Genomic DNA, 144179 nt, shown 5'->3' on the forward strand with positions numbered 1-144179 from the left:
TCGAAGGGCTGAATGGCCTACTCCTGCATCTATTGTCTATTGTCTATTGTCTATTGAAATCATGTCTCACAAACTTGATTGGGTTTTTTGAGGAAGTAACCAAAAAGATTGATGAGGACAGAGTGGCAGACGTTGCTTACATGGACCTTAGTAAAGCCTTTGGCAAGATTCCGCATGGTAGGCTAATGAGTAAAGTTAGATCACAGGGAATTCAGGGTGATTCTGTTCGCCGAGCTGGAAGTTTTTGTTGCAAACGTTTCATCCCCTGGCTAGGCGATATCATCAGTGCTTGGGAGCCTCCTGCGAAGCGCTTTTTTGATGTTTCCTCCGGTATTTATAGTGGCCTGTCCCTGCCGCTTCCTGTTGTCAGTTTCAACTGTCCGCTGTAGTGGTTGGTATATTGGGTCCAGGTCGATGTGTTTGTTGATGGAGTTTGTGGATGAATGCCATGCCTCTAGGAATTCCCTGGCTGTTCTCTGTCTGGCTTGCCCTATGATAGTAGTGTTGTCCCAGTCGAATTCATGTTGCTTGTTGTCTGCGTGTGTGGCGACTAAGGATAGCTGGTCGTGTCGTTTCGTGGCTAGTTGATGTCCATGTATGCAGATTGTTAGCTACAAATCTTCGCACAAACTTTGAATTCAGGGTGAGCTTGCCAATTGAATACAAAATTGGCTCCTCAGCAGGAGACAGAGAGTGGTGTGGAGGGTTTTTTTTACACACCGGAAGCCTGTCACTAGCGGTATTCCACAGGGATCGATTCTGGATCAGTTTTGTATATCATTTACAGAAATGATTTAAATGAAAATATAGAAGGCATAGTTAGTGAGTTTGTGGATGACACCAAATTTGGTGGTGCAGTAGACAGTGAAGCAGGTTATCTAAGATTACAATTGATTAATTAAGTCAAAGGTCTGAGAGTTGGAGTTGAATTTAAATGTACAGTAAAACAAACAAAGGCAAGACCTATCCAATTAAATGTCGAGCCTTGGGTAATGTTGTAGAACAGAGAGACCTAGGGGTTCAGGTTCACAATTCTTTGATGTTTTGGTCACATGTAAATAAGGTGTTTAAGAAAGTATTTAACACACTTACCTTCATTGCTCAGACCTTTGAGTATGGGAGTTGGGAAGTCATATTGAGGTTGTATAGGACATTGGTAAGGCCTCTTCTGGAGTACTGTGTCCAGTTTTGATCATCCTGTTATAGGAAGGATATTATCAAGCTGGAAAGAGTCCAAGAAAGATTTACCAGAGTGTTGTTGAGAATGGAAGGTTTGAGTTACAGGGAGAGGCTGGATAGGCTGGGACCTTTTTCACTGGAGGGTAGAAGGTTGAGGGGTAACCTTATAGATGTTTTTAAATCATGAGGGGTATAGATAAAGTGAATGGCAGGTGTTTATTTTCCCTATGGTGGGGGAATTTCAAGATTAGGATGCATATATTTAAAATGAGAGGAGAAAGGTTTAAAAAGGACACAAGGGGCAACGTTTTTACACAGACAATGGTTCATGTGTGAAATGAACTTCCAGAGGCAATGCTGGGTGTGGGTACAGTTACAGTGGGTACAGTTTAAAAGACAAGCACAGACAGGTGGGACTGGTTTAGTTTGGATTATGACTCTATCTGACTCTGTATGACTCATTCTCAGCAGGTTGTCTTGCTGTTGCAATCTTCTGGTTTTCAAAATTAGTTCTTAGTTCAAAATTAGAGGAAGTAAATTTTAAAATTCTTCCACAACAGTTATTTCGCCAAGTGCCCGATAGGTTGTTTCTATCTTTAATACCCACATTCAACTGGTGAAGTTATTTTGCTTTACCTTCTCAAGTTCTATACAAATCTGCTCAGGCTGTATCTGAATATTCTGTAATTTCTTGCATGTAAACCCATCATGTAATCTATAGAAGCATTCTCTGAAAGTGAGACATCAACCTGCTTTGCATGAGGAGTGTCCAGCATTCTCCTATCCAGAGCTATCTTTTCATTTTTTCAAAGGATGGTTTGCCATCCCTTTCATCAAATTTTGGGACGGCCTGCACAAATTTAAGCAGCTCTTCACGAGGTCTTAGATTTGAGTCAGATCTTTCCCTGTCAGATTGTTCTGTATGGTCAGAGGCCTCCTAGTTTAATTCCAGCCTTTTAAACTAATATTTCCTTTCTTTCTCCCTTCTGCCTCTCTTCCGTCTCTATGTTGCTGTCCATAAGCAATTCTACTGCCAGTCATTTAAATATTCTTAATTTTTCCTTATTTTATTTTTCTCTTTCTCTATGAGATCCTCATTCTTTTTCATTTACTTGTCTCTAAAGTTCAATTATTTTAAATTAAAAATTGAACCTTTTTAACTGAATTACCATCTAGTTTGCTTTGCGTTTACTTCAATCTTGAATATTGTGTTAATAGAATATAATATTAGAATATCCTTTGTTACCCCAATTATATCTGCTTTCCTAGCCTCCCACTTTTAACTTCCACTTCAATTTGTCCACAAATTCTAATAACATAGTCTTGTTTATTTTTCCAAATCAACAATAAATGCTTCATTTCAGAATCAGTGTCAGAGTCATATAGCATGAAAACAACAATAACTGTCTTTTCCCTAGAATGGGGGAATTTCAAGACAAGGGTGTACATTTTTAAAGTGAGAGAAGAACAATTTCAAAAAAGACATGAGGAGCTAACTTGTTACACAGAGGATGGTTTGCATGTGGAATGAACTTACTGAGGAAGTGTGGATGTGGGTACAATTACAAATGTTTAAAATTACAACATTTGAATAGGAAAGGTTTGAGGAAAAGTCTACAACTGCCAAAGCAATTTTTGTTTAAATACACACAATTCAAGAAATACCTTGTTAAACAAAATTCCACTATCCCTTCATGGATCTCTTTAAAATAAAACCATCCACAATCCTTCAAATTCATATCCACAAAGTTTAAATACATGATACCATAAGACACAGGAGCACAACTACACAATTTGATCATAGCTGATATTTTTCTCCTGCCTTCTCCACATGATACTTGATCTCTTCACCAATCAAGCACCTAGCTACCTATGTCTTAAACACACTCAATGACTTGGCCTCCACAGCCTTCTGTGGCAATGAGAGCCACAGATTAACCACCCTCTGGCTGAAGGGATTCCCCACTCCCATCTGAGTTCAAGAGGGTCAAGCCCCTTCACTCTGAAGCTGTTGCTGATGAAAGACAAAAAAATCTGCAGATGCTGGAATCTAAGGTAGACATGGAAGTCCTGAAGAAAGGTTACAGCCAAAACTTCGACTTCACCATTTCCTGATGCTGCCTGGCTTGCTGCGTTCTTCCAGCCTCCTTCTTATTAAAGACAAGCGGACGGGTATTATGTAGATCAAGGCCACTCTATCCCTCAGTGATCTGAGACTGGGACAATGTAAGGTTTATGATGTGGTCATTACTGGGATTCTGATGCATTATTTTTATTATTGGGATCATTTATTGCTGAAAGCAATAGCCCCACTAACCTGTTAAAATCCAGTAATTTGAAGCTTTAAATATTTACATTGTTGCTGGTTTTAAAAGCTGACTTTAGCTTAATTTTTTTTGTTTTAAAATCTACGCCCATGTATCCCGAACACTTCTGCAAGGACTTGGTTAAGAAAAATATATTGTTGCCTCAGGAATGTTCTTCTATACCCCACCCCTCCACGTTCTACATTGCAAATGATTTGCTTACGTTGTATTTTAACTCTGAGAAAAGCCGGAAGAACGGCAAAGCTGCAGTTTAGTTGCGACAAAGTGACTTGGCGTTGAAGTGGAGCAAATTTTCTGCAGTTTGCTCAAGCTTGATTAAGTTGAACTAACTTCATCATGGTCATCACCATTTACTACGCTAGCATCACTGCAACACCGGAGGTAAAAATTGAGTTATATGCTAACAATTTTTTTTTCTGTTTAGTGGAATGTCAGCCTTGTACTCGTTTCATGGTTGTACCTGTTCAGACCGTGTGGGTGCGTTCGCCCAGTGTTTAACTGAATGTTTCCCTCAATGTTGGGGAAAGTCAACATAGTTAACAAAGGGCAGATTAAATCCGGTTCTGAAAGTGAGGAAAAGGGAAGAAAATGTCTTGCGAAATTCAAAATTACGGAAATAAGTTTTTTTTTATTGTGACGAAAGTTATTGGAATTCTAAACATAGTTGTCAAGCAAGGCATTGAAAATTATTTGCATTCAGAAAGTTTAAGAGTGAGCAGTCAAATCAGATGCTGATTGAAATTATGTCCTGAGCTAATCTCAATACGTAATTTACGGAATGTGAGTGAACAAAATCTGAGGTCAGAATACTTATCTAAAACGATTGGGTGCACACCTTACCTGTCTGGGGAGATTTGTTGCGAGATATGTGTATGAGCATGTGTGAAATTGTGGTATATGGCGAAAGGAGCTATTGTGGGTTTTCCAAAAGAACTCATTGGGCTCCAGTTGTGGGAGTTGGAACTGAATTCAAAAAATGAGGTGAGGCTGGTCACCTGGTGTGTTCAAGACAATAAAACTGCAGATGTTGAAATCCAAAATAGACAGACAGGAGGCTGGAACAACACAGTAAGGCAGGCAGCATCGGGAGGTGGAGAAGTCGAACTTTTGGGTGTAACCCTTCAGGACTGGATGTGGGTTTAGGAGGGGAGGTGGTGAAGTGAGGATAGGTAGACAGGTAGAGGTTACGACCTGGTTGGTCAAATGAATCCGGTTGGTGGCAGGGAGCAGTAGAAGGGAAGGGGAGGGGCTGGGAGGGAGGTGGGGAATGGCGAAAGAGGTTATTTGAAGTTGGAGAACTCGATGTTGAGTCCTCTGGGCTGCAGGGTGCCCAGGTGGAAGATAAGGTGTTGTTCCTCCAATAGAAGCTGAGGTTTGTTTTGGCAATGCAGGAGGCACCCTTTCTAAGCCATGCATTATCTTCTAAGTTTCAATTAGATCTCCCTTCAATGTTCTAAACTCTAATGAATACAATCCCAGGATCCTCAGCTGTTCATGGTATGTTAGGCCTGTGTGAATCACTGCTGGACATGCTCCAGTGCCAGTATGTCTTTCCTGAGGTGTGGGGCCCAAAATTGGACACAGTAAATTGGGCCTAACTAGAGATTTATAAAGTCTCAGAAGCACATCATTGCTTTTATATTCTAACCCTCTTGAGATGAATGACACTTCATTTGCTTTCTTAATCACAAATTCAATCTGCAAGTCAACCTTCAGGGAATCCTGGACTAGCATTCCCAGATCCCTTTGTACTTTGTACTTTGGCTTTATGAATTTTCTGCCCGTTTAGAAAATAATCCATGCCTATATTCTTTTCTCCAAAGTGTAAGACCTCGCATTTGCTCATGTTGAATTTCATGAACCGTTTCCTGGACCACTCTCCCAAACTGTCTAAATCTTCCTGCAGCCTCCCCGCCTCCTCATTACTACCTCCCTGTCCACTTAACTTTGTATCATTGGCAACCTTCACCAGAATGCCTCCAGTCCCTTCATCCAGATCATTAATATATAAAGTGAACAGCTGTGGCCCCAACACTGAACCCTGCGAGACACCCCTTGTCTCCAGTTGCCATTACGAAAAAGAACCTTTTATCCCAACTCTCTGACTTCTGTCAGACAGCCAATCCTCAATCCATGCTAGTAGCTCATCTCGAACACCATGGGCCCTCACCTTACTCAGCAGCCTCCCATGAGGCACCTTATCAACGGCCTTTCAGAAATCTAGATAGATAACATTCACTGGGTTTCCCTGGTCTAACCTTCTTGTTACCTCTTCAAAGAATTCTAACAGGTTTGTCAAGCACGACCTTCTTTTACTAAATCCATGCTGACTGGTTTTAATCCGACCCTGCACTTCCAAGAATTTGGAAATCTGATCCTTAACGATGGATTCTAGAATGTTACCTACAACCGAGGTTAGGCTAATCGGCCTATAATATTCCATCTTTTGTCTTGATCCTTTCTTGAACAAGGGGGTTACAATAGCGATTTTCTAATCATCTGGTACTTTCCCTGACTCCAGTGATTTTTTTTTTTTGAAAGGTCACAACCAACGCCTCCACTATTTCCTCAGCCACTTCCCTCAGAACTCTATGATGTAGCCCACTGGGGCCAGGAGATTTATCAATTTTTAGACCTTTTGGCTTTTCTAGCACTTTCTCTTTTATAATGGCTACCATACTTAACTCTGACTCTCCTTAATTGTTGGGATATTATTCATATCTTCCACTGTGAAGACTGACACAGTACTTATTAAGTCCTTCAGCTAATTCCTTATCTCCAGCACTAGCCCAATTTCTACTTTTGCCTCTCATTTGTTCCCTATGTATTGAAAGAAACTTTTACTATCATTTTCTAGTATTACTGGTTGGCTTACCTTCATATTCCCTCTCTCATTTCTCTCTGTTATCCTCTGTTTGTTTGTTTTGTAGTCTTCCCAATCTTCTGATTTCCCAGTGCTCTTAGCCAATTTATAGGCACTTTATTTTTCTTTGATACATTTCCTGACTTTTCCTTTGTCAGCCATGGCTGTCTAACCCCTCCCCGGATAATCCTTCTTCTCTTTGGGATGAATGTCTGTACTGTGTCCTCAATTATACCCAGAAACTCCTGCCATTGTTGCTTGACTGTCTTCCCCACTAGGCTCTGCTTCCAGTCGATTTTTCGTTAGTTCCTCTCTCATGCCCCTGTAATTACCTTTATTTAACTGTAACACCATTACATCCGATTTTGCCTTCTCTCTTTTAAACTTCAGACTGAACTCTACCATATTATGATTGCTGCCTCGTAAGTGTTCCCTTACTTTAAGATCTTTTATAAAGTCTGGCTCATTACATAGCACTAAGTCCAGAATAGCCTGCTCCCTTGTGGGCTCCATCACAAGCTGTTCCAAAAGGCCATCCTGTAAGCGTTCCATGAATTTCCTTTCTTTGGATCCACCTGCAACATTATTCACCCAATCCATTTGCATATTGAAGTCCCCAATGATCACCGTGATCTTGTCTTTCTGACATGCCCCATCTATTTCCTGGAACAGCTTACGCCCCTGCTCCTGACCACTGCTGGTTCCTCAACTCCACCCACACAGACTCCACATCATCTGACCCTATGTCATTCAGTGCCATAGATTTAATTTCATTCTTAACTAACAAGGCAACCCCCCTCCCTTTTCCCACCTCCCTGTCTTTTTGATAAGTTGTAAATCCTTGGATGTTTAACTGCCAGTCCTGAACCCCCTGCAACCACGTCTCTGTGATGCCTACCATGATTTGTACTGTTAATTCATCTACTTTGTTACAAATATTACGAGCATTCGGGTAAAGTGCCTTAATGCTAATTTTCTTATCCTCATGATTTCCAACATTTCTTGTAATATGTCCTACATTATTCTTCCTTTTTGCTTCATTCCTAGTCTGCCTTGAACTTAAACACGTGCTAACCTGCTGCTTATCTTTCTATTTAACTCCATACTCCCTGTTGCTTTCCCTTTCCCTTCTCCCCCTAGTGACCACCCTATTTATCCTTTTTGCCAGAACACTGGTTCCAGATCAGTTCAGGTGGAGACCGTCCCATCGGTACAGATCACCCCGGTTCCAAAACTGTTGCCAATGTCCCATGAAATTAATCCTTCTTTCCTGCACCAGTTTCTTAGCCACGTGTTTACTTCCCTAATTTTCTTATCCCTATGCCAATTAGCACGTGGCTTGGGCAGTAATCCAGAGATTATGACCCTCATGGACCTGTTTCTTCCTAGTGCTTGATACTCCCCAAACAGGTCCTTCTTCTTCGCTTTGCCTATGTTGTTTGTGCCAAAATGGACCACAACAACTGGATCTTCTCCCTCCCGCTTCAATATCCTTTCAAGCCGGTCGGAGATGTCCTGCACCCTGGCACTGGGCGGGCAACACACCATGTGGGACTCCCGATCCGGCTCGCAAAGGATACTATCTGTCCCCCTAATTACAGAATCCCCTGTAACAACTACTTGTCTTTTTGCTCCCCTCTCTTGAACGAACTTCTGCAGCATGGTGCCATGGCCAGCTGGCTCATCCTGTCCACTGCCCGTTTCCTCATCCATACAGGGAGCAAGAATCTCATACCTGTTGGACAAGCTGAGACTCCTGCACTCCTGAACTCAGAATCCCCTAACCTGCCTCACTTACAGTCACACCCTATTGTCCCTGATCACTAACTGAATTTGAATTACTTAATCTATTGGGTGTGACTGCCTGATACACAAGAAATACCAATTGAAATGCCTTACCTTAGCAACACACGAGAGTCCTTTTTATTTGGTTAGAGGTGGAGGGTGTGTGGGAGATGCTATATTTGTCATGTCTTGGGATTCAGCTGCTGTCCAAATATATACCCAGTAGTGGGGTGTTAAGGAGAGGTTTGTATATAAGACATTTTGGTAGTACCTGTTTCCTTAGGCATTTGTACAGGAAGTATAGCTGTTCGCGGGGCTCCCTGTCAGATGGCGTTGTTTTCCCATCTTTGGGCCAGTTTTAGTGAATTACATCCATCGAGAATTCTGAAAAGCACCGCATTACAACCAGAACTCTACCAACAAACACATCAAATTTGGACTCTGAGGAAGAAGAACCGGAACTGACATCACCAACCCAAAGAATCCCAAATTTTGCACCAAAACGTTTTACTGACAGGTACAGGTCTGTTTACCAACAGACCATGAATTGACAGATTACAATGAGCCATAGAAATTATACAGTGACAAACATAGAAAATGAAAAAAACTAGGCCTGCAGAAAAAAATAGACAAAAGCATACAAATGAACAACACAGACAACACAGAACCCTGGATAAAAAAATTTTCTCTGACCGACCCTGAAAAATCTATCTTAGTATGAGGATTAAATCACACTTTCTGGTAAGCAGACAAAAATGATTTCTTAGCAATATTAGAAACAACACTGAAAGACAACGAACTCACAGAAGGAACCCAGTAAACCATCAGACAGACAGTCACACCAACATTAAGCAAGAAAAAGGAAGGAAACATGCTCAATAGACAAAAAAGGAAAGCACAAAGAAGACTTAAAAAAAAAACCAAGATCATTGTAATCCCACCTGCAGACAAAAAGGCATAAGTCATTTTAAACTGAACAGACTACGTTAAGAAAGCAAATGCACTGCTTGCGCATACTGACACTTACCAACAGGTGGTGATAGACCTGACCCCACAACTAGAGAACTGAGTCACAGCCTTACTCAAAAGACTTCAGAAATCTGGAGAATTAAACAAGACAAACTTCCAAAAAATGAAACCAGACGGATCCAACACACCATGCTTTACGGATTACCCAAAGTTCACAAATCAGGAACCCCCCCTCCCCCAGACCCATGATCTCACTATCTGGAACACAAATGCACAGATTGGCCAAGGAACACCACCAAAAACTAAAACACTTAGTAGAAGACTCATGCCATTCCATTCAATCCACCCATGATTTTCTGAATACCAAAGACACCAAAATAGAAGAGGATGAAATAATGGTCTCCTTTGATGTAACAGCCCTGTTCACATCCATCAACATCAACCTGGCCAAGGAAACACTGACTACATTATTAGAAGAACCAAAGACACATACACCAGACACTGCTAACTTCATCAGAAAAGACAACATCATCAAGTTTGTGGACCCATGTCTTACCACCCACTTCACTTTAAATAACGAGACCTTTAAACAAATCAATGGAACATCCATGGGATCTCCGATATCAGGGTTCTTAGCAGAGGTAGTAATGCAGAGACTTGAACAAACAGCTCTCCCAACCTTCTAACCCAAACTTTGGGTCCACTATATAGTTGACACCTTTGTCATCACTAAACAAATCAAATTAGAGGAAACCTTTAAGACCATTAATAACATCCTTACTGCCATAACATTCACAAAGAGGAGGAAAACAACAACAAACTGTCAGTCCTAGATGTCACAGGAGAGCGAACAGCCAATGGGCAAGTTCAAACCAGCATCTACAGGAAAACAATACATACTGACCAAATACTTAACTACAGAAGCAATCATCCCAAAACCCACAAATGAAACTGCATTAGGACATTATTTCAATGAGCCACCACACCCTGCAGCAAAGAGGAACTACAAAAAGCAGAAGAAAGTCATCTATATAGTGTATTCAAAAAGAATGGGTACCCAGTGAACATAGTCCCTTGATTCCTCAGCAGCAAACTCAAACAAGCAGACAAAATGAGTTCATGGAATGCCCTGCCAGTAGCAGTGGTGGACTCTCCCTCATTATGGGCATTTAACGGGCATTGGATAGGCATATGGAGGCTAGTGGGCTAGTGTAGGTTAGGTGGGCTTGGATCGGTGCAACATCGAGGGCCGAAGGGCCTGTACTGCACTGTATTCTTCTATGTTCTATGTTCTAAAATGCATCCAGAAACTCTGGCCACTCTCCCCTATGTAAAGGACACCTTTGAAATGACTGTCAGACTACTCAGACCTCTTGGCATCATAGCCCACAAACACACCTAAACAGCAACTAATAAATTTAAAAGGCTGTATACCGACAACAAGCAAAACAAACATCATTTACAAAATACTTTGCAAGGACTGTACTAAACACTACATCAGGTAAACAGGCAGAAAAATTGCACTAGGATACATGAACATCAACTATCCACAAAAAGACATGACCCATTATCACTAGTATCCTTACATACAGATGAGAAAGGACACAAGTTTGACTGAGCCAACACATCCATCCTTGGACAAGCCAAACACAGACACGAAGGAGAATTCTTAGAAGCATGGCATATCAACAGGAACACTATTAACAAAGACCCATCTACCATCCTGTGAGAAAAAGAACCACAAATGACATCACCAACCCAAAGAAACTTAAACACATAAATAGAAAGCGGGACATAATACCAGTGCTTCACCAGAGGCTCACTGAAGATGTTACCTAGTATGGGGATGAAATGTCTGAAAACAAACTTTCCAGCTCAGCGAGCAAACTTGCATCCAAGAATTCTTGTGGACATGCTGGCAAAGTAGAGACATTATTGTGCTTACTTAATTGTTTTAGTTTTAGCTTTAAAGTGGATGACCTACATTTGCCTGCATTGAAATGGATTTGTCAGTGTTTGCCCACTTACTTAAATTATTAACCTCTAATTTTATGCTTTCATCTACAGTGTTCACAATTATGCTGTGTTTGTGTGGCTTTCTCAACATTCAAATTTTTGATAAACACAATGAATAGTTGAGTCTCAACACATTTTTGCCAAATAACACAATCTTAACTCTATTACTAAATACTATAATCTTACATCTAAAATGGTGGTGACTGTGTCAAATGAGCCTTGCTATGGTAGGTGGAGGAGGCTGGTATATTTTCAGCATTTACAAGGCATCTGGATAGCTTTATGAAGAGGAAGGGTTTAGAAGGATATGGGCCAAGTGCTGGAAAATGGGACTAGATTAATTTAGGATATCTGATTTGGCATGGATGAGTTGGAGTGAAGGGTCTGTTTCCATGCTGTACATCTCTGACTCTACAATTCTTTTTTTATTTCATTACAGTTACAGAGTCAACAGCAAAATATTTTTAACACCTTGGATTGCTTGAACATACAGTACCAGTTGCTTGATCTATCAACTGGTCAAGGTTTGCTGGATGAAATGAGAGAAAAGATAAGAGATCCAAAAGCTGTGGCCCCCCAAATATTTAATGGAGACCATTATTGTGGGGTAAGTTGGAACTATGCTTTGGTTTCTTATAATCAGAGCTAATAAAACAAATTATCCTGGTTTACACTATGCTTTTTAGTAGCTTAATAACATAGGCAATGAAGTATGTTCACATTGAAAAAACAATTTGCCACAAAGCTGTCTGCCACTTATGCTGGACCTGTAGTATTCAGAAGCAAGTTTTTCTCTTTGTTCAATATGAAGCTATCCTTCTTCCCTTTATAGGACCCAACAGACCTTTTGACATAGCTTTTAAGCTTGCCATTCAACCAGCCTGTATAGTAAGGTAGCAATTTTATTAATATGGTGAAATAGTTGTTTGTCAATCTTCTAAAATTAAATCTTTGCCTGTCTGAGCAATAACTATAATGTTATTGAGAGAAAAGCATAGATAACATAGACCATCAAGAGAGACCAGTGGTTTTGTTTATGAAGACTTGGCCTTTGACCTCAATAAAATGCAGCACAATTCCAACAACATCCTTTTAATCTTTCAGAAATAAAATGTTTATGAGGGGCTTCATCTCACAGAAAAGCAAAAGAAAGATGGATAGCTTTCTGGATGAATTCAAATCATGATTTAAATAATGAATGAAGAATATAATTGAGGATAATGTTTTAAAAAACAGTTTCATAGAATGCTATGGCCTGTCAATATAAGTAATAAACTTCATCCTCTGATAAGGGTATAAAAGGGAGAACATATCAAAGGTCTTTACTGCCTGATAGCAGAGGATGCAATTGACAGAAATTGCTAATTCAGATGACAGTACTAGTTGAAAACACATTTAAGTATTCTAATGCGAGATATTGTTGAAGCATTTACTTGGTTAGAAGTAGTGAAACATTGTTTAAGGATTTATTCTCTAGTCGTAATGTAATAAAGCAACTTTTGTTTAAAATGAAATGTTATTTTCTTTTCTCAACTGTTTAAACCTATATTCATTGGTCTGACATTTTTTTAGTTTTCCTGTATTCACTTCATAGATATCATAGAATCCCTACAATGCACAAAGAGGTCATTTGGCTGGTTGAATCTGTACCCTCTAAAGAACAACCCACCCAAACCCAGGCCCCTATCCTATTCCCAAACCCCACATTTACCATGGCTAATTAACCTAACCTGCATATCCCTAGACACTATCGGGCAATTGAGCATGGCCAGTTCACCTAATCTTGGACTGTGGGAGGAAACTAGACCACCTGGCAGAAACCCGTGAAGAAATGGGGCAAACGTGCAAACTCCCCACAGCCCCCTCAAAGCTGGAATCAAATCCGGCTTCCTGATGCTGTGAGGCAGCAGTGCAAACCACTGAGCTACCGTGCTACCCATTTGTACCCATTTAAAATCTGCAATTGCAGCAACAAATTAACTAACCCCATTGAGTGGTACAATGTTTTGAGTAAGTTATTAATTTGTTGACTAGATCAAAACAAACTATACATTTGGATGAGTACTTTCCATCCTGAAAGCCTGATTGCTCCTGACTAGTCCCAGAAAATGATCAGAGGTAGCCAGTTGCACAATTACATGACTCTCCCCAGCCAGTTGTTGCTGGGATCATTTTTCATCCCCAGGACCTCTTTGATGCCATTGATCTTCTGGTGATGGATGGTGAACCCTCCAACTATCTCTTACAAAGCCAACAATAAAATGCAAGAAGCAGCATCAAGTCCCTGTTTTAATTTTTGATCACAGTGTAGGGAAGAGCATCAGAGAATTATGTATAGTGAGGGTACTTCTACGTTTTCAGCTAAAACCTCCTCATAGTTACATAAATCATGTTGGTAGAAACAAAGCTTTCATTGTTATTTCCTTCCTCCCCCCCCCCCCCCCCTCCCCAAACACACATACACATATATATATATATATATATATATGCACACACACACCACCTTTTTCTGGTTTCTGCAAATGCAACCTATCACAGTTACCTGAAGGAAGGCATCCTTTAGACATCCGGTTTAAGTTGTGACCCTTGTGTCCAGAGTGCTATATTACAAGGCAGGGCGTTGCCCTCTTCAATAATTATAAAATGTATCCATGCCTCTGTCATGGTGATGTGACATGCCAACAGTGACAATGGCTACCTTTGCATTGGCATCACATTCCATTTAATAAAAGAAGAAAGTTAGTCGAATTCATTCTACTGTGTGTGAACCTCAATGGAGTACCACGGAGTGAATGTTGAATGAAAATGCCAGGTACTAATACTTCAATAACACACTTCATGACCAGCCAATGTCTCAAAATGCTTTACAGCCAATTAAGTTCATTTTTGAACATAGTCATCGCTGTGATGTAGGAAGTGAAGCAACTAATTTACACCCATTGAACTCCCACAGACAGCAACATACTAAAAGATAGATCATCTGAATTTTCTTTGTATCATGTCAACTGGGGAATGAATATGAACCGTGACACTCCTCTGCAAAATAGTGAGGAAGAAAATGGGGAGCAAAAATTAATGTGTTGACATTTTTTGAATTATTTTCAGGGTTATGAAGTCTTTTTTGGGGCAGTGGAAGCTAAGAAGGTAAAAGAATTCCTCAAGCTGGAAACCTGTCAAAATCAGTCACAGAAGGATTAATCCACTGAAGCCAAGATGCACATATAAGAATTAAAACATTCAACGTATACATGGAATGCTTTTATTCATGGTTACTATTGTTCTAATACAAATTTTCCTGAGCTACCACATGAGCTCCTTAAGTACCAAAAGTAATCTTCTTTTGTGCTAATTTTGTTGACGTTTTCCTGAATGTATTGCTCATTGAATGCAGCAAGGCATCTTTTGTAAGTATTACAAAATGTGTAAAACCCACATTAAAAAAAATTCTGTTTCACTTTATGCTTCTAAATTTGATTTATAATATTACTTGATTGCTACAATAATTTGATTAGTAAGGATAAAGTCCTCATAGTCCTGTTGGATCTTAGAGCAGCTCTTCTCACCTGGAGAGGGAGATAACTGGTGATGGTTTAATCTGAGGGTCACCATGCCTCCGGTGAGGATCAGGGTTGAGAAGAAGAAGAAGAATCCTTCACGGGAATATTGGCCAGTGGAGGATTGAACCCACACTGTTGGTATTACTCTGTGTCGCAAGCCAGCTATTCTAAGAAGTGAGGTAACTGACCCCTATAAGCATAACTGGTGTGTGAAAACAGTGGATTGCACTGTGACATCAATTATAGAGTCACAAAGATGTACAGCATGGAAACAGACCCCTCAGTCCAACTTGTCCATGCCGACCAGATATCCTAAATTTAATCTAGTCCCATTTGCCAGGGTTTGGCCCATATCACTCTAAACTCTTCTTATTCATATACCCAACCAGATGCCTTTTAAATGTTGTAATTGTATCAGCCTCTGCCACTTTCTCTGGCAGCTCATTCCATACACTCACCACCCTTTGTGTGAAAAGGTCGCTCCTTGGGTCCCTTTTAAATTTTTCCTCTCTCAACTTAAACCTATGCCCTCTATTTCTGGACTCCCCCACACTAGGGAAAAACCCTCGTCTGTTTACCCTATCCATTCCCCTTATGATTTTATAACCCTCTATAAGGTCACCTCTAAGTTTCCAATGCTGGTGAAAATAGCCCCAGCCTATTCAGCCTCTCCCTCTAGCTCAAATCCTCCAACCCTGGTAACATCCTTGTAAATCTTTTCTGAACCATTTCAAGTTTCACAACATTCTATAGGAGGGAGACCAGAATTGCACACAATATTCCAAAAGTGGCCTAACCCAAGTCCTGTACAGCTGCAACATTTGACTGTCCAACTCCTCTGTTCAATGCTCTCACCAATAAAGGAAAACATACTAAATGCCTTCTTCACTATCCTATCTACCTGAGAGTCCACTTTCAAGGAACAATGAACCTGCATGCCAAGCTCTCTTTGTTTAGCAACATTCCCCAGATAATCACTAATTATCTTTTCCTTTACTTACCCAAAAATATGAGAAAGTTTTGTTGGCAAATCATAATGAAAGATTAACAACGTGGTTTTCAAAAGTCTACTTCCTGAGGCAAGAGAAATGGGAAACACTGGCAACACAGTATTTATTGTCCATCACCAAGGCACTGACAGCATGTGATGCCAGCTTCTGGTGTATTATTTTATGTTTCTGGTGAAGCTCAGTTAAGCATAGTTTAGAAATGATGCAAATCTAGCAATAGAAAGTGTGAATTGCGCATATATCTCCATATGTGCTTTCAGGATATTGGGGCATCTTTGGAATAGCAAAGGTGGCAGAAGAAAAACCCACAGAAATGCTTTCCAAAGCATTATTTTCCAATCCTTTAGCCATTTAAGTTATCATTACTGAACTAAACAACTGCCTTTTAATCCTGATTGTCTGCTGTGCTGTGATGTAGAGGTGAATCCAAATCAAAAGCAAATTGCTGTAAACTGTCAGGGGCATTGAGTTCCTAACTTGTCCTAGCACGTTGTCTTCCTAATGGAGAACAGCAAGCCTCGAGTCTGTCAAAGTTCAGATAGATCTAATATAAGCAAAATACTTGGATGTTGGAAATCTGAAACAAATGCAAAAAGTGCTGAAGAAGCTCAGTAGGTCTGACAGCATCTGCAGAGAGAGGAAAAACAGCACTAACATTTCGAGACTAGCGTGACCAGCGAGAGCCTGAAGAAGAATCTTTTTAGGTGGTTGTTTCTGACAGGTGCAAACCTGATGGGCTGAAGGCTCTTTTTCTGTATTGTAGATTTCGGCTGATTCTATGACATAAAATATAGGTTGTGATTGATTTAAGATCTTCAAAGAAGCTGAAGATTATTGGAGGACAAAAAAAGAAAATGGAGTTGTGAGATGACAAGCAGATCAGCTCTCATTTGATGAGGCGGACTGGGGTGAACAAAGTTTAAAAATCTCACAACATCAGGTTATAGTCCAACTGATTTATTTGAAAGTACAAGCTTACGGAGCGCTGTACTTCATCAGGAAGCTAGTGGGATAGGATCATTGGACACAGAATTTATAGTAAAAGACCTTTATAACCTAGGGTTGTGAGATTTTTAACTTTATCTTATTTAATGGCAGAGCTGCCTCATTGGGGTGAGCGACCGACTCTGCTCTCTCATGTTATTATGTAATAAAACTTCGGAAATGAGATAACAAGAGCGCGGAGACAGTATATTCCTGTTAGGGTGAAAGGGAAGCTGATAGGCATAGAGATTGCTGGATAACTAAAGAAATTTTGGGTTTGGTTAAGAAAAAGAAGGAAGTATATGTCAGGTATAGACAGGACAGATCAAGTGAATCCTCACAAGAGTATAAAGGCAGTAGAAATATACTTAAGAGGGAAATCAGGAAGGCAAAAGGGGGACATGAGATAGCTTTGGCACATAGAGTTAAGGAGAATCCAAAGGGTAACTAGGGAGAGAATAGGACCCCTCAAAGATCAGCAAGGCAGCCTTTGTGTGGAACTGCAGGAAATAGGGGAGATATTAAACGAGTTTTTTGCATCAGTGTTTACTGTGGAAAAGGACATAGAACATATAGAATGTAGGTCAATAAATGGTGACATCTTGAAAAATGTTCAAATTACACAGGAGGAAGTGCTGGATGTCTTGAAATGCATAAAAGTGGATAAATCCCCAGGACCTGATGAGTTGTACCTAGAACTCTCTGGGAAGCTAAGGAAATGATTGCTGGGCCTCTTGCCAAGATATTTATATCATCAATAGTCACAGGTGAGGTGCTGGAAGACTGGAGGTTGGCTAATATGGTGCCACTATTTCAGAAAGGTAGTAAGGACAAGCCAGGGAACTATAGACCAGTGAGCCTGACATCGGTGGTGGGCAAGTTGTTGGAAGGAATCCTGAGGGACAGGATGTACATGTATTTGGAAAGGCAAGGACTGATTAGGGATAGTCAACATGGCTTTGTACGTGGGAAATCATGTCTCACAAACTTAATTGAGTTCCTTGAAGAAATAACAAAGAATATTGATGATGGCAGAACAGTAGACGTGATCGATATGGATTTTAGTAAGGTGTTTGACAAGGTTCCCCATGGGAGACTGATTAGCAAGGTTAGATCTCCTGGAATACAGGGAGAACTAGTCATTTGAATACAGGACTGGCTCAAAGGTAGAAGACAGAGGGTAGAGGTGGAGGGTTGTTTTTCAGACTGGAGGCCTGTGACCAGTGGAGTGCCACAAGGATCGGTGCTGGGTCCACTACTTTTCGTCATTTATATAAATGATTTGGATGTGAGCTTAAGTGGTATAGTTAGTGAGTTTGCAGACACCAAAATTAGAGGAGTAGTGGACAGTGAAGAAGGTTACCTTGGATTACAACGGGATCTTGATCAGATGAGCCAATAGGCTGAGGAGTGGCTGACAAGAGTTCAATTTAGATAAGTGCGAGGTGCTGCATTTTTGGAAAGCAAATCTTAGCAGGATTTATACACTTAATGGTAAGGTCCTGGGAAGTGTTGCTGAACAGAGAGACGTTGGAGTGCAAGTTCATAGCTCCTTGAAAATAGAGTCACAGGTAGATAGGATAACGAAGAAGGTGTTTGGTATGCTTTCCTTTATTGGTCAGAGTATTGAGTACAGGAGTTTGGAGGTCATGTTAAAGTTGAACAGGACATTGGTTAGGCCACTTTTGGAATATTGCGTGGACCTCTGGTCTCCTTCCTATCGGAAAGATGCTGTGAAACTTGAAAGAGTTCATAAAAGATTTACAAGGATGTTGCCAGGTTTGGAGGATTTGAGCTATAGGCAGAGGTTGAATAGGCTGGGGCTGTTTTCCCTGGAGCGTTGAAGGCTGAGGGATGACCTTATAAAGGTTTATAAAATTGTGAGGAGCATAACCAGGGTAAATAGACAAAGTCTGGGGTGGGAGAGTCCAGAACTAGAGGGTGAGGAGGGGAAAGATATAAATGAGACCTAAGGGGCAACATTTTCATGCAGAGGGTGGTGTGTGTGTGGAATGGGTTACCAGAGGAAGTGGTGGAGGCTAATACAATTGCAATATTTAAAGGCATCTGGATGGATATATGAATAGGAAGTGTTTGGAGTAATATGGACTGGGTGCTGGCAGGTGGGACTAGTTTGGGTTGGGATATCTGTTCATCATGGATGAGTTGGACTGAAGGGTCTGTTTCCATGCTGTACGTCTCTATAACTCTATAAGTAACCAAGTTTCCCTGAACAGTTCTAGAACATTCCCATTAAGCACCTCATTAATCCGTGCAAAAGGCACAAATAGATTTTTAAAATTCACTTGTGGGAAATGGGTGTCGCTGGCTGGGCAGCATTTATTGCATATCCCTTTTTTTTCCGGAATTTGTCTCCTAGTTTATCGAATGTTGGGATTAGCAGCACTGTATCCAACAGCAACATGCATGTTGTTAAGGATTCCTTCACATTAATATTATGTTTGTAGATATCAGGCTTTTATCATGACAAATCAAGTGACAGTGCTGATTTTCCTTGAATTGTTGCAATCACTGATGGTACTGGTGTTGAATCAGAAATTCTAGGACTCTCAGCAGAGCAATGGTGAAGGTTAAATGTGCAGCCATTGAGCTGTATGGGTATTGCTGGTCGCAGACTTGGCGATTGAAATCAGTAAGTGTGTGCTATATCTTCTTTGATGTAAATCACATCCGACGTTATGCCCAGTTTATTGGGTGTGATTGCCTTGGTAGGCTATAATTTGTTTCCTGCTTTTGTCTGTTCTGTATCTTCTTATCTTGAACACTAATCGGGCAGGCTGAAGAGTCTGGTTCATCTCCAGTAGTGAGTAATGAAGTGGGTGAGGCTTCACTGTGTCTGAACATGTATGCTGCTGAACTACTGACTCGCTGCAAATACCAAGAGAAGTGGATCCAGTTCTCAATTCATAGATACATAGAATTGGGAGCACAAACAGGCCTTCTGGCCCTTTGAATCTGCTTCACCATTCAACATAATCAGGACAGACTATTCAAAAACCTGTTCTTGCTTTCTCTCATACCTTTTGATACCTTTATTCCTAAGAACTGAGGGTGGCACTGCTGCCTCACAGCACCAGGGACCCAGGGTTGATTCCAGCCTTGGGTGACTGTGTGGAGTTTGCACATTCTCCCCATATCTGTGTGGGTTTCCTTTAGATGCTGCAGTTTCCTCTCTCAATCCAAAGATGTGCAATTTAGATGGATTGGCCATACAGCAACACGGTTGCACAGTGGTTAGCACTGCTGCTTCACAGCGCCTGAGACCCGCGTTCAATTCCCGCCTCAGGCGACTGACTGTGTGGAGTTTGCATGTTCTCCCCGTGTCTGCGTGGGTTTCCTCCGGGTGCTCCGGTTTCCTCCCACAGTCCAAAGAATTGGCCACGCTAAATTGCCCGTAGTGTTAGGTAAGGGGTAAATGTAGGGGCATGGTGGGTTGCGCTTCGGCGGGTCGGTGTGGACTTGTTGGGCCGAAGGGCCTGTTTCCACACTGTAATGTAATCTATTCTAATCAACTTGCCAACAGCATCCAGAGTTATGTAGGCTATATGGGTTAGGTATGGTAAATGTGGAGTTATGGGGTTATAATGGAGGGGGAGGGGTCTGATGCTCTTCAGAGAGTCTGTGCAGACCCTCAGAGTGGCTTCTATTTGTACTATAGAGATTCTATGAACTAAATCTTGGAATAATCCAGTACAGAAGAGACCCTTTGGCCCATTTTACTCTGTACCACCAAAACTAAACCACATCCTAAACCTCAACCTGAGCTACAAACCTTCACAAACCTTGCACTAAACTACATCTTTGTTAGTTCCACCTTACAGCCCACAGACGTTTTGATGTTTCAGATGCTCATCCAAATACGTTTTCAAGGTTATGAGGTTATCTGCCTTACCTAACCTCCCAGGTGTAGTGGACAGTGAAGAAGGTTACCTCGAATTACAACGGGATCTTGATCAGATGAGCCAATGGGCTGAGGAGTGGCTGACAGAGTTTAATTTAGATAAATGCGAGGTGCTGCATCTTGGGAAAGCAAATCTTAGCAGGACCTATACACTTAAAGGCAAGGTCCTGGGGAGTGTTCCTGAACAGAGAGACCTTGGAGTGCAAGTTCGTATCTCCTTGAAAATAGAGTCACAGGTATATTGAATAGTGAAGAAGGTGTTTGGTATGCTTTTCTTTATTGGTCAGAGTATTGAGTACAGGAGTTGGGAGGTCATGTTGCAGTTGAACAGGACATTGGTTAGGCCACTTTTGGAATATTGTGTGCAATTCTGGTCTCCTTCCTCTCGGAAAGATGTTGTGAAACTTGAAAGGGTTCAGCAAAGCTTGTTGCCAGGTTTGGAGGATTTGAGCTTTAGGGAGAGGCTGAACAGGCTGGGGCTGTTTTCCCTGGAGCATTGAAGGCTGAGGGGTGACCTTATAGAGGTTTATAAAATCATGAGAGGCATGACTAGGGTAAATAGACAAAGTCTTTTCCCTGGGGTGGGAGAGTCCAGAACTAGAGGGCATAGTTTTAGGGTGAGAGGGGAAAGATATAAAAGACACCTAAGGGGCAACATTTTCATGCAGAGGGTGGTGTGTGTGTGGAATGGGTTACCAGAGGAAGTGGTGGAGGCTAATACAATTGCAACATTTAAAGGTATCTGGATGGATATATGAATAGGAAGTGTTTGGAGGGATATGGACTGGGTGCTGGCAAGTGGGACTAGTTTGGGTTGGGATATCTGTTCATCATGGACGAGTAGGACTGAAGGGTCTGTTTCCATGCTGTACGTCTCTATGACTCTATAAGCAACCAAGTTTCCCTGAACAGTTCTAGAACAATCCCATTAAGCACCTCATCAATCTATGCAAAAGGCACAAGTAGATTTTTAAAATTCACTTGTGGGAAATGAGTGTCGCTGGCTGGGCAGCATTTATTGCATATCCCTTTTTTTCTGGAATTTGCCTCCTAGTTTATCGAATGTTGGGATTAGCAGCACTGTATCCAACAGCAACATGCATGTTGTTAAGGATTCCTTCACACTAATATTATGTTTGTAGATATCAGGCTTTTATCATGAGCCAATCAAGTGACAGTGCTGATTTTCCTTCAATTGTTGCAATCACTGATGGTACTGGTGTTGAATCAGAAATTCTAGGACTCTCAGCAGAGCAATGGTGAAGGTTAAATGTGCAGCCATTGAGCTGTATGGGTATTGCTGGTCGCAGACTTGGCAATTGAAATCAGTAAGTATGTGCTATATCTTCTTTGGTGTAAATCACATCCGACGTTATGCCCAGTTTATTGGGTGTGATTGCCTTGGTAGGCTATAATTTGTTTCCTGCTTTTGTCTGTTCTGTATCTTCTTATCTTGAACACTAATCGGGCAGGCTGAAGAGTCTGGTTCATCTCCAGTAGTGAGTAATGAAGTGGGTGAGGCTTCACTGTGTCTGAACATGTATGCTGCTGAACTACTGACTCGCTGCAAATACCAAGGGAAGGGGATCCAGTTCTCAATTCATAGATACATAGAATTGGGAGCACAAACAGGCCTTCTGGCCCTTTGAGTCTGCTTCACCATTCAATATGATAAGGACAGACTATTCAATTCAACAACCTGCTCTTGCTTTCTCTCATACCTTTTGATACCTTTATTCCTAAGAACTGAGGGTGGCACTGCTGCCTCACAGCACCAGGGACCCAGGGCTGATTCCAGCCTTGGGTGACATTGTGGAGTTTGCACATTCTCCCCATGTTTGTGTGGGTTTCCTCTAGGTGCTGCAGTTTTCTCTCTCAATCCAAAAATGTGCAATTCAGATGGATTGGCAATACCAACCTGCCCACAGCGTCCAGAGTTATGTGGGTTAGGTATGGTGAATGTGGGGTTATGGGATTAGAATTCGGGGGTGGGGGTGGGGGAGTGTCAGATGCTCTTCAGAGAGTCTGTGCAGACCCTCAGAGTGGCTTCTATTTGCACTATAGAGATTCAAGAACTATATCTTGGAATAATACAGTACATTGGCCCATTTTAATTTGTACCACCAAAACTACACCACATCTCCTCTCATCCCACTTTCCAGCCCACAGCCTTATATTATGATGTTTCAGATGCGGATCCAAATACCTGTTAAAGGTTATGAGGTTATCTGCCTTACCAAACCTCCTAGATGGTGCATTCCAAAACCCCACCACCCTCCTAGTTTAAAACTGTTTCCCTCAATTCCCCTATGAACTTCCAACTTGAAATTGTGGCCCCTTATTATTGACCCTTCAACTAAGGGTAACAGTTGCTTTCTAACCACCTATCTATGCCCCACATAATCTTATACACCAGAATCGAGTCCTCCTGCAGATGATGTGGTGTCAGAGATAGGAGACACCCGAGGACAAGGGAGTGCATACCTCATTAGGGGGTACGGCCTTAAAAGAGAGGGGCTAATGGAGGAGGCAGCTCTATGTTTCTCATGTGAGCAGGTGAGCCATCTGGGCAACCACGAGCCCTCCCTGCCTCAACCTTGTTGCCAACCTCCTTGTACCATCTGAAAAATGATACATGATGATTAGTTGGTCACTTATGGGTCTCAGGCATGCATTTGGATGCATTACTTTAGGTAAATTATAGTGCTGCCAAGGGCACATGTCTGGATAGATGGTGAAAGTGTCCCTGACAGAATTTGAGAGTTCCCTTACCATCAAGCCTCCCACAGGGGATTCTTAAATTCTTCCATGCTGTCCAATAACAGGTCTGAGAATCAATCTCTCCTCTCCTTTTGAGTGTTTGCAGGTACTTAAAAAAAATTGGTTCCATTCGCTTAAGAGTTGATAGTTGAATATTGCAGTGCATGCTACTAGTAACGTAGGTGTTAGTAGTTGAACGGGCAATTTGATATATTTGGTGTTGATTGAAATGCCTTGTCCTGAATTCTTCTGGCAGTTTGTGATGGAAGGCCTATGCCTGAAACGTTGACTCTCTGCTTCTTGGATGCTGGCTGACCTGCTGTACTTTTCCAGCGCCATACTTTTCAACTCTGACTGCTCAGCATCTACAGTCCTCACTTTCTCTCAGTCACTGTTATTAATGATGTGGTATGGCTCATGCATGCAACCAGCCAGCTCTATCTGTGATGCTGGTAATATCAGGAGTACAGTCAGTACCTTAATGTACCCAAAACTTCCTGAAGGCTGCAAGCATAGTGCAATAGGTTCTAGAAGGAATGACTGAAAGAGGGAATCACTGGGCACTAAGGTTCTCTCATGCTGTGCTAGAGGGCTTGGTGCAGGCAGTTACATTGAGAAGAGTGACCTTTTCACTCCAAGTGATCCTTTCCCTGGCAAGAAACAGGAAGCAGCGCAAACAATTTTTCAAGAAACTTTGTGAAGCGATTACAACAGATGTCAGTCAGAAGGTCTGCCACAAGAATATGGCTACAATGTAAGGAATCTTTCCATTCTTATCTAGAACTGTTAAAGTAAGAACAATGAATTTTTGTTTCAGCTGTCGGCCAGTTGATGATGCACTGTCAAAAGTGCTTCCTATTGAGCAAGACACTAAGGGCACATTTGTCCTGCCCCACAATTGGATGGTGAAGATCTTTTGCTTGATGCACTAGACAGCCTGCAAGAGAGTTTGTATGCCATGCCACATAGCAAGTGAGAGTCCAGCTACAACGTTTTTAAAGCTTTGTGCTGGTTATGATGTTGTTTAACATTGTCAATTCCATCAGCACCATGATGAAGCCAGGTGTGAAGGTTCTTCATGGTCGCTTTGGTAGTTTCATGATAGAACAAACTGAAGCCATGCAAATTCAGTCTATTGCCAACTTGGCTTTGAGGCCAATTTTGAAATAGGCTTCCAGATTGTGGCATCACTCTTGCACCTTCTTTTAGAGCAGAACTGGAAGAATGTTGAAGTGTTGCCCATGGAAGAAGCCATTCTCACAGAGAAAGAAAGCACTCTTGCCCCCACTCTCTGTCATGTAAGGGCTTTAGGAACCTAAGCAATCTTGAAATGATGTCATGGAGTTGCTCACTAGGTATAAATAGCATCGTGTGGGTGGAGTTAAGAAAACATGCAGAGATGCATATGGAGAATACCAACTAGCATTAGATAGTAGATTTTATGGAATTATCCTTCAATTCTCCTTCAGTGGGTGGCACGGTGGTTAGCACTGCTGTCTCACAGCGCCTGAGACCCGGGTTCAATTCCTGCCTCAGGCGATTAACTGTGTGGAGTTTGCACGTTCTCCCCGTGTCTGCGTGGGTTTCCTCCGCGTGCTCCGGTTTCCTCCCACAGTCCAAAGATGTGCAGGTCAGGTGAATTGGCCATGCTAAATTGCCCGTAGTGTTAGGTAAGTAAGGGGTAAATGTATGGGTGGGTTGCGCTTCGGCGGGTCGGTGTGGACTTGTTGGGCCGAAGGGCCTGTTTCCACACTGTAATGTAATCTAATCTAAATGCAACAGTCAAATTAAAGCCTGGCATATTGTTGAATATCATATCTTGTCGTAATTCATTTTATTATGTAATAAAGAATATTATAAAGAAGCCCAAACCTGAAGACAGTTCTTGACCTTGTCTTTTCCTTGACCAGTCTGACTTTAACATAAACTCATGGTTATGGTCATTAAATCACATAATAAAAGACTCTATGTCAGTTACTTTGCTTGTGCCCTTGCAGGTTCCATTCAGCCAGTTGTGCTCTACACACCTACCTTTTATCTGGACACGAGGTTTTCCAAAATGGTCAAATGTTAGTTTGTGTGCTTACATCGAGAGTATTTTCATTATTCAACTATAGTTTACAATTTTCTCAGTGCAGCCAAATCTCTGGGTTAAATAAAATAGAATTTCTCTTCTCACCCTTGAACCAAAGCCATGGTGACATTTTGGGAAATACTCCACATGTGAATGCTCTTTCAAGCTGTAGTTATGGAGTGGTGTGAAACTAATACATGGCAAAGTCATTTGTGAGAAAAGCCCACCTAATAAGTTAATTGTGTATGTCATTATTACCCGTAATCTAGTTCAGACGAAAAGTAACATAGTCTCTTAATACTTAGTTTGACCTTGCTCTTACTGTCTGCAGGGTCACAGATCAAAACTATCAATGCTTAAATGCAAAGATGTTGCAAAGACATTTGGTTTGGAAAGAAGAAATTCTTGCATTGCAATATAGCTGTTGATCTTCCCAGATTTGACCTAGGCTGCTTGCTTCCAGTGGACTAATGGGAGCGTCATATGCCATTTCTGATCTGGGAGCACCCATTGTTCACATTTTCCACACCCCAACACAGTCATATTCAACTTGAAATATGAACACTGTGTTTCTCTCTCTATACATGCTATCAGGCCTGCCCAGTATTTAATTTTTATTCCTGATTTAATGCTGCTTGATAAATTTGCACTCCTCCTCCCACCCGAACATCTGACTCATTTATGAGTAGTAGCAAAAAAAGCCTTGAATATTGTACATAGCAATATGTTTATTTCAACAATAAATTACACACTGTGCCAGTAGTTTCATAATCACATATTAGCTTGTCTGTATGACATTATTGTAATGTGAAGACAATGGAAAGTATACACAAAATCCAAACTCTTGCATTCAAAATCTGTAACAACTATATAAATACATCCATAGGACACTTGAGCAGACAGACAGGCATTGTTTTAAACCTTACTAAATGCATTAATAAGTTTTCAGTAACCTAATTTAAGCTGAATTATGATTAGTTACACAGGACCTTCAGTGAAATAATTAAATGCAGTTTGCAACATCAGCATTTTTACTTTCACTAAAATAAATTTAAATTCAACAGGTTCATCTCCTTCAGGTTTTTTTTCATCTTTTGTTTTTGATTTACAATACAAATGGAAGAACTCTAGCTTTAAAATAGTAAGTGGATGTGCACAGATTAGCCAAACAATTCCTGAGGGGACACATCGAAGTTCTGCCCATTTATGCACTCATTCCATTAGTGCTAAATTACACTTAGATATCCTACCAACTTCAATAGCATATGCTCAATGTAAAAGTGGGCAGAATTATGTGTAAATCAACATTAACAATGGAGACTAAAGGAAATAACCAAACCCACATCTTATAGTCTCTCTTTGTAAATATTATGTTTTAAGTCATAGTCATCATACATGCTTATTAGGCTTCATCATATTTAAAAACTGCAAATGGAGAGGTTTTTCAAAGTTTCAATTTTACTGATATTGGTACCATGAGAATACATTGAAAGACACAGAAACAGATATCAAAACAGGGTATAGATGATTTTTTTTTCAAAGGAATGAATGAGAATTATAACAAAATGTAAGTTCCTCCTGCACTTTCCACTTCGGTCATAATTTGATGAGATCAATCCTCAGTCCATATCTTACCAGCTTTGGAGCTTTACCCAGCAACCATATCAGGAACTGTAACAAGTGATAACTTCAACAGATTCTAAAACCACTGGGACCTGCTTTTACTGATCACCCTGGCTCATGACTCAAGACCAGGATTACAGGATCTAGTTTTATTACAAGGTAGAGTCACAGCTATTTCTTCATCACAAAAGCACTGCTTGTTTCAATGTGTAACCTTTAAAGATAGCTGGTTCACTGTGGATGACTGACAAGGTGAGTATAGGTGATTTTAAAATATCTAAGTGATGAAGTTGCACAATATCTTTGTATAATGTGAACAGACATTAATATAAATAATGTGAATGTTTGTTCTTAAAGGACCACTAAAAGGATTGAAAAAATTAAAAATACTAACTGGAAGTTGTAAACTTTAAAAACTCAGTTGATCAAATACTCTGTAAAATAACATCTAATTCTGAAGGAAGGTCATATAATTCATAGATATCATGAAAAATGTGCAAGTTCTGGACATCAACCCTCACTTACAATTCTAACTTGTTGTATTGCCCAAGTGATTTATCCATGCCTTAGTGGTACACAAACCATTTTGTTCCCACAGAAAATGTATTCACTTCTTGTTCCCTTTATCCTTAAAATCTTGATTCCATTACTGGAACAAATATTTATTTTGTTTCTTTGAAGAGAGTCAGCAGTCTGTGTAAGCCACAGGAGAATATAGCTAGCCTGAAATGGCTGTACACAATTTATTTTGCTTGCACTTCTTTTCATTCTTTTATCTGTATGCCATACCTCTATGAATAATTCACCTTTCAGACATATTGTACTTGATGTAAAATACAAAATAAGGAAATTAGTACAGTGCAAATAATACAGAAAATTTTTGAGTGACAATTTAACCATGCCAAACTGATATTGAATTCCCTTAGCATCAACAAACATTGTGGAAAGCCAAACAGTTCACAATAAAGCAATTTTCTAAGATGTCTACTGGAAAACTAACTACCAGGTTATCTGACAATTTTCAAGCATTTAGTCTGAAAATCATAGCAGGAAGCAATCAATTTCCTTTTAGATTTTAGAAGCACCCCTGTACTGATACCCACTGTGTTGGTTGCCTGATTAGGAGTTAAAGCTTTGTACTGCATTAACTCCATTCTAATCACCTCAGTATCAAATGTGTTTTCTCATGTTAGAACTACCCCATTGTTGTAATAAGACTTTCTTGACTTACTGCTGAAATAGCAGTAAATTTATCTTCAGTGCAAAGCACTCCTAGAGGGTGAACATTGATCAGGGATTTTTTGTTTGTCTGCCGCTAATTTCTTTAAAGAACTGCATAAATTCTGAAAAATGGATAAATATATTTTTCTGCATTCCGCAGATCTTCTATATTAGAACCACTGACAAGCAGGTGAAAAGTATTCCCTCAGTTATCTCCAATGTTTGAATATCCCTTTTAGTGGACAGTGACACATCAGTTAAAAAGAAAGCCTAAAGCATTAATGGTAAAGGTAATTAATGTGCATTACTTCATAGTGACCTAAATTTAATGCAATGCTTTATTGTGATGTACAGCTTTCTAAATGTTTAGCATAATTTTCACGCTTTGGTAAGACCTTTGCTAGCTGTGGGGCACTTCAGTTGGTACACAAAGTCTTGATTCACCAGAATTAACAGATGTGCTGACTGCAGGGTTTTATGCCCACAGGAGTACAGGGAGACCTTCTCAAGCATTCTTCAGTCAGGTTCCCCACAATTAACGTATGTCAACGAAAGCACTGCACAGAATGTTGAACAAGCCACAAGAACGAGAGAATGGGTAGCAGAGCTGGGGATCATGTGTTATAAATTACAGGCAATATTATTTAAAATTAAAATGAATGAGACAATAGTTACATTACATACAAAGGATAATTTTTTTGAAGCTGGTCCTGGAATGCAAAAGCATACAAAGAAGCCCAAGGTTGACTCTAATTGAATCACAGTGCAGACAATGGTCCTAAAACTGCCAAAGGGGCGTAATCTCTGTCCCACCATAACTTCTGCAAAACATCTGGGTGGCATCCATTTATCAGCTAATTACTCCACTTCTCCAGGAAATTTGCTCATCCTCTGCCAAAGTTATCACAGAACACTGGCGAAGCTCGGTAAAGATTTGGGACTGACAGACCTTAGGAATTTGCAAATTCAGTTGCAGGATGCAATGGATAGTTTCTTATTGTGGACCATAAAAGCAAACTCAAAATTTTAATTGTATCTCATTCTTGTAAAGCAAGATACCTTAAAGCCACCAACAGATTGAAAGAGGTGTTAGCCAGTCTTGTCAGTTCTCATGGATGACAAGAAAATTGAAGGAGAATCATGGATTGTAGATAATATTCATGAGGCAGAATGAATTCCAAATAGGCTTCAAAATAGATGGGCAGAAATTATACAGCTGTCTTCATGGAAATTAACTATTTCCCCATTTTTGTGTTTATCAGGAAGAGACTGATGCTTAAGTTCATCAGAATAGTAATGAATGCCAATGTGACAATGATTGAGTTCAATAAAATTACATGTATTACATCTTGCCTTTCTAAAACAAAGAAGCACTTGGGAAACGAGTTTTCATTAGGAATTTAAAGTTCTAAATGGAATATTTTCCAAATTAGTGTGAATAGGTTTGACAGCAGAACAGCCAAACATGGGTTAGTAGTACTTAGAAAACCATTCACTCTGCAAGTATAGGATTTATTATATTGTTATTGATAAGGTAACTAACAGAAAGCATAGATTATCCACATTACTACTGTATTTTATAATGAGACTCATTTACCTTGTCTCCACTACATACCTTGTGCTCACACCAATGATGTTGTTGCCTCAATGCTCAGGATATGGGGATTGTGACAGAATGGAAGAATTCCTGCTAACTCCTGAAAATGTTTATTGTAAATTTAGACTTTGTGCTCTTTCTGGACTTATTTTTCTCTAACATATGACAGGAGTTGATTTGAATGGTCCAAGTGCAGCCGTGTCTGAGTGGAAATGTTTCTAGGAGGTTAGGTAATTTAGTAATAAGGCTTACAGACATCTACTTCACTTCCTCACTTTGATTAGGCATCCTTTCCTACCCTTTATGTCTATAATATTTGTGTTCCTATTTCTTAATAAATATGATTATCACTCACAAAAAAATCTAATAAGCTTATAAATTTACCACTGCAATGGAAACAAATTGCATCTCTAAAAGTACCTGCCTGCTCATCTACAATAAATATGTGTTGATCTACAATTAAAAGAATTCTGGCTAGTGCAATTGATGTTAAATTAAACGGACCTTGAAAGATATTAAGTACAAGAATAGATAGCAACTCCAAATCAATATCTTAGTTGGGAGGAAAGTTCCAACTATGCCTTTGTATCAGTCATGTGATTTAGTATCACTTCTTTGCAGCAAACATTTACTGGCATCATGCCAGAAATATTCTTAGCATGTTTTCTAATCCAGAGGCAGACACAACATGACCAAATTCTCAAAACCTTACTGCCTACAAAAATGAAATTCTTAGAAGTAGTATTGTGTTATTTTTAATATCACAATAAACAGGTTATAACCATACAACTGTTATCTATGTATCTGTTATTCCCCACCCACAGTACACAAGTGGTAAAATTAGGAGATCTTCCTTGTATCACTGTTGATGATAACTCAATATCTCTTTAACTAGAGTTAATCTCTTTAACTAGAGTTGTGTTTCCAATGTTAGCAAAGGCAGGCTAGTAAGACAGACAAAACACTGCTCAAGCAAACCAAGATACAATAAGGCAAAATGGCAATCAGCAAACAAGAACCATCCAAGTGAAAAAACATTTGACTGTTCCCAGGTCTAGGTGACATGACCAATACTACCTTCCATGTGATACATCCCGGTAAAAAAAATCAATTGTAGTAGACCGGATTATAAAGCAATGATCGGTGAACACACGAGTGGCTTTTATTGTGCTGGATCTATAAAGATTTTTGATAATGAACAGCCAAGCTTAGAGCCAGCTCCGCACGAGGCAAATGGTTCAGGTTAAAGATAGGTCTTCAGGGAACTATGGTTCAGAGTCCTATGAATAAAGAAAACAGAATGAAAGATTAAGAACAGCTTTTCTTGAAAAAAAAATTAAAAGCCAATTCCAATGGAAGCTCCGTCATCCATTCTTCTGAAATCCAAAATCCCAATGATTACACGGCAATACTTCGCATAGCATTTTATACTTGCATCTCATCACCTCGTCTTGTGAACAGAACCACATAATGCTGGCAATTTTAATGTGTTTATAAGTACAGCAGAACCTGTTTGAGCAGGACAAGTAAAACACTTCTATGTACCATTTACCTTAGGCGTGCCATGCTGTGGATTGAGTCACTTAAATTACAAGTTTCAGTGTGTCTCCAATCTGAAATATTTTAATGAAATCAATAGCAAAGCCTTATTTTCTCCCTCAAGTTGGCACTGTAAAGGAAAGAAAATGCTCGTACTCCCAAGGATTCTCACCAAGTAACTGCAAACTATACAATACGGTTTTACAAAACAAGTTTATTAGTAAAATTTTAAAAAAAGTCTGGGCCTGACTTGTGCCTGGATCACCACATATACTTTTAAACAATGCCACAGACCTGATTTTAATTTGAGGTGCGGGATCTGCCTAATGTGAGGCTTCAGCTATTCTAAGTTCTTGATCTCAAAAACACTTCCCAGAAGGAATGACCTGAAGGTTGGTGGGTAACAGAGAAGTGTGCACATCTATAAGCTGTAGTGTGTGACAATGGAGGAAACCATGCAGTCAGATAAGTGAATTAGGAAGGTGCAGGTGTCAAATGTAATTGCTGTTAGGGTAGGGACAGGCATTGATATGGGATCCAGTGAAGTACTCATTCTCCTTCTGGTCACTATGAAAAAAAAGAAGATAGTTATTGCAGTTATCTTCATGGTCATTTTCTCAGTCTGCATGTCACCAGGTTTCCCTGAGTAGGTTACGTTAAGATCTCTTCACGACAGGGGTTAAAATATATATTTAAACTTTTCTCAAGGAGTATTTCTTGGTTTTCTGGGTCTCCTTTTGCCTTGTCATGAACTCCCTCATTAGATGATGTATTTGTGTTGACATATAAAGAATTTGGACTCACACAGAATAAGAATATTAATATGAATATTAGTAGTAATAAATTAATACAGATAAAGTATTAATTTCCTAGACACCACAGTATTAGACAGAAGTCAATTGACAAAATTTAGAAACAAATAGCTTTTCAAAGCAAAAACACACCACACACATCTATACATAAAGGCTATCAGCCTAAATACGCTTTTCAAGGATTGGTGAGGTCACAGCTAATTGGTTGCATGTTTGTTTCAAAAGCAATCACTGCAGTGCTATCATTCTACATATAGTTAATGTGTGATTGTAGGCAGCAAATCATGCAGGTTAATGCCTGGCATTCTGGCAGTGATCATGATGCTTATTCTATGGTAGTGCCATGCCAACTGCATTTTAATTCACCATAGCAAAATGGAAAGGTTGGCAACTTGGTACTTTGGGCTCTACTGACCACCTGGCTCATGACACAAATGCAGAACCATCCCCATTTGTGTATGATGTGCATACAATGGAGCTGTGTGACCACACATAATGTAAGAGCAAACACTGGTGTGCTTCAAATGCCTAGACCAGCATGCAGGCATCTTGGAGCATTTGATAGAGCAAAGTGTCAATGCAGGACCAAGAAGAAAAAGTGTGTGTGTTTGTGTCATCTGAAATGGAAAAAGGTACATGGATAAGGCTTTGGGGCAGGGAGGGATTAAGAAAAGGTGTATGCTTTCAAAATTGGAAGAGCACATAGAATGAAGGAAAGATGAATTGAGAGGGAGTTTATGAATCAGGTTAGGATCAGCTTTGCTCCTGAGTACTGTCAATACCATCCTAATAACTATTAGCACAATCTATCAGCAGTAGATGTGATCTATATGGACTTCAGTAAGGCGTTCGACAAGGTTCCCCATGGGAGACTGATTAGCAAGGTTAGATCTCAGGAATACAGGGAGAACTAGCCATTTGGATACAGAACTGGCTCAAAGGTAGAAGACAGAGGGTGGTGGTGGAGGGTTGTTTTCCAGACTGGAGGCCTGTGACCAGTGAGTGCCACAAAGATCGGTGCTGGGTCCTCTAGTTTTTGTCATTTACTTAAATTATTTGGAGCATAAGAGGTACAGTTAGTAAGTTTGCAGATGACACCAAAATTGGAGGTGTAGTGGACAGCGAAGAGGGTTACTACAGATTACAACAGGATCTGGGCCAGATGGGCCAATGGGCTGAGAAGTGGCAGATGGAGTTTAATTCAGATAAATGCGAGGTGCTGCATTTTGGGAAAGCAAATCTTAGCAGGACTTATACACTTATGGTAAGGTCCTAGGGAGTGTTGCTGAACAAAGAGACCTTGGAGTGCAGGTTCATAGCTCCTTGAAAGTGGAGTCGCAGGTAGATAGGATAGTGAAGAAGGCGTTTGGTATGCTTTCCTTTATTGGTCAGAGTATTGAGTGCAGGAGTTGGGAGGTCATGTTGCGGTTGTACAGGACATTGGTTAGGCCACTGTTGGAATATTGCGTGCAATTCTGGTCTCCTTCCTATCGGAAAGATGTTGTGAAACTTGAAAGGGTTCAGAAAAGATTTACAAGGATATTGCCAGGGTTGGAGGATCTAAGCTACAGGGAGAGGTTGAACAGGCTGGGGCTGTTTTCCCTGGAGCGTCGGAGGCTGAGGGGTGACCTTATAGAGGTTTACAAAATTATGAGGGGCATGGATAGGATAAATAGACAAAGTCTTTTCCCTGGGGTCAGGGAGTCCAGAACTAGAGGGCATAGGTTTAGGGTGAGAGGGGAAAGATATAAAAAAGACCTGAGGGGCAACTTTTTCATGCAGAGGGTGGTACGCTTATGGAATGAGCTGCCAGAGGATGTGGTGGAGGCTGGTACAATTGCAATATTTAAGAGGCATTTGGATTGGTATATGAATAGGAAGGGTTTGGAGGGATATGGGCCGGGTGTGGCAGGTGAGACTAGATTGGGTTGGGATATCTGGTTGGCATGGACGGGTTGGACCGAAGGGTCTGTTTCCATGCTGTACATCTCTATGACCATCAGCTCCATGGGGATTTTGATACACTGGGTTTTTCTGTCTCTTTTGTCAGCTCCTTCTGCCTCCTATTATGTGCCATCTTGTTTTGTAAGGGAGAGCAATGTGTCGGTGAAGATGGATCAATTGATTTATTTGATGGAGCTATCAGGTTTGAATAGCTGCCGGTACATGCAAACTGTTGCTATGAGCTTTGTAGCATTGTAAATTGTCTGATGGTGATTGTTAGATACAAGTATTGATAGATGGAGAATGCTAGTTTGTGAGCGATGGGAGTATAGAGAAGTCAGTAGTGTAGGAAGCTGGTACAGTTAGTAGTTTCTGGTATTCGAGGATGCATTTCCTCTCCTTGACCATTTGGGAGGTCATTAAATTTGTGCAGCAATGTATCCATTGCTTAGTGTATTACCCTGGGCACTGACCTCCATGGCTATATGCTCCTATAAAAGAGTGTGTCTGGACTCTGCCCCTCGACAACACTGCTTCTTACTTTGCACTCATTCCTCCAGCCTGAAGCGTACTCTCCACCATGCCATGACTTTTCACTGCTTCCCAAGTTAGATTCATATCCTGTACAAGTGCCAGCACCTATTCAGCCAAGTGCCCCTGCCCTTTAAGACATGCAGGTTAACTCTAAGCAGTGCAAAGAGGTTTTAGAGGTGCCAGAAAGTTCTGATTTTGGGTAAGTTAGTGCAGTCATCTTGCTGCCTGAATTACATCAAACAGGTATAGTTCCTCATGCAGGGTGATCAGTGTGCATGGTGATCAGAGCTTATCCAGTCTTCTATCCATTTCTTAGGTAATTCCATAGAGCAGCCACAAGGTGGTGTATTGGTGCAGCATTGAACTAAATTGGTATTACATATTTTTGAAGTCAGCCAAGAGCTGATGAACTCCTCAGAATATTTCCTTCTCTACAAAATCACACATATCTTTATCCCTAACGTCGATTTTGCCTGTCCTCGGATGCTGCATGAATTGCTGTGCTCTTCCAGCACCACTGATCCAGAATCCTTTTCTGAAGCCTTGCCTATTGCATGTTGTTTTCCTGGTGGAAACAAAACATAGAGTGCAACCTTGCTTACTGCTTCAGTACCACATGGTCCACTGGTCAAATTAGAGTTATTTGCATTATTGTATCCAAAACTAAAACTAGGGTGTCTACAGTTCTGCACTGCTTTAAAGCCTACAGCATGCATCGAAACATCATATGATTGGCATAAGATCTTAAGACCATAAGAAACAGGAATGGAAGTAGGTCATTTGGCCTCTTGAGCCTGTTCTGCTATTCAATAGAAACCAAAATTCCTCATGTCCATTTTGCTGAGTTTTCCCAATGACCCTCGATTCCCCTATTGATCAAGAATGCATCTCAGTCTTAAACATACACAAGGACTCTGATCCCACAGCTCTCTGTGGCAAGATTCACAACCCTCTGTGAACAAATTCTTCCTCATCTTAAATTGATACCCATTTATTCTGAGACGATGCACTCTAATCCTAGACTTTCCCAGGAGGAGGAACATCCTGTCAGCATTTGCCCTGTCAAGCCCCTCAAGAATCCAGTATGCTTCATTGAGATAACCTCTTAATTTTCTGAACTCCATTGAGTAGAGTCCCAATCTGTTCAACCTCCATACCAGGGATCATCTTATCTAAACTGCCTCCAGTGAAATGACATCTTTTCCTAAATAAGGGAAACAAAAGTGCTTACAGTATTCCAGATGTGGTCCCACCAACACCTTGTCCAATTGCAGTAAAACTGCCTGACCCCTACACTCCAGCACCCTTGTAATAAGGGCCAAGGTTCCATTAGCCTCCCTGACCACTGGCTGCAAATGTGTGCAAAAGTACCCCCAAGTCGTTTTGCATTGCAGTTTTCTGCAGTTTTTCTCCATTTAAATAACACTCTATTGTTTTGCTCTCCCTTCCAAAATGGACAACTTTCACCCCACCCCCCTGACTGAACTCAGTTGTTGGTTCAGGCCACCCCTGTCACCGAACCCCCAGGTACCTTTCCTGGAACCAGAAAAGATGCAAAACCTCCTGGTACACCAACCCCCTCACCTCCATGCGGAGCCCCAAACAGTCCTTCCAGGTGAGACAGAGGTTCACCTGCCTCTCTTCCAATCTAGTTTACTGTTTCAGGTGCACCTGATATGGTCTCCTCTACATCGGGGAGAACATTCATAAACTTAGGCAACAATTCACTGAGCATCACAGCCGGGCCCACATGGTCCAACCAGATCTCCCAGTCACTGCCCATTTCAATTCCCCGAACCATTCCTTTCTGACATGACCATCCTTGGTCTCTTCCATTGCCAAAACTAACCACAGCTTCTATTGGAGGAACAACGCATTATCTTCTACCTGGGCACCCTAAAGCCCAGAGGAGTCAACAATTAGTTCTCGCAACTTCAAATAACCTTCCTCTCCATCACCAGACTCCCTTCCCAGGCTCTCTCCCTCCCTTCCACAGCTACCTGCCACCAACCGGATTTATTCCTCCCATTGACCAACCAGGTCATGCCTTCTATCTGCCTTCACCTATTCCCACTTCACCACCCTGACCCCACCTCCCTCCACAACCAACCCAATCCTGAAGAAGGGTTACACTCGAAACGTCGACCGGCACCTCCTGATGATGCTTGGCTTGCTGTGTTCCTCCAGCCTCCTGCCTGTCTACTCTGGATTCTAGCATCTGCAGTATTTTTGACTCTGTAAAGCACAGAGTGGCTCACAAGACCATTATCAGCATTCGATACATTGCTATGGATATGGAGTCAGATGGGTTAAAGAAAGCAGCTTTCCTTCTATGGGAAACCAGATGGGTTTCTATGGCAATCAGGTTATTTCTTGGTCACCATATGTGAGTGTAGCTTTTTCTTTCAGATATAATTCATTAATTGAACCTCTGGGCCTCCTTGGATAGCAGAGATCCTGCCCACTGAGAGCTGCCAACCTATCAGTGGACAGCAGCTACCCATCGCCAACTAGCCACTCCCCACCCAGCAGAGACCCAGGAATGTCACGGGACCCCAGAGCAAAGGAGCAGGATGGTGCTTGTAGGATAGGGTTGTCAAGGGAGGGTCAGCAGCAAGGGCGGGGTGTTGGAATCTAGTGGCATTACTTATCCTAATGCTTGGATCTGACCATCAGCAGAAGAACTAACTGACTATGAGGGTCTGTGTCCACTCCCAGAGGGTCACTGAGGCGCCCAACAGGGTGTGGTGGGCAATATACTGACATGGCAAGCCCCCTGATGGAATACCAGTAGTAATGTAATCAGACCTTTAGGTGAATCACAAGTGGCCGTTTGAGGACCAGTCTGCTCAAAAGCCTTCCGGCCTCAGATTTAATCGGAGACGCACCGAATGTCAATGGCATCTTGTTCCCAAACCTATTGCCTGATCACATGTCCATCCCCCCATGTGAGTGGTCATTCACAACAAGCTTTCTTGGACTCTTCATGTGGTTACAAAGGCCCAACAACGTCTCTTCTCCCTCAGGCAACTGAGGAAATTTGGCATGATGGCTAATACCCTTGCCAACTTTTATAGGTGCACCATTGAGACCATTCTGTCTGGATGTATCACTATCTGAAAAATGTGTTGCTGGAAAAGCGCAGCAGGTCAGGCAGCATCCAAGGAGCAGGAGAATCGACATTTCCGGCATAACCCTTCTTCAGGAATGAGGAGGGTTTGCCAAGCAGGTAAAGATAAAAGGTAGGGAGGAGGAATGGCAACTGTACCATTCAAGATCAGAGACCAGTACAGAGAGTGGTGAATACGGCCCAGACAATCACAAAGGCCAACCTCCCATCTATAGAATCCATCTACCAGGTCCGTTGTCAAGGAAAGGCCGCCAGCATTCTCAAAGATCCATCCCACCCTGGAAATGTTTTTCTACAGCCTTTACCATCGGGGAGAAGGTACAGAAGCCTGAATGCACGCACCAGTTGGTTTCAAAACAGTTTCCACCCTACCGTTGTTAGAATACTGAATGGACTCACAAATTCATAACATTCACATGTCCCTGTATTTTTGTTTTTGCTGCTGTTTACCTATTATATACTTAGTTATGCTATTTAACTCTGTGATCTGCCTGTATTGCTCGCAAGACAAAGCTTTTCACCGTGCCTCGGTACACGTGACAATAAATTCAATTCAATTCCATACAATGGGGAAATAGAAGTTCTGGGGAAAGTAGATGAGCTTTATCACAAGGACACCTCACTTACATACTGGCCTTCAGTTGTACTTTCTGTTTAGGAGATTTGAAAGTGACTCTGTGACAGCCCGAATCAGGTACAATATAATAAATTCCCCATATTCCACGTGAGCACACCACAATCATAGTACAATGACAGTAAATGCTGGAAATATTCAGCAGGTCGGGCAACATCTATGAAGACTGACAGAGTTAATATTTAGATCGGTGAGCTTTCATTATAACCCTGGGACTCGGAAGGAGTTTTGATGAAAGGTGTTCCACAGGAATCATGAACTCTGCTGCACAGATACTGCCTGACCTGCTGAATATTTGCAGGATTTTTGTTTTGTTTGCAGATTTCCAGCCTCTGCAGTGGTTTGTCTTTTTCCAAGAAATGTATCTTTGTTTCCTGGAAAACAAAACACAGGCAGAACCAATGAAAGCAAATGGAAGGACTGACTTTATTTGGTGCACACATCTATCATTGCAGAAATCAAACTTTAAGCACACAAGAATAAAGACATTTTAACATTTATTTTTCTGAATCCATTGGGAGAGTGAGGACTGACTAATGTATCTGTGCAGTGAAGCACTATTCCCCTCTTAGTCATTGGATCATTTAGTTAGGCATCAGCTTCTCCTGATCTATTTCTGGAACACTCTTAATCCATTTACTTGTATCAATAATGCTCATTTAATGGAAGGGTATTTGAATAACAAAGCTACAAAATCCATTTCCAAGCTACATTCGAATATATAGAACATAGAACAGCGCAGTACAGGCCCTTTGGCCCTCGATGTTGCACTGACCTGTGGAACCAATAAGAAGCCCATCTATTCTACACTATTTCATTTTCATCCATATGTTTATCCAATGACCATTTAAATGCCCTTAAAGTTGGCAAGTCTACTACTGTTGCAGGCAGGGCATTCCACGCCCCTACTACTCTCCGTCACTCCACAATTAAAAACTATGTCCCCTTGTGCTAGCCATCATCATCCGAGGAAAAACGCCTCACTGTCCTCCCTATCTAACCTTCTGATTATCTTATATGTCTCAATTAAGTCACCTCTCAACCTTTTTCTCTATAATGAAAACAGCTTCAAGTCCCTCAGCCTTTCCTCATAGGATCATCCCTCCATACCAGGCAACATCCTGGTAAATCTCCTCTGAACCGTTTCCAAAGCTTCCACGTCCTTCCTATAATGTGGTGACCAGAACTGTACACAATACACCAAGTGCAGCTGCACCAGAGTTTGTACAGCTGCAGCATGACCTCATGGCTGTGAAACTCAATCGAGGAGAAAGTGAGGTCTGCAGATGCTGGAGATCAAAGTTGAAACTTTATTGCTGGAACAGGAGATTCGACGTTTCGGGCACAGGCCCTTCTTCAGGAATGGAGAAGGGCCTGTGCCCGAAACGTCGAATCTCCTGTTCCCTGGATGCTGCCTGACCTGCTGTGCTGTTCCAGCAATAAAGTTTCAACTGTGAAACTCAATCCCCCTACCAATAAAACTAACACACCATACACTTTCTTAACAACCCTATCCAAAATGGTTGGCAACTTTCAGGGATTTATGTACATGGACACCAAGATCTCTCTGCTCATCTTCACTACCAAGAATCTTACCATTAGCCCAGTACTCTGTATTCCTGTCGCTCCTTCCAAAGTGAATCACCTCACACTTTTCTGCATTAAACTCCATTTGCCATCTCTCAGCCTAGCTCTGCACTTAACTATGTCCCTTTGAACCTGCAACAATCTTCGTCACTATCCACAACTCCACAGACCTTAGTGTCATCCACAAACTTATTAACACATCCTTCTACACCATCATCTAGTTCATTTATAAAAATGACAAACAGAAGTGGCCCCAAAACTGATCATTGTGTTTCACCATTAGTAACTGAACTCCAGGATGAACATTTCCCATCAACCATCACATTCTGTCTTCTTTCAGCTAGCCAATTTCTGATTCAAATTACTAAATCACCCTCAATCCCTTGCCTCCATATTTTGTACAATAGCCTACTGTGGGGAAACTTATCGAATACCTTACTGAAATCCATATACACCACATCAACTGCTTTACCCTCATCCACCTGTTTGGTCACCTTCTCAAAGAACTCAATAAGGTTTGTGAGGCACGACCTACCCTTCACAAAACTGTGTTGACTATCACTAATCAACTTATTCCTCTCTCGATGATTATAAATACTATCTCTTATAACCTTTTCCAACACTTTACCCACAACCGAAGTAAGGCTCACTGGTCGATAATTACCTTGTATGTCTCTACTCCCCTTCTTTAACAAGGGGACAACATTTATTATCCCCCAGTCTTCTGGCATATTTCCTGTATACAATGATGACATAAAGATCAAAGCCAAATGCTCTGCATTCTCCTCCCTAGCTTCCCAGAGAATCCTAGGATAAACCCCATCCAGCCCAGAGGACTTACGCATTTTCACATTTTCCAGAATTGCTAACACCTCCTCCTTGTGAACCTTAATCCTGTCTAGTCTAATAGCCTGAATCTCAGTATTCTCCTTGATAACATTGTCATTTTTACAGTGTGAATACTGACGAAAAATATTCATTTAGGCTTCCCCTATCTCCTCGGACTCCATGCACAACTTCCCACAACTATCCTTGATTGGCCCTAATCTTTCTCTAGTCATTCTTTTATTCCGGACATACCCAGAAAAAGCTTTAGGGTTTTCCTTGATCCTACCTGCCAACGACTTTTCATGTCCCCTCCTGGGTCTTCTTAGCTGTCTCTGTAGGTCTTTCCTGGCTAACTTGTAACTCTCAAGCATCCTAACTGGGCTTTCACGTCTCATCCTAACATAAGCCTTCTTCTTCCTCTTGACAAGAGCTTCAACTTCTTTAGTAAACCACGACTCTCTTGCTCGACCACTTCCGCCCTGCCTGACAGGTACATACTTATTAAGGACCCACAGTAGCTGATCCTTGAATAAGCTCCACATTTCAAGTGTGTCCATCCCCTGCAGTTTCTTACTCCACCCTATGCATCCTAAATCTTGCCTAATCGCATCATAATTGTCTTTCCACCAGCAATAACTCTTGCCATGGATTATATACCTATCCCTTTCCATCACTAAAGTAAACCTAACCAAATTGTGGTCACCATCATCAAAGTACTCACCTACTTCCAAATCTAACACCTGGCTGGGTTCATTACCCAGTATCAAGTCCAATGTGGCCTCCCCCCTTGTTAACCTGTCTACATACTGTGTCAGGAAACCCTTCTGCACATATTGGACAAAAACAGACCCATTTAAAGTACTCGAGCTATAGTATTTCTAATCAATGTTTGGAAAGTTAAAGTCCCCCACAACAACTACCCTGTTACTGTCACTCCTATCCACAATTATCTTTGCTATCCTTTCCTCTACATCTCTGGAACTATTTGGAGGTCTCTGGAAGTATTTGGAGGCCTATAGAAAACTCCCAACAGGGTGACTTCTCCTTTCCTGTTTTTAACTTCAACCCATACTACCTCAGTAGACAAGTCCTCAAACTTCCTTTCTCCTACTGCAATACTGTCCTTGACTAACAATGTCACATCTCCCCCTCTTTACCACCTTCTCTGTTTTTACTGAAACATCTAAATCCCGGAACCTACAAAAACTATTCCTGTCCCTGCTCTATCCATGTCTCCAAACGGCAACACATTGAAGTCCAAGTACCAACCTATGCTGCAAGTTCACCCACCTAATTCTGGATGCTCTTGGCACGGAGGTAGACACACTTCAAACCAACTTCTTGCTTGTCGGTGAACTCTTGCAACCTTGAAACCATATTTCTGGCTTTACTACTCTCAACCTCCTGGACACTGGAACTACAATTTAAGTCCCTATCCCCTGCTGAATTAGTTTAAACTCTCCAGATGAGCATTAGCAAATTTTGCCCCCAGGATATTGGTACCCCTCTGGTTCAGGTATAGACCATCCTGTTTGTAGACGTCCCACCTACCCCAGATTGAGCCCAAATTATCCACAAATCCAAAACTCTCCCTCCTGCACCATCCCTGCAGCCACATGTTCAACTCCTCTCTCTCCTTATTCCTCACCTCACTAGCATGTGGCACGGGCAACAGACCAGTGATAACAACTGTGTTTGTTTGAGCATGAAGCTTCCACCTTAACTCCCTGAATTTCTGCCTTAATTCCCCATCCCTTTTCCTACCTATGTCGTTAGTACCTATGTAGACCACAACTTGGGGCTGCTCCCCATCCCCCTCAACGATCTCAAAAACGCGATCCGAGACATCACAAATCCTGGCACCTGGGAGGCAACACATCAACTGTGAATCTCTCTCGTTCACACAGAACCTCCTATCTGGCCCCTAACTATGGAGACCCCAATGACTAATGCTCTGCTCATCTCCCTCCTTCCCTTCTGAGCAACAGGGACAGACTCTGTGCCAGAGACCTGTACCTCATGGCTTACCCCTGGTAAGTCACCCCCCCAACAGTATCCAAAACGATAAACTTGTTATTGAGGGGAAGGCCACAGGGGATCCCTCACTGCCTGCCGGTTCCCCCTTCCGTCCCCTGACTGTAATCCATCTGTCTCTTTCTCGCACCTGAGGTGTGACTACCTCCCTGTAACTCCTCTCAATAACCTCCTTCACCTCCCGAATGATCCGAAGTTAATCCACCTCCAACTCCCTAACGCAGTTTTCAAGGAGCTGGAGTTGGGTGCACTCCCCACAGAGAAAGTTAGCAGGGACACTTGTGGTGGCCCTCACCTCCTTACATCCAACTGCCCTAACCACCATCCCCACTATTCTAAATTCTCAAAGAGACTGTAGAAAAAATATAGTATATTAAAAAAAACCTTACCAATCCAGAACCTTTTGTTTTGGTTAGAGGAGGAGGAGGAGGTTGGGTGGGAGACCTGTAGTGTTTCGGGTAACGCAATCACCCAATATATTACTTCACTTACTCTGCAGTCCCATGTCTGCTCCTGCTCAGCACGCACTCTGCCTATTCACAAGGTAAGTTTATATCATTTTAAATTTACATTACCAGCAGGCCCCTGGTCCTCACTGAACATTTTATCACTATGGCTAAATTTATCTAAGAACTTATTTGCTGATTTACTTTTTAAAGCGAAAACAAACTGCAGACCAAGGAATCAAATCCCTTCTCCAATATATTCAAGATAAATGTGGTGAAATCTCATCAACATTTTGTATTATCCTTTCTCTGCAAAAAGCTACATGAGAAATGAAATTACATGTTGCTTTGTTATCTGTATTCCATTTCCATCTCTTAGTGATGAAGTCAAATATTTATCTTGTTCTCAGAATTGTGTGGAATATTTGGTGTATTGCCACTGGTTCCACACTTGAGTAGGGATATGTCGAATAGGGCAATTTGGCCGTGGTTACTTAATGGGGGTTCGCCTCTTCTATGTTAAAAATCAGCTTATTACCATACTCCTTGAAATAGCACTGAGCACATCAATCTTTATCACTCTATTGCTGGTTGCATTTTTCAGTGTTTACTACTAATTCCATTCTTTTACTTTGCCATTCTGATCTCAGACTTACAGCGTATATAGCAGACAAGAATTATTCTGAAAACAATGGACTGTACTGGGAGAGACCGCAGTTTGTGCAAACAAAACTGAGCCCAGATTTTCTGCTCGAGTTGGAAACCTGATTTCTGATCCAGACTGGATAGAAAGAAATGCAAACTTACATTTCAATCAATTCTGCCTTTGAAATTTCGGGACTGGAGTCTCCTGATATGAAACAATGGAGACCAATCCAGAATGACTGGCAGCCTGTAGTGTAGAGAATCAGTGTGGAAATGGCACAGCGTCTTGCAGTAAGTGTGCTGAATTCTGTAACTTCACTGTCCTGCAGCCACTTTGACGGTTTCCGAGAAAATGGAATTATGTGCGGAAATAGGCTGTCGGCTGGGCGAAGGGCTAGGGTAGCAAGTGGGTGAGGAATTAGTGTGGCATGTGAGTGGGATAAGGGGTACCAAGTTGGTGAAGGGTAATGGATGCCTGGTGGGTGAGATAGGTCCCAGCAGAAAACCAGCAATATTTGGAAAATATCATACTGGAGCACCATTTTGAGGTATATAAGTTGTGCCAGTCTATATGTGACATTTGCCAGTTTTACTGGTTTTTCCTTTTGGTTAAGGTGGACGGTGGTGAGAGGGTGAGGGAAGTTGGATACATGATGGGGATGAGATGCTTGAGGGGGTGAATGTAACAAAAGGATTAGAAGAGTAGGGTTTCAGGTGGATTAAGGAGGTGCTGTGCCTGGTGGGTCCAGGGTTAAATTGGCAGGTTGGTGAGGGAAGGATATGTATTAAGTACGTCCCTAGGGCAGGTCAATTGGTTGGAATGGTGGTGGGAGGCAGAAGGGCACCAGCTCAGGTGGGGCCGTGCCTGGGGCTGGGGGATGTTGAGTAGCTGAGGGGATAATGTTGGGTGGGAGAGGGGAAAATAGCAAGTTGGGAAATGGGTTAGATTCAGTGGAGTCGGGTGGAAATGGCCATGGAGTGGATCTGGGTGTCTGGTGTATCTGGCAGGACCGATATGGGCTGTCGGGTTAGGTGGAGGTCAGCTCCAGGAGGATTCAGGTGGTGTTAGGTCCAATGGGTAGGGTCTGGGAGAGGGTGGGGTCTCATAGCAAAAAGGCCGGATGCTGGGTTCAGGAATTAGTGGGTGGCTGGGATCAGGACTATGTGGTGTTGGGGAGGGGGTGAGAGTGGTGAGTTAAGAGGAGTTAAGAGTTCCAATCCTCAGTGTTTTCTTGTAGGAGTCCAAGTCTTCCCATATCTTGATTCTTAGGGACATCTTAAGTTCTATGTCCGATTATTGGCACAACAATGTCATGTGAAGGTTAACTTTGACACTTCCATAAGCTATGCTCACACACTCATAACCCTTCAATTATTGAAGGCACAGACAATTACACTAAAATGAAGGCATCATGAACATCTCCTAGGATTCATTGATCTGGAGATTTCTGTCGTGTTAGTCCACATCAGGTTTTAAACATTTAAAGGTATAGCATTGTACCCAAGAGTTCAATTGATGTCAGGATTTCAATCAATTTTTTTTAACTTCTGGAAAAACTGGTGGTTTTGTGTGAAATTGCGTAGCCCACCAATGAAACTGTTGTCACTCAGCAGTGACATTGAGTCATTGTACATGTTGCACACTAAGTAAGTCTGCTGGTCCAGGCGGAATGTTTCTTAGTTTTCTGAAGAAGCTAAGGCACAAACAGCAGAGGCTTTAGTCACAATCTTTCAACTCTCATAAGATACAGCAGTGACGCCGGAGAACTGGAGCATTGCTAATCTTATGTCACTATTCAACAAAGGGGACAGGGATAAACTAGGAAGCTATACTCAAGTCTTTCCAACTTTAGTGGTGAACACATTATCGGAAACAATTATTAGGAACAAAGTAGACATTCATTTGGACAGACATTGGTTCACAAAGGCAAGCTAGCATGTACGTTTTAAAGGTAACTCGAGCCTAGGTCATTTGAATGAACTCTTTGATGAGATAACAAAAAGTGTTGATGAAGGAAGTGCAGTAGGTGATTTATTTATAGGCTTTTGACCAAGGGCCACATAGGAGCTTGTTAAGATAAAGGGCCATGGAAGTAAAGGGAAAGTGCTAATAGGGATATAAAATTGGCTCAGACACAGGAAGCAAAGTGGTTCGATATTTTCAGACTGGGAGATGCATTGCAATGGTATTTCCAGTTATTTTTAAGTCCATTAATCTTTACTTTCTTTTAATAAACAAGCCGGTCAGCACAGTGGCTCGGTAGTTAGCACTGCTGCCTCATAGCCATAGGGACCTGGGTTCAATTCCAGCCTCAGGTGACTGTCTGTGTGGGGTTTGCACATTCTCCCCGTATCTGTGTGGGGTTTGCACATCCTCCCCGTGTCTGTGTGGGGTTTGCACATCCTCCCCGTGTCTGTGTGGGGTTTGCACATCCTCCCCGTGTCTGTGTGGGGTTTGCACATTCTCCCCATGTCTGTATGGGGTTTGCACATCCTCCCCGTGTCTGTGTGGGGTTTGCACATCCTCCCCGTGTCTGTGTGGGGTTTGCACATCCTCCCCGTGTCTGTGTGGGGTTTGCACATCCTCCCCGTGTCTGTGTGGGGTTTGCACATCCTCCCCGTGTCTATGTGGGGTTTGCACATCCTCCCCGTGTCTGTGTGGGTTTTCTCCAGGTGCTCCAGTTTCTTCCCACAGATGTGCAGGTTAGGTGGAATGACCATGCTAAATTGTCCATAGTGTCCAGGGATGTGCAGCCTAGGTGGATTAGTCATGGAAATGGTTACAGGGATAGGGTCTAGGTGGAATGCTGTTAGGAGGGTCAGTATGGACTTGATGGGCCACACTGTAGGGATTCTAGTGATTCAAGGAAGGATTTAGGGAGCAGAATGATTCAGTTTGTGGATAGAATAAAGTTTAATAAAGTGGTAGATCATGGTAAGGATTAATATAGGCTTCACATTGATGGTCACGGTGGCGAAATGGTCAGAATCTTGATCGCGTGAGTTCAGTGTGGAGAAATGTAAGGAGATATGCTTAAGGAAGTACATGAAAAGGCACTGCAATATAAAAGCCACATTTTTGGAAAAGATGTAGATGAGCAGAAAGACTGATGTCCTCATACAGAAATCCTTAAAAGTGGCAGAGAAGGCTGATGAAGTGGTTTAAAAAACGCATTTGGGTTACTTGAGTTTATAAACTGAGGAGGAGAACATAACAGGAGGGAGACTGTTTTAGATGTTTATAAATTGTTTAGGCCTCAGTTGGAGTATTGTGTACAATTATGGCATATTTCATATCAGGAAAATACAAAGAGAGCAGAAGAGGTGTACCAGCAAGTTACCAGTGCTGAGGAATTTCAGCTTTAAGGGGAGGTTGAAAAGAAATACGTCTGTTCTCTTTGAAACACAGGGGTTTAAAAGTGACTTAATAGATGTTTTCAAGAAGGTGCCGTGTTTTGATAGAGTGGACAATAAAATATCTATTTTTGTCAATTGTGAATGGATCAATAACCAAATCAGCAGTTCAAAATTATTCACAAAAGTTATGGCAGGAGATAAGTGTTAAAACACGGGTTAACTCCCTCTGCTAATTTAAACCAGCAAGGCAGAAAAGATTCACCCCGTGCTGTAATGTGTTAAAGTTCGAGAGGCAAAGAACTATCCCAGAGGTCACTATTTAAAGTAAAAATTAACAACTTTATTCTTTAAGTCCAACAGAGAATATTAAAAACCAACAACTATTTACAACTGCTTTCTTTTAAACCTATCTTTTACCTCCCACTCTACATACTAGTCTGATTAAAAACAAACTGATTAAGATTTACAGAAAAAAAAAAATCCCGTTTCAAAACCAGTCAGCTTTGTCGACTCTCCTTTGTAGATATTCCTCTATAGATTCTCCCCAGGTCAATTTCAATGTTCTGCTGTTCAAACTCCTTCCATACACAGGTACCTTTCAGAAAGCTCTTGAGCTAGCAGCCTATATTTGTTCATCTTTTGCCAGTTCTCTCCTAACTGTTCAAAATGTCCAGTTTTATACCCCAAAACATTGGATCTTTTAATTGATTTTAATATTATCAAAATACTAAATTCAAATTTGATTGGATTCTGGTATCTTGGGGCATAATTTAAACTAATTGGCTGAATTTGAATTTGTTTTTGTTCCATTGCAACTCAGCTGCACAATTTGTGTTACCTTGTTCAGAACACTTTGTGCTGTGTCAGGCAGTCCTTTCCAGCTTTTCAACTCTCTTAAAGGTACAGTACTTCTATACCTTCAGAACATAAGGAAAAACTATTGTTGGGATCTTAAGTGTTCTGCTTGAAGAGGTGATTGGAAGCTGATTCATAAATAATTTTGAAAGGAAGTTGGACACCTACCTGAAGACATGGAACAAATGGGACTAGGGACAAAGAGTGTTGATGTGGGACTTCTCTTTCTAAAAGCCAGTGAGAATATGATTGTCAAATAAAACGGACAAGCCAATTTTTTTAAAGTGGTAACAAATCAGGAAATGGTAGGATTCAGAGGGACCTGAGTGTTGTTATAAAAGCATCATAAAATAAATATGCAGACACAGCAAACAATTCAGAAGGAAATGGCATGCTAGTTTTTATTACAGAAGGATTGGATTAAAAAAGAAAATATGTCTTAGAGCAATGTGCCGTGAGGACAGTGTACAGTTTTGGTCTCTTTACCGACTGAAAAATATACTTGCTTTTGAATGAATGCAACAAAGATTCAGAAGATCATTTCCTGAGATGGCAGTGGGTGGAGGAAGTGCTTGTTCTATATGATGAGAGATGGTCAAGGTTTATATTTCCTAGAGTTCAGAGGAATGAGAAGTGATCTCACTAATGGACTTGATGGCCAAGATGCTGGGAAAAGTTTCTCCTGGATGTTGAGTCTAGAACTAGGGGTAGTAGCTTCAGCATAAGAGGTCAACTATTTTGGACTCAGAAGTGAAAACACCTCTTTGCTCAGAAGATTCCTATTCTTTGGAAAGTTGTGAATGCTCACCTGATGACTATAATCAAGATACAAACCAATAGATTTTGGGAAACGAAGGAAGTTCTGGGATATGAGAATGGTGTGGGAAATGGAGTTGATGTATACGAGCCATGAACTTATTGGATGGCAGAGAAGGCCTACAGATCAAATGGTTTATCATTGTTCTTACTAAATTATGTTCTGAATGATATCCTCTGTATTACGAATTTCTTCTGAGTCTGTAAACTATAAACTACTTGACCACGCCTACATGCAGAAAACTGGTTGTTTCTGTAACCCTACTGGCCAAGAATAAAAACTGTGAGCATTGTTGACTCAGATGGCCTCTATTGTCACATGAGTATGTTTCGTAAAGTTTTCATGAAAAATTATCTTAAACCCCAGGCTCTTTATCACCAACTTTATTGTCATTGCCTGAGCAACAGAGGACAAGACTTAAGAGTATGCAAATTATGCTAATTGACATCATTTCTTTCAAGCCTAATATTAATTAGAACATTGAAGAAGGCTTGAATCAACAAAGCTCTAACTAAAGTTCCATTACTGGTTTTTCAGCCTCTCCAGTGACATGATTGCAATGCACCAGCAATGAGTTACTGCTACAATCTCATGACTGTCCAGTGGAGTAACATAACTGCCTCAACACAAATACTGGAGCTCATTTTGACTTTGGGTAATAAGCATAAATCAGTTAATATTAAATAAGCCATCAGTTATACATTTCTACTTTTCATTACTATTGATAAAAAATTCTAGCCACTAAATGCACTTGTGCCCACTTTAAATTCTCCATTCTGCAATTCTGATAGTGCTAGGGAATGGGGGGAAGTAATATGCTACACTGTGAACAATAAAATGAAACAAAGACATGCAGATACTGAAGATCTCAACCAAAAACAAATTGCTGGAGAAACAAAGCTGTTCTGATAGCATTTGCAGAGAAAAAGCAGAGTTAACATTTTGAATCCTGTGACCCTTCTTAAGACCTGTAAACACAGCTGGGCACCTCTGAGCAATGCCCAGTTCTGACAAAAGCCAATGGTCTGAACCAGGTTGCCAACCTATCTCCTCTCTCTACAGGGGCTTCTTGGGATGGTGTATTATATGTACTCAACTGGGGTGTTTTGACAGGGACTCACATAAAATAAGATGGGTATGCAGCCCACCACCATCCCACCCACCTCTGAGCTGACCTCCATAATACAGAGGGTGAGGGAATGCTGAAATGCTGACCACCATACGTAAATAAATAATTCAAGGTCAACACGCGCATAAAAACATAGAAAATTGATTGGCTTGCTTTAAAGTCTGTAATTCTATGACTCTATTCACTATTCACAGTTTAAATCATGGAATCCCTACAGTATGGCAGTAACTACTATTATCCTTGGATACATTTCTCTTCATTGTTTAAGAACCTTCAGTGATCCGTATCAAGTAATAGCATGACATTTTTCTTTCAGTGCTGAGTTCTGTGCTGGCCTTGGAAACAACTTTGACATGTTGCCCTGTATACGCTGGTGTAAAACATACAAGTGCATGGAAGGGTTTATCCTGAGGAGCATCTTTAGGATAATCACCCACTTTGATTATATCAACTCAACTTGCTGAGAGATCCGCTTAGAAGTTCAAAAGAATGAGACGTGCCATGCAGAACTGGTAGATTCCTGCCTGAAAACAGGAAGGCAGCAGCAAACAGACACCATGCTGATCCATAGTGCAGACAGCCTCATGGTGCTGTGAGGTGAGGATTCCTCAGACAACCTATTCAAGTCCAGGTAGTTAATATATATCAAAAAGACCAGTGATCTTAATTAGTAATTCCATGAAAAACAACAGTACATAATTCCATCTGAAAATAATTATTCACTATTAATAGCAGAGGATTTAGAAAAAAATAGTGCAGTCAGGCAGAGTCATGATATTTCATGACAGGTAAATTTATTACTGATTTTTGAGGAAGTGACAAACAGAATAGATAAAGCGGAACCAGTGGGTGTAATATATTTGGATTTCCAAAAGGTATTCAATGAATGACCACACATAAAGCTACTTAATAAGATAAGAACCCATGGTATTGTGGTTGGTACATTAGCCTGGATAGAAACTTGGCTAGCCAATAAAAGACAATAAGTTGGGATAAACGGGACAATTTCAGGATGACAACCTGTAACTAAAGTGTGCCACAGGGATCAGTTCTGGGATCAACATTATTTACGATATATATTCATAACTTGGATGCTGGAAGTGAATGCACTATGGGCTAGTTTGCAATAATATAAAAATAGGAGGGAAGGTAAGACATCTACAGAGGAATACAGTCAGGTTAAGTAAGTGGGTGAAAACTTGGCAGATGGAATATAATGTGGGAAAATGTGAGGTTATGCACTTTGGCAGGAAGAATTGAGGAGCTGAGTATTATTTAATGGGAAAAGACTACTAAAGGTGCAGCATACAGAGGTGTGGGAATCCTCGTCCGTGAATCACAAAAAGTGAACATGCAAGTTCAGCAGGTGATAGGGAATGCAAATGAACTCTTAGTATTGATTCCAAAGTGAATTACTATATAAAATACAGATGTCTTGCTAAAACTGTACAAAGCACTGCTCAGACCATAGAGGAATACGTTGGAACCCCTTATCGAAGGTAAGATATAGTGGTATTGCATCAGTCCAGAGAAGGTTAGCTAGATTGATCTGGAGGTTTTTTCTTATGAGATGAGGTTGAGTAGGCTAAGGCTGTACCCACTGGAGTCTAGAAGGAAAGGAGGAGACCTTATTGAAACATGTAAGATTCTTAGTATGGGGTTTGATAGAGTATATGCAGAAAGTTTATTTCCCCTGAGAGAGTGTAGGACTAGAGGGAACACTCTCAGAGTAAGAAGTCTACCATTTAATACAGAGATGAGGAGGATTTTTTTTCCTCAGAAAGTAATTATTTATCACAGAAGACTGTTGAGGCTGGGTCATTTAGTATATTCAAGATTGAGAAAAACAGATTTTTAATCAGTGAGAGCAACAAAGATTATGGGGAAAAGGTAGGAAGGTGGAGTGGAGGATTATCTGCTTCTGTGTGTTTTAGTATTATTTGATGCATTCTCTCCTTTACTCAATTTTGTATCTGCATTAATGCTGTTTCTTTAATCCTTTGGGCTTTAATTTAGTTAACCTAGCCTATTACTATGTTGTATTTTTGTCAAATACCTTTCAAAAGTTCATATACATAGCAACAACTGCACTACCCTCACCAACTATCTTTGTCACTTTACCAAACATCTCAATATAATTAGTCAAGCACAAAATGCCCTTAACAAACCTGAATCTTGGTCTTACTAGTGCATGATTTTTCAAATGCCAATTAATTGACCAGTAATGATGCTCCGGCCTGTGGTCTTTGTCTATTAAGTTTATATGCAGATAAGTTATCATAGCAGTGCACCAATTTTCATAATCCTGCTGCAAATCACCATTTGCATGGATGTGAATGTAAATGCAATGAAGCAAAAGGAATATATTTACCCGTGATGTTGATTTTGGTTTTAAACCAAAAAATGTGGAGACTGTATTGTTCTCCTTTGATTCAAAGAAAGCATCATAATCCTAGAATCAAAAAACAAAAGCGTTAGTACGATGGTGTGGTAACTTCAAGAAGGTGGGGAACAGGAGGAGGAGGAGAAGGCAGAGATGTGTGCGTGTACAATTTGTATGATTAAAAAACATGCTTGCTGAAGATGCATTACCATTATGAAAAAGAACTTGCAAAGTTTTTTTATTTAAAGAAAAATTAAAATATAAATTGTGCCTCAAATAGATAAAATGCATAGAGGACATAAATCAAAATGATAAAAGCAAACATTGTGCAACTAATTACTAAAAGGCTTTTGCACAAATCAACTGGAGAGTAGCCCTGTTCAGGCCATACAATTGCATTGTTGGATTTCAACATCATTAATATACTTCTGAGTCTCTAATGGACCTTGAGCATAGCTTGTCCTTTGGCTCTTCTGCAAATATTTCTGCCTTTTCCCCAATCTGTATTGTTTTTTTCATCCTGCCTGAAATATCTCTGCATTATACAAAGCCTCATCTACTCTTCCATTAATACACTCTAGTCAATGATTGACAATTTCAGAGCTTCTGTTGCTACCCTCTGAGCTGAAATGCTTACACTGCAGGATCTCTTATACATGAGACAATCTCTTATTTCGGTTGAGATGAGTGGATTGTGTTCATTGTCCTTAATCTGGAACGCCAGATCTTTATTGCTCACATTGCACTGAGCTCTCAGATTTATTTGTCCTCTTGAAATGATGATCATTCACCATCTCTGATGAGATTATCTTTTAATTATCCAGAATCTCAGAATTCAGCTAGCTTTATCAGTCAGTCCAAATACTGATCAATAGTGTCTGTCTCTCCACCAGCTTTCATGTAGAACAAATGCCATTCTTAAGTAATGCTAACATGGGGTTCAAAGTATGATCTCAAAACCTGCAAAATCTCTCCTATCTGGCTTTTCTACTTTTCAGTGATATCTAAGCTGCAATACAACTTATAGCACTCTTTCCCCAACACTGTTAGGGGTGTTACAACTTTTAAACGGCCACATATTTAATTTAATTTTGTAGCCATTTCATAGGTTTGCCATTGGCAGTGGTAGAAGTTCCAGTCCTGCCTCAAATCTCCTTTCACTTCCACACCAGCATGGAATGGAAAATGCACAGCCCTTTTGACAACCAGTAACTTAAAGTTTAAGTTAAAGCTTTTTAATTCTTCCTTGATGTTTTTTTCAGTACCTAGTTCTCATACAGCTCTAAAATTCCAAATGTGTTTAACTGCACCATGTTGTTGTCATTATAAGTTATGATTCTTTAATGACTGCCACAGACTGCCCACAAAAGCATCTAGAGAAAAAGTAGAGGTCAATGACAATGGCAAGCTCACCATCATTCTGGGGATACAACTGAATTTATATTTGCTAATTTACCAAAAACATTTGAAATCTTTACAAGATAGGCAACATGGAAAATAAGGATATTTTACAGTAGCAACTTTCACAGAATTTCAGCTACAGCAAAGCATCAAGGTAAGACATGGAATTCTTGCTAAGTTAAATCCAAACCTACTTGGCAATGATCAATGACAAAAGCTCCCACAGAGTCTGGATCAGCATGGAGTCAGTTATAAAGTTTTGCCATCTGCTTAAAAGACAGTGGTGGCCAATTCCATTGCAGGGAGTATCAAAGTCAGCCAAAGTCATCTCTTTTTTACTTTGCACCCCTTCCCTGCTCACACGCCAGGCAGTATCTGCAGTTTCAGCAAATATTTTGCCAGATGCATTGAAGCCCTTAACCATGAACAGTGTTACCATTGCCGAGATCCTCACTATCACCATCTTCAGGGATACCAAATGACCAGAAGCTTAACTGGACAACTTAACAAGCCATATTAATAGCTCTGTTGCAAAGCAGTAAGGCCACTTTTAAAATACTGCATACAATTCTGGTCACCTTTCTATAGGAAAGATATCATTAAATTTGAGAGGATATAGAAAAGATTTACAAGCATATTGCCAGGAATGGGGGGCTTGAGTTGTCAGGAGAGGCTGAATAGTTTGGGGATTTTTTTTCCCTGAAGCGTTGGAGGCTGAGGAGTGACCCCTTTTAGAGATTTATAAAATCATGAGAGACATGGATAGGGTGAATTGGCAAGGTCATTTTCCGAGGGTGAAGGAGAACAAAACTAGAGGGCATAGGTTTAAGGTGAGGGGGAATATTTAAAAAGGACTTGAGGGATGACTGTTTCATGCAGAGGGTGGTGCATGTATGGAATGAGCTACCACGGGAAGTGGTGGAAGCTGGTACAATTACAACATTTGAAAGGCATCTAGATGGGTAAATAAATAGGAAGGGTTTAGAGGAATATGGGCCAAAATGCTGACAAATTGGACTAGGGCAGATTGTGTTGCCTGGTCAGTGTAGATGAGTTAGACCAAAGGGTCCATTTCTGTGCTGTATGACTATGAAAAAGGCCAGCTGTAACCCCACATCAAGCATACTTAGGATCAAACAGCGTATAAGACCGACAGATTAAGTCTGATATAAGTATTCAAGTTTTGTCATTGTTCATTATGTTCTCATGAACTTCATTTCTTGCAAAAACATTTTGACATTGTGTATTTCTCTAGTTCTCAACAGCTATTCCACATTACCAGGATCCAGGTAGCAACTGTAGCAGGAATTCCAAACCAATACGTAGAGGAAGAGAAGAGTTGTTTTGGTCTCTGAACTATATGCAGCTTTAATTCTATGGTAATGTACATGTTGTTTTTATTTGAAAGAAGAATTTCCATCTGTTTGCCAGTCCAACTGACAGGCTTGGCTTCCAATGGGCATCTGAGCTGGACCAGCCAAATGAATACTATAAAGATGAGGGCAAGTCACAGGCTGGTAATTCTCAGCATTTAACTCAACCTCTGGCTCCCCAAAGCCATTCCACCATCTACAAGGCACAGTCAGGAGTTTAATGGAATACTCTCCACTTGAATGAACAAATGCAGTGTCAACAACATTCAAGAAATCCGATGTAGTCCAGAACCCGACCTGCTCGATTAGCACATCATCAACCACTTTAAGTATTTACTCCCTCCACTATCAGTACACACTGGCAGCAGTGCATACCAGCTATAAGATACATTGTAACAGTACAGTGAAGCTTCTCTGCTCTAGGCCCATGAGCTCTATCAACACAAAGGACAAGGGAACCAAGTACATTTAAACATCACAAGATCCCCTATGAGTCACACAATATATGGAACTACATTGTTGCTCTTTCACTGCCATTGGGTCAAAAGGATGGAACACCCACCTTAAAAGCATTGTGGGTGTATCTCCACCATGCACACTGCGGAAGTTCAACTCATCACCACCTTTCCCAGGGGCAGCAACAGTCACATCTCATGAATGAAAGGAAGGCTAAACTATTCTGTGACTAGAACAGAATACAACACGTTTAAATAAAAGCAAAATAGTGTGGATGCTGGAAAACTGGTTTATTTGACAACACATTTGAAATTAATTGACTCAGGGTTGCAACATTTCTTGCTTGAACGTTTCTGGTCTCTACTCACTGAATTGCTCACAAGTATTATCAAAACAAGGTTCTTTATATGCAGTGAAAAATATATTGCATTTTTGCTGGACATTTAGTTACTTCTGGCACGGAAGGATAAAGTAATAGCATGCATTTCGGGTCCATATCAAACAAGAGAACATCTTAGATACATACAATGCATTATTGTACAATCTGTCTGTCAGGTCTAATACCACGGGGTTCTACAAGTGAAATTTAATTTGCAGGATGGTAATGAAATTATATTTGTCCTGCTTTTAATGCCATGTGAGTGCTAATCAAATTGATGGAAAGCATACAATAGCGCTGTTTTGGTAGCTGGAAAGTGGAACATCATGGAGAACCAGGTCTAGGGATCACGAATAAAAGTTCAACCAAGAACAGAAGTAACTTAATTGAAGTTAAAAATCACACAACACCAGGTTATAGTCCAACAGGTTTATTTGGAAGCACTAGGGATGGTGCAGGAGGGAGGGTTTTGGATTCTTGGATAATTGGGGCTCTTTCTGGGTAGGTGGGATCTCTACAAGCAGGATGGTCTTCATCTGAACCAGAGGGGTACCAATATTCTGGGGGGGAAATTCGCTAAGGCTATTGGGGTGGGTTTAAATTAATCCAGCAGGGGGATGGGAACCAAAATTGTAGATCGAGTATAGAAAAGGTTGAGAGTAGGGAGGTCCGAAATCAAGTTTCAGAGATGCAAGATGGCACCGGCAAGCAAGATGTTGGTTTGAAGTGTGTCTACTTCAATGCCAGGAGCATCCGGAATAAGGTGGGTGAACTTGCAGCATGGGTTGGTACCTGGGACTTCGACGTTGTGGCCATTTTGGAGACATGGATCGAGCAGGGACAGGAATGGTTGTTGCAGATTCCAGGATTTAGATGTTTCAGTAAGAACAGAGAAGATAGTAAAAGAGGGGGCATTGTTGGTCAAGGACAGTATTACAATTGCAGAAAGGATGTTTGGGACTCGTCGACTGATGTAGTATGGGCTGAGGTTAGAAACAGGAAAGAAGAGGTCACCATGTTGGGAGTTTTTTATAGGCCTCCGAAGAGTTCCAGAGATGTAGAGAAAAGGATAGCAAAAATGATTCTCGATAGGAGTGAGAGAGACAGGGTAGTTGACATGGGGAACTTCAACTTTCCAAATATTGACTGTGAACACTATAGTACGAGTACTATAGATGGGTCAGTTTTTGTCCAGTGTGTGCAGGGGGGCTTCCTGACACAGTATGTAGACAGGCCAACAAGGGGTGAAACCACATTACATTTGGTACTGGGTAATGAGCCCGGCCAGGTGCTAGACTTGGAAGTAGGTGAGCACTTTGGTGATAGTGATCACAATTCTGTTATGTTTACTTTAGTGATAGAAAGGAATAGGTGTATACCACTGGGCAAGAATTACAGCTGGGGGAAAGGCAATTACGATGCGATTAGGCAAGATTTAGGAAGCATAGGTTGGGGAAGGAAACTGCAGGGGATGGGCACATTAGAAATGTGGAACTTATTCAAGGAAAAGCTCCTGTGTGTCCTAGATAAGTATATACCTGTTGACAGGGAGGAAGCTGTAGAGCGTGGGAACAGTGGTTTACGAAGGAAGTGGAATCTCTGGTCAAGAGGAAGAAGAAGGCTTATGTTAGGATGAGATGTGAAGGCTCAGTTAGGGCGCTTGAGGGTTACAAGGTAGCCAGGAAAGACCTAAAGCGAGAGCTCAGAAGAGCCAGGAGGAGACATGAGAAGTTGTTGGCGGATAGGATCAGGGTAAACCCTAAGGCTTTCTATAGGTATTTAAGGAATAAAAGAATGATGAAAGTAAGATTAGGGCCAATCAAGAATAGTAGTGGGAAGTTGTGTATGGAGTCAGAGGAGATAGGGGAAGCACTTAATGAATATTTTTCGACAGTACTCACTCTAGAAAACGACAATGTTGATGAGGAGAATACTGAGATACAGGCTACTAGACGAGGTGTGATTGAGGTTCACAAGGAAGAGGTATTAGAAATCCTGCAGAGTGTGAAAATAGATAAGTCCTTTGGGCCGGATGGGATTTATCCTAGGATCCTCTGGGAAGCCAGGGAGGAGATTGCCGAGCCTTTGGCATTGATCTTTAAATCGTCATTGTCTACAGGAATAGTGCCAAAAGATTGGAAGATAGCAAATGTGGTTCCCCTGTTCAAGAAGTAGAGTAGAGACAACCCAGTAATTATAGACCAGGGAGCCTTACTTCAGCTGTTGGTAAAGTGTTGGAAAAGGCTATAAGAGATAGGATTTATGATCATCTAGAAAAGAATAATTTGATTAGGGATAGGCAGCACGGTTTTGTAAAGGGTAGGTCGTGTCTCACAAACCTTATTGAGTTCTTTGAGAAGGTGACCAACAGGTAGATGAGAGTAAACCGGTTGATGTGGTGTATATGGATTTCAGCAAGGCGTTCGATAAGGTTCCCCACAGTAGGCTATTGTACAAAATGCAGGGAGATATAGCAGTTTGGATCAGTAATTGGCTTGCTGAAAGAAGAAAGAGGGTGGTGGTTGATGGGAAATGTTCATCCTGGAGTCCAGGTACCAGTGGTGTACTGCAAGGGTCGGTGCTGGGTCCACTGCTGTTCATCATTTTTATAAACGACCTGGATGAGGGCGTAGAAGGGTGGGTTAGTAAATTTGCAGACGACACTAAGGTCGGTGGAGTTGTCGATATTGACAAAGGATGTTGTGGGTTACAGAGAGACATAGATAAGCTGCAGAGTTGGGCTGAGAGGTGGCAAATGGAGTTTAATGCAGACAAGTGTGAGGTGATTCACTTTGGTCGGAGTAACCAGAATGCGAAGTACTGGGCTAATGGTAAGATTCTTGGTAGTGTAGATGAGCAGAGAGATCTCGGTGTCCAGGTACACAGATCCTTGAAAGTTGCCACCCAGGTTGACAGGGTTGTTAAGAAGGCATACAGTGTTTTAACTTTTATTAATAGAGGGATCGAGTTCCGGAACCATGAGGTTATGCTACAGCTGTACAAAACTCTGGTGCGGCCGCACTTGGAGTATTGTGTACAGTTCTGGTCACCACATTATAAGAAGGATGTGGAAGCTTTGGAAAGGGTGCAGAGAAGATTTATTAGGATGTTGCCTGGTATGGAGGGAAGGTCTTACGAGGAAAGGCTGATGGACTTGAGGCTGTTTTCATTAGAGAGAAGAAGGTTGAGAGGTGACTTAATAGAGACATATAAGATAATCAGAAGGTTAGATAGGGTGGACAGGGAGAGCCTTTTTCCAAGTCTGGTGATGGTGAGCACAAGGGGGCATAGTTTCTTTACTCAGAGAGTAGTAAGGGTATGGAATGCTTTGCCTGCAACAGTAATAGATTCGCCAACTTTAAGTACATTTAAGTCGTCATTGGACAAGCATATGGACATACATGGAATAGTGTAGGTTAGATGGGCTTCAGATTGGTATGACAAGTCGGCGCAACATCGAGGGCTGAAGGGCCTGTACTGCGCTGTAATGTTCTATGTTTTATGATCTCATGGTTCCAAAACTCAATCCCTCTACCAATAAAAGCTAACACACGTACGCCTTCTTAATAACCCTATGAACCTGGGTGACAACTTTCAAGGATGTGTGTACCTGGACATCGAGATCTCTCTGCTCATCTACACTATCAAGGATCTTACCATTAGCCCAGTAATCTGCATTCCTGTTACTCCTTCCAAAGTGAATCACCTCACACTTTTCCACATTAAACTCCATTTGCCGCCTCTCAGCCCAACTCTGCAGCTTATCTATGTCTCTCTGTAATCTAAAACATCCTTTGTCACTATTTACAACTCTACCAAACTTAGTGTCATCCGCAAATTTACGAACCTATCCTTCTATCGCCTCATCCAGTTCATTTATATACATGACAGCCAACAGTGGACCCAAAACAGATCCTTGTGGTACTCAACTAATAAATGAACTCCAGGATGAATATTTCCCATCAACTACTCTCTCTGTCTTCTTTCAGCTAGCCAATTTCTGATCCAAACTGCTAAATCACCCACAATCCCATGCCTCCATATTTGTGCAACAGCCTACCATGGAGAACATTATCAAACACCTTACTGAAATCTATATACACCACATCAACCATTTAACCCTCATCCACCTGTTTCGTCACCTTCTCAAAGAACTCAATAAGGTTTGTGAGGCATGACCTACCCTTCACAAAACCGTGTTGACTATCCCGAATCAACTTAGTCATCTAAAGATGATTATAAACCCTATCTCTTATAACCCTTTCCAATACTTTACCCACAACTGAAGTAAGGCTCATAGGTCTATAATTTCCAGGGTTGTCTCTACTCCCCTTCTTGAACAAGGGAACATTTGCAATCCTCCAGTGTTTCCTTCAGCGTAATGTTGAGTGAGTGAGTCAGCTTCAAAAGATGCTAAGACTTCGGAGCAGAAGTAAACCGTTCAGCTCATCAAATCTGCTCAGCCACTCAATGAGATCATGGCTGATGTGATAATCCTCAACTCCACTTTTCTGTCTTTTCTCCACAACCTTCAATCCCTTACTGATTAAAAATCTGTCTTTACCTTTCCTCGAATTGCCACCTTACTGTGGAGGTCAGGCTTGTTATGTTGATTCTGCAAGCGATGCTGTCAGGAGTTCTCAGCTCCTGGCAATGGTAGGGACAGATGGGAGGCACTAGACAAAACAATCCAAAACAAGTTTTCAATGGTGATCCAGGCATAACACATCAACAACATACCAGAGATCCTCAATTGGCAAAGTTTCTTTGTTGCTGGAACCAGCTCTACCTTCTGTCAAGCACCATGTGTCTGCTGATGTGCAACAGTATTTCTACATTAAAATATGTCCTGCATAAGGTAGACACCAGATGAATATAAATCCCCCACAATGCCAAATCAAATCTTCTTCACTCAGCTCAAGGAAGACACTCGAACGAGAGGAGCACAAAACCATTGTTTCAAACACTTCCTGGAAGCTTCCCTCTGGAAGTGCAACATAGATGTCAAAGAATGGGAGACCCTTGTTCAGAGGAACCTGCTTTGGAGGAAGCTCCTGTACGAAAGGACATCATTTTAAGAACACCCAGTGGCAAGAGGAAAGATGGAAAAAGAACCAGAGAAAAGAATGCCAATGATTTCAAGGCTAAGGTCCACTTCCACCTCTCAGGAACACCTGCCAATGATGTGGTCAGAGATGTAACTCTAGGATTGGACTCATTAGTCAAGAAGGATCCACAGAACACATGACCAGTGACACAGGCTTTGCTAATCTTACTCATTAACTACAAAGAAAACATAGAACAGCATACTCTATGAAGGAACCGGCCCTTCGGCCCACCATGTCTATTCCAACCATAATGCCATCCTAAACTAATCACATTGACCTGCATATGGTTTGTATCCCTCTATTCTCTGTCTGTTCATGTGTCTGTCTACATACATCTTAAACATTGCTAATTTATCCGCTTTTATCACATCGCCTAGCAGCGCGTTGGAGGCATCCACCACGCTCTGTAAAAAAAGCCTGCTCCACACATTTCCTTTAAACTTTCCCCCTCTCACTTTAAACCTATACTCCCTAGTATTTGAAATTTCCTTCACGGAAAAAAGACTCCGACTATCCACTCTATCCGTTTGTCTCACAATTGTAAATACATCTATCAGGTTGTCCCTCAGCCTTCGATGTGATTTCCAATTTTTACATGAAATAAACAGAGAAGCTTGACCTACCTGAGATGAGACCTTTTAAATAATTATAATTAAAGATTAGAATGGAGGCACATTTGTACAATATTAATTTTATTAGAAATTGGGCATTAAATTTCTGAAGCCTTGGATGTAGAGACACTCTTGAAGAAACCTCTTTCTCCATCAGCAAGAAGATTAGAACAACAAAAAGGTATAAACAAGATAACCAAGAGTAAGAGTACCAAGAGACAAATAATGTAGCAAGGGAGGGCAGAAACAATTTTGAAACAGGGTCACCATGACCTCAAGAAAATAAACAACTGTCGCTTTGCAAGTCAGACACAAGGGAAGCTTTAGCTTTGTCACAGAATTTTACTGTTAGGTTTAACTTCGTATAATTTTATAAGTGACTTTATATTAGAGCTGATATTACAAATATTATAAGAATTAGTAAAGATTGATAGCCTTTTTAATCTTCTGTACTAAGATCTGCAAAGGATATGAATTACATGACTGAATTTGAAAAATCATTAGTAATAAGCAAGTATATAATATGGCTGGCAAATATCTACGAAGGGTCATAATAATTGGTGTTAGAATGTGGTCAACAATCGTAAAAGCCCAAGGACAGGTGATAGGGGTCTGGCAAACATCACAAGATGATGGGAGGACCGAAGGTGGGCTGTGAAGTTGTCGATCATTGATCATGTATTCATAGGATTGGATGTGTAGGTCAGAGGGGATACAAGGACTGATGTCAATGCTGCATGTAACCACCGTAACGTAGTATGTATTAATATCCTGCACTTTATTGGGAAAAGTAGAGTGCTGGGTAGGCCTCTGATCTGAGCTGTATTTATGAGGGCAACTGGGCCCCACATGTAAGTCAGATTCAGAGTGGTGTCTCGCTTCTCCTACATGTGTGATAAAGCAGTTTCAAATAACGGTTGATTTATGCTACTGATCATGGGATTCAGATTCCTCTTTAAAATCCCTTTCCTACACTCCTCCAAATGTGACTGAACTAAAGTCTTATACAGCTACAACATAACTTGTCAAATTTTATACTCACTGTCCCAACTGGCAAAGGCAAGCATGCCATAAGCTTTCTTTACCACTTTATCCTCCTGTGTTGCCACTTTCAGGGACCCATGGACATGTACCCCAAGATCTCTCTGTATATCAATGCTTCTAAGGATCCTGCCATTCACTGTATTCTTTCTTTGTGCATTTGACCTCACAAAATGCATCACCTCACACTTACCCATTTCTCCACCCAACTGTCCAACTCATGTATATCCTGTTATATCCTTCAATAACCTTCCTCACTATCCACAACTCCACTAATTTTCATGTCACCTGCAAACTTACTAAGCAAACCACCAACATTTTCATCCAAATCCTTTTGAGAAATTACAAACAACAGAGGTCCCAGCATGGATCCTTGTGGAACACCACTGGTCATTGGCCTCCAGTCAGAAAAACAACACTCCACAACTATCCTCTGTCTTCTATAATCGAGCCAATTTTATATCCAACTTATTAACTCACTGTGGATTCCATGTGACTTAATCTTCTGAACCAACCTATCATGAGGGACCATGTCAAATGCTTTATTAATGTCCATGTAGACAATATCCACTGCCCTACCCTCATCAATCATCTTTGTACTTTTTTCAAAAAACTCAACAAATTTGTGAGAAATGACATCTCTTACGTAAAGTCTCTAATTTGTGGGTGCATCCTAGTGATCAGGAACATTGTGGCCTACCCGAGAAACTCCCTGTAGCAATGACTGTTCCCACTGCAAGCCTTTTATTTGCACTCATCATCTTCACCATGTCCCTGCATTGGCCTTGCCTGATTAGCCCCAGTACCCCCACTCCCTGTTACCAACTGGGAGGGCAGTGTGTTTCCAATGCATCCTCTAAGCTGGTGCAGTTCCAGCAGTGGCTTTATTTCCCAGTGGTACTGTTGGAACTGAAGACACACCAGATTAGCTGGCTGCCGTTGGGGCAGATTTCCGTTCTTTGAAAGAAGAGGATAGCAGACAAGGAGACAGGAGCCCTGACAGCAACTGCTAATTGCTGATAAACAAAGAATATGGCATGGGGGCCTGCAGATGACTGCAATGGTGTTTCCCCAAGCTTTCATTGGGGAGCCAAAATTCTGGCCAAAAGAACAACTACAATGAATGCCTGGCACTATGATCTGTGGATTATCCCACAAAAAATTCCCAGGTGCAGATCCTGCCCCCTTTTAAATCTACATTAAGGAACAGTGAACTTAATTTAAAAAGAAAGACACGAGTGGTTCTTAGAATGAAGCAAAAAATGGTGGAAATTTCAGGAATTGCATACACTGATCACTGATGGAACTCCCTCAATCTCCAATCCCACAAATTAATCTGTCACATCCCACTCATGGGATGTGGGCACGACTAGCTGGCCAGCATTTATTGCCTGTCCCTAGCTGCCCTTGAATTGAGTGGCTTGCCAGGGTCATTTCAGAGGGCAGCTGAGAGTTACCCACATTGCTGTAGGACTGGAGCCACGTGTGGGCCAGACCAAGTGAGGATGGTAGATTACCTTCTCTGAAGGACATTAGTGAGCCAGATATGTTTTTATGACAACTGTATAGGTTCTTAATTCCCGATTTCTTTTCTTTAAATTGAATTGAAATTCTACCATCTGCCATGACAGGATTTGAACCAGTATTCCCAGAACATTAGCTGACTTTCCAGATTAATATCTTAGCAAAAATACCACTACGCCATTGCTTCCCCTGCTCTGCATCACTGTTACTCCATGCAGTTTTCAATCTTTTTTAGGAAATGTATGGCAACTCACTGGCAACGTCATTGCAATTCCTATACCCATTGTCTGAAGCACAAATATTTTGTGGATTAGAATTAAATAAAAGTGCTAAACTAAGGACCAGAATTCCAGAGAGCTTTAAATTTAGTCATTGAAATTATTCCAGATTTACTGTGATATGCAAGCAGTCAATCATTCCTATCTTAATGTTTGTTGTGTGGCCTCCACTACAGAATCTGTTGAACCATTTTAGTGGAGCATTGGCCTTGTTAAAATATCAATGAGGTCATATTAAAAAGTCTTGTATGAATGAGGGAATCTAATTACTTCCTTTCTAAAACTCTCTCTCCAATTTCAACAAGACCACAGTGCATGCTAGATTTACTCATAACCTTAAAAGGTAAAGTGCATATGACTGAATTGTTTTGTAATCCGAAATATATTAAACTGGCGGCATCCAAGAGCTTATCAACATAACTGAGTCAGTCCATGCATTTCTAAGACTCAACTGCTGGTTATACAGAGCCTGGGAGCAGATCCTGGCATTATGTGACACCATGAACTGGGAGCACTGCCTAATTTCTCCTCACTGGCTCAGCAGCCAATTGCTATATTCTTTATTGAAGAACACTGGGATTAAAAAAAACGTAAAAAGCATGGTGTTAATGGAAATTATGGCCTGTAGCATACCACTCTCATTTTTATTATCACATCAGAGACAGCTCTGCACAAAATGCCTACACTTAAGCCTCTGACAGATTTAAAGAGCCACACACAGCACAGTAAAAAGGAGAACTGAGGAAGCAACACTTGGATCTCTTTATCCTTTCCGATTTTTTCTCGTCTATAATGTTTCTATGTGTGCCTGCTTTTCCTGACCATGTCAGTGGCTTTCCATTTCCACCTTCTCACCCTGACCGCTGCTCTTCTTCCACTAGTCTCGATCATGTTTTTGTTTCGTAATTCTGGTGGTTATGCAATTGTGCTGAACAGGACGGCAGGCTCTATGAAAGAGGCTTTTTTGCTAACCATTAAGAGGCAAATTTCCCTGAACTATCTCTTGCTTATCAAATAAATTTGTTGGACACGTTGTGGAAAACAGAGAACAGGAGGACCACTACTTTCATGAGGCTTCTTTGTTTCTTGACCTAACTTTAAAATGGAAAGTGGGAAAATCCCAATAAAAAATTCAATCTCTAAAGTATTTTCAACATGGGTATGGTTAAGTTACAGATTGTACCCCAACAGATAATTTTACTTTGACTAATTGATGCTTAGGCTTTTTTTTTAAGTAGAGTAAACAAATTACTTTTGAGGAAAGTACAGCATTGGCAACACTATGAAATAAATATAGTAATTTTATCCACCAGTATGATTTACTTTCTCCAAGGCACTGGATTATTATGATGATGGTCATAGGTATTTTAATTATGGGCAAAATAATCTTCATGTCTATTAGACGTTCGTTTTCATCTGAAGAATGCAGCAAAGAGAGATGAGACCATAAGACATAGGAGTGGAAGTAAGGCCATTCGGCCCATCGAGTCCACTCCGCCATTCAATCATGGCTGATGGGCATTTCAACTCCACTTACCTGCATTCTCCCCATAGCCCTTAATTCCTTGTGACATCAAGAATTTATCAATCTCTGCCTTGAAGACATTTAGCGTCCCGGCCTCAGCTGCACTCTGCGGCAATGAATTCCACAGGCCCACCACTCTCTGGCTGAAGAAATGTCTCCACATTTCTGTTCTGAATTTACCCTCTCTAATTCTAAGGCTGTGTCCACGGGTCCTAGTCTCCTCGCCTAACGGAAACAATTTCCTAGCGTCCACCCTTTACAGATGTCAGAAAGAACGTAACCTTAAAGTGACAAACAAAACCAATCGGGCATCAAGAAAAATACTGACTTGCTTCTGTTTTCTGATGCCATATTCACTTAATTCACCAAAAGCAATTTAAAAAAACGTTGAGGAGGACATTAACTCAACAAGTGATTTGTGTATCAATAACACAGGCAGGGATAAAGAATGAATATATTTTGCCTATCAGAATTTCTATCTGCAGTTTTGTTCTGTGCAGTTGCACACAATTGCTTCAAATTTCCATTATTTTATGAGCACAATCTGTTACAGAGAGATAGTAAGTCTTAAAACAACCTTCTTTCTCTTTCTCTCTCTCTTTCGATTCTCATCACTTGAGTGTTAAAAGTCTGTGATTTAATTTTTCCCTTTTTCATTTGAACAGTATTTTTCTCACTCTATTTGTTGGTGAACTCTGCCTTAGTGAGGATTGCCACAACACTGTGGCAAAGTTAAATCAGAAGTACAGTTTATTTCACACAGTCTTAGATGCAGGGGAATATTTCACCACACGGGCACACATAGAAACATTACAGGCAAAAAAAAAATCAGAAAGGATAATGAGATCATTCAATTAACAACAATTTAAGTGCAAAACAATCAGTGCATACCAGCTTAACAATATCCTTGCTTTAACAATGAGGTTTGAAAGTTCAAAACTGGAGTTAGCAGTCTAGAAATCCTCTCTGTACTTGGCTGATTTGTTACTTAGCAGTTGAGGAATTGTAGGTCATTTGTTTGCTTGTAAAATCTCTTCAAAAGTCTACGGAGTAAGATTTGCTGAAACGTGACTTTTGCTTCATTGCTTTGACAAAAGGAAGTTTTACTTGCAGAGAGAGTAAAAATACAGATTTTGTTGGCTACTTTTTATAGGTGACTTATCTTTTTGAGCCTAGAGTTAGATGTATTGATATTGCTAATAGATGTTTTATGGAGCTGCACTGACTCCTAAACTGACCACTACTTCAAAACAATATAGTTAAAAATGCAATTGCGGACTCGGCAAGATGGTGGCGATTCTGTAGAACTGCTGTGGACAGCTCTGCTTAACAGCCAAGGCATACTGGTGTCTTTTGCCATCCCTGACCAACTTATGTGGTGGAATTATTAGTTTAAAACCTTACAGTACATATATTTGTTAATATTTGGGAGTGGGAAGGATGCTAAAGGGAAAAGGAGTTAGCAAACAGCAGCAAGGACCTGGCATACCAGAGACAGCAGCAACACCAGCCTCTCCTGAACCCCCCCCCCCGGGGACCTGACAGACTCACAGGAATTGGCTGCAATGATTGAGAGACTTACCTTGAAAATTGGGACAAACAAAACGTAATGGAAGTTTCCAGATCCCTGGGAAAAGATCCACAGGCACTGCTGCACAAGGGGTCAAAAATCATGTTTTTCCAGGATTTCTAGGCAGTTTTAATTCGAAAGAGGAAGTCCTTCAATGAAGTTAAAAAGAGGCTGAGGAACCTGGGCATCCAGTACTCCATGAGGTACCCATTCATTTCTGCCACGAGGACTCAGTTTATACATTTGACTCAGCAGATAAAGCTAAAAACTGTTAATGTTCATTCTCTTTTCCTTCTTTCCCCATGATTTTCCTTCCTTTTTTTATTCCTTTCTTTCTCCCTAATAATTATTTTTTGGAAAAGGGGAAAAAGAAACTTGGAATAATTTGTTGGTTTTTTTATAACTGAATTTTATAATGGGAAATTTTGTGGATGTTCTTTGTTGCCTCGCATTTTTTTTATTTGTTCTGTTTCTCTTTTAGTCGCAAGTAGGGGTGACATGAAGCCAGGGATGGGTGGAGTGCTCATCCTGACTTTGTCTTTTCTCTGTTGGTTTAAGGATCATCTCTGTTTTTTTTCTCTGGCTGAAGGCTAGGGCACAGTCCGGGTTTGAAGGAGCTGTGAAGTAGGGGATGGGTAGGGTCAGTGCCCCCTATAGGCAGGGGCAAGAGTCTTCCATTCAAGGCTTTATAGTTGGTTTTCTTTGTAGTTTTTTTGGTAGTAATAGTTGTTTGTCGTTATGATAGAGTAGTTTTCATATACATAATTCTTCGACTCTATGAGTCTTTATTTACTTGAGCTCGGCGCTTTGTAAGCTGGGTTCCCCTTCCAGGAGTCAAGGATCTCTGGAAGGGGATGTGGCGAAGTGTCTTATTACGGTGGCACAGTGGTTAGCACTGCTGCCTCACAGTACCAGAGACCCGGGTTCAATTCCCACCTCAGGCAGCCGTCTGTATGGAGTTTGCACATTCACCCCGTGTCCTCCGGGTGCTCCGGTTTCCTCCCACAGTCCAAAAACAAATGTGCAGGTGAGGTGAATTGGCCATGTTAAATTGCCCGTAGTGTTAGGTGAAGGGTAAATGTAGGGATTAGGTCTGGGTGGGTTGCTCTTTGGAGGGTCGGTGTGGACTTGTTGGGCTGAAGGGCCTGTTTCCACACTGTAAGTAATTTCATCTAATCTAAATGGTGCACCTGGAACATCAAGGAAAGTCATTCACCTGATAAAAGGAAAAAAGTGCTTTCTAGCCTTAAGAGGGAACGGGTTGATCTCGCTTTGTTGCAGGAAATCCATCTTGATAATGGGAACACCTGAAGTTACAACAGTGGGGGGGGGTTATGACTGGGTATTCTGTTCATCCTTTACTACCAAAAGTAGGGGAGTGGCAGTACTTACTCAGAAAAATCTTCCTTTCACATTATTAGAGCAGGTGAAAGATGAGCAGGGACGGTTTGTGATACTTAGAGCCTTGATACACGGGGAGGAATATGGCATTTTACATGTCTACTGTCCTCCGGCACATTCCCTCAAATTTTTTATTACGGCTTTCTCGAAGCTGAGTACCTTTGGAACACGGCACATTATTATGGGGAGGGATTTTAATTGTCTTTTGGATCTGACAGTGGAAAGGATGCCTAGTGGGCCCCAACTATTTCTTTGCAGGCCCAGCAGGTGGCTGACTTATGCGAGGAGTTGGGGTTGGTGGATATTTGGAGATGTCTTCACCCTACCGGCAGGGACTTTACCTTTTTTTCAAACGCACATAAATGTCACACGAGGATTGACCTCTTTCTGGCTCCCTTGGCCCTTCTGGATTCGATTATGGGGTTGCAAAATTGGGAATATAGCTATCTCTGATCACGCTGCTGTATATTTGGAAGTTAAAGCCAAGAGTGAGGGGCTAGGTTTGTGGCACTGGCATTTGCACCCTATTCTCCTTAAGGATTCCAAATTTGTGGAATATTTTTTGAAGGAGCTTCAGGAATTCTTGACTATCAACTCAGGCATGGCTAGTAGTCCGTCTATGTTATGGGAGACCATTAAGGCTTTTGCTAGGGGATTAGCTATTTCCTATTCGGCTAGCTGGAAATGACAGAAGGAGGAACAGCAGCGCCTACTTGAGATGCGGTTGAAAGCCACCAAGGCGGTACATTTTGCGCGGCCTTCGGTGACTAAGCTACAGCGGATCACGGCCCCCCAGGCTGCCTTGAATTCAATACTGACACAAAACGCAAAGAAAGAACTTGCTTTTGCTAGACAAAGTCTGTTCGAGTATGGGGATAGGCCAGGGAAGTTTTTAGCATACCTGACTAGGAAAAAACATGCTCCCCAATCCATTACTGCAATCAGAGACAGAGCCCGGGTCCTTACATACGATGCTAAAAAAGATTGATGAAGCATTTCGGAGTTTTACTCTGAATTGTATCGGTCTAAAGGTTGTGAGGACAGGAGGGCTAAAATGGAGGCCTTAAGAATCTGGACCTCCCAGGGTAACCTTGGAACAGGCCTCTCTCCTTAATGCCCCCTTGACAGTTCAGGAAATACAGGAGACAGCTAGGCAACTTCAGAGTGGGAGAGCACTTGGCCCTGATGGTCTCCTGGGTGAGTTGTATAAGAAGTTTGTAGGGATTCTGTCAGGGCCGATGTTGGAGATTACAATCACTCCTATATGCATGATTGCCTACCATCATCTTTGAGAGAAGCTAATATTTCCTTAATTCTTAAGAAGGGGAAGGTTCCTGAGGATTGTGCCTCTTACAGGCCCATCTCTCTGTTAAATTCAGGTTTCAAGATTTTGTCTAAGATCCTGGCGCTGAGATTGGAAAAGGTATTGCCCCATATTCTTAAAGATGCACCACACTACAGACCATTTTTATAAGACATGGCAGCCCTACTTGAGTTAATTGGATATAGATTTGTCAGCTATCTTAACTAGGGCATTTGTTTAACCAGGATGGTTAGGTTTGTCGAGGCCTGGGCCCTGGAGGGGGGTGTCTCCTGAGTTAAAATGTTCCCGTTGCTTTGTTTGGGAGTTTTGCGCCGAGTATAGCTGTTCTGTATTCTGTGTTTTTTTTTGCTTTTTTTTTGATATATTAGCTATTTACTTATTTATTGGTGATGCTTTGCACACAGTGTTAGGGTTTGTTTTGTATTATAGGGTAGGTTAGTAGATAGTAGCTGTATTGTAATTGCTGTTTTTTTCTTTTTATTATACTGATATTTGTTATTGATTGTATTTTTCAATAATTTTATGTTTGTAAAATTAAAGAAAGATTTGCTAATAAATATATTTTCAAAAAAATGCAATTGCAATCTGTACTTTGGGAGACATTTTTACTGCAAAGATATACTTCATTCATAAAAAATTATCTTTATGTACATACACAGGCACTAAAGCCATTCTGTACAGTCTATGCATATCAAGAAAAACAAACATTGGAATGTGACATTCCCTGAAGTTGCAAAAATCAAAAGCATTTCTTACTCATGTAGGACACTATTTACAAAAAATTGAAGCAACAAGAGAATCTCATAACTGAACAGACCCTTGTTATTATGCTTTGGCAGAAAGACTTTAGATGGTGTCTTTCCCCACTGCAGCTTGGCGGCATCTGTCCCGAGCTTTAGTGTATCCCTCAGCACATTATCCTGGACCTTGCAATGTGCCAGTCTGCAACACTTGGTTGAGGTCAACTCTTTACACTGGAAGATCAACAAGTTTCAGGCAAACTAAAGAGCATCTTTCGTTGAGCGTGTGTTGCTGGAAGAGCACAGCAGGTCAGACAGCATCTGAAAGGCCTGAAACGTCGATTTTCCTGTTCCTTGGATGCTGCCTGACCTGCTCTGCTTTTCCAGCAACACACTCTCAACTCTGATCTCCAGCATCTGCAGACCTCACTGTCTCCTAAAGAGCATGTTTCACTGAGTGATTGGTCTTCCAAGCGCAGTTGATGTTTGTCTCCCAGGGAACAGCCCGTAGGGCACACAGTTCTGTGTCACGAAGCTGCCCAGGGTGAACCCTTGACAACAACCACTGCATCTCTTTCCAGACCTTCTTTATAAAGTCACATTCCACAAGGAGATATGTGACAGTCTCTTTCCTCAACCGCCCACATGCTTGCTACTTGTTGCAAAGTTCTGCCGATGTGGTATTCTGCCAAATGACTTTGACAATACTGTGGAAGACATGTGATCAAGCGTCCTTGATGGGAAAAAGCAATTAGCATTGTGAAAAAGGCTTCCATTGCAAATAGTCTGCAGCCAATATTGGAAGCTAAATGAAATGTCATTCACACATCTTGGAGGATTGATGTACGTTTCAATTCTAATGCATAGGCAATCAACGCTATAGCAGGTCGTAATGCAATTGTTTGCATTCCACACCCATTAGGAGATACTCAAGAATATTGATTGTTTGACTTATAGAGTCATAGAGATGTACAGCATGGAAATAGACCCTTCGGTCCAACCTGTCCATGCCGACCAGATATCCCAACCCAATCTAGTCCCACCTGCCAGCACCCAGCCCATATCCCTCCAAACCCTTCCTATTCATAGACCCATCCAAATGCCTCTTAAATGTTGCAATTGTACCAGCCTCCACCACATCCTCTGGCAGCTTATTCCACACACGTACCACCCTCTGCGTGAAAAAGTTGCCCCTTAGGTCTCATTTATATCTTTCCCCTCTCACCCTAAACCTATGCCCTCTAGTTCTGGACTCCCCAACCCCAGGGAAAAGACTTTGCCTGTTTATCCTATCCATGCCCCTCATAATTTTGTAAACCTTTATAAGGTCACCCCTCAGCCTCCGACGCTTCAGGGAAAACAACCCCAGCCTGTTCAGCCTCTCCCTGTAGCTCAGATCCTCCAACCCTGGCAACATCCTTGTAAATCTTTTCTGAACCCTTTCAAGTTTCACAACATCTTTCCGATAGGAAGGAGACCAGAATTGCACGCAATATTCCAACAATATTCCTAACCAATGTCCTGTACAGCCGCAACATGACCTCCCAACTCCTGCACTCAATACTCTGACCAATAAAGGAAAGCATACCAAAAGCCTTCTTCACTATCCTATCTACCTGCGATTCCACTTTCAAGGAGCTATGAACCTGCACTCCAAGGTCTCTTTGTTCAGCAACACTCCCTAGGACCTTACCATTAAGTGAATATGTCCTGCTAAGATTTGCTTTCTCAAAATGCAGCACCTCGCATTTATCTGAATTAAACTCCATCTGCCACTTCTCAGCCCATTGGCCCATCTGGTCAAGATCCTGTTGTAAACTGAGGTAACCCTCTTCGCTGTCCACTACACCTCCAATTTTGGTGTCATCTGCAAACTTACTAACTGTACCTCTTATGCTCACATCCAAATCATTTATGTAAATGACAAAAAGTAGAGGGCCCAGCACCGATCCTTATGTTGAATTCCGAGAAGTTTCTGGAAGGTTAGTGCTAAGTCCAGTCAAATATTATCTTTGTTGCGCTGTTAATGTATTTTGAAAACTGAAAATTAATATGTGTTAACATGGATTTTTATTCCATTTGTGACAATATGAACATGTATTAAGGAGATGAAGCCAGATGACCTTATGATTTTTGGGGTGGTGGCTCAGTGGTTAACACTGTTGCCTCATAGCGCCAGGGAGCCGGGTTTGATTCCTGCCTCGGGTGACTAGCTGTGTGGAGTTTGCTGTGTGGAGTCTCCCTGTGTCTGTGTGTGTTTCCTTCGGGTGCTCAGGTTTCCTCCCACAATCCAAAGATGTGCAGATGAGGTGAATTGGCTATGCTAAATTGTTCATAGTGTTCAGGGATGTGTAGGCTAGATGCATTAGTCTGGGGTAAATGTAGAGTAGTTGGGGAATGGGTCTGGGTTGATTACTCTTTGGAAGATTGGTGTGGACCTGTTGGGCTGGAGGGCCTATTTCCACACTGTAGGGATTCTATGATCTATGCTCTGCCATTCAATAAGGTCATGGGTGGTATGATTGTAAACTTGACTCTATACTTCCATATATCCGCATCCCGTTGCTTATCTAGAATCTACCTATCCATGTCCCGTTGCTTATCTAGAATGTATTTCTATCTTAAAAATATTCAAAGACTCTTCTTCGAGTCGTCAATGGTGGAGGTTTCTAACTCTAATTATTGTGGTTACACTCTGAATTACTTCACAATGTCCTAAGCAGAATTTCTATCGGCAGACTGTCCATTGCATTTCAGGGGTTAAATTATTTCTGTTATTCCACTATATTACAGATTATTCACTAAATAGAACCAGTGATGTGCTAAACTGCTGCCGGTCCTTGTTAGAGAAACTCTGATGGTTGAGCTGGTTTTCAACTAAGAAACGTACTGTGCTGCTCAATGCTTCTCCTTTCTGACAATCAGGTTACATCTTTGAAGTTCCAGATAATTTTTGATACATAGAACATTGCAACCTTATTGCTTGTGCCTCAGATGGGAAAGGGATGGGATCATTTCCTTCACTTGCATCCTTTTTTGACCAGACACTAAACCCACCTCCACCAACTAAGTTCTACCCCCACCCCGTTTCAGATTGATTATTCTTCCATTCATGCATCAACCAGCATCCAGTGATCTGGCTCTTAGATGTTCTTCATCAGAGACTGCATGTAGCCCCAGTATTGACCATCACCTCCTGTGGAACTGCCTGCAGCTCTCAGAAGCATTGCTTGCTCCCCACCCAAGATGAAAGTCTTGTACTGAGTCAATTATGCCTGCAGGATAGCCTGTAGTGTGGGAATGGGTTATATGGTGATATCTTGGGCAGCAGGGCAGGAAATCCTACTCCATGTTGGAATTGGCCTTTGCTTGGACCTTGTGTGTTACAACATGTCACTTAGCATTTACTAGCCCAAGCCTGAATGTTGTACAGGAATTGCTACCTATGGGCACAGGCTACTTTTGGTAACTGAGGAGTTAGTTGAGCATAGTTCAAACAGGAATTGGTATCAGTGCCCATAGTGTAGGAAATAACAAGAATCTCCACCTCCAAAGATACCTGGTGGGCAGAGGACATGTGCAAATAACAACTAAAAACAGGATACAGATTTGGGTATAATATCTACCATTCATTACATTCAGCAGGGTGCAAGCATATTTCATTGATGAAAAGGAAATAAATATGTAGGATGAAGCAATCTGAAATAAATATGAATTCTATTCAGTAATTTATTTTACAATTTTGTTTTCCAGGGTTACAGCCTCAATGTGAACATACACTTCCCCTAATTTTCTGTCCATTATAAATTCACAAAATTCTGATTGCTCCCAATATGCAATGGCTCTACAACAGAAATTAGAATTTGCAGAATTATCTTTTGAGCCTAACCTCAAAAAGAATATTTAGGTGCTACAATAATTTTATCTGGAAAATACAGGTTAATCTGATTTTATACATATAAAAGACCTTCCTATATATCTACCCTAACTGGATCTGTAAAATCTTCTCCAAATGCATCAGATTAGTACTGAAATGGAATATTTCTTTCTGTAACTTCAGTTCTGAGCATCTTCTATAATTTGCCATTTTGCATGGAGTTCTGCAAAATATTTGAAAGATCAGCAGACAAATGTGCTCAGGGCTGAGTCTTTAAAACAGCTGCACATTGCGTAGTTTTGTTTTCTTTTAGAATGCAACTCACAGAGTTAAAATGGTTATCAGTCCACATTCCACATTGTAGGGAATCTAATCTAATCTAATCTAATCATGGGGAGTTCTTAGGTTCCATTTTCTAATGAATTCATTTTTTTGTGAGATGTGGGTGTTGCTGGCTGGCCAGCATTTATTGCCTGTCTCTAGTTAGCCACTTTTCAAATGGATTTTATATTTGGATGCCTATGATAATCATTTAAGTAAGTGATGTCATTACTGAAGAGCTAAACTCTGAAGAACCAGTGTCAATGTGATAGACTAATCAGATACACAAGCTCCTTTCCATTCTAACAAAACAACTAAACTCCGTAAAAATGGCTAATTCTGCTTTTTTTCTTTCTGGCTGAGGGAACAAGTATGGGAATTAGCAAATGATCTCCCTTGAGATCAATTTTAGATTATTTCAGTTCTCTGCAATTACAAAAATAAAATCATCACAGATACTACAAGGCTCTTGAGCAACTTTTGCATGAAACCTGCACAAGATTATATTATCTCATGATCAAAAAACTATAACCAACAGTAATGTTAATAGAGTCAGAGTCCTAGAGATGCACAGCATGGAAAGAGACCCTTTGGTCCAACTCGTCCATGCTGACCAGATATCCTAACCTAATCTAGTCCCACTTGCCAGTACCCGGCCCATATACCTCTAAACCCTCCCTATTCATATATCCTAAACAAAATAATTTTATTTCCAAAATAACTGCAACGGAAAGGGTTTACTGAAATAATTTTCTGCACAATGAGCTCAATTAATACTTACCAAAAGGATAAGTTTATTTGGATATTTTGTCAAAAGATTTGTCTCCAGCATCATTCATTAGCAACATTCATTAAAAGGCAGAATTTGACACTTGATTTTCCATCTGTTGACTTGAAATGACAAATTTGGATATGACATTGTGAAATTTCCAATAGGCACTCATGGTACTCAAAACATTCATTAACTGGATGCTGGAAAAAAAAATTAAGGCCAGTGGGGTTAATTGTTTCTGTGGGTGTCAACATGGTTTAGTTACACTTTGGGGCTGGCAAACATTGAAAAACCAAGTTGCTAAAATCAACAGCATTTAGAGTTTCAGTAGAAATATGCCAGATTAAAATACTACAAGTACAAAACAGAAGAAAACAGGATGTAGACTTGAAGGGGTGGTGCTTGTTGGACTATGGGATAAGAGAAGAGCGATGTTGGCGGGGGGGGGGGAATAATTTATTTTGAAAAGCTAGCACTGGCAAAATGGGTTAAGGGCTTCAACTTAAGCTTTCAGATTTTATTTTATACTAAATAACTTGACATAATGGGAAGTTCTTTTTTTAAAAACCAGCATTCGTTTTTTGAGAGGCTTTCCCGATTGAGTATTATAGCTTCAATTGTAGATTGGCAGAAACCATGAAGAAACAGCAAAACCAGAATGGCAAAATGAATTGAAAGAAGTTACATGAAAGAAAGACAAATTTAATACCTGTGAACATGATTTCTTAGAAAATATTGGATCTGCAACTTTGAATTTTGTAACATTGTCTGACAGACTATCAATGCTGAGAGCAAAGATGTCTACTTACTCCACAGTATGCATCGTTGTTGAATATCTGAGGTGGAAGTGGGTTTCCTTTGGCAGGCTGCTTCTCCTGTGGAATGTTGTGGTACATCCACCTTCTCTGGTCTTCTAACATTGTTATGTCAATCTCTTCAAATTCAATTTTGTTGGATTCTAAGAATCCCACAACTTCTTGTTGCCGCTTCTTGATCTGCAATGACATCAGAAATCAGTCAGGAGAAATCAGTCGGCCCCCTTACTACTTTTCATCATACAGGGAAGAGGAAGTGTTGATTCAAATCTTCACGCCAAAGTTGACGTCGCAGAGTCAGGAAATGTCACCACTCACTGGTGCTGAGGAGGGGGGTGGGAGTTGACTGGAATTGAACTTACTGACTCCAGGAATACTGCCAAGGAAGTCATGGGACTGCTGCTGGACAAGGTGAGCTGTTTAAAAGACTTGCTTTTGTGCTCTGGAACTTCTTCCCAGTTGCAATGAAAAGAAGCTCTGATTCTCACTGTGCCCTATCCATACTAGCACATGCCCCCCTCACCTTCACAGCCCTCACACACTCCATGGCAATGAATGCTCCTCTATCCTCATACTGTAACCATTTATATCCCCTTGGCAACCCATGGTCCATCCACTAAACTTTGACATTATATTCTTCATGCCAACCTATCCTCATGGCAAACCTCAAGAGCCAGGGTGAGATGAAATAAAATCAACTTCTTTGCTTCTATTATGGACTTCACTGTATTAAAAATCACACTCTACTTAATAAAAGACTATTCAATACATATAAATCCTTTCAAATGCCTAAGCCCTTCTAAGTACAAACATTTGTATTCTTTGCCCCACATCAAAAACAGATTACCTCTTTATGATCACTTGGAGCTGTTAGTCAAACTAGGAATTTATAACCACTCCAATATGATAATGACAGTGTGTGGTATCGGTCCAGCAGCACAAATCCTATCATGCTAGCCCTGTGACGTCTACAGGAATTGCAAGCACTGACGTTTTCAACTGCATGCTGTTGTTTCTAAAACAGCAGGAGATTTAAATGATTTGAAAGCCTGGCAGTTGCACGAACCTTGTACTTCTTACACAAATTTATGCCTATTCTTAACAATTCCAAAGGGGTACGCCGGGTCTCTCCAAAAGGGTACCGTAACTCCCCAAAATACTCTGGTAGCTTCAGACCCACTCCTGAAATGTCTAAAACCCATGAGTTGCATTTTGGAAATCATGGTCGTAAAAATGCTTCTAACTGAAGAAACAGCTGAACATTTGGATGTGCTCCTGCCTTCATAAACTCCAGATGCGAACATCCTGTCCCTGTTCTCCAATGCTCTCTCCCAGAAAAAATGGGAAGGGCCTGGTTTAGAGACAGGACTCCCAGATTCCGTTCTATCTCTGTGAAAATTCATGCTTTCTTGTATCTTTTGTCTAAGATTTGTTCAACTGGTGGCCAAAAACAGCACATTGAGCTAGGTAAACAGCAAGATTAACTTCAAAGTTTCACAAATGCTTCAGCTCATATGTTTCCATTTATGAAGGGTTGCCATTACCTCACCTGGACTGCAAGTTATTTTGCCACAATGAGCCATCCCTCTTTATGAGATAGGAAAAATGGAAAATAAAGGACACATTGAAATTTTAAAATTTAAATGTTAAAGCATTCCACTTGATTACCAACAGCCTTGTGAAATTTCCTTGCCAGCAACTCAAACAAAGCTGACTAAAACTGAATTAATTTGGTCCCGTTGAGACTACTTTCATCTAGAATATACAGGCTTAGTAAAAAGGAAACAGAGGGTAATGGTTAATGGCTGACCTTGTGAATAGAAAGTTGTTTCAAGTGGTGTTCCGCTGCTGTTTGTTTTATACATTAATCATTTGGATTTGAACGTGGGGGACACAATTTGGAAATTTGCGGACAACACAAAAATTGGTCACATAATAGGTAGTGTAGAGGATAGCTGTAAGCTCCATAATAATAGAGATGGGTTGGTAGAGTGGGCAGGAAAGTGGCTGATGGAGTTCAACTCTAGTAAGTGTGAGGTAATGCATTTTGGGAGATTAAACATACAAGGGGCATACACAATAAACAGGAATATACTGAGAGGGGTAGAAGACGTGAGAGATTTTGGTGTGCACGTGCACTGGCCCCTAAAGGTAGCAGTACATAAATAAGGTTGTCAGGAAGGCAGATGGAATGGTCTCATCCATTAGCAGAGATATACAATACAAAAATAGGAATATAACGATGAAACTGTATAAGGTAATGGTGAGGCCACAACTGGAGTATTGTGTGTTGTGCTCTGGTCACCACATTACAGGAAGGACATTATTACTCTGGAGACAAAATTTACTAGAATGTTGCCAGGGCAGGAGAATTGTAGCTACAAGCAAATATTGGAGACGTTGGAGTTGTCTTCCTTGGAATGGAGATGGCTGAGCAGTGATATAACTGAGGCACATGAAATTTTGAGGGATAGAAGTGGAGTAGATAGGAAGAACCTGTTTCCTTCAGCAGACAGTTCAAAAACCAGATATCAGAAATTCAAGCTAAGTGGCATAAGGAGTAGAGGAGTGTGAGGAGAACCCTTTTCATGTAGAGGATGGTAGCTACTTGGAATTTGACACTTGAGTTGATGGTGGAAGCAGAGACCCTAAATCTTTTAAAAAGAATTTGGATCTACTCCTTAAGTGGTATAAGTTGCAGAACTATGGGCCTGATGTAGGAAGATGGAATTAGAAAGAGCATCTGGGTGTCTTTGGTTTGGCATGGACAAAATGGGTCAAATGGCTTCCCTTATGTGTTGTATCATTTCTAAAGTTCCAATATCCCGTTGATTTTGTCAATTCTTATTGTCTGTGCCTGATTACAGGAATCCCTGCAGATACAGTCCGTCAGTCAATTTTTCCAGGGGTTATGACTGGAAATCAAGAACAGCTCATGGATACTTTACTCAGTTGTGTTCAAATGCCACTGTAAACCTGTCTGTAATTATTTTCCTGCATTAAAAAAAAGAGAAGAAAATACTAATCATGTTAAATAAATACACATCTTTACTGAATGATGTTTACTTTATTGTAATTGTAATGGTCACCAAAATCAATCTTTTGAAATGGATGACATCTGAGAGAGGGCGAAGGGTAGAAGATAGTAAAGGTTGCTACTGCATTTTCTTCTGTTGCTGGCATTGATTTTCAATTTTAATACTAACTTTTACAGAGATAAACATTTTAATGGTTCTTCTGAAATGAAAGCCACTCCCTCCCCATTTTAAACTCAAACATTAGCCAAATACTACCAACTGCAATGATTTCAATAGAACAACTTTTTCTTTCCCTTAAAATATGCTAAGATCTCTCAAAACACAAACAAAACAAAACTGCTTGCAACCAGCGAGGAACAGAAAGCAAAAGTGTGACATATCTATTGAAAAGCAACTAGTTACATGTCCAACATCTAAGCAAGTTTTAAAGTTCTTTGTGTTACAATGCACATGTTTTCAGATTTTTTTCACCTGCCTATTCCAAAAGCAAGTATGAAAGCAAAAACGGTTTTGAACCAAAATGTAATTTGAGACTGTTGTTAAAAAGTATCCAGTCATAATAGACCTCTGCAAGTGAATAGTTTCACAGCTACATTAGTGGTACAGGATATCACCAGATACCTGACCAATCCTATTGGCTAAGAACACTCCAATACTGGACTAACTGTACTAAGTGCTTATTAAGTTAATTCAACTTATGATAAAGTTCAGTGCTTCATGTAAAAACAGCACCTGTTGCTAAACAAGCAGTTTTGTTTTGTTTGTGCTAAACAACAAATGCTTTAAAGTACTCTTCATTTTCTTTTATAACTTTAGATTGTGTGTCCATAAGAGAAAGAAAGAGCATGGAATCTGCCTTTGTTTCCTTGACTCAGTTGAGTGTTATCTAAATTAAGGATTTATCCACATGCCATTTTAACAAGACAGAACAAAACTAAGACATAATGCCAGCATATCATGTTAGTAAACAGTGGCACAATGGACAAGAAATACTAATGGCAACAATACTGAGGAGTTTCTGTTCAGTTAAAACTGAAAAATAGATGTAATAGAGGTAGATAAGGAGCAATTACATGCGATCTCTGCTCATTTAATACCAACTTATTTTTACAGTCACATAGGAATCCTCCTGCCTTTATACAAGAGAAGGGGAAGCAAAGGGATGCTGGCTATGTTAGGCTGCCACGACAGAGACACCATTACCTCTTAACACTCTTTAAATATGAATTCACAGTGGGAGTTTTACTACCTGGGGTTTTCAAAGATATCTGATCTATTAATGTTCTAAACCATCAATCAGACGACAGAACTATAAATAAAAGCAAATGATGGATGCTGGAAATGTGAAGCCAATGTAGAGAATGCTGGAGAAACTCAGTAGTTCCTTTTAGTTTCTGGGTAGAGAAAAACAGAATCGACATTTTTGGTCCCCCAGTCTGACTCTTCTGGAGTTCAATAGACTTTAATTGTTAACTCTGTTTTTTTCTCTCCAGGGATGATGCCAGATCTGCTAGTTGCTCCAGCATTCTCTGTGTTTGTTAATGACAGAACTATGTTACCTAACATGAGGACAGCTAACATGCAGCAACAATATTCAACTGCACTCTTAAGATTTCTCTTTGTTTCCAAATATGCTGGAACCCTGTGCTTTATGGTGACGTTAGAAATGGCAAATAGAACCACTGTCATGCAGCACCATCTCCACTAAACTAAAATGAGGGCTAAAGTGTATGTTATACCCCATTCTGAATAGTCAGGTTCCTACCTTCATATTTGCTGTGCCAGTACTAGGTTTTGACAGTCATCTTTTCTTATAGAAAGCATATACATTTAAATAGCACCTTTCTTGATCTTACGTCACTCCAAAGCACTTTACAGCCAATGACTTAGTTCCAAAGTTGTTATACTGTAGGAATCCTTTGAAAAGAATAAAATGCACATATAGATCTGAGAAATCTTTGCAAAGGGTCCTATTATACAGAAAAGTATCAAATTTATTGCACAGGTTCTGAAGTGAAACATCTGTTCCAATGTGAAGCGCCTTTTTCGAAACTTCTCAAATGAAATCGTCAGACCTATTAAAATTTGACAACACATGCTTTAATTCTCAGGAAAATTATAATTTGTTTTCTTACTAATAATCTAGCTCTATGTAAGTTAAAAATTTTGTAACTATCTTGAAGTGCATGATGTTTGGGTGACAGACCAGTTGTTAGGGTGATCAGTTGCATTCAGCAGCGAGGAGTACATATTAACATAAGGCAGGAACACTTGCAGAGAAAATGATTAAGATAGCAAAGGATTACTGAAAAAAATAAAACTGTTGGTAACTACAAGCAGAATTATATCTCAATATTGATAACCGTACACAGGTCAGTCTGACAAAAAACTGAAATTTTAGGAAAAGTGAGGTTGATGTAAGTTTAACGATCCTTTACTCTCAACAGAAAATACAAACTGGCAATCGACTCTATCTCCCAACCTACGCTGACTTAATGTGTTCATTGCTGCAGAATGCAACCACTGAATTCATATTTTCATCTCATTACTTCATCAAAGCATCAATTCCCACCCACACACACAAGTTACATGTAACTTACTGAAAATATATATGTTTTTAAACATTTCTTTAAATATCAATGCATAATCCTATCAAATCCAGCCTTTATATAATTTGTGTTTCTTTATTCGTGGGGCGTGTGCATCATTGGTTGAGGCAGTGTTTACTTATCTTTCATAGGTGGTCCAACTGAGTGGTTTACCGGACCAGTTCAAAGTCAACTGCCTTGGTGCAGGTCCAGACTTACATGTAGATCAGATCAGGCAGGATTGGTAGATTTCTTTACCTAGTGAACTTTTTAAATGATACTCATTACATGGTCCTGGATTAGTGGTGCTGGAAGAGCACAGCAGTTCAGGCAGCATCCGAGGAGCAGTAAAATTGACGTTTCAGGCAAAAGCCCTTCACCAGGAATAAAGGCAGAGAGCCTCTCTGCTTTTATTCTTGATGAAGGGCTTTTGCCCGAAACGTCGGTTTTACTGCTCCTCGGATGCTGCCTGAACTGCTGTGCTCTTCCAGCACCACTAATCCAGAATCTGGTTTCCAGCATCTGCAGTCATTGTTTTTACCTCATTACATGGTCACCAACAGACTAGCTTTTTAAATTCCAGATTTCTACTGAATTCAAGTTTCACCATCTACCATCGTAAAATTCAAAAATGTGTCCCCAAAACTTTAATCAGGATCATCAGTCGTGTGAGATATCACAACACTGCCATCTCTCCACTAACCTTTAGATATTCTTTCAATGCAGTTGTAAAGCCAATTTTGTTCACATCTTATTGATTTGTGCAGTGAAGCAATGTCCACTAAATACCAGAAAAACTAAAATAAAAACTAAATGCTTATTTTATTGAGAAACAAGTCAGCTACATTATTATGTTCATTTGCATCTGCCTTCATTCTGCAATTATCCTGAAAGAAACAACAAACTGACAGTTTGAAGTTCTGAATAATAATGGAAGGCCGTAAAACCCTACATCGAATCTACTGGTATACAAAATGAAAGATGAATATAAGCTTACACTAAGGATAGGAGATTCACAATGAGGAATCAACACATTACCTTGAAGCAGCAATCAATAACCAATAAAAAAGCCAATTTCCCCATAAGTAACGAAGCACGTGGTTATGTTATTGAACTAGTATTTCAGATGCCTGGACTAATAAACCAGAAATAGGAATTCAAAATCTCTGTGTGCTGTAGGTCTGGATTAATGCTGTTGACTCTGAACTGCCCTCTGAGATGGCCCAGTTAGCCACTCAATAATATTCAAGGAGGTGGCTCCCCACCACCTTCTCAATAGCAGCTTGGTATCTATAATAATGGCCTTGCCAGCATTAGCAGCATTCCGTGAATAAAATAAAATGCACTGACTAACAGGTACAGTTGTGGTTAAAAATGTATTCTGGTCAACACAACATCTTTTTAGATTAGGCACAGATTTTCACTATGACTGCAAAATAATAGAGGGGACCAACAATCAGAAGTCCAGGCCTCAAAAAAGGAATTACTATTTTCACAGCTTAGGGTTCATGTTTCACCCATGTTTGGTTATGGGGCATGGGTACAGGGCATGACGCAGCATTTGTTGGCATGTTAGAGGTATAGGACTTGAGGGGGCTAATTTATGTTTCATAATTTTTTAAAATAACTTCAACAATGCCAGAAGTGTGAGGCAAACCTTCTGTCCAGCCCACCTCTGCACACAGCCACTTTGTCTTTTGCAGAAACCCGAAGCCAGAGAAGCAGAAAGGCAACTCAAGGAGGCAGGAGGTCTTGGTGGTCTGCCTGGCCAGTACCCTCGAGTCCAAGAAACCATGATGAGTTGGATTGAAGGGTCTGTTTCCATGCTGTACATCTCCATGACTCTATGAGGTGAAAAAAGTTCTTTGGAGATCTGATGGACAAGAAAATCTAATTCACATGATCACCGGAAATTAGTAACAGGAGCTTTACCTACTGAACTACGCTACCCGGCTGGTTAGATGTCAGGAACTTTGCTCCCAACAGTGTCCAGGTGGATCTGGAGTGTCAGCCATTAACATCCATTGGTAGATAGTTCACTTCTCAGAGTTAAGCTTCCCATCAATGTTTATAAAGATTTGGTGCCAGTGGAATAAAGGATCCTTGTTTTCTAACCTTCTTGCAGCTTGTGTTTTTGAACAGCATGTGACATTAGGTTCACTGTGAAGTGCAGGAAGTTTAGTGGCTCTGAGCCAGTGGTCTCTATGGTGAATTTTTTCCTTTTCTCAAGGAAGTTTGAATCTTGTAAACAGCAAAATCAATGGGATGTTTTGGTGAGCAGCAACTGGAACATCAATGAACTGGGGAAGCAACCAATTACATTGAATTATTCACCAGCCAGGAAATTAAATTATTTAATATTCTTCACTTTTCATTTATTTTAATGGCTAATGAAACAAAACATAATGATTAAATCAGCAGAGATACAAAAATATGGATAAATAACCTATGAGAAAAATAAAATTTGTGTGGTTTACTGTGGAAAAAATTAGTATCCCTTACATATGAAATTAGCTTTTCAGGGCCAGTGAGAAGCCTTGGATTGTGAAGTTTATCGTTAAAAATGCAGTTAGGCCTCAATCAGCAAGATGGAAATCTTTCCAAGTGATTTTTACAATGAGGCTAACTGGTGGATATTCTCATCAATTCAATTGACTTTCAATCGATTACCGACTGGGTGTAATGTATTTTGGGTTGGGGGGGGTGGTGGGGGGGATGCTGGCTGCCGCAACAGTTCACTGTCTGGAGGATCAGAGAAGTTCTGGGTTTGTGTGTCACTCTGTGCAGGTTCAGACTTCAGAAGAATTTCATTGTAGTAACTGTAATAGAGATTGTAATGAGATCTGCCAGGTGGACTTCATAGAATATGAGTTCCCTGATTGGGGCTGTTGATCTGGTTTATATCTGGCAGATATAAACAGGAGTGTCAGAGATTCTGTTCATTCTGAGACCGCTAAAGGAGCTGGATCAGTTTCAAGAATTCACCACGTGTCAATAAAGGGTGACTTGATGATGGGGTACTGGCCTCTGTGGAGTTATTTCAAGTAGTGCTCAGGTTTTGCACAGCACAAGTCCAGCCTAAAATCTCAAAGCAGACAGCATCCTCCCAGACCTACATTGAGATTTTACCCAAGACTATGGCCCAAGGCAGGTGGCCTTCGAAAACATTGGTTGGGACCTGATTTTGGGGTTTCTGCCCCCATTTCCAGTTATGGCAATATTGGTCAATACGTGACAAGGGTATGGTTAGTGACACTGCATTCCTGCCTGTGCCAGCTCCATTGCAGGGCTGAACATTGTAAATATACCTACAATTTTGATAGAATTGTGTCTGCAGTAAAGTTTGACCGACATGGTGAGCAGCAACTGGAACATCAGTGAAGTGGGGAAGCAACCAATTACATTGAATTATTCACCAGCCAGGAAATTAAATTATTTAATATCCTCCACTTTTCATTTATTTTAATTTCTAGTGAAACAAATCATAATGATTAAATCAGCAGAGATACAAAAATATGGATAAATAACCTACACAGGCCTCCTCTGAAACGTTCTGACAAGTTACTCTATTATATCAATACTATCATGAATGGGATGAAACTGGATGGTGCATCCAGAATCTGGCTAGGCATCAGAAGTAAAATTGGCAAATCTGTCCTATTCACCCAGCAAAATGCTCCTCACTAATTGGGCCAAATTTGGGAGAGCTGCCCCACAGTCAAGTTGAGCAACAGCCTGATATAGTGATTCTTAATGAATCAGACCATACACTCCATGTTCAAAAGATTGCATCACTATCAGGAAGACAAACCCATCAGAGAAGATGACACAGTCAGGAAGTTGTTGTCTTGGAAGACTAACTTTGTGATCAAAGTACTGATTGTGTCTCATCCACTACCCTCAATCCCATCTCCTTTCACTGCCTTAATACTCAATGTTTAATGAGGGTCACAAGCATTCTGATCGGGGATTCAATTTCCATTGCAAGACTGTCTTAGTAGTAGCGCCATTACTGACCCAAGCTGACTGGACCCTAAAGAACATGGCTCCATGTCTGGGTTTATAGAAGGTGATCAGGTAGGGCTTTTGCCCGAAACGTCGATTTCACTGCTCCTTGGATGCTGCCTGAACTGCTGTGCTCTTCCAGCACCACTAATCCAGAATCTGGTTTCCAGCATCTGCAGTCATTGTTTTTACCAAGAAGAGGTAAATGTCTACCTGACCTTGTCCTCATCGATATACCTGTGACAGATACCCATCTGTCCATGTATTGGTAGGAGTCACCACTACACAATCATTATGAAGCCCCATCTTCACATTGAGGACACTCCCAAGTGGAAAAAGCTTACAACGGACAAAGCTAAAGAATATCATAATTAAAAGATCAAAACCAAACTCTGCAGTCCTGCCAAATCCAGTCATGAATTTAACAACAAACAGGAGGCATAGGCATCACAAATATTATATCCAGAACCACATGGGAGTCCAGCACATCAGTCACAGAACACAAAGCAGATGCATTTGCATCCATCTTCAGCAAGAAGGGCTGAGGGGATGATTTATCTTGGCTCCCACCATGTGTTCATTCCATTTCAGATCTTCAACCAATTCAACTCACTCCACTTAGCATCAAAAGACTGATGAAGGCACTGGATACTGCAAAGGCTATGGGCCTAGTCAACATCCTAGTAATCGGATTGAAGAGTTGTGCGTTTCCAGGTCCACGCTTGCCCCTATCCAAGCTGTATGGATACAATACAGGCTTCTATCCGGAAATGTGGGAAGTTGCCTGGGTATGTCTTCGCCACAAAAAGCAGGGTAATCCAACTCGGCCAAGAAGCATCCTATGATTCTGTTTTGAATTGTTTCAAAGTGATGGGAAGTGAAATCAAACAGCACTTACTAAGCAATAACCTGTTCACTGATGCTAAGTTTAGCCCCTCTCCCAGATGTACTGGGGAGATGAAATGCAGACTAGGCAATCACTTAGCAGAACACTTACATTCAGTTGGCAAAAAAGACCCTGACCTTTCTATTGCCTACAACTTCAACACAACACTGTGTTCCCTGGCTAACATCTCTATGTGGCTTGCTGCAGTGCTCTAGTGAAGCTCAGCACAGCTAGAAAAGCAGCACTACATCCCAATGGGGTGGCACGGTGGCTCAGTGATTAGCACTGCTGCCTCACAGCACCAAGATCCCAGGTTCAATTCCAGCCTCGGGTGACTGTCTGTGTGGAGTTTGCATCTTCTCCCTGTATCTGTGTGGGTTTACTTTGGTTTCCTCCCACAGTCCAAAGATGTGCAGTTTAGGTAAATTGCCCATAGTGCCAGGTGCATTAGTCAGAGGGAAATGAGTTTGAGTGGGTTACTCTTTGGAGGGTCAGTGTGAGCTGGTTAGACTGAAGACCTGTTTCCATACTGTAGGGAATTTAATCTTATCTTCTCCACTTGAGGACCCTGCAGCCTTCAGGACTCAAGATGGAGTTCAATAATTTTAGGGCCTGAGCACCTTCTCCCATGTCCATACCCCAGCCCTCACACACCAGACCTTCTCATTCCACGGGCTGCTACCACAAACATCTCATTGTCAGCTTCTAATGGTCCCCGTTATCAGCTTTTTATTTTCCAAGGCTGACCTTTACCTTTTGTCTACCCAACTGCTGTTCTCTATCCCTGGGCTCCTTTTCCACCTATCCCTGCCCCCATCCCATCTTCAACATATATACAGTACTAATGTTTACGTGGTGACAATCAGTTCTTAAGAAAGGTCACTGGACCCAAAAGGTTAATTTTGCTTTCTCTCCAGAGTTGCTGTCAGACCTGCTGAGCTTTTACAGCAATTTCTCTTTTTGTTTCTGATTTCTGTCATCCGCTGTTCTTTTGGTTTTTTTGGCAATGATAGCATGAGAGAAGAGGTCATTGAAAGCTTTCAAGATAGTTTCTGAGAACATTATGGTTTGGAATATGGCAGAAAGCAGGTTATTCTTATTTCGCAATGGGATAGAATTAATGAAAGACCTCAGACCAAATGGACCCTTAATTGGGAGCAGCCACAACACAATTGAATTTTATATCCACTTGAAAGGGAGGAGCATGGATCTAAGACTAGCATTTTAGACATAAATAAGGGGACAAATATATGAGTTGAGCTAGATGAAATTAACTGGCATAGGAGATAGATCAACAGAGACAAGATGGTCGACATTTAAGGGAATATGCCAAAATGCTCAGAATAACTATATTCCTATTATTCAAAATATTCAAACGGAAGCACCCACCATCTGTGGTTAATTTTTTTAAAAATTTATCAAACTTCAGGTAAATATGATTGCACAAAGATAAGTAGCAGGTCAGAAGACTGGACAGAATATAAAGAATGGCAGAAATGACTGAAAGGTCAACCAGGAGGAATGGATTAGAGTATGACCAAAAGCTAGCTAGGAATGTTAAAATGGATAACATGAGCTCAAACAGATACTTAAAAAACAAAATATTAATTAAAGAAAGAGTGAATCCTCTAGAAAATGAAAATAGTGAACAAAAAGGAAACAATGGATGAAATGAATAAATATTGTCATGATTTGGAGATGCAATGAGGATGAGCACCTCACCAAGACCTTCCCCACACCTCCACTGCTCGCCTTTAAACAACTACCAAACCTCAAACAGATCATTGTTTGTAGCAAGCTGCCCAGCTTTCAGGAGAATTCCATACAACCCTGTCATGGTAGGTGCTGCAAGATGTGTCAGAGTGTGGACATGGATACCACCATTACATGTGGGAACACCTCCCACCATGTACGTGGCAGGTAGTCATGCGGCTCACCCAACATTGTCTACCTCATATGCTGCAGGCATGGATGCCTAAGACATGGTACATTGGTGAAACCGAGCAAAGGTTACAGCAACGGATGAATGGGCACCGCACAACAATCAACAGACAGGAGTGTTCCCTCCCAGTTGGGAACACTTCAGTGGTCCAGGACATTCGACCTCGGACCTTCGGGTGACCATCCTTCATGGCGGACTTTGGATCAGGCAACAGTGAAAAGTGGTTGAGCAGAGGCTGATAGCTAAGTTCCGTCCCCAAAGGGAGGGCCTCAACTGGGACCTTGGGTTCATGTCACACCATTGCATTTTATACACACACACACACTCCTATACACATATACACACAGAAACATGTATGCACAGACATGCACACAGACACTCAAACACACACTCCTACTGACACACACACACTCCTACACTTACACATGCATCCTCTCAAAGATTTAGACCACTTTACACTGGCACAGACACACAAACATATACACTCTCTCTCACAGATACTTACAAACCCCCACCCCAGACACACACACACAGACACACTCCTACAGACACACACTCCCACACTCACACATATACACTCTCTCTCACACTCACAACCTCCCACCCCAGACACACATACACACACAGACACGCACACACGCACACATATACATATACGTTTGTGGGGTGAATTTGTACTTGCAGAGTTACATTGTACTTTGCTCAAAAACTGCTTGAATCCATGTAAGACTCTATTAACTCACCTTTTAGATTAGAATCAGTCTAAACATTATGGCACAGGCAGGGAACACAGGGGGCTAACACCTTCAACATATTATCTGACTCACACCAATTGTTACAGTTAACCTGAGAATATAATTTTTAAAAAAGGTTTTGTGATTTACATATGAAAGAAGTGAAACTATCATGGTCATTCTTACAGATGACAGACTCAACAAACAATCAAGGTATTTTTCAATGTATAATTTCAGTTACATCACACTATAAATTTTGGCTATAAATTCTGTGTCTTACAATTGTGCACTCCACCTGAAAAAGCAGTGGTGCTCTGAAAGCTAGTGCTTCCAATTAAACTTGTTGGACTATACCCTGGTGTTGTGTGATTTTTAAATAAATATTGTGCACATGTATTTACTGTAGAGAATTTAAAAATTTTCCATTAGTAGATGGAGATCAGGAAGTAGAAATGAGAGAGGAACTTGGTGAAGTGACAAATCACCAGGGAAGCAGTACCAAGCAAACTGATGGAGCTGGAACTAGCAAGTCTCTGAATCCCCGAGGAACTATATCCCAAGATTATAAAAGATGGTGTATTGAGATCATAGAAGTGTTGATATTAGTTTTTCAAGATTTCCTAGATTCTGTAAAGGTTTCTATCAGAATAGAAAGTAGTCTAGAATTAGAAGGCATAGGTTTAGGGTGAGAGGGGAAAGATATAAAAGAGTCCTAAAGGGTGACTTTTTCACACCAAGGGTGGTACGTGTATGGAATGAGCTGCCACAGGAAGTGGTGGAGGCTGGTACAATTGCAACATTTAAGAGGCATTTGGATGGGTATATGAATAGGAGGGGTTTGGAGGAATATGGGCCAGGTGCTGGCAGGTGGGACTAGATTGGGTTGGGCTGTCTGTTCGGCATGGACGGGTTGGGCTGTAGGGTCTGTTTCCATGCTGTACAACTCTATGACTGTACAATTCCTCTATTGAAGAAGGGACAGAGGCAGAAATCAGGACGCTTTAGTTTGCTGGAAATTTGCCTTGTGGAAGGTGTTGGAATTGATCTGGGCATTGAATAATACTCAAGCTAATCAAGGAGAGTCAACTTCTGCTTGTGAAAAGAAAATCACAAGTAACTGATTTATTAGAGTTTTTGAAGGTGTAACATGCACTGTGGATAAAATGGAGTCTAATGATGTACTGTACTTGGAATTCCAGAATGTGTCACATAAAAAGTTATTGTGCAAACTAAAAGCTAGGCATAGCATATTGGCATGGAGAGAAGATTGACTCACATTCTCTGATAGGCAAGATGTGATGAATGGAGTCCCATACTGAGCCTGGAATCTCAGCATTTTACAAGTAACCCAGAGACCCAGGTAAGGCTTTGGGGAATTGTGATCGAATCCCACCAAGACAGATGGCAGAACTTGAATACAGTAAAAATCTGGAGTTAAAAGTCTAATAATGATCAAGAAACCATTGCTGATTTGTAACAATTCATCCGATTTACTAATTCCCACAGGGATGGAATACTGCAATTCTTACATGGTCTGGCCTAAAGATGACTCCAGAAACACAGCAACTTGGTTGACTCTAAACTGGCCTCTGAAATGGCCAAGCAAATCATTTAGTTGTATGAACTGCTAAAAAACCTCAATAAAGGAAATAAACCAGACATGCCACCTGGCATCAATTAAGGCACAGGAAACAATCTTAGGTCAAACAGCTTTGTCAACCTGCAGTGTCCTTCTTCTTGACGTATGGAGGCTGGTGCTAAAATTGGGAGAACAGTATCACAGACTAGTCAAGCAACAGCCTGATATAGTCATACTCACGGAATCATACCTTACCGTCAATGTCCCAGACACCACCATCACCATTCCAGGATATGCCCTGTCCCACTGGCATGACAGACCCAGCAGAGGTGGTGGCATAGTGGTACAGTCAGGTGGGAACTGCCCGAGGAGTCCTTAATATTGACTCTGGACCTGATGAAATCTCATGGTGTCAGGCAAAATGTGGGCAAAGGAAACCTCCTGGTGATTACCGTCTATGCCCACATACCCTGCTCCCTGCTGAGCTGATCAATCAGTAATCCTCCATACTGAACACAATTTGGAGAAAGCAAGGATACACTCTGGGTATGGAACTTCAACATCCATCACCAAGTGTGGTTTGGCAGACCACCACTCACTGAAGTTGCTTAAGTCCTAAAGGACACTGCTGTTAGACACGGTCTACAAACCTAGATGTTGGTCCAAACAAGAGAGAAAAATATACTTGACCTCATCCTCACAGTCTGCCTTCTGCAGATGCATCTGTCCATGACAGTATTGGAAGGAGTAACCTTGTGAAGACAAAGTTCCATTTTCATAATGAGAATATATTCCATCGTGTGGTGTGGCACTGTCACTGTGCTAAATGAGATAAACTCTGAACAAATTCAGTAACACAAACCTAGACATCCTTGGTGCCCTGTGATTCATCAGCAGCAGCAACACAATCTGCAATTTCATGTTCCATCATCAACCCTAGCATTACATCAAGCCAGGGCATCAGCCTGGTGCAATGAAGAGTGCAGGAGGGCATGCCTGGAGCAACACTAAGCAAACCTAAAATTGAGGTGTTAACCTGGTGAAGTTATCAAACAGGACTATGTGTGTCCCAAGCACAATAGCAACAAGTGATAGAGTTAAGCAAACCCATAACTAACAGACCAGTACTGCAGCTTCCAGTCATGAATGTTGGTGGGCAATTAAACAACTCACTGGATGTGGAAGTTCCACAAAAGAAATGGAGACTAGAGGATGCAGAGAAATAAATGTTGATGTTTTGAAAAGAGTCCACATTACTGAAGAAGAAGTTTGGGAGGTCTTACAGAATAAGACCATAAGACACAGGAGTGGAAGTAAGGCCATTCGGCCCCTCGAGTCCACTCCGCCATTCAATCATGGCTGATGGGCATTTCAACTCCACTTACCTGCACTCTCCCCATAGTTCTTAATTCCTCCAGAGATCAAGAATTTATCAATCTCTCTCTTGAAGACATTTAACGTCCCGGCCTCCACTGCGCTCCGTGGCAATAAATTCCACAGGCCCGTCACTCTCTGGCTGAAAAAATGTCTCCTCATTTCTGTTCTAAATTGACTTCCTCTGATTCTAAGGCTGTGCCCACGGGTCCTAGTCTCCCCAGCATCCACCCTTTCTAAGCCGTGCATTATCTTGTAAGTTTCTATTAGATCTCCCCTCAACCTTCTAAACTCTAATGAATACAATCCCAGGATCCTCAGCCGTTCATCGTATGTTAGGCCTACCATTCCAGTGATCATCCGTGTGAATCTCTGCTGGATACGCTCCAGTGCCAGTATGTCCTTCCTGAGGTGTGGAGCCCAAATGAGGACACAGTATTCTAAATGGGGCCTAACTAGAGCTTTATAAAGTCTCAGAAGCACATCGCTGCTTTTATATTCCAACCCTCAAGGGATGAATGACATTCGCTTTCTTAATCATGGACTCAATCTGCAAGATAACCTTTAGAGAATCCTGGATTAGCACTTCTAGATCCCTTTGTATTTCAGCTTTATGAATGTTCCCACCGTTTAGTAAATAACCCATGCCTATATTCTTTTTTCCAAAGTGCAAGACCTCGCATTTGCTCATGTTGAATTTCATCGGCCATTTCCTGGACAAATCTCCTAAACTGTCTAAATCTTTCTGCAGCCTCCCGACCTCCTCAGTACTACCTACCTGTCCACCTAACTTTGTATCATCAGCAAACTTCACCAGAATGCCCCCAATCCCTTCATCCAGATCATTAATATATAAAGTGAACAGCTCCGGCCCCAACACTGAACCCTGCGGGACAGTAGATAAATGTCCGGGACCTGATCTAATGTATCCCAGAATGTTGTGGGAAGTAAGGGAGGAAATTGCAAGACCCCTTGCAGAAATACTTTCATCATCTATAACTATGGGTAAGGTGCCTGATAACTGGAGGGTGGCTAATGTTGCATCTTTGAATAAGAAAAGTTGTAAGGAAAAATCTGGGAACTAAAGTTGTGAGTCTAACTTTGGTTTTGGGTAAATTGATGGAGGTGATTTTGAAAGATAGGATTTATGGAATTTGAATTGATTATGGATAGTCAGCATGGTTTTGTGCAAGGAAAATTGTGTCTCACAAGCCTGATTGAGCTTTTTGAACAAGTTACCAAAAAGATTGAAGAGGACAGAGCAATAGATATTGTTTACTTGGAATTTAGCAAAGCCTTTGATAAGGTTCTGCATGGTAGACTAATTAGTAAAGTTAAGTCACATGGGATTCAGGGTGAGCTTACCAATTGCCTACATAATCGGATGAACAGCAGGAGACAGAGAGTGGTGGTGGAGGGTTGCTTTTCAGACTGGAAGCCTGTTACCAGCGGTGTGCCACTGGGTCCTCTTTGTTTGTCATTTACATAAATGATATGAATGAGAATGTCGAAAGTGTGGTTAGCAAGTTTGCGAGCGACACCAAAATTGATGACATAGTAAACAGTGAAGAAGGTTTCTAAGATTTTGATCAAATGCCTTAATGGGCTGAAAAATGGCAAATGGAGTTCAATTGGGACAAATACAAGGTATTGCATTTTGGCCCAAAGAAACAAGGGTCGGGCTTATACAATTAAAAGCAGGGTAGTGTTGTAGAACAGACGGACCCAGGGATTCAGGTACATAACTCATTGAAGTTTGCGTCACATATACAGGGTGGTTAAAAAGGCGCTTTGCATGCTTGCCTTCATTGCTCAGTCCTTTGAGAGTAGGAGCTGGGAAGTCATGTTGAGGCTGTACAGGACATTGGTGAGGCCTCTACTGTAATAATGTGTCCAGTTCTGGTCACCCAGCTATAGGAAGAATATTATTAAACTGGAGAAGGTTCAGAAGAGATTTACCAGGATGCGGCTGGATAAGAAAAGTTTGAGTTATAAAGAAAGGCTGGAAAGGCTGGGACTTTTTTCACTGGAATGTAGGAGGTTGAGAGACAACATCTTAGAAATTTGTAAAATAATGAGAGGTACAGATAGAGTTAATCGGATGGCATGGTGGCTCAATGGTTAGCACTACAGCCTCACAGTGCCAGGGACCTGGGTTTGATTCCCGCTTAGGGTCACTGTCTGTGTGGAGTTTACACATTCGCCTATGTCTGCGTGGGTTTCCTCTGGGTGCTCTGGTTTCCTCCCACAATCCAAAAGATGTGCAGGTCAGGTGAATTGGCCATACCAAATTGCCAAGTCAGGGTTAAGTAAAGGGTAGGGGAATGGGTCTGGGAGGGTTACTCTTTGGAGGGTCAGTGTGGACCTGTTGGGCCAAAGGGCCTATTTCCATACTGTAGCGAATCAAATCTAATGGTAGTTGCCCCCCTAGGATGGGGGATTTCAAGACAAGGGGGCATATTTTGGAGGAGAGAGATTTTAAAAAGACATGAGGGGCAACTTTTGTGCACAGTATGTGGTTCACATGTGGAATGAACTTCCTGAGTAAGTGGGGGATGGGGGTACAATTACAACTTTTAAAAGACATAGAACATAGAAACATACAGCACAGTACAGGCCCTTGGGCCCTCGATGTTGCGCCGATCCAAGCCCACCTAACCTACACTAGCCCACTATCCTCCATATGCCTATCCAATGCCCATTTAAATGCCCATAAAGAGGGAGAGTCCACCACTGCCACTGGCAGGGCATTCCATGAACTCACAACTTGCTGAGTAAAGAATCTACCCCTAACATCTGTCCTATACCTACCACCTCTTAATTTAACATCCTGGTAAACCTCCTCTGCACCCGTTTCAGTGCCTCCACATCCTTCCTATAGTATGGCAACCAAAACTGCACACCATACTCCAGATGCGGCCGCACCAGAGTCTTATACAACTGCAACATGACCTCAGGACTCCGGAACTCAATTCCTCTACCAATAGAAGCCAGTACGCCATATGCCTTCTTCACCGCACTATTTACCTGGGTGGCAACTTTCAGAGATCTGTGTACATGGACACCAAGATCCCTCTGCTCACCAACACTACCAAGTATCAGGCCATTAGCCCAGTACCCCATCTTCTTGTTACTCTTACCAAAGTGAATCACCTCACACTTACCTACATTGAACTCCATTTGCCACCTTTCTGCCCAGCTCTGCAGCTTATCTATATCCTGATGTAACCTGACACATCCTTCCTCACTGTCAACAACTCCACCGACTTTCGTATCATCCGCAAACTTGCTTACCCAAGCTTCTAGCCCCTCCTCCAGGTCATTTATAAAAATGACAAACAGCAATGGTCCCAAAACAGATCCTTGCGGAACACCGCTAGTAACTGCACTCCAAGATGAACCTTTACCATCAACTACTACCCTCTGTCTTCTTCCAGCCAGCCAATTCCTAATCCAAACCTCCAACTCACCCTCAATGCCATACCTCCGTATTTTTTGCAGTAGCCTACCATGGGGAACCTTATCAAATGCCTTACTAAAATCCATATACACCACATCTACCGCTTTCCCCTCATCCACCTCCTTAGTCACCTTCTCAAAGAATTCAATAAGGTTTGTGAGGCACGACCTGCCCTTCACAAAACCATGCTGACTATCCTTGATCACATTATTCCTATCCAGATGTTCATAAATCCTATCCCTTACAATTCTCTTTAAGACTTTGCCCACAACAGAAGTGAGACTCACCGGTCTATAGTTACTAGGGTTATCCCTACTCCCCTTCTTGAACAAGGGAACCACATTTGCTATCCTCAAACATTGGATAAGGACACGAATAGGAAAAGTTTGGAGGCATATGGGTCAGGAACAGACAGGAATATGGTCAGCATGGACTGGTTGGACCAAAGGGTCTGTTTCCATGCTGTATGGTTCTATGACTATGCCTCAATGGGAGGACACCACCACATCAGTGCAAAAGGTAAGGTTGAAGCATTCATGGCTATCTTTACCCAGAAGCGTCAATTGGATGATCTGTTTCTGTTTCTTGCAGGGGTCCCCAGTCTTCAGCCAATTTGACTCCCTCCACATGATATCAAGGAACAGTTGAAGGCACTGGATATTTCAAAGACTATAGGCACTGACAACATTCAAATTATAGTACTGAAGATTGATGTGCCGGATTAGCTCTGGAACAGCCCTAGCTAAGCTATTCCAATATAATTACATCACTGGGACATACCTGACAATATTGAAATTGCCCAAATATGTCCTGTACACAAAAAGCAGGAAAAAAATCAATCCAGTCAATTACCAACTTATCAGTCTATTCTCAATTATAAGTAAAGTGATGGAAGGTGTCATCAACAGTGTTATCAATCAGTACTTGCTCAGCAATAACCTGCTCAGTGATGCCCAGTTTGGGTTCCATCAGGGTGACTCAGTTCCTGACCTCATTGCAGCCTCAGTTCAAATATGGACAAAAGAGCTGAATTCCAGAGGAGGGGTGAGATTGACAGCCCTCGACATCAAGGAGGAGAAAGTGAGGACTGCAGATGCTGGAGATCAGAGTCAAAAAGTGTTGCACTGGAAAAGCACAGCAGTTCAGGCAGCATCCAAAGAGCAGGAGAGTCAACATTTCGAGTATAAACATCGACTCTCCTGCTCCTCAAATGCTGCCTGACCAGCTGTGCTTTTCCAGTGCCACACTTTTTGAGCCCTTGACATCAAGGCTGCATTTGACAGAGTGAAGCATCAGGGGGTCCTAGTAAAACTGGAGTGAACTGGAATCATGGGGAAAACTCTCTGCTGGTTAGGGTCACAAAGGAAGATGGTTATGCTTGTTAGAGGTCAGTCAGCTCAGCTCCAAGCCATCACTGCGGGATTTCCTCAGGAAAATCTCCTCAGCTCAACCATCTTCAGCAGCTTCATCAATGATTTTCCCTTTATCATAAGGTTGCAAATGGAGATGTTCATTGATGACTGCACAATGTTCAGCATCATTTGTGAACTCCTCAGATACTAAAGCAATCCATGTCCAAATACATCAAAACCTCAGAAATGGCAAGTACCATTCGTGCCATACAAGTGCCAGGCAATGACCTTCTCCAACAACCATCACCTCTTGACATTCAATGATATTGCCATCACTGAATCCCCTACTACTAACATCTTGGGGATTGCCAATGACCAGAAACAGAACTGAACTAGCGAGAAAAGATCAGAGACTAGGAATCCTGCAACAAGTAACTCACATCCTGACTGCCCAAAGACTGTCTATCATCTACAAGGCACAAGGCAGAAATGTGACAGAATACTCCCCTCTTGCCTGGATGAGTGCAGCTCCAACAACATGCAGGAAGCTTGACACCATCCAGAACAAGCAATCCACTTGATTGATACCAGGCCCACAAACATTAATTCCTTCTACTGCCAATGCTCAGTAGCAGCAATGTGTACCATTTACAAGATGCACCTCAGAACTTCATCATGGCTCTGCGGGCAGCACATTACAAATCATGACCACTACCATCATGAAGGACAAACGAGGCATATACGTGGGATCACAACACCTCCCCCCTCCCCTCCCACCCGCCGCCATGTCCTCCTTCAAGCCACACACTACCTTGAACTGGAAAGAACAAAGAAAATTTACAGCCCAGGAACAGGCCTTTCGGCCCTCCAAGCCTGAGCTGAACCAAATGTACTGTCTAAACCTGTTGGTCAATTCCTAAGCATCTGTATTCCTCTGCTCCCCACCTACTCATGCATCTGTTCAGGCGCATCTTAAATGAATCTACCGTGCCTGCCTCTACCACCTCTGCTGGCAATGCGTTCCAAAACACCCACCACCCTCTGTGTGAAGTACTTATCACGTGTATCCCCCTTAAACTTTCCTCCTCTCACTTTGAAAGCATGATCTCTTGTTATTGAATCCTTCACCCTGGGAAAAAGCTTGTCTCTATCCACCCTGTCTATACTTTTCATAATTTTGTAGACCTCAATCAGGTCCTCCCTCAATCTCCTTTTTTCTAGTGAAAATAAACCTAACCTACTTAACCTCTCTTCATAGCTAGCACCTTCCATGCCAGGCAACATTCTCGTAAACTTTCTCTGCACTCTTTCCAAAGCGTCCACATCCTTTTGGTAATGTGGCGCCCAGAACTGTACACAGTATTCTAAATGCTGCCGAACCAATGTCTTGCCAGCTCTTATACTCAATACCCCTTCCGATGAAGACAAGCATATTATATGCCTTCTTGACCACTCTATCCACCTGTGCAGCAACCATCAGGTACAATGGACCTGCACTCTCAGATTTCTCTGCCCATCAACTTTTCCCAAGGCTCTTCCATTCATTGTATAATTCGCTCTAGAATTAGACTTGCCTAAATGCATCATCTCACATTTGTCTGGATTGAAAGCCATCTGCCACTTTTCCGCCAACTCTCCAGTCTATCTATATCCTCCTGTATTCTCTGACAGTCCCTTATGTTTTCTGCCACTCCACCAATCTTTGTGTCATCTGCAAACTTGCTGATCATACCAACAGTGCCCTCTTCTAGATCATTTATGTATATTACAAACAACAGTTACTCCAATACTGACCCCTGTGGAACACCACTGGTCACCATTCCCCATTTCGAGAAACATATTGCCATTCCTTTGCTGTCATTGGGTCAAAATTCTGGCACTCCCTCCCTGATGACATAGTGGATCTACTTATATCAAATCGACTCCAGCTGGTCAAGAAGGCAGCTCGCCATTACCTTCTCAATAGCACGATGGATGAACGATAAACGCAAAGACCGCATCCAATGAATGAATCAAAACAAAACTGAGTGATATGCGAGGCCGTTTCAGATGGCAGTAAAGAGTCAACATCATTGTCATATCTCTGGACTCAAACGGAAGCCACACTGGTAAGGACGGTAAATTTCCTTCTCTAAAGAGCATTAGAGAATCAGATGGATTTTTATATCAATTGACAATAGTTACATAGTTGCCATTAAACTAGCTCTAAATTCCAATTTTTAAACTGAATTCCAATTTCACATTTGCTGTAGTGGAATACAAACCCTTAGCCCTACAGCAGTACTCTGGGGTTCTGGATTGCTAACCCATTGATATCAACATATTGTCGCTGCCTCTTCAATAGTGTGTCACTTTAGTAACAAGAATAAAAAGCTGAAAATGTGTTGCTTGAAAAGCGCAGCAGGTCAGGTAGCATCCAAGGAACAGGAGAATTGACATTTCGGGCATAAGCCCTTCTTCAGGAATGCCCGAAACGTTATGCCCAAAATGTCAATTCTCCTGTTCCTTGGATGCTGCCTGACCTGCTGCGCTTTTCCAGCAACACATTTTCAGCTCAGATCTCCAGCATCTGTAGCCCTCACTTTCTAACAAGAATAAAAAGTCAGGGTACGACTTAAACAGCAAATGACCACAGAATTCTGAGCTGGATGCTCCAGTTCATGAGTCGCAAAGGTGTGGGGTAAGTAATTAATGCTGGCACAGCAGCCAGCCAATAGAGCCCACACTCAGTCAGCACCTGCGAGATAGTGAGGACTGTTGGAGATCAGAATCGAAAAGTGTGGTGCTGAGAAAGCACAGCAGGTCAGGCAGCATTCAAGAAGCAGAAGAATTGACATTTCAGGTATAAGCCCCTCATCAGGAATGTGGTGGCAGGGGAAAGGGGACTGAGAGATAAATAGAAGGATAGGGGTGGAGTTGGGAGGAAGGTAAGGCAATAGATAGATGCAAGTGGGTGGTGATGGTGATAGGTCAGAGGCACCTTCCCTTGCCACCTCAAGAGGTGTAAAACCTGTCTCACACCTCCCTCCTCACCTCCGTCCAAGGCCACAAGGATCCTACCACATCCGGAAGAGATTTTCCTGCATATCCAAACATGTCAACTGTGTCCGTTGCAGCAGATAGATGGAAAGGAAGATGGACAGGTAGGCAGTTCAAGAGGGCGGTGATGAGTTGGAGGATTGGATCTAGGATGAGGTGGGGGAGGGGAGATGTGAAAACTGGTGAAATCGACATTCATGCATTGTATTGGAGGGTCCCAAGGCATCCCAGATGGCCTCCAATTTGAAGAACCACAATTTCCCTTCCCACATGGTCAACAATGCCCTCCAGCGTATCTCCTCCACTTCCCGCCCTTCTGCCCTTGGACCCCACCCCTCCAGTTGCAGCAAGGATATATTCCCCAACACTCCCACCCACACTTACCTTCCACCCCACTAATCTCTGGATACAGCGCATTATCATCTGACTTTTCCACCACCTACAAACAGACCCCACCACCAGAGATATATTTCCCTCCCCACCCCCATCAGCATTCTGCAGAGACCATTCCCTCCACCATTCCCTCATTAGGTCCACAACCCCATCAACCCATCCTCCACTCCTGGCACCTTACGTTGCCACCTCAAGAGTTGTAAAACCTGTGCTCACACCGCCCCCCCTCACCTCCATCCAAGGCCACAAGGATCCTACCACATCCGGAAGAGATTTTCCTGCATATTAAACCACCTCATCTACTGTGTCCGTTGCTCCTGATGTGGTCTCCCCTACACTGGGGAGACAGGACACCAACTCATGGAATGTTTCAGGAAGCATCTCTGAAACACATGCACCCCACCTCATCCCAGACTCAACCTTCCAACTCATCACCACTCTCTTTAAATGGCCGACCTGTCTATCTTCCTTCCCATCTATCCACTCCACCCTCCCTGCCAACCATCAAACCCCACCTGCATCTATCAATCGTCTTCGTAGCTACCTTCCCTCCAGCGCCACCCCCACCCTCCCATTTATCTCTCAGCCCCCTTCCCCCTCCCACCCCCCACTTCCACCCCCCAGCATTACTGATGAAGGGTTTTCAGAAGATTTGTAGCTCAGGTTGAGGATGTAGATTTGCTCGCTGAGCTGGAAAGTTCATTTCCAGACGTTTTGTCACCCTACTAGGTAACATCTTCAGTGGGCCTCCGGGTGAAGCACTGCAGATAATGCCTGCTTTCTATTTATACATATATATGTATCAAACATATAAAACCCAAACTTATAAATAGAAAGCAGGAATTATCAGCAGTGCTTCACCTGGAGGCCCACTGAAGATGTTACCTAGTAGAGTGACGAAACATCTGGAAATGAACCTACCAGCTCAGTGAGCAAACCTACATCCTGATGAAGGGCTTATGCCCAAAACGTCGATTCTCCTGCTCCTCGGATACTGCCTGACCTGCTGTGCTTTTCCAGCGCCATACCTATTGACTCAGTCAGCACCCAAACCATCAGATGACCATGACTTCGTGCAAGCCAATTAGAAAACGTAATCAGATCCCAAGGTACACCCAGGAGCAGCCAACAGTGAATCACAGTATACCTACCTGACCTGGTCTATGACAGGAACCTACTCGGAGGCAGCAGAAAAGTCTAAAGCCCAACTTGGCATTGATGGAATTCCACAGTCCACCTAATCAGTGTTCCAACCAGTTGAGGCAATTTTCACTTGACCATTGTTTTATGAGACAAGATTAGGCTCAGCTCAGATTGATCAGATGCTGGTATAGTAATTATTTAGTGTTACCTACATTACTCATTCATCTGGATTGAACCAGGAATATTGTGGTCCATTGCAGATTTCATGGGAAGGTATTGTCATGCTCACTGAAGACAGGTTCATTCCCTCTTATCTAGTGTCAAACTGCAAAATCAGCTCTAATACTCTGTGTTGGTTAGTTTTCCTCTCTGTATGTCAGTTTTAGCATTTCCATGTATTCTTCTATCCTTTCACTTTAGCTTCACCAGCGGGCACTATATCCCAGCTTTCCGTGATGCTACTTTTGGTGATGTCTCCCAGAATATGTCCAGCCAGAGTTAGCACCCTTACTATTCTGTGTGACTTGGTTACTCACACAATAAACAGGAAGCTAATTAAATGTATTTCAAAACCACCCAACCGATGAGTGAGTGCACAAACACACAAATTGTTATGTTATTCAATTGTGAAATCCCACGTTAAATGTGTCAAACCAGTTTGAGGCACATTCATAACCTGGTCACACTCCTGTAATATAATGAGCTAATTTATTTTGCATTAGAGTTATATCTGGAAGTGAATGCCAGGAGCCAAAACAAATTACTCTTACAGAAAGTAATTATGTGGCCACATCACCGACCATTAATCAGATTTCTGGCTGTTTAGAAGATATCATTCACAATTTTTGCACCAATTTTCACTGTAATTTCTAATATATTTGGGGGAAGCCAGGTAGATTAGTAAACTTGTTTCTTACCTAATTTGTTTCAAAGATCCTCCAAAATCTCTGTTATTTTCCAAATTAAAATCAAACCTAGAAGCACCAACATCATGTGTTCTGCTCTCCTCTGTCCTGTAAAACAGATTGTTAGCATTCGAGCTAATGGTAATACCAGACCAATCAGATCCAAGAGTGAAACTCTGCTTGATAATCTCTTCAGTTTTATTTTCATAGGGAAAAAAAATTACACAGGACAAGAACTATTGGAATGGTTTTAGTACAAACGTTAAAAAGATTTGTCCCTTACATCTCAGCAATCCCTCAGACGTTCAAATCTCGGTGAAGTGTCAGGCTTATCTGCTCGCCTCTCGCTCAGCTGGCACTCGTATAATCAGTTTCCTTTCAACAAATTTCTGCGCATTCACCAGATGCTGTTTTCTTCAGTTAATGTCTCTTCCTGAGACCCATAAAATAAAATGTCAAACAGTCTTTAACAGCCTTGCATAATGTCCTCCCCTGTGACACTTCCACAGACTCCATCTTCTTGAGCTCCCTTTTCACTGACTTCTCTGAAAGTCAGAACTTCATTTCAGCCTTGACCGCTTGGAGACTGCTCATAACAACACCTCTGCTGGTTTAGGCCACCTCCCCACACCAAAATGCAGCAGCTTCTTGCTCCTTTTTGCTCTCCCTATGGAGGCCATAAAACCCAAGTCATCAAACATAGAGTCATAGAGTCATAGAGATGTACAGCATGGAAACAGACCCTTCGGTCCAACCCGTCCACGCCGACCAGATATCCAAACCCAATTTAGTCCCACCTGCCAGCACTCGGCCCATATCCCTCCAAACCCTTCCTATTCATATACTCATCCAAATGCCTCTTAAATGTACCAGCCTCCACCACATCCTCTGGCAGCTCATTCCATGCATGTACCACCCTCTGCGTGAAAAAGTTGCCCCTTAGGTCTCTTTTATATCTTTCCCCTCTCACCCTAACCTATGCCCTCTAGTTCTGGACTCCCCGACCCCAGGAAAAAGGCTTTGTCTATTTATCCTCATAATTTTGTAAACCTCTATAAGGTCACCCCTCAATCTCTGATGACACTTTCGCAATGATCTCTCCAGATGGCTTACTCGTCATTTAGCTGAAATCACATGATTTTCTGTAAATTATGTTTTGAAATCAAAGTTCCGAAATGAATTTCTGACATTTAAAAACAACAGGTAAGAACTTCACAGAACCAAAAACCAAGATCCAGTTCTCTACTTTAGAATCCTAGTTCTCAAATCTTAACAGTATCTTATGAACCTTCACAACAATACACATCACTAGAGAAAGCCATATACACCAACACTCTTCAACTCTGATCTCCAGCATCTGCAGTCCTCACTTTCTCCACACTAACCTCATAAAGAGTCACCTTTATCTTCAGCAGTTCTGCTGGTCTACAGCAGTATAACCAAGTGGAATTGGGAAAAAAGCAAAAAAAAATCAGAGAAATTTAAACCTGAGCAGTGCACAACTTGTGTTTTACCTCAGTCTCTTAAACTGGTTCAAGATCCAAATTGGCTGAATTGGGCCCCCAAAGCTGCTTTTAAACTTTAAGCTTTCATTTATTGGGAAATAACATTTACAGATTCCTGTGCAGAATTCAGAAAGAGATGAATTACATCAGAGAATGCAGTATAAAAATAAACCACAGTGGGTTGTGAAGAGACATTTGTACTAAAATTGGCAATCCAACATTGGCTTAATTCCATCAGCTGTTGGTGGGTGTTTTGATGCTGATGCAGAAAAGACGGGATGATTTTAATGACCACTGCTGTTAAGAAAGGAGTTCCAGAATTTTGACAGTTAAGCAATAGGGATATTGTTCCAGGTAAAGATAGTATCTTGGAGGGGAACTTTCAGGTTGCAGTGTCCCCAAGCATCTACTACCCAATGGTTCTTTTAGGTAGTACAGACACGGATTTAGAAGGTGCTTGCAAATGCCTTGGTGAGTTGTTGCAGTGCATTTTGGAAATGGCCCTCACTGTGCATCAGTGGTGGTGGGGGGAGTGGAGTTTTAGTTTGTTTAATGAGGTGCCATATAAGCAGGTTGCTTTGTCCTGGAGTGTTGTTGGAGCTACGCTGATCAGGCAAATGGAGAATATTTCATCACAGTGAAAACTTGTGCCTTGTAGATGAAGGATAGGCATTGGGGAGGTAAAGAGGTGAGTTATTTGTTACAGAATTATCAGCCTCTGATGCACTCTTGTTTTCATGCTGATTAAAGTCAATTTAAGTGAACTAATATGGCTGTACTGATCCTGGTTCTGTTTCCATGTTGTAGGCAGAGCATTTGGTGGTCATTCAGCTTAAATGTTCCATTTTATTAATCCAATTATGTGGGTCCTTGACCTGTATCACTATTTCACAGAAAAACAGATTTTCCATCAATTCAAATAGAATTTTTTTGTGGGGGAGGAAGAGAGGAGGAGCCAACATTTTAAGGAAAACTAATTCAATATAACAAATGGAAAAATAGCCAAGCTGCATTAAAAATATTTGGAATAACTATAGGTTTGAATAAATCGAATTATGAAAAATCTTAAAAGACTTGAAAGAAATGAGATTGCATCCTTCCTGAAAGTCAGCAAGTTTTCAAAACTTAAAAAAGTGTAATGTTTCAAAAAGAAAGAGTAAATGACGAAATGATGATGCCTGCAAGAAAAACAAGGCAATTAAACATTTCCCAAAGGAGGGTGAAGTTTCAGCTGGTTTTACTCCACAGCTGAAAATTTAATCAGTACAATGAAAATGGAGTCATTAATTCTGATATGGTCATGTCTAGTATTGGTGGGCACTCATCCTTGTAAGTAACACTGTGTTTGTCATGTCATTTTTCAAAAATGCTATGTTGACTGAGAATTAACATTTAAACGAGTATCCGAGAACCTGGTCTCACCCCTTGCCAAAAATGAAATCTTGTCCTGAGAATACAAAAAGAGATGAATTACACCAGGGAATGCTGTATTAAAAATAAACCCCACTGGTTTGTGAAGAGACATTTGTATAAAATAGCAATTCACCATCGGCTTAATTCTGTCAGCTGCTAGTAGGTGTTTTAGCACTGATGCAGTAAAAGATGGGACTGATTTTAATGGCCAGGCTCCATGTAAACCTTGTTGCCTGACTTACCAGCCATTCTGGTAAATGTAAATCATGAGATTGGCTGCTCAGCCATCGAGCTGGGGGCTCCTCCATCTAAAACCACATGAAGAAAAGCTTCTGCTTCCATAATGGGGTCTAAAAGAAATCTTCCACACTTTACTACTAACACAAGGCAAGTTAAAACAAAAGTACAAATGTATCTGTATGCTATCTTGCTGGCATGGCCTGCTTACTGTGCTTTTCAGGTAGCCTACTTAAAATTGAACATAACTGGGGCAAACATTGATGTTTTACAACTCAAAGAAACCTACTGGCTTTAAGTAGGTTTTAAGTACTCTACTTCCCTGGTTTGTGCTGACAAGCAGCTGCATGCTCTACATTCTGATCTCCATGTCCCAGGACAAAGATTGAAGGGAAGTCAGACATAATTCCTTAATTACTATTCTGTGAGGCCTGCTGGGGAATGAACGGTAGTGCCAAGGAAAGATCGGCCAAGATCACGGAATCACAGAATTGTTACAGCACAGAAGGCTGCCAGTCAGCCCGCTGTGTCTGCACCAGCTCTCCAAATGAGCATTATGACGTTATGATGTAGTGCCAATGTCCTGTACCTTGCACATTGTTTCCATTTAAATAATCACTTAATGTCCTCTTGAAAGGCTGAATTGAACCTCCCTCAATCAAAGTTCTAGACCAAAACTTCTCATTGCAAGAAAAAGTATTTTCTTACATCATATTTGCGCGCAGCAAATTCAGTTTAAAACTGGACCCTACCATACCTGATACTTTTAGAAGCCAGAACAGTTTCTCACTGTCTACTTCTTCCACACCACTCATAAATTTGAAAGCTTATTTGGAAAACAGCCTCAGTCTCTTCTATCCAATAACTGAAGTTTCTCATCCCTGAAATTATTCTTGTGAATCTCTTCAGCCTCTCTGTAATGCATTGACATCCTTCCTCGATTACCCAAAACTGCACACAATACTCCAGCTGAGTCATGGAACTATACAATATGAAAACTGACTCTTCAGTCCAACTTGTCCACACAGACCAGATTAGTCCCATTTGCTAGCATTTGGCTCATATCCGCCTAAATCCCTCCTATTCATGTAACCATCCAAATGCTTTCTAAATGTTGTAATCGTAGCCGTCTCCAACACCTCCTCTAGCAGTTCAGTCCATACACGCACTACCCTCTGTGTGGAAAAGTTGCCCAGTTCAGCATTATCTCCTTGCTCCAGTACTCTGTGCTGTCATTAACAAAGTTTGGATACTGTGTGCTTTATTAAATGGTCACTCCTGTCCTGCCACCTTCAATGTTCCTTCCTTTTTTTCAATTCCTGCAACTGCTGGATGAATAATTGAAAGGAAGGAATGATCAAATATAATTATCAAATTTCTTGTGGCATTGCTCACAGCAAAATGGTAGAATATTGTTTCATAATAATAGGGGTGTTTACTGTCAATGTGGTATGGGCGGGAATTATAACAGGGAGCAAGTGTTGAAAATAAATTACAAATGAGGCTCCTTCTTCTTGACATAGCCATGCTTAAAAACTGGAGAGGCCTGTCTTTATTCATGCTACTTTTTAAAGCACACCATGAACAGGACTGATTCTAAACATGGAGGAAGCAAGTACCACAGCAGAAACAAGCCCTAAGAGTCAGGCTGAGGCGGGAAAATTCAGAACAGCAAGTGTTGAGGCAGGGTCAATATATATTTGACAAGAAAACAACTGGAGCAGAAGAAAACAGCGAAAATCCCTGGAAAACCTGGACTAGGTTGGACCTGTATCCTAACACAAATGTATTCCTATACTGTAGGTGCTTACATACAGAGTTTGCGATCAATCCTTTATATCAGCAACTTAATTTGTAAATATTGAAAATCATGCCATTGGAAGTTGGACAGCAAAGTCATTACCATATGAAGTATTTAATATTCAGATTTAACAGATTAATAGTTAGAGTTATAATTGGCCTTAGCTTTGATTGAGGTCAACAATTGGTTATTGAATATTGTTCTATTAATGTTTTCCTAGATACAAATTTATATTATGCTTATTTCATCCAGACATTTGTTTCAATTTATTGTGACAAGCCAACGGAAATAGAACGGGCTTTCCAGTTCTGTGTATTCCAATGTAATTCAGAGCATTCAGCTTTTAGCACAGTAAGTAAATATTTCACAAAAGCTGAAAAGAGTGTTACCACCTCTATAATACTCAAGGCCAAATTGGCTGTTCTCTTACTACTATTCTACAAACAACTCAAAGCCCTTCAAAGACATCCATGTGTACGTCAGTAGGAGAGAGATGGGTACCTGCTGGCACTCGGAAATGACCCTGCAGTCTTCAACCCTGATTATGGAACCCATGATGTTTCAAGGCATCAGGTCATACATGGTTAGGATAATTTCCTGCTCATTACCTTCCTCCTTTACCTGATAAGTCAATATTCCTCCAAGTTGAACAACACTTGAAAGCAGCACTTAAGAATAACAAGGTCACAGGATGTACTCTGGATGATCAACTTCAATATCCACCACAAAGTGTGCTGCATAGAATCACTACTGACAGTGCTGGCCACGGCAAAGGACGTATCTATCACACAAGTGAGACAACTAACAAAAAGGAAAAGCAGACTTGAACTCACAAATGTTCTCTCTGATCTAACTACAGATGCAGCTGTCCATGACAATCCTTTGTGGAGACAACAGAGATAATAGTATAGTGGCAATGTCACTGGATTAGAAATCCAGAGGTTCATGCTTCTGGGATGTGGGTTCAAATCCCAACCAAAGTAACTAGCGGAATTTAAAAATTGTGGGTGAATGGTGTGATGGATTAGCTGTCTGACTTCAATGTTAATTAGAAGATAGCAGGTTCAAGTTCTAATTTGATTGTTTACGGGAGGCACTATGGCTCAGTGGTTAGCACTGATGCCTCACAGTGCCAGTGACCTGGGTTCAATTTCAGTCTTGGGAGATTGTCTGTGTGAAGTATGCATGTCCTCCCTGTGTTTGTGTAAGTTTCCATTGGGTGCTCTGGTTGCCTTCCACATTCCAATGATGTGAAAATTAGGTGAATTGACCATGTTAAATTGTCTGTAGTGACCAGGGATGTGCAGGCTAGGTGAACTGGTCATGGTAAAGGTGGAGTATTGGGGATAGGGTAGGAGGCTGGGGCTGATTCTGGGTGGAATGCTGTTTCAATGGGCTTTGATTCAATGGGCTGAATGACCTCTTTCTGCACTGTCGGGATTCGAGAACAAAATCCCATGTTCATACAAAGGACACTCTCCAGAATGTTGTGCAGCATTACCAGAGGTGATAGTTTCAGACTGAAGAACTTCTTTTCTCAGAGGGTTGTAAGTCTTTGGAACTCCTTGCCACAGAGAGCTGTGAGGGCAGTGTCCATGTTTATAGTTAAGGCAGAAATAGATTCTTGACCAATCAGGAAATGAAGAATTATGGGTTAAGGGCAGGAAAGTGGATACGAGGAGGGCACAATCAGCTATGACCCTAATGATGGAATGCATCCCAGTATGCTGAAAGAAATGGTGAAAGTTATAGTAGATGCATTGGTAATAATTTACCAAACTTCACTGGACTCCGGGTAGGTCCCGGTAGACTGGAAGACAGCGAATATCATGGCACCATGATATCATGAGTATTATGAGAAAGGGTGTAGGCAAAAGGCAGGTAATTATAGGCCAGTTAGTTTAACATCTATCATTGGGCAAATGCTGGAGGCTATCATTAAAGAAGAAATAGTGAGACATCTGGATTAAAAGGATTCCATCGGGCAGACTTAGCATGGATTCGGGAAGGGAAGGTTGTGTTTGACAAATTTATTGGAGGGGAACAGGTGGAAGTTGTATACTTTGATTTCCAGAAGGCATTCGATAAGGTGCTACATAAAAGACTCATCCATAAGATAAGAATGCACGGAGTTGCGGGGAATGTACTAGCACGGATAGAGGACTGGTTAACCAACTGAAAGCAGAGAGTTGGGATAAATGAGTATTGCTCCAGTTGGAGATCTGTAGTGAGCAGGGTGCCACAGGGGTCGGTGTTGGGCCGCAACTATTCATGATATATATAAATGGTTTGGAAGAGGAGATCAAATGTAAGGTATCGAAGTTTGCTGATGACACTAAATTGAGTGGAAAGGCAAACTGTGCAGAGGATTTGGAAGGTGTGCAGAGAGATTTACATGGGTTAAGTGAGAGGGCAAGGGTCTGGCAGCTGGAGTACAATGTTGGTAAATGTGAGGTTATCCACTTTGGAAGTAAAAATATTTGGTCAGAGTATTATTTAAATAGTGAGAAATTGAAGCATTGCGCAGAGGGACTTTGGAGTGCTTGTACATGAATCGCTAAAAGTTGATTTGCAGGTGCAACAGGTAATCAGGAAGGAAAACAGAATATTGGCTTTCATTGTTAGAAGGATTGAATTTAAGAGCAGGGAGGTCCTGCTGCAATTGTACAAGGTTGAGAGTGTGGTGCTGGAAAAGCACAGCAGGTCAGGCAGCATCTGAGGAGCAGGAGAATTAACGTTTCGGGTATGAGCCAGTCATCAGAAATGAGGCTTGTGGGCCAGGGAGCTGAGAGATAAATGGGAAGAAAGTGGGGTTGGGTAGCTGAGAATGTAATAAGTAGATGAAGGTAAGGGAGAAGGTGATAGGTTGGAGAGGAGAGTGGAGTGGATACATGGGAAAGGTCATGGACAGGTCATGAGGGCAGTGCCATGTTGGGGGCTTGTGACTGGGATAATGTGGGGGGAGGGGAAATGAGAAAACTGTTGAAATCCACATTGATCCTGTGTGGTTGCAGGCTCCCAAGGTAGAATATGAGGCATTCTTCCTCCAGGCATTGGGTGGTAAGGGGTTGGCAATGGAGGAGGCCCAGGACCTGCATGTCCTTAACGGGGTGGGCAGGGGAGTTGAAGTGTACAGCCATGGGGTGGTGGGGTTGGTTGGTGCTGAGACGATGGGTAGATCAGCCATGATCTTAATGAATAGCAGAGCAGGCTCAAATGGCCTACTCCTGCTTCTATTATTATGAAACTATGAATGGTAGAACAGACTTGAGGGGCCAAATGGTTTTCTCCTGTTCCCATTTTTTTACGGCCTTATTGCTACAATGCTAAACAGAATAAACATAGGTCAGAATCCCACAATCCAGAGATATGCAGATTATGTAGATTAACCATGCTAAAATGCCTATAGTATGCAGGGGTGTGCAGGCTACGTGGATTAGCCATGGAAAATGCAGGGTTTTGGGATAGGGTGGGGGCAGATGCTGTTCGAAGGAATGGTTTGGACCTGATGGGCCAAATGGCCTGCTTCAATACTGTAGGGATTCTATGAATTCTCAGCTCAAAACTGGACATCCATGAGACTATGTGGGCTGTCAGCAGGGGCATAATTGTAAAATGCACATATTTGCATTTATACAGGGTGATTGGAATTATTTCATTGGTTTTAAAGGACTTTAGTCCAACTGTTACATTACTGTAGGTAACATGGCAGCCAATGTGCACAAACTCCTACAAATAGAAATGTTTAGGAAAGGTTTCAGGAGGGATGTCTGGTATCCTCCCACTTTTAGGGCATACTGTCAGCAAGGGAAACTTTAATCCTGATACTCTGTTGATTCCATAGAAGTTTTGATGGGGTGCTGGCGAGTCATGCTACTGTCAAGTTCTGCGAACCCTTGGTTTTGGGCATGGCAGCTGATTAGTGTAATAATCTCAACTGAATACCTTTATTGCAGCCTGATTTTTGTTTTCAGTAAGTTTTTTGCACTCTAGTTTCTCTCTTCTACAAAATTATAGTTCTTTGCTAAGTTAAGATGCAGACGACATTAGCCATCCACTGGGACTTGGCATAAGGAGCTATTTGAAATCAATCTTAAACACAGTCTTGGAGACTATTCAGCAAGTGTCTTCAGACAATGAGCAAAAGCATCAGCTGACCACTTTCCTCCTGAACCCGGAGCACTGAGGCACATTTGAACACTGATACCTGAGGAAAGATCAGTTAGCTTGGCAGCTGACTGATTAATTGTCTTTCTTGTTTTATTTATGACTTGGAGATACTGTTAGGATAAAGTTATTTGTCATAGGCATTTTGGACTATAATGGCTGGAATCTTTGAAATTCGTGGAAGTGATTTTTGGGCCGACAGCTAGAAGACATTGAAATGTTGTTAAATTGTTGCAACTATCTTGAAAAATAGTTTTTACAATACAGGCAGTTCTGCTATAACGTGACATAGAAAATCGTGTAATAGCAGCAACATTTAAACTATTGGGGCCAGAATTTCGTTATAGTCAAATTTTAAAATTCATACTTTGGAGGCAGTGTCCCCAATTCGTCAATCATGTTATAGTGGAGGTGTGTTAACTAAACGCGCATTATAGCAGAACAATTGTTCTGTACTGCTTAACGACAATTGATTCAATGATATTCATGATATGGAGCACAACCTCCATGCTGCCAAAAATACTTTAAACTTTCTCTCACATAGTAGAAGTTTGCAAAGGTAGAGTTGTCAGAGTCCCAAAGAACTGTGGGGCTGCTCTCTTAGCAAGAGACATGGCAAGTTTAACCTAAAGGTCCTCAGGCAAGTTTGAGAAGGCATGGTCTTGATGGTAACCTTAATGCATTTTATTCAGCATCTCCCCTTCTGTAATATGGATATTTTTCAAGATGTCACCATCTATTTCCCCACATTCCTTATCTTCCATGTCCTTCTCCACAGTAAAATACAAAGGAACCTCGATTATCCGAATGAGATGGGCGGGCACTATTTCGTTCGGATAATTGATTATTCGGTTAATTGATTTCCTCTGCGGTTCGGAGTTTTCTGTGAAATCTGCTGCCCGTTCAGGAGACTAGACAGCAGCACCCTGCGCACAAGACTCCGCGCCCCCCAGCCGCCCACCCTGCCCCTGCATACCCCCAACCCTATCCGTCCCCCATGCCCACTCCCAAGCCTGTCCGCTCCCACCGCGCCTGCTCCCCCAACCCTGTACCCCCATCCATCCCCACCCGCTATCCAACCCCTGTCCGTGCCTCCGCACCCCCATCCGACCTGCTACACAGACAACTTTTTGACAGGTTCCACCTTTGCCCTGTACAGGACAATATTAGAGCGATTATCTGGGGAAGGGGGGGTTTAGAGTAAATCCCTGTGTAGAACTCCAGGGCATGTGTGGGGCGAGGGTGGGAGGTCAGTCATTTGGACTGTCCAGGACTGTGCTCGGTAGCATTTCAGTGAGCCGAGGTCATTTTTAATCATTGTACCTGTAAACAAAAGACGCGATCAGTGTTGAAACAGCTCTTTGACATAACATTTCTATCAGGACCTTGAGATCCCTTTCAGATAATCTGATATTTGGATAATTGATATTCTGACAATCGAGGTTCCTCTGTACTCATTTAGTATCTCCCCATCTCCTGTGGTTCCACACATAGGCTGTCTTGCTGGTCTTTGAGGGGCCCGATTCACTCCCTAGATACCCTTTTGTCCTTAATGTATTTGTAAACACCCTTTGGATTCTCTTTAACCCTATTTGCCAAAGCTACCTCATGTCTCCTTTTTGCCCTCCTGAATTCCCTCTTAAATATACTCCTACTGCCTTTATACGCTTAGAAGGATTCACTTGATCTCTGCTGTCTGCACCTGACATATGCTTCCTTCTTCTTCTTCTTGACCAAAACCTCAATTTCTCTAGTCATCCAGCTTTTCCTACACCTACCAGCCTTGCCTTTCACCCCAGCAGGAACATACTGTCTCTGGACTCTCATTATACCATTCTTAAGGCTTCCCTTTTTCCAGTCATCCCTTTTCCTGCCAACATCCATCCCCAATCAACTTTTGAAAGTTCTTGCCTATACCGTCAAAATTGGCCTTCCTCCAATTTAGAACTTTAACTTTTAGATCTGGTCTATCCTTTTCCATCATTATTTTAAAACTAGAATTATGGTTGCTGGCCCCAAAGTGCTCCCCCACTGACACCTTTATAGAGTAATAATAACTCTTATGTACACCATTAACCAGAAGGGCAACTGAATAAAAGTAAAACATTTTTTCTAGCACAAGCTTAATGTAGCAGGAATCAGCAGACCATTGAGTGATTAAACTACTGTGATGACATCAATTATGAAGGAGACTACAAATCACAAAAAAATGTGAAATTTGAAACATGTTGGTCTTGAGTTCAATTAATTTTCCATCATTCTATATTTTACACAGAGACATATTCCTGACCTCTGGCACATTACAAAAATAATGTGAAATGATCAAATGCCAGCTGATTCATACTTTCCTTATTACAAATCTGAACTGTAGCCAACATAGAAATAAGGAGATAAGTACATCTGAAACTTTATGAATCATTAATAAAATGAATATAACCTCCAAGTATTGTAAATTACTTACTTTTTAGGCTGCTCTTGTTATCTCAGCTTTCCTGCAGACGTTGGGGTAGAATATCAAATGTATTAGAGACAGGGGAGAAAAGATGCTTCAAGGATGAGGAAGTAAGGAGATTTGAAAGAGGTATTCAAAATCACAAGCCTTTCTAGTGTGTGGGCTAATTTAGGCTACAAACCCAAACTGGACATACTTGCCCTGGTTGGCTGTATTGTGGAGATAGACATGTCTGCAATTTTGATGGAGTCAGACCAGCTTTTAAAAGACTCGTGATTCACAGCACCACAGAAGCATCATAAACCATTGTTTGCATATGAGAAGCATTTGAAAGGCAACTTTAAAAAATATCTTCCTTTTTGTAAATGCATGCTTTTACACTAATGGCACCTCAATTCTTCCATGTCAATGTTTGCCCTCCAACCCATCCCCAACAGTCCATCATTGACATCATAGCAGGCTATAGCCCTGCACCAACACCCCATGGTATCTCATGCCTCACAATGGCACTTACATGCCCACTGCAGCAACATTAGGATGTCTAAAGAAAAGCTTTATAAATATAATTCATTCATTTCTTTCCAGTTTCTTCAAATCAAAACTCATTTTTACAAATCAAATAAATGTATCAAGGATCCAGGCACTTTGAAGAATCAACAGCAGGAACTGCAAACATTAGAAACTTCTTAACCATAAAGATTACGAAATTGACAGCAGAAACCAGAAAACCAGAAACTTACCAAGGTCCCTCCAACAGCACTTTTCAAATCAGCAACCTTTACCATCAAGAGGACAAGGATAGTAGCCATATGGGAATGCCACCAAAACAGAATGTTCCTCTCCAAGTCACACATCACCCTGAGTTAGAACTTTATTAGCATTTCTCCACTGTTGATGGGTTAAATTTTTGTAAATCCATATCTAAAAGCAGTATGAGTGTACCTACCCCTCATCAATTGCAACAATTTAAGGCAATGTCTCATCACCACCTTCTCAAGGAAAGAGAAATATAGGTAAAAGATTCTAGTTGAATCAGAAACATCAAAATCCCAAAAATGAATAAAAAACATAGTCAGTCAAGCAGCTTTCAGGTGTTTCATCAGACTAATGAATTTCTGAGCTTGCAGACAAGTTCCAAATGTCTGTTTTCCTTGGATGGGACTGCACTCATCTGCTCCTCATGCCCTTGTTTATATCAAATTTCATTCACCCATCAAACCTGTCCTTGATGACCTATGTTAGCTCTTGGCGTGGCAAAACAACATTTTAAATTCTTCTGCTTGTTTACAAAACCCTCCATGGTCTGACCAGTGTCCATCCCTGTAATCTTTTCAAGCTTTGCAGCCATCTAAAATCAATGCATTCATCTAATTCTCGCTGTTTGTGAGTCCCTGATTTTAATCACTTCACCACTGGTGTCATTATCTTCAGTTGCTTGGGCACTATCCTCTTAAATTCCCTCACTAAACCTTCCAACCTCTCATTTTCCTTTAAGGCACGCTCTAAAATCTTATTTACCAATTTTTTTGGTCACTTATCCTAATATTGCCATGTGTAGCTTAATATCAAATTTTATTCAGTAACTTTCTATAAAATGCCTATGTTAGGAACACTAACAAAATAAAAGCTGTTGTTGCAGTCATTTCTTAGCATAAAATTTTGAGCTGCAGGTCATTTTCATAGCAGCTAATAGGGCTGTGTTTTGTGACAGAACTGTGGCTTTAAGAGGTGCATTTTGTCTTTTTTATTGTGAAGAAATGTTAAGACAGAGGTGTCAAGCAGTCTGCTCCAGTTCCAGTAAAGTAAACAGAAATTAAAACAGAAATTGCTATAAAAGCTCAGCAGATCTGGGAGCATCTGTGAAGAGAAATCGGAGTTAACATTTTGGGTGCGGTGACCCTTCCTTAGCTTGTCAGACCTCTTTTTTAAAGATGGAACAATAGAAGCAGACTGAATGGATAGAGTCAAGTTCTCACAGAACCAAGATTTTCTTTTAGTTTTAACATTCAGTAGCAGTTGCTGGGGTCTTGCTTACTCCTCTCTCTGTTACAGCTAAAAGCGGGGGTTCTCTTCCTGCTGGTAGAATTGCATGTGAGATTATTGAATTTATTGAATTTGCCTTTGCCAACAGTGTGTTTATGGGATGTTACCGTATTGGAACAGTTAATCAGTAGTAGTTAATATATATATTACTTTGTTAAGCATTTTGAAAGAGTTACAGTTAAGCCAAAAATTTTGTTTGTATTTTAACTATAGTGTATTAATAAAGTGTGTTTTGTTTCAAGTCTGGTCCTCACCTCCACCCCATTAATCTCTGGATAAAGCACATTATCCTCTGCCATTTCCACCAACTACAATCAGACTCCCCACCAGAGAAATATTTCCTTCCCACCTCTATCGGCACTCTGCAGAAACCATTCCCTCCGCAACTCCCTCGTTAGGTCCACATCCACCACCAACCCACCCTCCATTCCCGGCACCTTCCCTTGCCGCCGCAAGAGGTGTAAAACCTGCACCCACACCTTCCTCCTCACCTCCATCCAAGGGCCAAAATGATCATTCCACATCTGGCAGAGATTTTCCTGCACAACCAAACACTTCATCCACTATGTCTGTTGCTCTCGATGTGGTCCCCTCTACACTGGGGAGACAGGACGACAACTCACAGAACATTTCAGGGAACATCTCTGGAATACACCCACCAAACAACCCCACTGCCATTTCAACTCCTCCTCCCACTTTGCCAATTTCATGCAAGTCCTGGGCCTCCTCCACTGCCAAAACCAAGCCACTTGATGCCTTGGTGCCCGACAAACACACGGCACCAACGTTGACTTTACCAGTTTCCTCATCTCCCCTCCCGCATCTCATCCCAGATCAAACCCTCCAACTCAGCACCACCCTCTTGAACTGTCCTACCTGTCTATCTTCCTTTCCATCTATCCACTCCACCCTTTCCTCCAATCTATCACCATCAACCCCCCCCCCACCTCATCTACCTATCGTCTTCTAAGTACCTTGCCCCCACCCCCACCATTCTATTTAATCTCTCAGCCCGCTACCACCACCAGCCCCCCAATTCCTGATGAAAGGCTTATGCCCAAAGCATTGACGCTCCTGCTCCTCTGATGCTGCCTGACCTGCTGTGCTTTTCCAGCATCACACTTTTCAACTGTAACAGTTTACATAAAAGCTAAAGGAAAAGCAGATTTAAAATGAAAGAATGCTATTTCAGGTAATAATTTCATGCTAGTTTCATGCTGGTAGTCAAAGAGGCTGCTATAGCAACAAAGAAAGTTGGCATGAAATCAGGGTAAAACTATACTTAACATTTACCCTCTAATGACAAATTATAGCTTGCATACACTATCTTATTGCTGTCTTACTGTTGCTGTTACTATTGCTCCTATTACATGTTTATGAGTATATGTCTGAATCTTGTGCTCAACTAGATGATCTGGCTGGGTCAATAAACATTGTTCTTCCTTAGCAAGTGATAGCATCATGCACTTCTGCTTTTTTTTTTATAACCTCAAATTTACCAATATCTGAATACCATTGTTCCTCTGTACTGGCAGTAAGAATCATGTATCCTGAACGAGTTTGCCAAAGCAGTTACATGAATGTCAAACTATGCTGTGCTGTTGACCTGTGGTCATGAAAATCAAGCCAAAGATTGTTCAAATTAGATTATTTAACAACCAAAGAATAAGATTCCTTCTCCCTGATTAAATCTTCTGGCAAAGGTGAAAAATCAGTATTACCCTTGAAGCTGGTATAAAACTGAGAATTCTCTTGTCTTGAATAAAAAATATTAACAACTATATTCAGACATTAGGCGTTGCGACCATGAAAATTGTCAAAATGTTTTTGTTTTGATATAAATACTTGAAGATAAGCACTTATATTTTAATACCAAGCTATGCTAAATGTTTTGTTTTCATAAGTATAGTATTTGTTTACTAGGATACAGTCCTAAGTCACATGATAAGTATGCGAATGTATACTGTGATTTCCTTGTATCATTGAGAACAATGAAAAATATTTATGATTTCTAATCAAACTTAAATTTTCATTTAAATGGAGTAATTTTAATGATTTTTTTAAAGGCGCATTTCCGTTTTGGTCAAAAATCTGCATGACAACTTAAAAATGGAAAGAATCTGACAAAAAGGTAATAATCACAAAGGGCTATAAGAAGGGTGATACAATTTTAAAAGAAGTTTCACTACGGCATCCCAAGTGCATCCATTTTCTTCTCCAGAATAGTAACATCATCACTATGTATAAAAAAGTTGGAGGAGATTGTAGAAACAATTAACCAACAGGATAGGCCACCTCCACTTATTAAGCACATATTAATTTGCAACCATTTAAGCTCACCCTAAAATGACAGTATAGATTTTTGTTTCAATCAAACTATTTTGACAAGTTCTGACACATCTCTAGAGTAGGTAGGACATGAATCCAAACTCTCTGGCACAGAGGTAAGGACATTTGACTTCAACACTTCCAATGTTCGGAAAGGCATTTCATAACAGAGATTATTCTTACACTTGTGACACCCACCATGCAGTTAAAGATAATTGACTTAAATGAAAAATAAATTATCCAGGAGACAAAGACAGTAATTTAGAAAGAAAAAGAATTGCTCTTTCATGCTACTTCTATGATTACTGGATGTCTCAAAGCCCTTTACTGCCATTGAATTACTTAACTCATCGCCACTATTGTAATATAGGTAATACAGTGGCCAATTTACATCAACCCCAAGAAAACAGATGGGGCTCCATTTAATAACTCATCCAAAAGGCTGCTTCTAAGTTACATCATATTTCACTGGACTATTAGGTTTGATTTTTGTGCTAAACCATAGGGGTGGAACTTTGTACTTGGAACCTTACGATCGAAGCAAGAATGCTATTTTTCCTGAATGGCTAAACTCTGCATGCATCATCCACACAAATTAAAATCCTAGAAACATATCGGATAAGCACCTCAAGGTTATAAATAAGAATACTGCAGCTACATATTTTAATTCTCTATGATGAAATTATAAATTATAAATTGGTTCAGTAGCATTCTGCATTAGAGAACAACACTTTTGATTTGATTTGGTTTGGCTGTGCATTCTATCCAGGCAAATAATACCTTCCATGAGTACATCAGGATGATATAGCAGAATACAGAGTACAGTGTTACTGCTACAGAAAAGGTGCAAAGGAAGACCAACTCTAAAATATGAGAGGTCCGTTTATAAGTTTGAAAACAGTGGGGAAAGAGTGGAGAGATACAGGTTAAGTCCCCCCACCCTATTAGAAGGTATCAATGGAGAAGCCATCCCTCGCTTACTTGGCAAGTAAGAATTAAGTGCCGCCCCTGCTTTGTGCCTCCTCAGATCTAGCAAACGGTGGCATTAAGAACGGGATGAGGGCAAGGAGAGTACTCGTTACATCAGCACAGCCTAAAGAAATAATGCAATTATTCAGATCTGAGGAAATTCATCTACCCGGAACACACTCCCTAAATCGAACCTTCCCGCTCACGTTAGATTATGACACCGATGACAATACATTTCCAAAGTTTTGTTGCGTATGAAAAACACATCTGAACTCCCTTTGTATCTGTGACAGCAGCAAAGAAAAATTCTAAATCCACAAATCTGCAATGGTCATTATGAGAAGTAGGTCAAACATGTTATATACTGCATCATACACATTGTACTTACAGCTGGACGATAGCAATACAAGATAACGTAAAAAAAAACGTTAGTTTGTTTGAAGTCTGAATCCCAGTTGCACTAAAATATAATGCGTCAATAGTTCTTTATAAAAGGTCTATAAATAAATTGTATTTATTCTAGTTGCTGAAGCGAAGTCCATCTGCAAAGCAAACATCACCCTAACCTCCAAAGCAATAACCTTCTGGTGCGGCGACAACATTCCCACTTACCGCAACAGAGGCAGAAGAGGAGGCGATGAACACACGAATGACCATTTTTTCCAACGCAAGGGAGAGAGAGAACTGCGGATTAAGTGAGCAAAGAAATCTGTTTGAAACCTAACCGACAGTGCTACCCAGTTGCTGCCTACGAATGCATGACACGGAGATGCCAGGTAGTAAATAAATAGGTGCACGCTTCCCGATCTCATTCCCGATCGCAGCCTGCCTATGATTTGTAAGCGTTCTGCCCATTAACTGATGCTGCAGTCGCGGATCGCTCAGCGCGGGATTCTGGGTAGTGTAGTCGTTGCCCTTCGCTACCCTCTGGGAGCGGTGGGACGGACAGACTACATCTCCCGGCGGGCAGCGCGGCACTGACTGCTCTTACCTCCAGTACCTAAATTGGCCAGGAGGGGTGACTCTGCCTCTGACATTGACCAATCTCCCTAAGAGGAGTTAGCCCCATTCATTCTTTTTTTTGAAGATGCGCGGCAAAGAGCCACCTGTTGTCAAGAGTGGTGCATTTCAGCTGTCCTTCCAAACTTGTATGAAATCCGAATGACAAAGGAGCATTTTGGAGATGCTGCAAATCTAGAGGTTCAGAGCAAAGTCTTGAAAGGTCAACGCTGCCTCAACCTGCTGAGTATTTCCAACTGTGTTGCCTTGAACCATTGGAGAGCATCTTGAAAATCCTAAAGGTGGTTCAGAAAGTGAAAATTACAGAAGGCTTCCCAGCTCAGCCTTGCTGTTACGATTTAGTATGGTTGTAATGTTGCTTCTTAGGTGATGATATTGAAGTTTGGTCAAGCATATTCTACTAACAAAAGTAGGACAATTCTAATGCAACCAATTTTTTTTCTGTTCTGGTGATAGCTTTTACACCAATAATGGAAAACAGAAAAATGAGTGACTACACTTGACACAAACGTGATTTTTGACTTATTAGAGCATCAAAGAGCTATAGCAATGGTAGTCAGAGGGGAAGATGGACATAAACGAAGATGGTTGTATGTGTTGAACAGCAGCCATCAGTGTCTTAGGATATCACAGCAAGAATTATAATGGAAATAGTCACAGCTAATGGTTCTTAATTTTTTTAAAAAAATTCAATATTGTGATATCGCGGTACCATTGACAAGGCCAACTTTGATGTTCATCCCTAATTGGATAATGAAGAGTCAACCACATTGCTATGAGTTGAATGTCATATGTAGACCAGGTGGAGATGCCAGATTTCTTTCCAAAAGAGCATGAGTGAACCAGAAACAATTAATGATAGATGTCATGGTCACTGTCACTGAGGCTAGCTTCCCATTTCATAATTACAGTAATTGAATTTAAATTCTACCAGTTGCCTGTTGGGTCTTGAACCCTTAGATAAAGAAGGAGCACAATGTGGTTAAATGTAAAGTTATGCACTTTGATGTGAAAAACAGAAAGCAAGATTATTACTTAACTGGTGATATATTGGAAAGTGTGGATGTACAAAGGGATCTGGGTGTCCTTATACACTACTTAATGCAAGTAGGCATGCTAGTGCAGCAAGCAATTAGGAAAACAAATAGTATACTGGCCTTCACTGCAAGAGCATTTGGAGTTCAGAAGTAGGGATTTCTTATTGAAGTTATACAGAGCCTTGAAGAGAATGCACCTACAGTATAGTGTATACTTTTCGTTTCCTCCCTAAAAAAAGGTATACATCGTTGAGGGAATGCAGTAGAGGCTCATTAGGCTGATCGCGAGATTGGCAGGACTGTCCTATGAGGAGAGTTCAGTTTCACTTGTCATATACTGTATTCACTGGAGTTTAGAAGGATGAGAGGCAATCTGACTGAAATGTAGAAAATTCTAATAGGACTATTAGAGTGATACAGTGGCTCAGTGGTTAGCACTGCTGCCTCACAACACCAGTGTCCCAGGTTCAATTCCAAGCTGGGCGACTGTCTGTGTGGAGTTTGCACATTCTCCCTGTCTCTGCGTGGGTTTTCTCCAGGTGCTCCGGTTTCCTCCCACAGTCCACGGGTGAATTGGCCATGCTAAATTGCCCATAGTGTTAGGTGCATTCGTCAGAGGGGAATGGGTCTGGTGGGTTACTCTCTGGAGGGTCGGTGTGGACTTGTTGGGCCGAAGGGCCTGTTTCCACACTGTTGGGGATCTAATCTAATCTAAATGCAAGAAAGATGTATTCTCTGGTTGAAGAGTCTAGAAACAGGGGATACAGTCTTAGAATACAGAGTAGAACCATTTATGACTGAAATGTGTAAACATTTCTTCATTCAATGAGTAGTTAACCTATGAAATTCTCTGCCACAGAAGTTTGTGTAGGGCAGGTCAATGAATATATTCAAGAAAGAGATTTTAAGAGTTTAAAGGCATCAAAAAGTATGGGGAGAAAGCAAGAGTATGGCATTGAGATTAATCATGATCATGTTGAATTGTGGAGTAGGGTCGAAGGGCCGAATGGCCTGCTCCTGCACCTAATTTCTATAACCTGGACTTCTAGATTACTAATCTGGAAAAGTTAGCACTATGTCACTATCTCCCTTTCATTTGTAACTTTACATCCATTCATAGAACAGGGGAAAGGAGCTGTTTGCTGATGATTCCACATAGAATATAAAACAGTACAACACAATGGCCCTTGATGCTCTGCCAACCTTTTATCCTTCTCTAAGATCAGACTAACCTACATACCATTATACTAACCTCCTTATGCCTATCCAAGAGTCACTTAAATTTCCCTAATCTGACTACTATCACTGCTGGCAGTGCATTTCACGCACCCACCACTCTCTGCATAAAGAATCTACCTCTGGCATCTCCCTTAAACTTTCCTCCAATTACCTTAAAATTATGCCCACTCATGATAGACAGTTCTGCCATGGGAACAAGTATATGACTCTATCTATGCCTCTCAACATCTTGTATACCTCTATTAAGTCACCTCTCATCCTTCTTCACTTCAGTGAGAAAAGCCCTAGTTACCTCAACCTTACCTCATAAGACATGCTCTCCAGTCCAGGCAGCAAGCTGGTAAATCTCCTCTGCACCCTGTCTAAAGCTTCCACATCCTTTCTATAATGAGGCAACCAGAACTGAACACAATATTTGAAGTGTGGTCTAACCAGGGCTCTATAGAGCTGCACACAACCTCTCACCTCATAAAATCAATCCTCCTCCCAATGAAAGCCAACACACCATAAGCTTTCTTAACAACCATATCAACCTGGGTGGCATCTTGGAGGGATCTATGGACACGAACCCCAAGAACCCCCTATTCCTCCACACTGTCAAGAAACCTGCTGTTAACCCAATATTCTGCATTCAAATTCAATCTTCCAAAGTGAATGACTTCATACTTTTCCAGGTTGAACTCCATCTGTCACTTATCACCCCAGTTCTGCATCCTGGCAATGTCTGGTTGCAACCTACAACAGCCCACACACTATCCATAACTCCACCAACCTTTGTGTCATCGGCAAACTTACTAATCCACCCTTCCACTTCCTCATCCAAGTCATTTATAAAAGTCACAAAGAGCAGAGATCCCAGAACTGATCCTTGTGGAACATCACTGGTCACCGAGCTCCAGGCAGAATACTTTCCATCTACCACCATCTTCTGTCTTCTATGGGTTAGCCAATTCTGTATCCAGACAGACAGGTTTCCCTTTATCCCATGCCTCCTTACTTTGTGAATGAGCCTACCATGGGGAACCTTCTGAAATGTCTTGCTAAAATCCATGTACATCACATCCACTGCTCTACCTTCATCAACGTGTTTTGTCACCTCCTCAAAGAATTCAATAAGGCTTGTGAGGCATGACCTGCCCCTTCTTTCATAACTCATCTGACATTGCTGTATCTTTCCAAATGATACTCACTCACACAGGTTGATGTAAGATTAAGTTATAGTTTATACAACCAAATACAACTTGTACAGAAAACAGGGCAACTGCCATATCTGCAGGTCCGGTTACTGCAGTTTCAGTTACCCACAATTTACCATGGCCCGAACGTATTACATGGAACATTCCAGAACCAGGGACCAGGAGGCTGCCAATGAGGTAATTTTCCTATTTAAATGAATACGTTCTCTACAATCCACGGTTTTGGGTATCCGCAGTAGATCTTGGAATGTATCCTCCGCAGATACAGTGGTCACCCTATGCTACTAATTAAGTTGCAAGGTGACCAGTCTTAACTTTGGGGTTCTTGTTCTGTCGCTGGGTCTCTGACCTGTGGCTGCTTCTATGACTACCGGTCCTAGATTCTCATCACCAAACAATGTTTTGGCTGGAGATTTTATTCTATTTCCAAGATCCCCCACCCCCAATACTTACTCATCTTCAATGACACGTTACCACATGCTTGTGTTGTCATCACCTCCAATGTTTAATTTTTGCTTCCGTTGTTCTGTGATTTTCTCATACTCTAAATTTATACAGTTTCAATATATTCCATTCTTACTGTCCAATTCTTGGCTCTTGTTGGCTCAGCACAATTCACACGAGTTGACAAATTTACCCATAGTTCTTATGTTTGGGTAAGTTGTTCAAGTCCAGAAGTCCACATAATAAAATAGTATTTACAAAACTACGCCAGGACCTGAATAAAAGCCAAACATTAGCTGTCAGTGCTGCATGCTTATACTACACAAGTGCTAGGTTGCAACCATCTCAAAAAAAAGAGAAAATCCAGCCCAGGCACCTCCCTTTTCCCTTCAACTGTACTCCATTGCTGATTCTTCCATACCTTCATCATCTTGGAGGATCAGTATTGACCAAAACCTGGACTTGGTCAGTCATATGAAATCATGATTGCAAGACAAGAGTTAAGAATTCTTGTCCTTTAAAGCCTTTATATCAGTTCCAAACCCCACCACTTGAATGGCACTGAATCAATGTGAAAATGGACCAATTTGCTTGCTTAATGTCCAACACTGAATTCAGTATTCCCTGCACTGGAGCAAGCACAAAAGCAACTTACCAAGGTTATTTTAGTAATTCTCCTTATGCTTTCCAAGAGACATGAAGGTAAGAGAAGAACTGGGGCAAACAGACAATAAGGGGTAGATCTAGAACTAAATGTTAACTAGCAGAGATAATGTAGAATGGAAAAACATTCCACCTAGTGTTTGGAAGCTTGCAATAACTTTTAATTGGAGCATGCCAATCAAGTGTTTAAAAGAATAACTAATCCTGTGAAATGTTGCCACTGTAGCTTAGAAATATTACCATAGAAAATATGCCAAATGTGTATTGGATTTGTATGACAAATTTTATCTCTTGACTTTATCTTATGATCTCATTTTACTCTGTGACTCTATAAATGCAAATAAATGAAATTAGTGTATATAGTTTGGTGTTTGTTGGTTGGCACAGACATGGTGGGCCAAAGGGCCTGTTTCTATGCTGTATGACTCCAAATATAAGACTTTTAATGTATGTCATGTTGATATCTAGAAGGTCTGTAATGGTAGGCAGCACAATAGATGTTTCAGTTGGAAGGTTTCAGACTGACCTAGCGCCTGGAGTATTCAGAAATGGTCTATGCCAATCAATTTTTTTTAATGATAGGTTTGCTCTTCAGCAGAGGATATATTTACTTTAAGCAAAAGATTGTTTTAACACAAACACCTTCATTGTTTAAAAGTGTTGCCTAACAGTGTTTAATAATAATAAATAGAACAGTACAGTTGTAGTGCTATGATGACCCTTTCACAGTACAGATAACATGATTATGTTTTTTCTCCACATATACTCATATTTATGAATAACATTAGAGTTTATACTGATCTAGGTGAAAGATGCTTATGTTTGAAAATTAAACTTTTTTTATTTTAAGGAATCAAGCAGCAGTGTTTCGGACATCATGGCAGTCTCTCAACCCAGTGTGGCCTCCTCTCGGCCCAGCGTGGTGGTCTCCTGGCATGGTGTGGTGGTCACCCGATCTGGCAAGGAAATCTCCTGGCCCAGCATGGCCTTCTCTTGGCCCAGCATTGTGGCCTCCTCTTGGACCAACGAGGTGGTCCCCTGATCTGGTATGGAAGTCTCTCGGCAGCCTGGTGTGGTGGTCTTCCAGTGGCTTGTGGTGGTCTTTCAGCCCGGCGTGGCCTCAGCATAGACTTCTGGTCTCCAGGTGATTCCAGACTGGTCTCCCAACCTCGAGAACCTCAAGGTGAAACCTGACATGGTCAGGAGTCAAGGCCCAGTGTGGACTGGCGGCTAGGTGCTAGCATGGACTGGACTGGAAGGACAGTTGTTCTAATTTTTGTTATAATATTTCTCTATTTTCTAATTTATTCCTACTTTGTGTAAAGCTGACCTTTTTTATTTCTTTACTTTTCTAATTTTTTTTCTAGCAACTTGTACCAAAGAATCTGTAATTCAGTACCTCATACCTAAGATTGTGCTATAATTGATGACATAAACTTTTCACTGAACTCATTTAAATTCATGTGATTATTTGGACAAAAATGGTAAATTTATGTACATATTTACAAGTAACTTAAACCATCAGTTTAGTTTTGGTTTGGGTGAAACTACTGATGGAATCTACTGAACTCATTTCTCATGGTGTAACAATTGAACAGAGACAGGAGATTTTCATGCCATTGGATCTTACATTTCTTCTATTCATTCAGAGGATGTAGGCATCACTGGCTAGGTCAGCATTTATTGCATGTTCCTAATTATTAAGAGTCAACCACATTTCTGTGGGTCACATGCAGGCCAGACCAGGTAAGGACTTCAGATTTCCTCCCCTGAAGGACATTTCTTCAGCTATATTCCAGATTTTTAAGAATTCATATTTCACCATCTGCGATGGTGAGATTCAAACCCATGTCCCTAGAACATTGGCTTGGGGTTCTCTATTGCCAGTCCAATGGCATTGCTATTACGACATCACCTCCCCGAGATGGACACTAATGTGGTGTAGGACCCAGATACAATTAAAGGAAGAAAGAAAGAACTTGTATTTATCTTGTATTTTTCACTTACATCAATGAATGCCCCCAAAGGTCTTACCACCAATAAATTACTTTCTCAAATACAATTACTGTTCTAAAGTCGGAAATGTAGCAGACAATTTCAGCACAGTCATATTCACAAACAATGATGACATAACGAGCATAAAATCTGTTGTACATATATTGAATAATGGATACATTTTGACCAAGACACAGGAAAGAACTTTACTGCAGTTCCAATAGTGCAATCAATTTTTTTACATCTGTCTGAGAGGACAAGTACGTCGGTGATTAACACCTTAACTCAAAGAAGGCATATCAGACAGTGTAGCACTCCCTCTGTAATGTATTGAAATACTTGGAATTGATTATGTGCTCAACCCTTTTTGAGGCTTGAAATTATAACCTTTGAATTGAGAGATAAGTTTTACAGTGTATGTCTGTATGTCTCATAGCTCAGTGAATAACTGCTCTATATGGCTGAATGCTTGAAATTAATCCGATTGTGGGAGGATTGTGTGGGGAGCATACATAATTTCCTTGCATTAGCTGATGCAGAAACAACACATTTAAAATCATTTAAAAATAAAAGCATTCATTTAAAAGAGAGATGAGGAGTCAAAGAAAATCATTGAGTCCTACAGCACGGGAGACAGGCCCTTTGGCCCGAACTTGTCCAAAATGTACATCCATGCTAAACCTATTTCTCTGCACTTGGCCCATAGCCTTCTAGTCCTTTCCTATCCTTAAAACTCTTTTTTTCTCTAAGGGTTGAGTGTTTTTGGCATTCCTTTTCTTAAAAGGCAGTGGATGGAATATGTTTAAATATTTTTAAGACAGAAGTAGATAGAATCTTGATTAGCAAGGGGGTGAAAAACCATTGGGGATATGCAGAAATGTACAACTGAGGTCAAGATCAGATCAACCATAATCTTATATAATGGCAGAGCAGGCTCAAAGGTTGAGTGGCCTACTCTTGTTCGCAAATATCTATATTCAATGCAGATAATTGTTTAGATAAAGGGAACACAAATGCCATTGACAAATGATACATTTTAAAATGGCAGAATCATCAAATGATACAAAAAAAAAATTTTGCACCATCCTGCTTTTTAAAAGATTTATTCTTTCATTGGATGTGGGCCTCACCAGCTTTGCCAGAATCTTTTGCCCTTCACTAATTGTCCTTGATAGGGTGGTTGTGTGCCACTTTCTTGAAGTGCTGCATGCCATGTGATGTAGGTACATTCATAGCATTATTAGAAAGGGAGGTGAGTTACTTGCCACAGAATTCCAGCCTTTGAACTGCTCTTGTAGCCACTGTATTAAAAAGACCAGCACAGTTCAGTTTCTGGCCAATGGTAATCCAAAGGATGTTGATAATGGTGATTCAGAGATGCTAATACCATTGAAAACCATGTGGAGCTGGTTGTATGTATTTAGGCTAATGTAAGAATGACGTTTGGAGTGGAGTGACCCAGATGGAACCCAAACTGATTGTTAGACAATAGGTTATTTCTGAGTTAATGTCCTGTTGATGACACCTTCTTTCATTTAAGCTGGCTTTTAGCTGAACTACCTAATTAATTTCACTTACCTAGCTTTTACACAGCCCTGCAGATTTGTTTCCTTTAAGTGTTTATTCTTTCCCTTTAAGAGTTATTATAGAAACAGTCCCCACTATCCGTTCATAGAATCACAGAATCATACAGTGCAGAAGAGGTCTTTTGGTCCATCAAGTCTGTACTACTAAAAATATACTACTACCTACTAATCCCACTTTCTCACACTAGGCTCATAGCCTTGAATGTTATGATACTTCAAGGGCTCATCCAATGACTTTTTAAAAGTTGTGAGGTCTCCTGCCTCAACTACCGTCCCAGGCAGAGCATTCCAGACCACTACCAATCACTGGGAGAAAGTACGTTTTCTCAAATCCCCTCCAACCTCCTGCTTTTCTCCTTAAACGTATGTCCTCTTGTTACTAAACCTTCAACTGGGAACAGCTGCTTTCTATTCACCCTGTCCATATCCCTCATAATCTTATACACTTCTTTCAGGTCCACCCTCAAACCTTTGTGCTGTCAAGGAAACAACCTGAGTTTATCCAGCCTGGTCCATCCTGGGGAACATCCTGGTGAATCTCTTTTGCACCTACCTCAGTGCAATCACATCATCCCTGTGGTGCACACAGGCAAATCAAAATTTTGTATGGCTCCACATGACCTCCCTGTTCTATGGCTCAACTGATAAACATCCTGTATGCCTTCTTAATTACCCTCTTAACCTGTCCTATCACCTTCAGGGATCCATGGAAAACCACCCCAAGATCCCTCTGTTCCTCTGAGCTCCTAGTGTCTTGCCAATCATTGAGCACTCCCTTGTTTGTTCCTTCTTCCAAAGTGCATCACATCCCATTTAGCTGGGTTAAATTCCATCTGCCATTAATCTGCCCAATCCATGTATATCCTCCTGTAATCTAACACCTTCCGCTTCGCTGTCAACAACCCAGCCAACCTTTGTGTCATAGAATTATAGAATCCCTATAGTGTGGTAGCAGGTCATTTGGCCCATCAAGTCCACACTGACCCTCCAAAGAGCATCCTACCCAGACCCACCCCATCCCCGTAACCCAAATTTCCCATGGCTAATTCACCTAACATGCATGCCATGAATACATGTAGGGTTTTCATTTGCAATCATTTATTTTCCTGATCTTTAAATGGTTCAAATCACTCCCAGATCCATGGTTCTGGACACTCTACTTATGTATGGAGATGTAAATGAAGAGACAATAGACAGGTATTTAAGCGTGAAAGTATCTCTCTTTATTTAAGGTACAAAAATGTAATTATGATACAAGAAATGGGTAACTTAGTAAATCCTAACAAGTTAATACAATGAATACACAGGAATACACTACAGGTTGTTTTGCTATAATGCTCATTTTATTTACGTGAATTTGCTGTAATACAATTGACACACTGGGGACACTTTCTAAAGCTCGAACTTTTAATGCGATTATGTTGCCAAAGCACTGTTTCTAAAGCGCAATTTCTCTGTAATGTGGGGTTGCACAAGAACACAACCATCGCCTTATAAAATAACCACCTGTTGTAGTTAAAAATACACTATGTAAAAAGATTACCACTATTAGACACTATTTACGGACACACAGAAAACAAACGGTGTTTAAATTTACATTCTTAGTGAAAGTCTCTACCAATAGGGTCCCAATGCACTGGCACTACTTGCCTTCCCCTCCTTGCTAGCTAGGTCAGAACTTCAGGGTTTCTGGATTTATGCTCACCACGCAGAACGCGTTTTTGAAGTTCCAATTATCATTTGGCTTGCCATACCTGAAGCCTGAATGAAGAGTTTGTCTCCTGTTTGGGTTGAGTCCGCTGAAGCAGTCAGGTGCATTTTAGACTTATCTGGTGAGTACCCAATTTTAGAATCCCTTCAGTGTGGAAACAGACCCTTCGGCCCAACAAGTCCGGACTGACCCTCTGAAGAGTAACCCACACAAATACATTCCCTGAACCTACTACTTGACATTTACCCCTAACTAATACATCTTGATACACTCACACCTACACCTACACATCCCTGAACATGAGGGCAACTCAGCATGGCAGTTCACCTAACCTGCACATCTTTGGATTGTGCACCCGGAGCAAACCCATGCAGACATGGGGAGGATGTGCAAACTCCACATAGACAGTCACCTGAGACTGGAATTGAACCCGGGTCCCTGGCACTGTGAGGCAACACTGTTAACCACTGAGCCACCGTGGCACCCTTCTTCACCTCTGATTTTTTTTGTTGCAAGTGGATTAATCACCTCAGGTTGTGACTGAGGACTTGATGATTCCGTGGAGTCGGTGATTGATTGAATTTGTCGGTGTCTGGTTCAGGTAGTTGTGGCGAGTGGTTAAAGTTTTTGCCGTCAGTGACCTTGAGTCAGAATAGAAACTTGTTCAGCCTGCTTGGTTTCATATTTCTTGGTTAGTTTCCCTCTTGGATATCTTTTGTTCCTATGAGACACTTAGTTCAGCTACTCTGTTGTCAGTTTGGCCTCTGTGGTTCTTGGGGAGAGGCCTGTGGGGACTGAGAGAAATAAATAGGAGGAGGGTGGGGGTGGGAGGAAGGTAGCTTGGAAATCTTCCATAGTTACACAGGTACTATTCTATACCTTTTCCTCCGCTACATTGATGACTGTATTGGCACCACCTCGTCCTCCATGATAAGTTGAACAGTTCATCAACTTCACGAACACCTTCCACCCTGACCTCGAGTTCACCTGGACCATCTTGGACACCTCCCTCCCTTTCCTGGACCTCTCCGTCTTCATTTCCGGTGACTGACTCAACATGAAAATCTACTTCAAATTCACCAACTCCCATAGCAGACTGTCCTGTAAAAATGCTATCCCTTACTCCCAATTCCTTCGCCTCCACTGTATCTGCTCTCAGGAGGAGCAATTCCACTGCAGAACTCTGATCTCCAGGATCTGCAGTCCTCACTTTCTCCTGTCCTGTCTGAACATCCAATATCCCAGAATTTTAGGTTGCCAGTATTGTTCCTCCCTCAACCATGCCTCTGTGATGACCACATCACAGTTCCATGTGTCAATCTGGCAATAAAATAGAGGACATCCAGCCTCTTCTTACTCCCTTGTGAAACAGTATGGCTGAACTCATTCTGCCTTTGTTTATTTTCTAATTTATACAGTGTTGCTATTAACTAATAGCAAGGCAGCTCAGTGGTTAGCACTGCTGCCTCACAGCACCAAGGAACAGGGTTTGATTCCACCCTCAGGTAACTGTCTGTGTGGAGTTTGCACATTGTCCCCATGTCTGTGTGGATTTCCTCTGGGTATTCTAGTTTCCTCCCACCGTCCAATGATGTGCAGGTTAGGTGGATTAGCCATGAGAAATGCAACTTTACAGGAATAGGTGAGTCTGAATGGGATGCTCTTTGGAGGGTTGATGTGGATTTGATGGGCCGACTGGCCTGCTTTCACACTGTAGGGATTCTTTGATTCTGATGCACTGTATTTCCTGTCCTGAGTGAATTCATTTAATCTCCTCCCAACAACACTAGAAAAAGCCCTCAGGCAAAGATATTGGCTGCCCTGCTTGTAGACCTTTCCTAGAAAGGAGAATCTAAATACCGTCCCCCCAACAATCCACTAAAGCATGTAAAAATAACAACTGGGTAATTATATTAAAGGATTTAGGCAGATCACATTCCATGTCTAAATAAACATTTCAGGTAGCTTCTGGTTTGTTTATCAGTTGCCTTAAATCTGTGTCTTCTTGTTTGGAATGCTGTAATCACTGGAAAATATTTCTCCTTACTTACTTTATCAAAATATTTAACTGAAGTCCTGGTACCATTTTATAAAATCTCTTCTGTACCATTTCCAAAGACCTGATATCCAGTTACCTGAAGTCAAACACAATATTCAAAGTAATTCCAGGCCACTGTTTCATCAATATTTAGCAGAACATCCTCACAGGATTATAGAATCCATGTAGTGGAGAAGCAGGCCATTCAGCCCATTGAGTGGTTAGCACTGCTGCCTCACAGCACCAGGGACATGGGTTTGATTCCACATTTGGGAGACTGTGTGGAGTTTACACATTTTCCCCCTGTCTATATGGGTTTCTGCTGAGTGCGCCGGTTTCCTTCCACAATGCAAAGATGTGCAAGTGGATTGGCCATGCTAAATTACCCATAGTGTTCAGGGTTGCATAGGTTTGGTGGTTAGCCATGGGAAATGCAGGGTTACAGGGATAGGGTAGGGGCAAGGGTCCAGGTGGAATGCTCTTCAGAGACTCTTTGGGCCAAATGACCTGTTTCCACACTGTAGGATTTCTGTGGAGTCCACACCTACCCTCCAAACAGTATCCCACCCAGACCCAAACCCCTGCCCCTAATCCTGAAACCCTGCATTTTCCTGAGGCTAATCCACCTAGCCTGCACATTCCTGAACACTATGGGGCAATTTAACATGGCCAATCCACCTAGCCTGCACATCCTTGGACTGTGGGAGGAAACCAGGGAAGACAAGCAGGAGGCTTGAAGAACAGAGGAAGCCAAGCAACAACAGGAGGTGGAGAAGTCAATGGTTGGGTTGTAAACCTTCTTCAGGATTGGAGACCCATGTAAAGTGAGCTGCAGATAAAGAGGTTGGAGATGGGGAAGGGTTTTGGTGGGAAGAAGTGTTCAGTGGTGAGGTAGTGACAGGTGAACACAGTTAGAGGGTACGACCTGATTGGTCGCTGGGAGAAATGAGTCCGGTTGGTAGCTGGAAGAAGGGTCAGTCAGAGGAATGGAAGAGATGGGGATGGACTGAAAAGAGAGTTTGATCATAATTAAAAGATTGAAATGCAAGAGGTCGCACTGAATCTACTAGTAGTTGGGGTTACATGCAGTTCTGCATTCTGTCCTCTGGATGGCAATTTAACAGTATTTATGCTGAAACAGCAATTCTCAGAAGCCTTGCAACAAGTTTAATTGTTGCTCGCCAGAATTTTGTGATAATGGTGACTGCATAACCGTTAACATCATCTTCATTACTCCTAAGAAATTTTCAGCATCTTCTGCAGCATGCTAATTGTTGGTGGAACATGAAAATGTTATTCTCTGCATAAGTTTGCTGTTGAAATTACAACAAACTACAAACAAGTCAAAATGTTGATTTTTGGATGATCCCTTAATTTGACTTAAAAATAAGCAGAAACATTATGCTTTGTTAATTATGTTTTAGCTGTTCAGATTTATATTAATGATAATGATGAAAGGTCCAAGTGTAAGGAATCCAAGTGTCATGATGATCCAAATGAGGTGGAAAAGTATGCTGTGAGAACACAAAGGAATATAGATAAACTAACTGAGTGGAAAGAAATTGGAAATAGAGTATATTTAGAAAATTCTTTGGTTATTCACTTTGATTTAAAGTATATAAATGTGAATGTTTTTAAATTGGTTAGAAACAATTTAAATACTAGTTCAGAACAATTTGGATGTGCCTGAACACAGAACGTTAGCATGTTTGATAAGGTATTTACTGTAGGGGTTTATAATATATGGGTAAGGAAGTCTCATGGCATTTGTATGGGAGTTTAGCAAGACTACATTTGGAGTAGAGTTTTATTATCCATACTCAAGGAAAAAAGGTGTCCTACAGGATGTGCGTGAAGCTTCAGTGATTAATTAGAGTCACAGACATACACAGCACGGAAACAAACCCTTTGGTCCAACTCTTCCATGCCGATCAGATATCTTAAATTAATTTAGTCCCATGGCCAGCATTTAGTCCATATCCCACTAAACCCTTCCTATTCATATACCCATCCAGATGCCTTTTAAATGCTGCAATTCTATCAGCCTCCACCACTTCCTCTGGCAGTTCATTCTATCCATGCACCACCTCTGTGTCAAAAGATTCCCCATAACTCCTTTTTAAATCTTTCCCCTCTCACCTTAAAATTATGCCCTCTAGTTTTGGACTCTCCTGGCCTGGGGAAAAAGACTTTGTCTATTTACCCGATCCGTGCTCTGCATTATTTTGTAAACCTCTATAAGGTCACTCCTCAGCCTCCAATGCTCCAGGGAAAATAGTCCCAGTCTATTTGGCCTCTTCCTAAATCTCAAACCCTCCAACCCTGGCGACATCCTTGTAAATCTTTTCTGAACCTTTTCAAGTTTCACCACATCTTTCCTATAGCAGGGAGACAAGAACTGAATGCAGTTTTCCAGAAGTAGCCTATCTATGTCCTGCACAGCCACAACATGACATCAGAACTCCTATACTCAATGCACTGACCAATAAAGGCGAGGATACCAAACACCTTCTTCACTATCCTATCTACCTGTAACTCCACTTTCAAGAAACTATGAACCTGCACTTCAAGGTCTTTGTTCAGCAACACTCCCCAGGGCCTTACCATTAAGTGTATAAATTCTACCCTGATATACCTTTCTGAAATGCAGCAGCTCATGTTTATCTAAATTGAACTCCATCTACCATTCCTCGGCCCATTGGCCCATCTGATCAAGATCTCTTTGTACTCTGTGGTAACCTTCTTTCCTCTTGATGTGGTCTCCTCTACATTGGGGAGACAGGACGTCAACTTGTGGAACATTTCAGGGAACCTCTCCGGGACACATACATTAAGCAACCCCATCGCCCTCTGGCTGAATATTTAACTCCCCTCCCCATTCCGCCACTCATGCAAGTCCTGGGCTTCCTCCATCGCCAAACGTTAGCCACCTGACGCCTGGAGGAAGAAAGCCTTATCTTCCACCTTGGAACCCTCCAACCACAGGGGATCAATGTGGATTTTACCAGTTTCCTCATTTCCCCTCTCCCCACCTTATCCCAGATCCAACCTTCCAACTTGGCATCACCGTCTTGAACTGTCCTACCTGTCCATCTGCCTTCCCATCTATCCACTCCACCCTTCTCTCTGACCTATCACCTTCACCCCCACCTTCATCTACCTATCACATTCCCAGCTATCTTCCCCCCAGCCCAGATTCCCCCCCTCCCATTTATCTCTTTACTTCCTTCGGCCATCCCCACCCCCGCCCCCATTCCTGATGAAGAACTTATGCTCGAAGCATCGACTCTCCTGCTCATCGGATGCTGCCTGACCAGCTTTGCTTTTCCAGTACCATACTCTTCAACTCTAATCTTCTTTACTGTCCACTATACCTCCAATTTTGGTGTCATCCACAAACCTACTAACTGTACCTTCTATGTTCACATAGAACATAGAACAATACAGCACAGAACAGGCCCTTCGGCCTAGCTTAAGCACCCATCCATGTACCTATCCAATTGCCACTTAAAGTTCGCCAATGATTCTGACTCTGCCACTCCCACAGGTAGCGCATTCCATGCCCCCACCACTCTCTGGGTAAAGAACCTACCCCTGACATCTCCCCTATACCTTCCACCCTTCACCTTAAATTTATGTCCCCTTGTAACACTCTGTTGTACCCAGGTAAAAAGTTTCTGATTGTCTACTCTATCTATTCCCCTGATCATCTTATACACCTCTATCAAGTCACCCCTCATCCTTCTCCGTTCCAACGAGAAAAGGCCTAGCACGCTCAACCTATCCTCATATGACCTATTCTCCAGGCAACATCCTGGTAAATCTTCTCTGCACCCTCTCCAAAGCTTCCACATCTTTCCTAAAGTGAGGCGACCAGAACTGCACACAGTACTCCAACTGTGGCCTAACCAAAGTCCTGTACAGCTGTAACATCACTTCACGACTCTTGAATTCAACCCCTCTGCTAATGAACGCTAATACACCATAGGCCTTCTTACAAGCTCTATCCACCTGAGTGGCAACTTTCAAAGATCTATGAACATAGACCCCAAGATCCCTCTGTTCCTCCACCTCACTAAGAACCCTACCGTTAACCCTGTATTCCGCATTCTTATTTGTCCTTCCAAAATGGACAACCTCACACTTGGCAGGGTTGAACTCCATCTGCCACTCCTCAGCCCAGCTCTGCATCATATCTAAGTCCCTTTGCAGCCGACAACAGCCCTCCTCACTATCAACAACTCCACCAATCTTCGTATCATCTACAAATTTACTGACCCACCCTTCAACTCCCTCTTCCAAGTCATTAATAAAAATTACAAACAGCAGAGGACCCAGAACTGATCCCTGAGGAACTCCACTTGTAACTGGGCTCCAGGCTGAATATTTTCCATCTATCACCACTCTCTGACTTCGACCGGTTAGCCAGTTTTCTATCCAACTGGCCAAATTTCCCTCTATCCCATGCCTCCTGACTTTCCGCATAAGCCTACCATGGGGAACCTTATCAAATGCCTTACTAAAATCCATGTATACTACATCCACTGCTCTACCCTCATCCACATGCTTGGTCACCTCCTCAAAGAATTCAATAAGACTTGTAAGGCAAGACCTACCCTTCACAAATCCGTGCTGGCTGTCCCTAATCAAGCAGTGTCTTTCCAGATACTCATAAATCCTATCCCTCAGTACCCTTTCCATTACTTTGTCTACCACCGAAGTAAGACTAACTGGCCTGTAATTCCCGGGGTTATCCCTATTCCCTTTTTTGAACAGGGGCACAACATTCGCCACTCTCCAGTCCCCTGGTACCACCCCTGTTGACAGTGAAGACGAAAAGATCATTGCCAACGGCTCTGCAATTTCCTCTCTTGCTTTCCACATAATCCTAGGATATATCCCATCAGTTATTCAAAATGTCCAACACATCTTCCTTCCTAACAAGTATCTCCTCTAGCTTACCAGTCCATTTCACACTCTCCTCTTCAACAATATGGTCCCTCTCGTTTGTAAATACTGAAGAAAAGTACTCATTCAAGACCTCACTTATCTCTTCCGACTCAATACACAGTCTCCCACTACTGTCCTTGATCGGACCTACCCTTGTTCTCGTCATTCTCATGTTTCTCACATACGCATAAAGTGCCTTGGGGTTATCCTTGATCCTATCCGCCAAAGATTTTTCATGCCCTCTCTTAGCTCTCCTAATCCCTTTCTTCAGCTCCCTTCTGGCAAACCTGTATCCCTCCAATGGTCTGTCTGAACCTTGTTTCCTCAACCTTATGTAAGCCCCCTTCTTCCTCTTTACAAGACATTCAACCTCCCTCGTCAACCAAGGTTCCCTCACACGACCATCCCTTTCCTGCCTGACAGGTACATACATATCAAGGACACGTTGTATCTGTTCCTTGAAAAGGTTCCACGTTTCCACGACATCCTTCCCTGACAGCCTATGCTCCCAACTTATGCTCCTCAGATCCTGTCTTACAGCATCGTATTTACCCTTCCCCCAATTGTAAAACCACATGCAAATGATTTATATGAATGACAAAAAGTATTCATGGAATGAGGGAGTTAATGCATGAGGATAGATGAAATAGAATGGCCTTATACCTTTTTTGAGTTTTGAAGATTAGGAAGTGATCTCATTTAAGGCTCTGAAAAACTGTTTCCTTAGTTAGAGATTCCAGAACTGAGACAAAGTTTCAGAATAAGTATGGATCATTTAGAATTAAGCTGAGAAGAAACTCCATCACTAATGGAGGTTCATGATTCAGTAGAACTCTTAACTGCAAAGGACTATAGATTTTCAATCATTATGTATACTCAAGACAAATTGTTAGATTTTTAGGTTTTCTAAGTAAATCAATGGTTGTGAACATCAGGAACATGGAATTAAGATTAAAAAATCAGCCAAGATGTTATTGAATAGTAGAACAGGTTGATCTGATCCTAATGGTATTCCAATTCTTATTTTCCTAACCTTTCTGGCCCTGGAAAACTAATTTTATAATTGATGACAATTTTTTTTCCACTGTAAAAATACTGCTTTTTTAATTTTTTAAAAAATGTTCAGTTTCTGATAGTTGTATCCCCAGACTTTCATCCAATTCTGAAGAAAATGTATAAAAAAAGGGAAGGACAATCTGTAACCATTTTACTTCTTGGATTTTCTGTCTGTGAGATTATTTCAATGTAATTAGATAACTACCTTATTTTATGATCCCACTGCTGCTGAGTTCTTTTAATTCTTCTTGACGCAAAATCAGATTCAAATTAACATCACAAACTGTAAAATCCATGTTTACAGAGATTGCTATGTCTTTATGCTTATTTCCTTCGAGGTCAGTGGCAAACATCATCACTTCATTACTAACTGTGAAATTTGAGTTATTGGTAAATTAATGTAGATTCAAATAGAATGTTTATCCTGGATCTAATTGCAGTATTTTATTCCCAGGTGTACAAAAACAGCTGATGCTGACAGCCACTCCTATCTCAGCCCCACATTATATCTCAGAAATAGAAAGAATAATCTTCAATCCTAAAGGTCAATCAGCTCAGAACTGTAATACATTTTGGATTCTCCAGCTAATAACTAATAGTTTGAGGTCAGTCATCTCAGCTCCAGAACACTTCTGCAGGAGTTCCTCAGACCCACCACCTTCAGCTGCTTCATCAATGACTTTCCCTCTACTATAAGGTCAGTTGTGGGAATATTCGTTGAGGTTTGTATAAGGTTCAGCATCATGCATGATCCCTCGGATACTGAAGCATTACATGTTCAAAGGCAACAAGCTCTGGACAATATCCAGGCTTGCGCTGACAAGTGGCAAGTAACGTTCGCACTACACAAATGCCAGGCAATGATAATCTCCAATATAGACAATTTAACCACTGCCCCTTGACATTCAATTGTGTTACCATTACCGAATCCCCCACTATTAACATCCTTGCAGTTACCATTGATTGGGAACTCAACTGAAGTCGCCACATTAACACAGTGGCTACAGAGGCAGGTCAGAGACTAGGAATACTGCAGCAAGTAACTCACCTCCTGACTCCTCAAAACCTGCCCATCATTTACAAGGCACAGGTCAGAAGTGTGATAGAATAATTGCCTGAATGGGTGTAACTACGACACTCAAAAAGTTTCATGTCATTCAGGACAAAGTTGCCTGCTTGATTGACATCACATTGACAAGCATTCACTCCCTCCACCACTGATGCTCAGTAGCAATAGTATGTACCATCCTCAAAATGCATTGCAGAAATTCACCAAAGATCATACAACAGCACCTTCCAAACCCATGACCACTTCCATCTGGAAGGACAAGAGTAACAGATACATGGGAACACCACCACCTGCAAGTTCTCCTCCAAGCCATTCACCATCTTGACTTAGAAATATATTGCTGAAACTTTATTGCTGGAACAGCACAGCAGGTCAGGCAGCATCTAGGGAACAGAAGATTCGACGTTTCGGGCACATGCCCTTCTTCAGGAATTCCAGCGTCTGCAGACCTCACTTTCTCCTTAGAAATATATTGCCATTCCATCACTGTTGCTGGGTCAAAATCCTGGAACTCCCTCCCTATGGGCAGTGTGGATCAATCTGCAGTGATTCAAGAAGGCAGCTCAACATTACCTTCACAAGGGCAACTATAATCTGGTAATAAATGCTGGCCAGCCAGCAAGGTCCATGTCCCACGAATGAATAAAAAAGTTTGCAAAGTATTGCCATAGATACAACTGCCAAGTGCATGTTTAATCATTGATGATAATAACTATTATTGTATGTTTATTTAAATGTCTGCCAGCCAATGCAATGGACTCTATAATTTTGAGATATAATTGATGAGTAAGAACTCCTCCCATCTCCAGTAGCATGATACACTTGGATACCTGTGACACAATATTGACCATATGGCAGAAACCAAAATGGCTTCCTTATTTTATTAACTTACTCGTGCACCTAGAATGTTATGCACAAATGCGTAGGTTCTTTATGCCACACAATCTTGACTAATTTCCCAGTACAGTGATCTTTAACTGCCAATTGGTCCCTCATTAAATCGAAAGCCATTTGTTTTTAAGTTCTGATTCAAGGAATGGAATGGTTACCATAATAAGTAAAAATGTTAATTTCTGTTTCAAAAATGTTAATGCTGAAACCTGGTACCATCCATCATGTTTGTCAGGTGTGTTGCAAAACTGTTTTTTTTCACCGTGCTGCTGACAATACTATACACGGGTAGTTCTTGGATAATGGGCGTTCTGGCAGAGCGATTTGCTTATAACGTCGTTATGGATTTAAGGATGGTATGTTCAAGAACACTTGCCTCTGTTGGTTGATTCGCGTTCTTCATTCTGCACATGTGCTGATGTCTGCATCAAAGTCCTCATGCCGTTCTATGTGTGTGCTATAAGTGTTTTGAGTGTAAGGAGAGAATGTGATATAGCTCACTTAACAGGAATGAGGGTATCTGCATCTGCTCCTGCATTAACAATATTTTAAAAATATACTATGTTAAATTTACTTTTGTTTCATTGATAAATATGATTTGTACCTTCATTCAGGCAGTGCTATACTTTGTGTTAGACGTTTGGGTGAGTTTTGAGCAATTGTAAATGATAATTTTTGCTGGTCTGCCCCAACCCTATTTTTTCCATAGGCCCCATTTTTTATATTAAGTGACTTTCTATTCAGCAAGGTTTTGCTGGAGTGCAATTACGGCATTATAGGAGAACTACTTGTACTAAAGTTGTGCTAAGTCTTCAATGATATTCGTAGCAAAGTAATGAATGGAGCTTCATATAATATAAAGTTTACTTGCAAGTTTGGAAAAGATGAAGACCCACCAACATTGTGGCACTTTGAATTCCAACCTCAATATCTGGTTTTCTATAATCATTGTGATCTTCTTTCTCATCATTACTTCTCTTTGTATCCCTTCACTTATTTTCCATGCACCATCATTTGAATGAAAGTAGACAGGGGTAACTTTGCACTCCATTGAATTTAGTGAAATATGCACCAACCATTAGTTACATTGAAATGGGTTTTGGTTGACACTCTTCAACAATTTCTCTTGAATGTCTCAGTGTTTTAATAATTATTTTCCAGGGATGCGGACACTGCTGGTTAAGCCAGGACTTAATGCCCACCTGCAATTTCCATTCAGAAGGTGAAGGTGATACTAAACCTTCATTTAGTAATGCCCAACTTCCATTTGTTACTGGTCTCTGGATTGTCAAAAGCAGAATCTTAGCAGGGTGGGGAAATCATTGGATGAAACATATATGTGCTCAGTGTAAGATTTAGATCCGCTATCAAGTTGGAGTATTCTAAAAGTTAGTCATATATACTTTAGAAAGCTGGTGTCAAGACTTATGATCAAGAAACTGTCATTGATTGTGTTAAAAACCCATCTGATTTATTAATGTCCTTCAAAACACCCCCAGGTCCAGTCTACATGTGACTCCAGACTCACAGCAACGTGACTAAGCCTTAACTTCTCAATGAAATAGCCTCACACAGGCAATTAGGAATGGGCAATAAACGCTGGTCCTGATAGTAATGACCACACACCATCAAAAACATTTTAAAAATCTAAAAGAAACTGGTATTTTGTTGTCCAGTGTATTTCTTTTTGATTTTATATGAAATTCTACAGTCGGCCAATGTTCCTAAGACTATATTTCAACTTTTTATTACAGCCAACAAAATATCAGCTATTATTATAGATTGGAGTACTTATTTGAAAATAAGTATCACCAAATTAATATGAAATCGTGGGCTATAGATCCTCAGTCTTTGACTATGTTTAAGATAGAAATCTATAGATTTCTGATTACCAGTCGTACAGCATTATGGAGATGGGGTGAGTTAAAGGTTTGAAGTGTTTCATCAGCTGTGATCGTATCAAATGGCGGGACAGGCTTGAAGAGCTGAATGGTCTACACCTAATCCTAAATTCCTACATGTCAAATGATGGCAAATGCCATGGATTTTCAGAAACTGCCTCATTATGGTATTAAGAAAATTTCCTCAAAGGCTTTGAAGCTCCCTCTAGTGGAAATCGATTACATTGCATTTATAACACAAATAAAAATTTATTTTAGGTACTGATGCAATTATATCAGAAAAGAGAAAACTTATACTACAGATAGATCACAAGTTGTTACAGAAAATATTGTCACCTGGTAAAGTAGGAACATTGGATGCCGGTTAGAGGAAAAGTGCTTAAAAATTGTTTACGTTGATTATAATCTGCATTGTTCTGTGGAAGAATTCAAAGAAGGAATGCTAAATTTAAATTTGAACCATTAGATATCCAGATACAATTGTAAATGAGCAGGAATAGGTGTTTTGGTTTGGGATAGAATGCAGACCTGTTGAAATTCGTGGAGCATGATAGGGGGTCCAAAAAAACATTGTAGTGGTCAAGTCTGGAGGTTACCAAAAAATAAATGAGAATTTCAGGAGTAACTAAGCTGAGTTAGAGATAGATGTAAGCAAATTTATCAAGGTGAAAGTGGAAGATGTTTTTCACGATAATGGGATTTGAAGCTCATTCTGTTCAGAATGAATTGGTGAAGAGCCCATTTGGCAAAGGAGAAAAGAGGTGTTTCTTTCTTTTCTACCTTTCTTACTCACCTGTATTTGGTTTTCATTTTAGTACAAGGAAGAATGCTGATCTGTCACTAACTAGCATGATTTTTTTTACTTATAACAGATCATTTGCAATGATAAGGTATGGTAGGGAGGCTTGGCCAAATGTAATGTCCATTCTATGGCATTTGGCAAGTAAAAGACA

The 144179-nt window shown here is 41.3% G+C and overlaps 2 protein-coding genes across 2 annotated transcripts; one reads left to right on the forward strand and one right to left on the reverse strand.

Moving 5' to 3' along the window:
- The first annotated feature begins 3730 nt into the window (after positions 1–3730).
- Positions 3731–14593, forward strand: LOC122548389 (SH3 domain-binding glutamic acid-rich-like protein 3). Its single transcript, XM_043686962.2, has 3 exons — positions 3731–3887; positions 11579–11746; positions 14245–14593. The coding sequence occupies exons 1-3, from the start codon at positions 3843–3845 to the stop codon at positions 14335–14337; spliced, it is 306 nt and encodes a 101-aa protein (XP_043542897.1). The 5' UTR covers positions 3731–3842; the 3' UTR covers positions 14338–14593.
- An 11567-nt stretch (positions 14594–26160) lies between these two features.
- Positions 26161–121258, reverse strand: sh3bgrl2 (SH3 domain binding glutamate-rich protein like 2). The gene is made up of 4 exons (XM_043686963.2): positions 121043–121258; positions 77072–77257; positions 52550–52630; positions 26161–31167 (listed from the first exon to the last, which is right to left on the reverse strand). Exons 1-4 carry the CDS (start codon positions 121085–121087, stop codon positions 31153–31155), a joined length of 327 nt encoding a protein of 108 aa, XP_043542898.1. The 5' UTR covers positions 121088–121258; the 3' UTR covers positions 26161–31152.
- Between the last annotated feature and the right edge of the window lie 22921 nt (positions 121259–144179).

This window comes from Chiloscyllium plagiosum, unplaced genomic scaffold, assembly GCF_037043375.1.
Source record: "Chiloscyllium plagiosum isolate Xiang-an unplaced genomic scaffold, Cpla_swu_hap1 HiC_scaffold_3, whole genome shotgun sequence".
In the NCBI taxonomy this organism is placed as follows: domain Eukaryota; kingdom Metazoa; phylum Chordata; class Chondrichthyes; order Orectolobiformes; family Hemiscylliidae; genus Chiloscyllium; species Chiloscyllium plagiosum.

Coding starts and splice junctions, on each gene's coding strand:
- LOC122548389 (XM_043686962.2), top strand. CDS start 3,843: ATGGTCATCACCATTTACTACGCTAGCATCACTGCAACACCGGAG. Junction 3,888..11,578: donor GCATCACTGCAACACCGGAG/GTAAAAATTGAG, acceptor ATTTCATTACAG/TTACAGAGTCAACAGCAAAA. Junction 11,747..14,244: donor ATGGAGACCATTATTGTGGG/GTAAGTTGGAAC, acceptor AATTATTTTCAG/GGTTATGAAGTCTTTTTTGG.
- sh3bgrl2 (XM_043686963.2), bottom strand. CDS start 121,087: ATGGTCATTCGTGTGTTCATCGCCTCCTCTTCTGCCTCTGTTGCG. Junction 77,258..121,042: donor CCTCTTCTGCCTCTGTTGCG/GTAAGTGGGAAT, acceptor ATGTCATTGCAG/ATCAAGAAGCGGCAACAAGA. Junction 52,631..77,071: donor ACAACGATGCATACTGTGGA/GTAAGTAGACAT, acceptor TTTTGATTCTAG/GATTATGATGCTTTCTTTGA.